At 30.5% G+C, this 144,179-nt stretch overlaps 12 protein-coding genes and 1 long non-coding RNA gene across 14 annotated transcripts; 8 read left to right on the forward strand and 5 right to left on the reverse strand.

The window, feature by feature from the left end:
- Positions 1–5,554: 5,554 nt before the first annotated feature.
- On the forward strand, positions 5,555–5,923 carry LOC114163703. The gene has a single exon (XM_028047998.1). The coding sequence runs from the start codon at positions 5,555–5,557 to the stop codon at positions 5,921–5,923; it is 369 nt and encodes a 122-aa protein (XP_027903799.1).
- A 7,648-nt stretch (positions 5,924–13,571) lies between these two features.
- Positions 13,572–14,151, forward strand: LOC114163704. The gene is made up of 2 exons (XM_028047999.1): positions 13,572–13,634; positions 13,729–14,151. The coding sequence occupies exons 1-2, from the start codon at positions 13,572–13,574 to the stop codon at positions 14,149–14,151; spliced, it is 486 nt and encodes a 161-aa protein (XP_027903800.1).
- Positions 14,152–29,314: 15,163 nt separating this feature from the next.
- Positions 29,315–33,284, forward strand: LOC114163015 (probably inactive leucine-rich repeat receptor-like protein kinase At2g25790). The gene is made up of 3 exons (XM_028047058.1): positions 29,315–29,477; positions 29,868–32,515; positions 32,650–33,284. The coding sequence occupies exons 2-3, from the start codon at positions 29,953–29,955 to the stop codon at positions 32,988–32,990; spliced, it is 2,904 nt and encodes a 967-aa protein (XP_027902859.1). The 5' UTR covers positions 29,315–29,477; positions 29,868–29,952; the 3' UTR covers positions 32,991–33,284.
- A 15,090-nt stretch (positions 33,285–48,374) lies between these two features.
- Positions 48,375–54,086, reverse strand: LOC114163930 (homeobox-leucine zipper protein ATHB-8). The gene is made up of 18 exons (XM_028048324.1): positions 53,522–54,086; positions 52,961–53,120; positions 52,757–52,857; positions 52,524–52,614; positions 51,981–52,076; positions 51,776–51,889; positions 51,586–51,669; positions 51,329–51,484; positions 51,164–51,238; positions 50,941–51,047; positions 50,667–50,862; positions 50,371–50,559; positions 50,097–50,177; positions 49,634–49,768; positions 49,210–49,535; positions 49,003–49,102; positions 48,774–48,923; positions 48,375–48,689 (listed from the first exon to the last, which is right to left on the reverse strand). Exons 1-18 carry the CDS (start codon positions 53,737–53,739, stop codon positions 48,543–48,545), a joined length of 2,526 nt encoding a protein of 841 aa, XP_027904125.1. The 5' UTR covers positions 53,740–54,086; the 3' UTR covers positions 48,375–48,542.
- A 25,894-nt stretch (positions 54,087–79,980) lies between these two features.
- On the forward strand, positions 79,981–81,589 carry LOC114162690 (GATA transcription factor 12). Its single transcript, XM_028046647.1, is given in 3 exon segments — positions 79,981–80,371; positions 80,655–81,294; positions 81,297–81,589. Coding segments are annotated over 3 exon segments (945 nt in total). The 5' UTR covers positions 79,981–80,098; the 3' UTR covers positions 81,329–81,589.
- A 4,394-nt stretch (positions 81,590–85,983) lies between these two features.
- Positions 85,984–90,044, reverse strand: LOC114162113. 2 transcript variants are annotated; one of them, XM_028045892.1, is made up of 3 exons: positions 89,781–90,044; positions 89,574–89,695; positions 85,984–86,262 (listed from the first exon to the last, which is right to left on the reverse strand). In XM_028045892.1, exons 1-3 carry the CDS (start codon positions 89,915–89,917, stop codon positions 86,237–86,239), a joined length of 285 nt encoding a protein of 94 aa, XP_027901693.1. In that variant the 5' UTR covers positions 89,918–90,044; the 3' UTR covers positions 85,984–86,236. The 2 variants fall into 2 exon arrangements, with proteins under 2 accessions (XP_027901693.1, XP_027901692.1); XM_028045891.1 differs by having other exon boundaries at positions 89,509–89,695.
- A 2,438-nt stretch (positions 90,045–92,482) lies between these two features.
- On the reverse strand, positions 92,483–95,533 carry LOC114162528 (peptidyl-tRNA hydrolase 2, mitochondrial). The gene is made up of 8 exons (XM_028046449.1): positions 95,254–95,533; positions 94,733–94,939; positions 94,221–94,281; positions 94,034–94,070; positions 93,421–93,498; positions 93,258–93,330; positions 93,005–93,044; positions 92,483–92,792 (listed from the first exon to the last, which is right to left on the reverse strand). The coding sequence occupies exons 1-8, from the start codon at positions 95,293–95,295 to the stop codon at positions 92,743–92,745; spliced, it is 588 nt and encodes a 195-aa protein (XP_027902250.1). The 5' UTR covers positions 95,296–95,533; the 3' UTR covers positions 92,483–92,742.
- An 11,133-nt stretch (positions 95,534–106,666) lies between these two features.
- On the forward strand, positions 106,667–107,716 carry LOC114164222. Its single transcript, XM_028048808.1, has one exon. The coding sequence runs from the start codon at positions 106,891–106,893 to the stop codon at positions 107,608–107,610; it is 720 nt and encodes a 239-aa protein (XP_027904609.1). The 5' UTR covers positions 106,667–106,890; the 3' UTR covers positions 107,611–107,716.
- A 1,534-nt stretch (positions 107,717–109,250) lies between these two features.
- LOC114164294 (ultraviolet-B receptor UVR8) lies at positions 109,251–112,328 on the forward strand. Its single transcript, XM_028048903.1, has 5 exons — positions 109,251–109,414; positions 109,521–109,700; positions 110,575–110,610; positions 110,734–110,891; positions 110,967–112,328. Exons 1-5 carry the CDS (start codon positions 109,261–109,263, stop codon positions 112,233–112,235), a joined length of 1,797 nt encoding a protein of 598 aa, XP_027904704.1. The 5' UTR covers positions 109,251–109,260; the 3' UTR covers positions 112,236–112,328.
- A 917-nt stretch (positions 112,329–113,245) lies between these two features.
- LOC114162755 (protein unc-13 homolog) lies at positions 113,246–118,148 on the reverse strand. The gene is made up of 5 exons (XM_028046721.1): positions 117,541–118,148; positions 116,232–117,101; positions 115,521–115,976; positions 114,821–115,010; positions 113,246–114,735 (listed from the first exon to the last, which is right to left on the reverse strand). Exons 1-5 carry the CDS (start codon positions 118,051–118,053, stop codon positions 113,804–113,806), a joined length of 2,961 nt encoding a protein of 986 aa, XP_027902522.1. The 5' UTR covers positions 118,054–118,148; the 3' UTR covers positions 113,246–113,803.
- Positions 118,149–118,910: 762 nt separating this feature from the next.
- Positions 118,911–120,707, forward strand: LOC114162166. Its single transcript, XR_003599147.1, has 3 exons — positions 118,911–119,002; positions 119,114–119,185; positions 120,514–120,707. It is a non-coding gene; the product is annotated as an uncharacterized LOC114162166 (long non-coding RNA).
- Positions 120,708–133,209: 12,502 nt separating this feature from the next.
- LOC114164055 (probable transcriptional regulatory protein At2g25830) lies at positions 133,210–138,023 on the forward strand. Its single transcript, XM_028048530.1, has 6 exons — positions 133,210–133,467; positions 133,768–133,829; positions 134,186–134,342; positions 134,989–135,266; positions 136,219–136,339; positions 137,625–138,023. The coding sequence occupies exons 1-6, from the start codon at positions 133,225–133,227 to the stop codon at positions 137,715–137,717; spliced, it is 954 nt and encodes a 317-aa protein (XP_027904331.1). The 5' UTR covers positions 133,210–133,224; the 3' UTR covers positions 137,718–138,023.
- Positions 138,024–138,572: 549 nt separating this feature from the next.
- Positions 138,573–141,645, reverse strand: LOC114164054 (carotenoid cleavage dioxygenase 8 homolog B, chloroplastic). Its single transcript, XM_028048529.1, has 6 exons — positions 141,272–141,645; positions 139,849–140,592; positions 139,561–139,754; positions 139,276–139,465; positions 139,080–139,182; positions 138,573–138,966 (listed from the first exon to the last, which is right to left on the reverse strand). The coding sequence occupies exons 1-6, from the start codon at positions 141,584–141,586 to the stop codon at positions 138,821–138,823; spliced, it is 1,692 nt and encodes a 563-aa protein (XP_027904330.1). The 5' UTR covers positions 141,587–141,645; the 3' UTR covers positions 138,573–138,820.
- Between the last annotated feature and the right edge of the window lie 2,534 nt (positions 141,646–144,179).

Consider the following 144,179-nt stretch of genomic DNA (forward strand, 5'->3'; position numbering starts at 1 on the left):
TCATTCAATATAAAATATGTTTGGAACTTTAACTGGTCTCTCAACTTCTTTTATTTGTATTACATATCTACTTTATTTATAGGATTTCGAAATCATATATATTTTTTCCTAATCATAAATTGCAATTTAGAAGATAGTATATATTACGACAATTCAAATTAATTAGATTATGTTTTTTAGAAAGTTTTTATTTTCTCAAATTTCATATCGGCAAGTTTGAGTTGTTATACGATTTGATTTTTAATACATTTTACTTTGAGCTTGGTTTTTTTTTTCTAATGAAAATAAAACAAAGAGATTATTTTTTTCTTTGTTGTTTTCTTACTCAAGCAATAACTTGATACTTAAGTGAAAGTATTTTCGTTCATCGAGAATAAATTAAAGGGTAACATTTTTTCTTTATATCATTTTTGTGATGTGATTATATGTAATTAAAGTTTTTTTTTTCCCTTAAATTTGCATATCTTTGGTTTTCTTTTGTTTGCATGGTGATTTTTTTTTTTATTACATATATGATTTGATCAGAAAAAAATGAATTTATATTAGTTTAGATTTGTAGTAATGAGTTTGGTTTTTATTGGACTTCCTGGACATTTTTATAACTCTTCTTTCTTAAGGGTATTTTATTTTAATTATTTCAAATGTGAATTAATTTTTCAAATGTTTGAGTGTTTGTGTATGTTGACTGTTAAGTTTGAGTAGAGTTAGAACATTTGAATCACGGAGAAAGATGATTTATTTTGAGTCGATTTTGAAATAAAGAATTGTTGTTTTGAAGAAAAAATAATATTCGTTCAATTATATGAAAACTTTGAGTTATAGTTTTTTTATCATATCTCATTAGAGGTGAACATGATTTAATTTTTAAAATCCAATCCAAATTCATTTTAAATCTAAATATCTGATATTTTTTGAATCCAAATTCATTTTTTTTGATTTTTTTTAATTTAAATCAAAATATTTGAATCAAGATTTAAATTTAAATCCAAATATTTGAATTAAGTTCAAAATCGATAATTCATATTTTATAAAAGAAATTTAAATTGAATTTTTTAAAATTGTGTCATTGGGTTTAGTCAATCAAATTTAGCTGAATTTTGACTAAGGTTGGCTTGGTCGAATATGACCAAATTTTTGTTAGTGACTCAACTGAATTTTGAAAGGGATCGACTCGGTCTAATTTTGGCAGGGATCAACTTGATCCAATTTCAGTTGGGTCAATTAGGCTTAATTTTAAATTGATGACAATTCGACTGAATTTGACTAGATTTTGATCGGTGTTGACTAAGTTAAATTTAACCAAATTGTTATTGAGTCAGACTCAACTAAATTTCGGTCGAGATTAACTCGACCGACTCGGTCAAATTCAATTTAATAATTTGACATTTAAACAATAATTTATACTACTAATCTAATAGGAAAGTTCAAATTAGTTTTCTCTTATCCTAAGCAATACCATTCAAGTAATAACACCATGATGAAGTGATATTTTTCCTCAGTTTAATAATTATTTATTTGAGGTTGGATTTTTTAATTCAATTTAATAATTTAACTGGATCCAATTTCAGTTGGGTTAATTAGGCTAAATTTTAAATTGATGACAACTTTACTGAATTTGACTGAATTTTGATTGATGATGACTAAGTTAAATTTAACCAAATTGTAATTGAGTCAGACTCAACCAAAGATTAACTCGACCGACTCAGTCAAATTCAATTTAATAATTTGACATTTTTAAACAATAATTTATATTATTAATTTAATAGGAGATAGTTTTCTCTTTTCTTAAGTAATATCGTTCGAGTAATAACTTGATGTGATATTTTTCCTCAATTTAATAATTATTTATTTGAGGTTGGATTTTATAAAAATTTGTATGTGCTAGTTTTGTGAATTAGATATATTTATGACGCAATGTGTTGTGTTGGATTTCCTAAAATGTGATGGACGATGATAATTAATTAGATGGTAATTTACTATACTGAAACCATTAAGTACAAGATATATTCAAAATTTAGGAGTAAATTTTCAAGTAATATAAATGAGGTTATTACGACCGAAAAACTAATAAAAATAATTAGAAAGCAATTCTTTTTTAACATAACTTAACGTTTAAGTCATTCACTTTATAAAATAATTTAACTCATTTCGAGCTATTTAATTGACGTGCGACTATATTTGCTAAAACAACAATAGAAAAGTACAAAAATATAACAAAAAAAATATAAATATAAAAAGTTCGACTATACACTATGAAAAAATCAAATTAAAGAAGTAGTACAAGAGAAAAATTATAAAAAAAATAATAACATGGAAAAAATCATTTTATAAATAATAATTACATATTTAAGTAAAAAATTAAACAAAAATAAGTTGACCCAATTTACTGTTATTGGTCCACCACCAACCAGTATTAAATGGTTGTCCAAATCACTTACAGAAAAGTAAACTAATATTTTTCTTCTTTCCCTTTTTTATTATTATTCTGGTTCTCCCTGCCCTTGCATTTTCCCCTTTCTTTATTATTCTCTTCAGTTTTTTCTATTTTATTTTTTTATACTCTTCTTGGCATTCCTTAACGTTTTGAACTTCTTCTATTTCTATCATTGCGCGATATTAGTAGTGATAATTATATTTATTATTAAAAAATTTAAATATTTTGTTTTGATAATAATAAAAAATTACAAAAAAATGTGTTTGAATAATTCGTTTGCATTTAATATGAAAATTAAATATAGTCTAGCGATACATTAGTTGGGAAGATAAGAAGTGAAAAAGTTGGATTAGTATGTAAAGGCATTTGTAAATTGAAAAATTAAGAATTAATCCATATAGGAACGTGAACAATTGTTTTTGAAGAAAAGTAATTTACTATTTTTAATAAAAAAAATAACAATATATTTTGTAATAGATCATTATTAGGTTGATTGGTGATTAGGGAACAAAGAAAGGAAACTATTATTATTGAAATTAGTTACAATGGCGAAAACATTTCAACGGTATCATAGTTTTCAAAATGGTTAAGCAGGGAGGGCCCAACGAATTAACACAAAAAGACAAGGTCACGCTCAACATTTTCTCAACCTACTCAAAAGTTTTTCTCTTTAATCATGATACCGATTGTTTTAAAAAAAACAATAATTAATTAAATAATAATTTAACTTATTAAATAAAGTATGTACATACACAAAAAATTACAAAAAAATAAAAATATTTCCTCTTAAATATTCAGTTAACAAATTCAAATATGTCATCTCCAATCGTTCTATATTATCTTACTCCCTGCCATAGGGAATAAACGATATTAGCTACATGTTAAATAAAGAGGAAAAAAGAAATTAATAATGGTTGTTTGGACTATATATGGAAAATAAAAAATGATAAGACTTTATTATATTATTATTATTATAATTTATCTATATCAATTTATTTGTTTTATTCTTTTTATCAAATCAATGAAAATGCATATTTTTTTAAATATTTGATCTCTATTTCGATTTGATACTTATCTTTTTCACCACTTATAACAGATATTCTCTCGTCAACTTGCACTTTTAAAAAGAACGTTTTAAGAACAAATCCTATCTTGTTTCCCATGCTTTATCTTATTAATGGGCCACTCAGAGAGTTAGAGTTTGTTACAAATCCCAGAAATTAAGAAAAGTGGTCCAATTTCTTTCGGCCCAGTTAGCGGATTTGGACACACATAAGCTGAAGAAGATATCTTCATGACTGGGCTACCCATATGAAAAAGATTTGAAGATTTTTCAACTTTAACTAAGACCCTCACTATAAAAATAATCCTTAAACCTTTTTTGTACTGCAAAACTTTTGCAATCCCCTAATAATGTCTCACCCCAATAGAAGTTAACATGTAAGGGAGAATCTAATTAACCCTTTGATTATCGTTGAGTATTCCATAAATTAAATTAATTAAACTATATTTTTTAAACGAAGTTTCATATAATCTGTTTCGATATAATAATATTTTCTTAAATTGAAGCAATTTATTAGCATATTACAATAAGAATTAAGAATACCTCCTACCTCTTGAAAGTTATACATCGGATAAAGGTAAAATAATTTCATAAATATTATATAACTGAATAATCTTATTTAACAAGTTAATTTTATGGAATTAAATTATATTTAAAAATTACTTCTTAACATAATATCTGAGTGATGATGTTTGACCTATTATTATATTATGTGCTATCGTTGTTCTAACACACAGAATTCCTACTTTATATTTCTATCAAGAATTTTTTCTTGTTCCTCCTCGATTGTACTTTATACTTCTGTGAAGCATTTTTTTTGACTTTAGTATTTTCCGAGTAGATTTCTCCTTGTTCCTACCAAGAACTTCAGGTCCAACACAATCAAGATAACAACTCTGGCTTTGGATATCAATTCTACCTCTCTGGTTTTTCTCTTAAAAAAGAAGCAATTTTTTTAATCCCAAATATTACAGACATCATGCATATAAAAACTCACCATTTTGAATAGCTTCTTTATTCAAAACCCCAAGAAACTCGTGAACGTTAATTACCTTTATTTTCTTCCCTATCTCATCACATCACATCACATGGGCGTCCATGGATCTTTTCCTCACGTGATTTCGGATTTCATTAGTTAAATCTGCTAATCTTTCCGGCGACATCATATATTTTGTGTTTGTTCAGCATTTATAATTATACTTTCTTTTCATCAATCAACACCAACAAGTGGTGTTCTTGGCTTTGTTTAGGGACACTGTGCCCACAGTTTCCATTCTTCCACTGCTTTCCCTTCCGGGTCTCACTTGTTCACTTTCTTCCTCACACAGGACATCAATTAGCCACAGAGACAATGAATTCAGGAAAAGCGTTAATTAGGTAAACTAATATTAATTATACAATCACACCTGTATTAACTCATACCATTATTTTTTCTCTACTCATTTCATCAATATTCAATCTTTAATCTCTCTCGATTTAATGTATATCTTACACCAACAACATGCATCACTAGTTGTTATACATAGTATATAACCTATTTTAAGTTACTCCCTCTAAATATTTAATCATTCAACTTGTTTTTATGCTTTATATGGAATTAATCCCCGCGTGACTGAATAAAGTGAGGTGAAATGTTAAGTGAACTTTTGAGTTTCAAATTAAACAAACAGAAATGTGACATTTGAGAATATCGGATTGATGAAAATTGAAGTTGTTCTCTGTGCATGCATGCGAACTCCTTAATGAAATATCTGGTTTAAAGTTGAATCCTTGTTATTAAGTTGTCGTTTTCATTATTAACTAGAAAAAACAATTGGAGTCCACATACATCTGCTCTTAACTAGGTTTCTAAGCATTACCTGTCTCAAACTCCCAAATACTGTGGGCAGTATATAGTACCTACCTACGTATATATATATACTCCCTCACTCGTATAAATACATCACAACACTATTGGAACAAAAACCACAACATTATTGAAGTCTACCTTTGATAATAGAAAAAAGACATAATTAGTGATGTCCCCGAACCAGTTCAGTTGTCCCACCAGCAGCGACATGAATGTTGGTTTTCAAGGCACTGCGTGTGATGTAAGCTTAGAAGGAAACAATGAAGTGGCCACAGAGAATGCGAAATGCGAGTGTTGCGGAATGTGCGAGGAGTGCAGCGAGGAGTACATAGGGCGCGTGCGTGAGATGTTCTGCGGGAACATGATATGCGGATTGTGTGCTGAAGCTGTGGATGTGGAGATGGAGAAGAATGGTGGGAGAAGAGAAAAGGCTTTGGAAGAACACATGAACGATTGTGTGAGGTTTAACTGGCTTGGTAGGTCGTATCCTGCGTTGTATCAAGCTGAAGATGTGAAGGAGATCTTGAAGAAGACTTTACGATGCAGCAGAGCCATGTCCACCACTTCTAAGGATTAAGCATGCTCATCAAATTTTGGTTTCAGATTTTCTGCTGTAAACATCATATCTTCACTGTTAATATGTGCAACAGTGAAGGTAATTTATTGTTATGTGTTGGCAATACAAATGATGAAGTTTTATTTATCTATATATGAAAAATGTTTCATGGATCATTTCATCTACGATTGAGTCTTGTAAGATCAGAATCTATAAATGTACTTGTAAATTGATCTTCTTTCTCGTATCTGTAATGAGTGAAATTTGCTAAAAAAATCTACCAAAAAACTGTTTCATACTTGATGAGGGACAGATAACATAAGAGAGAAAGATATAACAAGATAAATGCATTAGATGCCGTGATATTCTTTAGAAAAAAAGAAGGAATAGTTCCAATTAGGATGTCAACGGGCGGGTAGGGTACCGGTAGTAGCTTCCCCGTACCCTACTTGCTGGATAAATATTTGTTCCGTATCTGTATCCATATCTGTCGGGTATCCGTTATGTGGGTACCCGTCTATTTTTTTTATATCCGCGGGTATCCACAAATACCCGTGGATGTTTGCAAAATTATTTAAAAAATAAATATTTAATCATAAATTCAAATAAAACAAAATAAAATACATCACTGTCAAAAATTTTAAATAAAGTTCAAATAAACTCAAGTTGATACAAGTCTAAATAATTGTAAAAGTAAATATAAAATGATCTTCAACATAATGAAAATTCTTTAATTAGTGCTTTGATCAACAAATCCACTTTCTCCTATTGATTCTAAAAAATAAACAAAATAAACAAATAATAAACCTCAATTGTCACGTGTCAAGTATTCTTATTTTGATTCCATCATTCGGCAACAAGCATACCATAAACGTCATTGTCTATATAATGTTTGATGTATATACCCAATTTCTAAGAAAGGAAAAAGAAGAATGTCAATGATTGTAAGTTTAGCGGGTACGGGTATCCACGGGTACGTATACTATAATACCCGTACCCGCCCCGTTAACATGCGAATATAAAAAATACTCGTACCCACGGATAGCGAGTATCCATTTTAATATCCGTTTTCTACCCGTTGCGGGTTTTATCCATGGGTACTCGACAATTTATAGTTTGAGATAATAATTTTAGAATTTGAAATCTTTTTGTTTTATTATTATCATCCAAGTTTAACGTCATAAATTTCTTAAAATTTGAAGGTGAATTAGAACTTCTATCTATCGATAGAAATATATAAAATGAATAATATAAAAAAAAATATTCATAAATCTATTATCTCAATGTTTTAAACTTAATGTCATTTTTTTTCAATTTTTTTATTAAAAAAAATTTATAAAATTAGGGAGACCATTATTGTTTAAATTGATAGATAACTGGAAAATTTTAAAACAAAGAACTAGCAATTAATAGGTTTTTGGACAATTCTTTTTTGTACTGTAACTATTTACTTTTGATCATATTTATGTTAGATTGTTAGAAACAGTTTAAGTCGTACAAGAAAGTAGAAAGTATTGTAAGAAGCTTGGGAGATAAACAATAATCTTTTCTCTAAAAAGAAAGTTTTAGTATCGGAACCGCTAGAAGCCTAAAAAAAAAAGGAATATGGATAATATTGTCTACTCCTTTGGAATGGGAAGAAAATCAAAGCATTAACATTAGCACAACTACATCATGATGACTTTTATGACAACAAGTCATTGTATCCTAATTCTTTTTTTTAATTTATCTAATCTTTTTCTAAACAATGGTGTTGAACTTGGATTAATAAACATAATGTTGGCTGTGTCGATTGGTAAGCAAGAAAAACCTCTTAATTTGTAGGATAGTTTTGAAAATTGCTAAATGTTTTATTTACTTTTCTAAATAAATAACATTTATACATAAGTTGTCAACGATTTAAGCATCCCAAATATTCTATTAAATATATTTCTTTTTAACTGATAAAAAACAACAACTAATAAGTAAAGATAAATAGTTTTTTTTCCAATAATTGGAGTGCTTTTCTTCAACAACAGTTTATAGTTTGAGATAATAATTTTAGAATTTAAAATATTTTTATTTTATTATTATTGAAGTTTAAGACTATAAATTTGTTAAAATTTGAAGGTGAATTATAACTTCTTAATTAATTAGAAATAAATAAATTGAATAATATATATAAATAATGATTAATAAATCTATTGTCTTATAATATTTTATAACGAATGTCATGTTTTTTTTTCAATTTTTTTATTAAAAAATTAGGGAGACTATTATTGTATAAAGTGATAGATATATAATTGTAATTTTTTAAAACAAATGATAAAATGGAAAGTGATAAGAAAGAAGAAGCTAACAATAACAAAAATAAGTAAGATCTAAAATTATATAGATACAAATTTTATTTGTTTACTATAGGTAAAAGTTAACAAAAATGTCAGCCACATATTTTCCTGATACAAGTTAGTTAGAAGAAACACAAATCTGAACTTCTTATTAATCTTTTTAATTTTTGGGGTTAGAAAATGTTTGGTGCTCAATGTTTTGTAAGAACATTATATTTATATTTTATTTATGAATTAAATTTTATCGAAGATTTTTTGGGTCATTTATATCCTGTAATCTTTTACAATTTCACCCAACTCTATATTTTATTCTACCCTATCTAGATTCAATATTCCTTATATTTAACTCTTTCAATACCTTATTACCTTTTCTTATTTCGATATTCCTTGATTTAGCTCTTTTAGTAGATATAACTTTTGAGAAATTGATGTATTTCCATTCTAGTAATTATCAACTATGCATTAAGTGTAAAAAAAAATTATAAAATTCTGTCCATTATGTAATTATGTAATTTTAAACTTGTAATTATCTATGAATATTTATATATTTTTTCAAATTTATTTCATGTACTTCTAAATAAAATTATCTAAAAATTACTATTTAAAACAAACTCAAATAATTTTACACTCCAAGATTATAAATCCAAATTGCACTGCACTCCAACATAAATACGAATAAATATTACTTGAGATATAATAATACTCAGATCTTAGTCCCAATAAAATTATAATCTCTCAAACACTCTTATTATGCTAGTTTAAATATAATGACATTATTTAAATCAAAACTGTATTCGTTATAATTGATTCTTATCTATTGTCTTACCCTTCTATTTTTAATATTCGTTTCCTATCTGTTGCGGGTGTTATCCGCAGATACTTGCAGATACGAATTTTTTTGACATCCCTAGTCATGATATGTAATTAAATTTAAAATTATACTTTATATATATATATATATATATATATATATATATATATATATATATATATATATATATATATATATATATATATATATATATATATATATATATATATATATATATATATATATATATATATATATATATATATATATATATATATATATACACACAATATTGTTATTGGACAATCCAAAATGGTATAGTGAAATTCATATAATATATTGATCGTTTAAAATAAAATATAATATATTGACATTTTAAAATAAAGGAAAGATATTAATTATGAGATATATGATATTATTTATGATATAAACAAAATCTTTTAATAATAAAAGAATTCATTAACCTCTTATTGGTAGGATTAAGAAGACTTATAAGTACATGCTATTAGGGATGGCAACGGGGCGGGGCGGGTACGGGTATCATGATCCCATCCCCATCCCCATAATAAAAATTCATCCCCATCCCCAAACCCAACGGGTATACAACTTTTGACCCATCCCCATCCCCACCGGGTAACGGGTATTTTCTTATACCCATACTCATACCCATTTTTTTATTGTTCCATATATCAATTAAATATTTTTTATAAAAAAATTTAAAAATCACACCAACGTAATCATGATACTATCAAAATATTCAATATTAAAATAACATACTCTTTTTGATTTTCATGATGTCAAATATTAAGAAAAATATTATAATAGTATAAATCTCAAATTAAAGTATCAAATAACAACTAAATAAAATTCAAATAATTATATAAAAGCTAAAAAATTACACATTACTAAAATTTTATAATAACCAAAATATTTATTAATTTTACAAATGATCAGTGGTTTCATTTGCATTCGATCCACCTACACATAGAAAAAAATTAAAAATTAGATATGATATAATAATTGAAATTGAAAATTTTAATTACTAGAATATAATGTACCTTCTTCATCAGATTCATTATCATAAAGGAGTAAAGATAATTAAATGTGTGACCCAAATTTGAGAATATCCATTTGAACATAACATAACGGAAACAAAAATGTATAATTAAGATTATGATAAAAGGAAAAATACCTTGAAGATCTGCTTAAACCTTAAAGAACAAGCCAAACAATTAAAAGAGAGTAAAAAAGTGTATAACCAAAGTAACAAAAAGAAGAGCTACAAAATAAGAGTCAAACATTTTCATGAAAATAAATAAATAAATAAAGATAATCAAATGTGTAACCTAAAAATTATTTCATAGAATGAAATTGAGGAACACCTATTTGAACATAACCATGTACAGAGAGTAAAAATTATGTAATAAGAAGAAGAAAAATTACCTTCAAAATTAAATCTTGAAAAACAAACCAGACAATTGAGAGAGTAAACAAAGTGTATAACAAAAAACAAAGAAAATGAGAAATATGTTATATATATATATATATATTATATTATATTATATTATATATTATATTACTATGTATATATATATTATATGTGTGGATATCTTATGTTTATATATATATAATTATTTATATATATTATATTATATTATATATTATATTATTATTACTATGTATATATATTATATGTGTGGATATCTTATGTTTATATATATATATATATATATTTATAGATATATATTTATTTTAAGTATATATTATATTATATTATATTATATAATAATATAAATATAATAATATATATTATATTATTATGTATATATATTATATGTATATGCGTAGATATTTTATGCTTTTATATATATATATATATATATATATATATATATATATATATATATATATATTTCTTTTAAATTTTTATAAATTTGTAATGTTATAAATTTGTTTATAAAAGATCTCACTAGTTAAATGATTAATTTGTTTTATACGTATATATTATATATATTATATTATATTATTATGTATATATATTATATGTATATTATATTATATTATATTATATATTATATGTATATGTGTAAATATATATATATATATATATATATATATATATATATATATATATATAAAAGTATATTTTATTTATATGTATATATACTATATTATATTATATTATATTATATTTTATGTGTAAATATATTATTTATTTATATATATTTTTTAGATTATTTAATAAATTATAAATAGTTTAGTAATTTAAGCGGGGACGGGTATTTGGGCGGGTATATATATATCCCATCCCCATCCCCATCCCCAGTTGAAAATTTCGGGTATTACCCATACCTATACCCATACCCAGTCAAAGCGGGGATTCCCCGTCAAAACGGGGACGGGTTCGGGTGATACCCACGGGCACGGGTTTATTTGCCATCTCTACATGCTATATAGAAATAGTACACCTCGTCTCATAATTACTTTTATTTACAAATGTTTGTTCAAAATTTCTTACTAATTTGAGTTTCGAACCGTCTTTGTTTAAGAACTTCTACCTTCTGATGAATTGAAGCTTAGTTATGTGTTAACATCCTGCACAATTCACCTTAGAGATTTGCTCAGTCAAATCTGGTAAGAAAAAAAAATGTGTTGAAATCAAATTGTGCATTTGGAGACCACATAAATAATATTGATTTAGTGATCCATTTGCTTATCAAAAGAGACCTCTTCGTGTGTTTTGTTTTTTTTTTGTTAAATTATTTTTTTGGTCTTTGTTTTTATCAAGAAGTGTCAAATTGGTCATCTAATTTTTTTTGTCTTAATTTGGTTATGATCTTTTCAAAAGATTCAATGTGGTTTTTGCCTAGATTTTCACAAATAATGTTAAATTCGAAAAAATTATAAATCTTTATTAACCATGTTTAACATTATTTGTGTAAAAACCACTGATAAAAACAAAATTAAATCATTTTAAAAAAATTATGAGGACCAATTTGATATTTTTTAACAAAAATAAAGATAAAAAAATAATTTAGCTTTTTTTTTTTAATTTGCATAGTCATCGGAGATGATCATAGATTATATTTATTATTGTTAATAAAAAAATCAAATTTAACATAAAGTACTCCGAAATAATATAAAAGTTGATATGATTTTACATTTGTTTTGATCACAACCAAAATAAAATATATGATAATTATTGCATCCATTATATATGTTCATGATTAGTAATGTGTTATTTTATATTAGTTATAGTTTAACTCACCAGTCACATTCTAAGTTTTCCCAGCCATATGTAAAATCCATTGTATTATAGTAGTTATATAAAAACCCCTATTTTGTTATATATTATGTTCCAATTTTAAATCTATTGGAGATAATATTATCAGAATCAATTATTATATTTCAGATATTGTTTACTTTGAAAATTTAAACTTTATCACAGGTCGCCTTATAACAAATGTAGTTTTTGCACCACAGAATTGTGACTTTGTGACCTTGAATTAAGTTCTACGACCAAATACCGATTAACATCATTATATCAGAAATTTGTGCTAAATCATAGGCATATTCTTAAGTTTTTATAAAGAGGAGTTTAACTGAAAAGATACAATATCAATGAGACCTGAGTCTAATCAGATAAAGCATTAACATCACTCTTGACTCAAAACTTTAAAACAATGTTTATTATGAGCTTTTATTTTTATACAATACTCTATTTTTTTAATTACTAATTAACACGAGAAACGTAATATGAATGTCTTTCTGAGGAGCCTCTGGTTTGGGCATTTGTTAATCTACATTTTGTTAGGAATCCAAGTGTGAGTCTAAGTCCCACATTGACCAGAATTGAGAAAGTAGAGCACCATATAAGGATCAAGGCCCATAAACCCATTGCCTTAAGGTTTTGGGTTGAGAGTGGTGTCAGTGTCTTATGTAGTTAGGCTCAGATCTCATTGGTGTTGTTCTCCCCGATAATACCCCTCCTTATAATCCTAACACATTTGTCTGTTGTTGTAATACTGTGTGCCGCTGTTTTGTTTTTTATGACAACATGGAACTCCGATGGAGCTGTTTTTCTATTTCCTTAATTGGAATGGTTCTTTATTTAAAACTGAGCAATAGAGGGGTGTTCATGTACGTATATGTAAAGTTGGGTATGGTATGGTACCAACCACTTGCAATGTATAGATGCAACATTTCTGAAGCTTCACGAGTTAAAGCCAGAAGAGACACATAAGATTAGAGCTAGTTCCAAATGTCTTGGCAAACAGGGAATAGATATACCTAGCTAGCTATATCTATAATAACAACATGTAGATGTAACATTTCTTTATTACATCTTTGCTACAACATAAGCTTGTTGCAGACCTAGTGGACCAATTAATAACTATCGATAGCGGACTTTACATGTTCCTCTGTAAAGGTATTCGAGTTGTCACTTGTCAATCAAATGCATCGTTACTTGCACATCTTATCTTACTTAACTTTTTTTCTTAGGTATAAATAACCACATGCATCCTTCGCAATGAAGCCATCATCATCATCATCAACTCTCAGGAAAATTAAAATCTTATTAGTTTCCTACATGGTCTTATCTTTATCTATATATCTTTTGTGTATCTGAGGTTTTTGAAACGTTAAACCAGACATTTACTTACATATGTTGTGTGTTTTGGAGACAGGAGCAGAATGAGCAAAAGCTTCGAAAGGCTGTGTCGGACGTGTCGAGTGAGATTGAGAAATACTATAGCGAGTTGAAGTTGGAGAGGATTGAAGAGGTGGAACAAGCTGAATGCCAGTGTTGTGGGTTGAAGGAGGATTGCACTTCGGTTTATATCACAGAGGTTGAAGAATGTTACTGTGGGAAATGGGTTTGTGGGCTTTGTTCTGAAGCTGTTAAAGAAAAAGTAGGGCGAAATCCTTCTACAGTAGCCATGCAAGAAGCTTTGAACTCACACAGGGATTTCTGCCAGGAATATAACGCTACCAGACTTAACCCTCAACTCTCGTTAACTCTTTCTATGAGGGAAATAGCCAAAAGAAGTTTTCAGAATAGGAAATCCAAGGGTTTATCCAGGCTTAGTCGCACCACTAGTTATCCCTGAAATCATTCACTGGATAATTTTTTTTTTACATCACACTTACTCAGTTATTAATTCTTTTTTTCTTATAGATTTTGACACTTGAATATGTGTCATGTCAAAATTTATTGAAATCATAAATTTGTGGTACTTCTAAACCATTTCATTGTTTCTCATATAGAAAATAAAATAGTGGGTTTTATTTTAGGCTGAGTTTGAGGAGATGATAATTAACATTATTCTCCTTTTATTATTTTCTTTACACTAATTAACATTATTGTATTACCTTTTTCTCTCAACTATCTATGTAGTAAAACCTTCATTACATGAAAAAAAGAAGACATCCGACGTACTAATTGATCTCTTGGTGTTTTCTGTTATTTTTAATTCTCTGAAGTTTTCACTTATAATTTGAAGATTATTTTAATTTCATTACCAGTTTACCAGTTAACATTTCTTGACAATCTTGAAGTTAGTAGAGTAAAAACAATAATTAAGTTTCAAAAAAACAAATTTATCGTTGAGAAAGGAGTTGGAGGGGGTAGTGAGTGCAGGTCATGGTTTCAGGTGTAGAAATTTTGATGATAAACCAAATTCAAGATATATATATATATCATTCAAGTACTTATACAAGTGACGATGTCCTTTGATTACTGAAGTTTTGGTTAAGGGATAAAAAGCTTATAAATATATAATGATGTTATAAGACTATTCATTTAATTTTTTAACTCAATATTCAAATATACTTAATATTTTTAATGATTTTTACCGATTTCAGTGTCAATTTTTTCTTTTTTGCAGGTAAACTTCTGTTGATGTCCATAACTTGAAAAATGAAGCTCAGACTCTCAAAAACTTGACTTTCCACCTAGAGAAGACATCGCTCTTTCCTGGTAAGAAGAATAAATAGAATATTTTAATAGAAATTTAACGATTAATAAAGTGGATAAGTATTTAATTTCTACACCAGGATTATATAAAACAAAAAATCCAACTGTAAATGAGTTGTCTAATTTTGATTGAAGGGATTGAATTTGATGGTTATATCTACCAACTGTACCAAATCCGAGAGCAAATTAGCATGCATGTCTTGTGTTGTGATCCTATACGCATTTTCTTCATAATATCTGTGATGCTAGTAAATAGCCTTTCTTTGTCTTTTACGATGAAAAGGGTAACGTATGTTTTATATTCTTTGGGACTTTCATCTTCTTATATTTATGTAAATAGTAAAGTTAAGATGGAACAAACATTAATATATATAGATCATCTTAGCATTTTTGATTCTTTTTAAACTATATATATATTTTGAAATTTTTAATATTATAGATGGTATATTTTAGAAACTAATGAAAATTAAATTGTGTTTTTTTCGTAAAGAACAACATTTAATGTTAATAAATAATAAAATATAAAATCAAATATAATAAAGAATAAAAATATTTGGGTTTAATTATTTTTTTTTTACATTTGTTTTCATCCAAAAATATTAAGTTGGTTATTTAGATGTTTTTCTTTAATTTTAATTTGGTCCCGATTTTAGAATAATTGATACAATTTGGTCCTTTTTGTCAAATTTATTGCAACAGATCAATAATTTTTTGTCAAAATTGACACTAAAATTTGTTAATTACACAAATAAAGTAAATCATCTTTATTAACAACTTCAATTCTAATGAAAAATCTTTGATCCGTTTCAATAAATTAACGAACAAAAAAATGATCAAATTGCATCAGTTTTTCAAAAATTGAGACCAAGTTGTGATTAGAGAAATTGGAGGACCAACTTGACATTTTTCGATGAAAACAAAGATCAAAAGAGTAATTAAATCAAATATTTATTAAAATATTTTTTATTTTCTTTCTTATTGTCTTTCTAGATTTTCACAAATTGTACTCATCTCTCATTGTCATATGTTTTCTTTTTATTTTTGAAAAAAAAGAAGAAAATTAGACACAATCTCATTATTTTTGTTTTCATTTCTCTTTTGTTCTCTTTCTTTCTTGAAGAAAACCAAGGTAGAACTCTATTGTCTCACTTGATAATGCAATATTGGTTTAATACTTAACATTATTTGTTATTTCACGAACATTTTGTAAATTCATTTTATATAAATATAGAAGAAAAGAAAAGAAAAGTAATGTATTATGTGTTTTTTCATAACTGATTCTTAAGTGTGACGTGATTATAATATATTTCTTTTAATACGTCTTCCAATTTTTTTTATTAGATTATAATGACTAATATTTTAATATTAATTTGTAAAAAAATGTATATTGATGAAAAATAAAATAATAGATTCATTTGTTAAAAGTGATAAGAGAAAAACTATTCGCGAAGATGAAAAAAGATAGATTCTACTCCTTCACATATTTTGAAGTTTTATACTAATGATTGAATTGTTCAGTCAGAGCACTATAAGAGAATATCTCATTAATAATCAATTATAGTGAGCAAATGTAGTGACCAACTTAAATACCAATTTACAAAATAAAAAAAAAATATTTTTACTAAAATAGTTAATATTATAAATAAAAAATGATAATTGCTCGTTAAATTGGCTATTAATTAATTAGAGACTAATATAGAAATCAATTCTTTCGGTAACAATAACCTTTGTAGCTAATGTTTAGTGACTAATTTCCTTTGACAGCTAAAACCTTGGTAGCTAAATTTTAAAAACCAATTTAGAGACAATTACAATTTTTATTCATAAAAGTGATTATTTTAGTAATCAATAATTTGTTATTTTTTAAATTGGTATCTATAGTGACTAACAACTTTTGACCACTAAAATTGGTTATAGTTAATGAGACATTTTCTTATAGTGGAATAGCCATTTTTTGAAACATTATATTAATAATCCATTATATTGTTGGTTTTTTCGAGGGAGGAAGTTCATTAGAGAGATACAACATCAATGAGACCTAAGCGTGCTCCACTACGCTTTACCTAGAACTCTTGCCATGAAAACTTTATAGAGGATGAGGTTCACCGGGGAGATACAATACCAATGAGACCTGAGCCCAACCACATAAGACATTGACACCACTCTCAACCCAAAACCTTAAGACAATGGATTTATGGATCTTCATCCTTATATGGTGCTCCACTTTCTCATTTCTACCCAATATGAAACTTAGACTCACACTTGGATTACTAACAATCTCTCCATCAAGGATGAGTCCCTTCCACCACATTGTACACTCCTCCTCCAGCAGCAGAAGCATCCAAGAAGCAATATACAAGAGAATGCAACGATATAATTTCCCCTAACTTGCAAGAATCTATGAGGAACAAATATTAAAAAGAAGCAATAATAAATCACCACAATCACAAATAAAGACACCAAGGTTTTTAGCGTGGAAACCCCCTTGAAACAAGGGTAAAAACCACGAGTAGTCAAGACCAAAGAAATAGCTCCACTATGATCAACAAGAGTACAAATGAGTCTCAATCAATTGTAGAAGTTACTGTCAACACCCAACCAAATAATAAAGTAACAAAGCTTTCAAATAGAGAAGAATGAAGAGAAGAAAAACTAGAGATGACAAATAAACTCGTGTCCGTGGGTATCACCCGAACCCGTCCCCGTTTTGACGGGGAATCCCCGCTTTGACTGGGTATGGGTATGGGTATGGGTAATACCCGAAATTTTCAACTGGGGATGGGGATGGGGATGGGGATATATATATACCCGCCCAAATACCCGTCCCCGCTTAAATTACTAAACTATTTATAATTTATTAAATAATCTAAAAAATATATATAAATAAATAATATATTTACACATAAAATATAATATAATATAATATAATATAATATAATATAATATAATATAGTATATATACATATAAATAAAATATACTTATATATATATATATATATATATTTACACATATACATGTAATATAATATAATATAATATAATATAATATACATATAATATATATACATAATAATATAATATAATATATATAATATATACGTATAAAACAAATTAATCATTTAACTAGTGAGATCTTTTATAAACAAATTTATAACATGACAAATTTATAAAAATTTAAAAGAAATATATATATATATATATATATATATATATATATAAAAGCATAAAATATCTACGCATATACATATAATATATATACATAATAATATAATATATATTATTATATTTATATTATTATATAATATAATATAATATATACTTAAAATAAATATATATCTATAAATATATATATATATATATATATATATATATATATATATATATATATATAAAAACATAAGATATCCACACATATAATATATATACATAGTAATAATAATATAATATATAATATAATATAATATATATAAATAATTATATATATATATATAAACATAAGATATCCACACATATAATATATATATACATAGTAATATAATATATAATATAATATAATATAATATAATATAATATATATATATATATATATATATATATATATATATATATATATATATATATATATATAACATATTTCTCATTCTCTTTGTTTTTTGTTATACACTTTATTTACTCTCTCAATTGTCTGGTTTGTTTTTCAAGATTTAATTTTGAAGGTAATTTTTCTTCTTTTTATTACATAATTTTTACTCTCTGTACATGGTTATGTTCAAATAGGTGTTCCTCAATTTCATTTTATGAAATAATTTTTAGGTTACACATTTGATTATCTTTATTTATTTATTTATTTTCATGAAAATGTTTGACTCTTATTTTGTAGCTCTTCTTTTTGTTACTTTGGTTATACACTTTTTTACTCTCTTTTAATTGTTTGGCTTGTTCTTTAAGGTTTAAGCAGATCTTCAAGGTACTTTTCCTTTTATCATAATCTTAATTATACATTTTTTTTTCCGTTATGTTATGTTCAAATGGATATTCTCAAATTTGGGTCACACATTTAATTATCTTTACTCCTTTATGATAATTTTATTTATTATTTATTTTTTGTTTCATGATAATGTTTAATTCTCAATTTTAAGTGCTCAATTGTATAAATCCTTAATTTAATTCAAGATCAAAAGATGAAGAATCTATGTTTAAATTTGAATTATTATTAATTTAATTTTGTTATTTGTGCTATTTCGTTTAAGTGGTATAATATAAATTTTTAATAGTATAAAAAATATTTGAAATATTTTTAAACTTGATTATGGTTTTCCTTTTATATTTTGTTAAAAAAGAAATTAACCTTTTTACTTTGTTTGATTTTTTTTGTTACGTATGTTAGTTTCTAGAGAAAATGAGCACAGGAGATCAAGATTTGCAGGTACCAAGTCCACCATAGTGTTCACAACAACCAACTCCCTTTCAAAGTTCCAATAATGACAGTCAATCTCCATTGAATCCATCTACGCAAACACCTTCAGAAGTTCATGATGAAATACATTCAACAACACAAGTAGAGCCTGAGAAAGGGAAATTGAAAAGTGTTGTGTGGGAACACTTTGAAAAGATAAAAGTTGATGGAAAATACAAAGCTAAATGTAACTATTGCAAGAAACTGCTTGGTGGAGAAACAAAGAATGGAACAAAGCACTTGCACCATCATACAAACATATGTATTCAAAAGAAGACTTTAGCAAAAGGAAAAGGGGGACAAAAAACACTTTTTTCTAAGATTTCAAGTGGCAAAAAGGAATTGGCTTGTGGAGCTTATAATGAAGAAAATGCCAAGAGGGAACTTGCAACAATGATTATATTGCATGAATATCCATTGTCAATAGTGGACCATATTGGTTTTATTAGATTCGTGACAACAATTCAACCATTATTTCAACTTCCTTCACGAAATACGATAAAGAAAGAGATACTCGGCATCTATGAACATGAAAAACAAGTTGTTATGAAGTTGATAGATACAAATAAAGGAAGAATAGCAATTACATCGGATATGTGGACTGCAAGCAATCAAAAGAAAGGGTATATGTCTATCACAGCTCACTATATTGATGACAATTGGACATTGCAAAATATAATTTTGAGGTACACCTTTTTTAATTTATAAATTTTCCAGTAATTTTTTTTATGCACCTCTAGAAAGATTATATGTATTACAAAATATTGCTTAATTTATAGGTTCATTTATGTTCCCGCACCTCACACAGCTGATCGACTTTGCAATGTATTAGTTGATTGTTTGTTCGATTGGAATATTGATACAAAATTGTCTACTATCACTTTAGACAACTGCAGCACAAATGATAGCATGATTGAAAAAATTAAGGATAAGTTGAAGTTGGACACACTCATTAAGAAAGGGTCTTTGCTTCATATGCGTTGTTCAGCACATATCCTTAATTTGATTGTGAAAGGAAAAGATGTTCTCATGAGTGAAAATGAATCTGATGAAGAAGGTACATTATATTCTAGTAATTAAAATTTTCAATTTCAATTATTATATCATATCTAATTTTTCATTTTTTTTCTATGTGTAGGTGGATCAAATGCAAATGAAACCACTGATCATTTGTAAAATTAATAAATATTTTGGTTATTATAAAATTTTAGTAATGTGTAATTTTTTAGCTTTTATATAATTATTTGAATTTTATTTAGTTGTTATTTGATACTTTAATTTGAGATTTATACTATTATAATATTTTTCTTAATATTTGACATCATGAAAATCAAAAAGAGTATGTTATTTTAATATTGAATATTTTGATAGTATCATGATTCCGTTGGTGTGATTTTTAATTTTTTTTTATAAAAAATATTTAATTGATATATGGAACAATAAAAAAATGGGTATGGGTATGGGTATAAGAAAATACCCGTTACCCGGTGGGGATGGGGATGGGTCAAAAGTTGTATACCCGTTGGGTTTGGGGATGGGGATGGGGATGAATTTTTATTATGGGGATGGGGATGGGATCATGATACCCGTACCCGCCCCGCCCCGTTGCCATCCCTAAGAAAAACCTATAAAAACCTACGAATCTGTAGTGTCGATTTTACGGTAGCAGTTATGTGAAAAATGTGAAAAAAAATTTCCCTCTACCACCCCCTCAATGTGCTAGAGTTTTCAATGTATTCTGGTTAGAGTTGTCAAAATGGATTAGAACCCGCGAGCCAACCTAGCTCACCACGGGTTTGGGCCGGGTTGGGTTGAAATTTTTTTACAAATTTCAATACGGGTTGATTTTTGACCTGACTTACCTAGATTTTTGACCGGGTTAAACCCGTAGTGAGCCGGGTTGGCTCATCAACCCGCAAATAAAGGGTCACATAAGAATTTTTTGTTAAGTTGAACTTTGTATTTGAGTCATGTTAGGTTGTTTTTTTTAGCATACACATAGATAATTTGTATTTTTGTGATTTTGGTTTGTATTTGGATTGTATTAAAGTTTATTTAGATTTTAATTAGAATTATAATCTAGTTTTGATTCAAATAGAAAATAAAAAAAATTGTATTTTTTTAATTAAGTGAGCCCGTGAGCCAACCAGTTTAACTCACCAACCCGCGGTGGGTCGGGTCGGGCCAGGTTACCCGTTTTGACAGCTTTAATTCTCACAAAGAAAGGGAACCCGATATATATATATATATATATATGGTCGGTCACTTCGAACCACCGACTCTGATATCACATATGAGTTTATATATATTTTTTATATATGGGTTATGGTTATTGAAAGATTGTGGGTCTTTATATATACATGACATAAGTCTTACACATATAAGACATTTGACACCACTTTTACCCCAAAATCTTAAGATAATGGTGTTATGGGTCTTTATTCTTATATATTGTTTAACTTTGTCTATGGTATCCAATGTGAGACTTTGATTCACACTTGGACGGTTCCGACACTATAGAACTTCTTTGCTTGAATGTTTATACATGAATCCATGCTAGCATGAAGAGGCCAATAGATAGATTGAAGCTTGCATGAATAAACCTACACAATAACGTCATGAATATAAAATGCAAATCTTTAGTTAGAAAATCATATAAGTCTATTCTACACCATTTTTTTTTTACATCATTCGAATTTTATTTTTTGTCTATTATATGATTTTGATGGTTTTGTAAAATAATCTCACTTTAACATATAAAGAGATATAAAATATCTCCCATAAGTTAAATTAGACTAAAATATCTCTTTTAAATTATTATCATACTATTCATGAATATTTATTCTTATGTTATTTAATCCTCGAATTGATATGTGCTGAAAATTTTGCACGAATTAAATATATGACCAAATTATATTATTTTATTAATTGAATACATTTTTAATACCTTTTTTCTTTTTTGACATCCTCGAAGCGCAGGTGATTAAACTTAGGAATTGTGAGGGAGGAAGTTTCTGCTTAGCTAGTTCATGTGGAATATTAAGCTCTAATTTCTCTAATTAGGTGCTGGAATGTTCAAGAAGGATAATCCAAAGGAGGAATGGCTAGATTTAAATATGATTAGAGTGACACAAATAAAGATATATATAAAAGAAAAAGAAATAATTCACACACGCAACATGTTCCCTTTATATATATATATATATATATATATATATATATATATATATATATATATATATATATATTTTCAAGAGTTTAGAAAAACTAAAACAAACATAAAAAATAAAATTTTTTATTTAAAATTTATTTTTCAAAAAAATTTTAATGTGAAATTATTTATTAAATTATTATAATTAATTTCATTTAATATTTTTTTTCTAAATAATAGGGTTTATCCATCGATTTTTTTCCGACATTTTTGACTCATCTATATTTTATAATTTATTTGTTTTATCTATTTTTATAAATTTATTCGTATAATATTTTTGTGATACAATTAAAATCTTAATTTTTTTATTTTTATTTTTGTTATTCATGAAATTCCATACTGCACATCCATGACTTATGTTATTCATTTATGACAATACATGTGACCATTGATTGATTCGGTATGATAAGAGGATTTCTTCCTGCACCCCATGTTTTCTTTCTGCACTCCCATAGTCTTCATGAAATGATTTAGTTACTCCTTAATAAAACATTACTTCTCCACCTTGACTTTCAAATTTACTTGTAAAATGTAATATAGATTTCAGATTTTTTTTCCTTCCAAATTTGTATCACGAATTGTAAATCTAGAATATAAATTTGCATTAAAAATTGTACAATCTTAAATGCATATTATATTCTGAATTTTGTTCCAAATTTGTATTATGGATAATATAATTTGGAATGTAGATTTGTCGGATTGTACAATCCGAAATGTAACTTGCATTCTGATTGTCTTTCAAATTTGTATTCTTAATTATACAATCGAGAATATAAATTTGCATTATGAATTATCTTTCAAAATATTTTTTTTTCTATTAACTTAATAGGAACATAATTGAAATTTTAAAAAAACACAGGATGCACGAAGAAAATTCCCTACGATAAATATAATAAAGACTATTATGATTCTATATTGATATATGATTATTGGATTGCATTGAATTAAGGAAAGATACATTTGGTAAAATATATAATTATTTTGGGAGACAAAACTGACCAACCTAACTCATTTTGACTTGACTAGTTATTGGTTTGTTAAAAAACAGATTAGACTGAAACAAACTAGTCTGTCATAATAAAACGAGTAAAAATTTGTAACCCATATTACCAAAAGATGGGTTGGCAAGGTGATTAGTTATTGGTTTGTCAAAAAACAGATTAGACCGGAACAAACTAGTCTGTCATAATAAAACGAGTAAAAATTTGTAACCCATGTTGCCAAAAGATGGGTTGGCAAGGTGATTTGCCAGTTTTTATTTTTATTTTTACTTTTTATATATACATAAAACAAATAAATAAATGAATATTAAAATTGTTTTTAATTATATAAATATTTTTGAATATTTTAATTGATTAGTTAGTGTTGTTAATTGGATACATTAAAATAATTATTGCATTTACATGTTATTATTCTATTATAACTAATAATTAAACTTAATTTTGTAAGTATTATTAATGGTTTAAGTTACAATACTATTACATATTTAGATCTTTAAAAAAATACAATATAGAAAATTAATAGCCTGTATCGTAAAGTATCTTGTCAAGTCCGTCCGATAGCCATCATTATAAACAACCACCACATTCTCGAAGTATTATACTTTTTGGAGCGTGGAGCTCAGTCACGATTTTACCCTTAAAAGACATCTCAGATGATGAAGAAAAGAGTATTTGAACTACGTTTAACCTCGACTTCTAAACAATGTAAGACTTATTGGATATACCGGAACAACACATATAATCCAAATCGGAGATTGTTGAACCTTACTCCAATATTAATCTTGTATATGAATAATTATATAATTTAAAATATCAAGGACATCTATTGCGTTGGTTCAAATTAGAAGTCATCAAATAATGTTAAAATATTTTAACTATAAGCATATAGGAGATTTTTAATGTGTGATAATTAAAAAATAATTTTATTTTGTGATGAGTTTAAAAGAAAATACCAAAGGTGAATCTCATCTATCCATAAAATAAGTTAGATACTATGTCACAGTATACTCTTTTATATTCTTACGTCCTATTATTAGTAAGAAAGTTAAGGAATTCTCTCATGATTATGAGTTTAGATATATTTTCGCTTTTAATTCTAATTATTAACATTCAAATTTTTATAAATGATATTTTGTTCTCAGAAGATTTAATTTTAAATTTGACTCTACCAAAAAGAGCCATCAATAAAAAGTTTTTTTTCTTAAATTTTCTTAATTACAGTGAGCTTTTCATAAGAAAATATGGTTAGACATTTATAAAGTTGATATGATTAAGATGCAGAAGGTTAGACATTAATTACAGGGGGTGTGAAAAATAATCACCTAACCAAATCAAACCGAGACTAATTATAAATTTAAACTTCTTAAAAATTTTCAATTTAACCACTTTATATAAAAGGCTTATAAAATCGAATGGTTTTTATAAAACCCGTTTTGATTCTTTTAAAAAATTGAGCCATATGTAAATGTATTAAATAGATAATGAAATTGAATCTTAAAAAATGAAATCGTTTTCAAGAAAGTCCGGAATTAAATTAGTTTATAAAATCCATCTAAATAGGTGAATGCTGTAGGGCCCTAAATAATCATGCTAGCCCATATCAAAAAATGATCCAATAATACAAGGAGTGTGAGGTAGAAAATATAGAATTAATCAGTGCTTGATTTATTAATTAATTTTCAAATCAATTATTGCAGCACCAGTTCCAATGTAAATTCACAGTACAAACATCCGGCATTTAACTATTCAAAATTAGTTTTATTTGACAGTAAAATAAACTCTTTAAGTGCAGATCCATCAACATCAACTTTATTTGAACCAATGGTTGCTTCTTGGTTCATACATTTATTTGAACCAATCCTTGCCAGCTTAAATCCCAGTTGCAACTGTTTCTAGATGGGTTTCATGTGAATGATTAACAAAGAAAATTGACCATAATTCATCACTTTTTCTAAGTGGAATCTGTGGAGTTTTGACACCATTGTTAGGGTTAACACCAAGTGGTGTTTAATTTGCTTCTTCTCTCTAATACTCCTTGTTAGTGAGTTAGTCACCATCGTAGTGGACCTTTTAGTTCAACATTAATATATGTATATATTATAGTGCCCTTTACAAAAAGGAAAAAAATAAATATATTTCTGCACGGGTTACTTCAATTTATTCTCTTTGAAAGTGCATTAAAACTTTTTATATCGCATAATGGTGCTTAATCTATCAAAGCATTATTAAAGTATAGCTGAGTGATTGAACTGGACCACTAAAGAAGAACATGGAACCCTACAAATTTTAAAGAGACTCAGATCCCATCAAAGGAAAATGGATCGGCTTCGCGTCATGCATACCTCATTATATTGAATAATTACAAAATGTGAATTAATTTAGAATTAAATATGTTTTTGTCCTTGACTTTCGGTGAATTTTGAAATTAGTTTATTTCAAAATTTTGGACCAATTTAATCTTGCATCTTTCAAAATATGTGGATTTAATCCTTTTAATCAAATTTTGTTAAGTTTATTTGATGTTTCGTATGTATTTCGTATTTAAGTTGTTTATACTGTTTGACACATTTTTGTTTTAATGTTAAGTCAAATACTATTATAAAATGTGTTTGAGATGTCAAAAACACTTAACAAAATTTAATTAAAAGGACTAAATCTATATATTTCAAGAGATGAAAGACTAAATTGATCTAAAATTTCGAAATGTACTAATTACAAAATTCAGGACAGTCAAGGAACCAAAAATATATTTAACCCATTAATTTACTAAGGATATATAACACATATATTACATACATATATAGCTCAACAGTGATTCATAGACTAATCCATAGATTAGTACAAATGAAAGCACTAATCCAAGACAAGAAAAGCACTACTTATCTTTACAGCATATAGGCACAATTCCACTTTTCTTCATGACATAAGTATATAAACTAATCAATTTTTTCTTCTTTTTTACGTTTGAATGGTTCAATTATTGAAACAGCTAATAGTGTATTCTGTTGCTGCTGCTTTACTCCTTCATCTAGCTATATCTAGTTACACAGTTATCATTGAACACCATTGATTACTTCAAAGAAGCTTCATAGCATTCTTAGTGAGTAGCTAATATGTGATATGCCATGAATATTACACTGCAACCTTAAAATTCTCAGTGCAAAATTGTTTTGAATTCAAAGTTAATAATTTGAGTTTAAATCGAACGTGCATGCGATGCAAGAAATATAAAGTGCAGTAGTCGTTGCTGCCCATAACCATGAGCAGTGAGCAGTGACCACCATGATCAACATCACTTTTGCTATAGCTAGCTAGGTAACTGCACCACACTCCCAGTCCCAGCCACTACCACCATAATATCTCTACTTTAGCTACAATCGTTATCATCACTGACAGCTATGTCAAAACGAGATCAACCTCATGCCATGCTTTAAATAACAAGAAATGACCTCGTATTCACTTCTCTATATATCACCAACCATACTCACATCACTGCTACTTAATTTCAATTCTTATTTCTAACCACAAATAATAGGATAATATATATAGAATCGAGCTTGAAATCTAACACGATCTCACAAAACTTGTTTACAAGAAAAGATAAGGTTTGCATCCACTCAGATTACAAGTGGTTTTTGTGAGGTTGAATTAAGTTTTAAAGCTTATTTCTTGACATGGTATCTGATCTATGAGCTACCGTCTGTCTTTCTGAAATTTTACGTTTACTAGACATATTGTTCCACCTGCTATCATATCGCTATTGGACCATTTATTAATGTCAAGTCAAAAATTTGGCTAGAATAGATTTTAACTCATGACTCTGATACTATTGTTAAGAAGTGAACTTTAAACCAAACTCAATTCCACAAAATTGACCTGTAAAATAAGATTTGCATATACAAATATACTATACAATCATCTTATTTCTAGTCGACGTGAGATATCTCTGAGTTTGCATAAGGGTTTGAGATTCATGTGACAAAAATGTTAAGAAATATATATATATATATATATATATATATATATATATATATATATATATATATATATATATATATATATATACAGACTCCAATTTAGCATACAATATGCATGAGAGTGTATCCACTAGGTGTCGAAATTGTGTTTGTTTATTAATTATGAATGTTAAAAGTGCATGGTTTTATTATAATGAATGAAGATAGTGGGAAAGAAGGACAAGAAAAAGGAAAGGGAGTGGAGGGTGAGAATAAGAATGGTGAAATGGGAATTTTGAGTGTAAAACCCTAGAAAATGGAGAGATGGGCAAAGCATGCCGGGTGTGACAAAGACCACACACTGTATATTCCTTCGAGAAAGACATGGTGGGTCCGTTACTTCTCATAGCACACAGGGATAGATAGATACAGAGGTTGAAGACAACTGAATAACAATGAAAGATTATTATTATTCTTATTATAAAGGGAATGTGCCCACGGCCTCAGTACTAATCATCAGTCTATGTAACGTAAAAGACTCGCAACTTTTTTTTTTCTTTACATTCTTCCATTTTATTTTCCCTATTCTCTTTCAGCTTTTTCTCGCCCATGGCTCTGCTCATTCCCCTTTGCCTCACTTCCAACTCCTATTTCTCTCCCCTAAAGTTTTTTTTCTTTCTCTCTGCACCTCTTTCTGCTTTGTGAGAACGAGAATCCAAGATAAGAAAATAAAGTCCAACCAAAAGTGCCTCAAGAATCTTGCTTTTTAACATGCCAATGGAAAGCTGGTGTTTCCTGCGCTCCACCAACTTCTGCCCTCCATTCATAACAAAATTACAACCCCCACCCCATTACTTTTAAACCATAATCTTTGCACTCCTTGCATCATAATCTCTTAAATTTTGCATATTCATCACTAATCTTTTTTACAGTCACATATAGTTTTGTTTCTTCTTGATTCCAGAAAATTGGTGGCATGCATGGACGTGTTGTCCTCGTCTTAGAAATAGAATTGAATCTGTTATTCCGTTCAAATATCCGCTCCTTCTTTGTATGGTTGTTTTGTCCGACAGACGAAACACCGCAATGAAACATCAAATAGAAACCAAACATACAAGGTTCTGACAACATAAAACAAACAAGTGCTGAAGTACCAAGATAGCCAAAACTTTACCAAAAGTAAATTAAACCACTCTGCACACGGCCTGTAAATTTTAATATATATATATATACCTCAAAATCAAAAGCGTACGTTCACATCGACCCACCGTTAATTAAGCGTATGCTTTTCATGTATGGAAAATTATAGATACTGTTTAGGAGAACGTGAAGCTGATATGACGCATGATCATTCATCAAATTACGTTTTAACCTTTTCATTAGTGATTTAAATATAATAATAGGAAGAGTTTGAAGAGTTTGTTTTCAACGGTTACAGAAATTCTTTGTCACTTTCTCAAGTGCTCTGCCAGTGAGTCGGTCAAAAAAGAGCATTTTGGTAACAATCCGACAAAATCAGAGCCTTTTTCCAACATCTGTCCCTGTTTCTCTTTCAACCGTTTGTGTTCAAACGCCAATCTCTAAGAAGTCAAGGGGCAGTTTCGTAGTTATGAATGAACTCAGTGCCCAGTTCCAGTTCTTGTAGCATCCCATCTATTTAAGCACGCACACACCCCTCTCTCTCACGTCCAATACATCCTCTTCAAATAGTATTTCCATCAATATTTCACCATATCCCTCTCTCCCTTTCTTTACTTACTTCAAATCCAATTCTTCTCTATCCTCAATTCATTTTGACCCTGAGAAACTAAGTACTCCTCCAATTATGATAGTTAGGTACGTAATTTATATCTTTTCATTATCTATGCCACTTTTACAAATTCTCTCTTCCAACTTCATATATATCCTGGCGCATGCATAATGTCCCTTAGCACATGAACTGACTCACATGAAATTAATGCTAGCTAGAAGTCAAACTCATCACTCATAGCCACCTGCAAAAGCTGCATATGTGTTTTTCATTTTTGTTACAACAACACATATATTCCTTTGTCTTTTTCCAAAACATTCACACATAGAATAAAGAATATTTCATAATACTTTAGTGTGTGTGTTTTTTTTTTCTTTCTGCCCATGATTATTTTAATTGACATGCTATTGAACTTTGGTCACTGATCACTAATCTAATTAAAAAGTTACGTTAATCATGTTATGCACTTTTTACAGCTTGGGATCCGAGGAGATAAATCCAAGGCAGAAGATAGAACACTGAATTGCTTCACAAAAAATAAAACTCATCAGAAAGCTAGACATGGCCAAAGGATCTTCAAAGACAAAATCCATGACATTTATATGCCTCTTCTTGTTCATGCTCAACTTCCACTCATCCCACGGAGATCCAAAAGAGGTTCAGCTTTTGTTATCCCTCAAAGCTTCCATCGATGACCCGCTTCACTTTCTCTCCAACTGGGAAACTTCCTCTGCCACTTCATGCAGGTGGCATGGCGTCACCTGCGACAACAACGTTAACGCTTCCCACGTTAACGCTGTGGTGCTCTCGGGAAAAAACATGACCGGCGAGGTCTCCTCTATTTTTCAACTTCCATACGTCGCAAACATCGACCTTTCAAATAACCAGTTTGTTGGGGAAATCACTTTTAACTACTCTCTCAATTCTCTGTCTCCACTTCGTTACCTTAACCTCAGCAACAACAACTTCACGGGTTCTTTGCCTCAGCCATTGTTTTCCGTGCTTTTCTCAAACCTTGAAACTCTGGATCTCTCCAACAACATGTTTTCAGGGAACATACCTCACCGAATTGGATTGCTTTCCAGCCTGAGGTATCTTGATCTTGGAGGAAACGTTTTGGTAGGAAAGATTCCGAATTCCATCACCAACATGACCACTTTGCAGTACCTTACGCTGGCTTCAAACCAGTTAGTGGATAAGATACCACAGGAAATTGGCCGAATGAAGAGCTTGAAGTGGATTTACTTGGGCTACAACAACCTTTCAGGTGAGATACCAAGTAGCATTGGAGAGTTACTCTCTTTGAATCATCTCGACCTTGTCTACAACAACCTCACTGGACCTATTCCTCAGTCTCTCGGACACCTCACCGAGCTTCAATATCTCTTTCTTTATCAAAACAAACTGAGTGGTCCAATTCCACAATCCATTTTCGAACTGAAAAAGCTCATTTCACTCGATCTCAGTGATAACTCTCTTTCGGGTTTGATTTCTGAGCGCGTGGTTCAGCTCCAGAGGCTGGAGATTCTCCACCTTTTCTCAAACAATTTCACTGGGAAGATTCCAAAGGGTGTTGCATTTTTGCCTCGGCTCCAGGTTCTTCAGCTATGGTCAAACGGATTAATAGGTGAGATTCCTGAGGAGCTTGGAAAACACAGCAACCTCACTGTGCTGGACCTCTCCACCAACAACCTCGCAGGGAAGATTCCAGATAACATATGCCACTCAGGTAGTCTTTTCAAGCTGATCCTCTTCTCCAACTATTTCGAAGGAGAAATCCCGAAGAGCTTAACCTCTTGCAGAAGCCTTCGCCGAGTGAGACTACAAAACAACAAGTTCTCGGGGAAATTACCACCGGAGTTAACCACACTGCCTCAGGTATACTTCTTGGATATCTCTGGAAACCAACTTTCGGGAAGGATCGATGAACGAAAATGGGACATGCCGTCGCTTCAAATGCTCAGTTTGGCCAACAACAACTTCTCTGGAGAACTCCCTAGCTCTTTCGGGACACAAATTCTTGAGGACTTGGACTTATCAAACAACCAATTCTCAGGTTCTATTCCACTAGATTATAAAAGCTTATCCGAGCTGGTGGAATTGAAGCTCAGCAATAACAAACTCTTTGGTAACATTCCAGAAGAAATTTGCTCGTGCAAGAAGCTTGTAGCCTTAGATTTGAGTCACAACCAGCTCAGTGGTGAAATTCCGATGAAATTCTCCGGGATGCCGGTTCTCGGCCTCCTTGACCTGTCAGAAAACCAATTCTCCGGCGAGATTCCGCAGGATTTGGGCAGCACCGAGTCTCTCGTTCAGATCAACATTTCACACAACCATTTTCGTGGAAGTTTACCTTCTACCGGCGCTTTCCTCGCCATCAACGCTAGTGCAGTCACCGGCAACAACCTTTGCGACCGTGATGATGACTCTTCAAGCGGGTTGCCACTGTGCAAAAGCAATAACCAGAACCCAACCTGGCTCTTCATCATGCTGTGTTTTCTACTAGCACTGGTTGCGTTCGCAGCAGCTTCTTTACTCATCTTCTATGTTCACAAGAGAAAGAGCTTGTCGGAAGTGCGAAAAGTGGAAAACGAAGACGGAACCTGGGAAGTGCAGTTCTTTTGTTCGAAAGCAGCGAGGTCGATGAAGGTGGATAATGTTTTCTCTGCTGTTAAAGAGGGAAGAGTTGTGTCCAAAGGAAGGAACTGGGTTTCCTACGAAGGGAAGTGCTTGGAGAATGGCATGCAGTTCATGGTAATGGAAATCAGTGACTTGAATTCTCTTTCGACGAGTATGTGGGAAGAGACAGTGAAGGGTGGAAAGGTTCGTCACCCCAATATCTTCAATCTTATGGGGACGTGTAGGTGTGGAAAGAGAGGGTACTTGGTGTACGAACACGAAGAGAGTAAGAAACTAAGCGAGATTGTGAATAGTTTAAGTTGGAAACAGCGTTGCAAGATTGCTGTTGGCGTTTCAAAAGCGATTAAATTCCTGCATTCTCACGCTTCATCCATGGTTTTGGTGGGAGAGGTTGCAAGGGAGATAGTTAGGGTCGACAGCAAAGGTGTCCCTCGCCTTAAGGTCACCCCTCCCATAATGACATGTTTGCCATACCTTGCCCAAGGTACTATACTAAATCACTATTTTACATGTATTAGAGTTTCATGATAATAATCCACAATGTCTTATGTTATGTCATACGTTAATGTTTTGTTGTCGGATTCGTGTGAGTGATGACACTTGATTCTACATTTTCAGAGACAAGAGAAAGGAAAAATGTGACAGAGAAGAGTGAGATATATGGGTTGGGAGTTATGCTGATTGAACTATTAACGGGAAGGAACGCCATAGACATAGAAGCAGGCAATGGCATGCAGAAGACTATTGTGGAGTGGGCCCGTTACTGCTACTCTGATTGTCATGTTGACACGTGGATTGATCCTGTGATGAAAGGTGGAGATGCATTGAGGTATGAGAAGGAGATGGTTGAGATGATGAATGTAGCGCTGCACTGCACCACAACAGATCCCAGTGCAAGGCCATGCGCAAGAGATGTAGTGAAAGCCCTAGAGAGTTTTCAGAGAACTAGTTTTTGTTGAGTTTCTGATGAGCATTCCTCTGACCTATGGTTATAGATTTTATTTACTCTTGTTTGAGTTTTCACTTTTTTTTCCTTTTTTTTTTTTGTTTTGATCCTTAATTTGTTGAAGGTTTGTAGTTTAGCAGAAGAAGTTGTTGATGAAGAAGGGATTGCTAGGGAAATGTTTGGTTGATATTATAAGGGCATGCTTGACATAGTGCTGATGAGTGTAAAAGTAAAAGTAAATGTAAATAAATTGAATGTGATTAATAAATTAATCATATGAAAGCAATCAACTTTGTATTTCCCAACAGCTGCATCTCTCTTTTATTCTTGTAGTTGACCGTTTTCTTCCACTTTTTGTTAACCCCGTGAACTGTTTACTACCACTTGCATAATAAATATAGGTTTTTATAAATTAAAATAAACTTATTCATTTACTAATTTGTAGAATTTCTTATAAATTTTGATTTTCTATAAAGCTTTCATAAACACGTGTGAAAAAAATAATATATAATCATTTCTCAAGAGTGTGAAAACTATAAATCTCAATAACAGGAAAACCGGTTCATAAAAGTTTAAATTCGGTAAAGAACTTCATCATTGTTTTAAAAATTAATTTAATATTAATTAAGGAAGAAGGTATCATGCCAATTATTACTACTTTTTTTTCTTACAAAACATATATTATAATCATTTACATATCTTGATTCTTATAATATGAATTTGACATTTTTTTTATTCTATATCTAAACATCTTATTTCTAATACAAGCTATTTTATTTTGTTAAAACATAAACTAATAAGGTTTAAGATATATTTAATGTGATATTCTATGAATACTTCAATCTTAAGAAACTATAAAATGATATTTTAATTTAATTTTTAATGTTATAAAACTATGATAACAGATTTATTTTATGTTATAAAGTATTTAATTATTAGTTAGAATTTAATTATGATTGGGCCACCAATCCTTTAGACGATATTTTTATTAGTTCGTTGCATCATATTTTTATAACCTTGGGTGGATATAAAGTAAAAGATAGATTTATATTTCTATATATAAATAATATATTTATAATTTTTTCAAAGAAGTGAAGTTTAAATTTAGTTTATAGAATTAGTTTCGTCGTAAATTTTTAGTGGAGGATTTGTGTTGTTATGATATCTTAATAGATTAATGTGTTGTGTTGTTAGGTTGTTTAGATTATACCATAATATACTACAGTTTGTAGTAGTTTTGTTATACATAACAATTTTTGTAAGCTTTTTATTTAAAGTACAAATTTTAAAACCTATTTTATGCATGTATTTGAATAACTTGTAAGCACGTGTGTATAAGGGTTAGAGTACTCCAAAGTACTCTATTATATATATATATATATATATATATATATATATATATATATATATATATATATATATATATTTTCTTATAAAAAAAATATAAATTATTTTGTAAGGTGTGATATTTACAGTTATTTATATATTTTTAATTTGTTTTAACTGTATTTTGACTCTGATGTCATTTTAATAAGTAAATGCCCTAATTTTAAAAGATTAATTTGTAAGATAAGATTTGTACTTCTTTATATTTTAAATCTGCCTTATATATCTTTAATTTGATAAGATAATTTTACATTGAAATAAAATAATGCTTTATATATTCATTATTTCTTTTTATTTTCATAACTAGCAAATATGTTATATTAATTTGATTTCTTATATATATGTGCATGAAAGATGAGAAAATTGTTTACTAAAAAGGATGAGAGAAATAACAATGTATCATACTATATATATTGTGCGTATAGCATATATATATATATATATATATATATATATATATATATATATATATATATATATATATATATATATATATATATATATATATATATATAGATGGTTAATATCTTAAGTTATTTAAATTATCACAGGAGAACTTAAAATAATACATAACTTTATCTTTCAATATTATAATATTATATTATTTGACTCAAAATGCTTTGACCTTTAAATGTTAATAATCACTTAATCAATCTTTCTCCTTAAGAGTAGTTTTTGTTTTTTCGTAGACTCCACTAAAGATAATTCTAATTAATAATACTAGCGAACATACAAGTCCGACAGCGCCTGTTGCATTTTTTAATTTTAAAAAAATTTAAGTTAAGATAATAATAAATATATAATTTTTAAAATAGTTGTTAAATATAAAATTAAAAAGAAAATAAAATATGTAAAAAGAAATTTTAAATAATGGTTTAAGACAAAAGAGATTTCTAAAAAAATGATTAAAAATAAATTATTTACAAAAGATTAATTTTTAAAATAATTAAGGATAAAACGGGTATTATGAAATGTGGACACAAAAAGAGGAATCCTCTTTATATTGTATATATACACATTTTTTAAATATGAATAATAGTATCTTAGTAGATGATAATAGTGTAATCTTATTAAGTTAATATATAAAATAAATTTATATTTATTAAAAATGAAGTGAAATGTTAAAAATAAAGTGAAATGAATAGAAAAGTTAATTGTTGATGAATAAAAAAAATAAGATAAACAATTTTATAGAAAATAGGTAAAAATAACCATTAATTTTAAAAAATAATAAATAATTATATTATAAAGGGTATAATTGGTATTATGAAATGTGGATACAAAAGAGGGAATCCTCTTTATTATTGTTATAGATGAACAAAATATAAGTATATTTATAAAGATTAAAGTGAAATGTATGGAGAAAATATGAGAAAAATAACTGTTGATGAATAGGAGGAGAAAAAAGAAGAAGGAGATAAGTAAATAGTTTTATAGAAACTTGTAAAATTAACCGTTAATTTTTAAAAATTTAATAAATAATTAAATTGTAAAGGGTAAAGTTAGAATTATGAAATGTGAACACAAAAGAGGAAATCTCCTTTATATATAGTTATAAATTATAGATATAGATAATATCCACTATAACCAATAATTTATTTTAATATTTAAGGCAATTGTATATAATAGACTTCATCTATAAAAACTAACGGTTAAATTGAAAAAAAAAATGTCATCAGATTATTTGATTATATTTGTTTCCAAAATGATTTTTTAAACACAAATGTTTTTTTTGTTAAAGACAATTACTAAATTAAAAATTATTATCATATAAAAATAGAAAAAAAAATTCTATGAAAATTGACTCAATTTCTTCGTTTAAGCTATTGGATTCCTGTTTATACGACCTCAGGTTCTTATATTTTTAATTTGTTCACACCGGTCATTTCATTTGTTAAGGGTTCAATGTTCAATTTCTCTCTTATTTTTAGGTCAAATGCCACAAAATGACTGAAAGTAATGACCACATGGAAATATTTCAAACCTTGACGATCTGGTACATGTGACCTGAATAAGAGGAAGAAAATTAAGCTCAATTGTTTATGTTTTTTCTAAATAGATTTGAAACAAACACAAAAAAAAATAAAATTATATCTTATTTCGGTTTTGATTTAAATATAACACTTTTTGCATTAAATGAAACACAATTTGGCTTGAGGTAATAATTTTTCAATTTTGTAATGTAACTATTAACATACCCATTCAGTCTTATCTTCAAAGTTTTATTTATGTTTTAAAAGTATACATCTGAGTCCGAGACATATCTTGAAAGAGATTTTGTGTTAGAAAAAAAAAAAAAGAGTTTGGTCTTAATTTAAAAAAGAAGGAAAACACAGTATATGCCCATATGGGAATGGAAGAAAAGAGTTTGTCTCATGATCACAGAAATCGGAAAGTGAATGCTCCTTTCATCTTTACACCAGAGTGGAACCCCAACAATTACACTCATTTTCTGGGACCACCATTTATTTGTTCAATACCGGTTTCATAATATCTTTTGTCCTCTTGCCAAACACTCTTTTCAAATTTTTACTACACATTATACAGCCCAAAAACAAACCAAAACAAGTGCACCACAGCAACTCAAAAGTTGCATGCAGAAACTCAGTTTCACAGTGATTTATATTTCGATTCGCTGTATATGTATAAGAAAATTTAAATTTCGACTTTTAAAGTAATTATTTCCTTGTTAAACACGCACTGTATACAGTAAAGTTACGTGAGACATAGATCTAAATTTAGAAAATGGTTTATTCTAAAACATATGTTGCATTTGGTATTGCTGCTATGCGACCTAATGATTCAATCACATTGAACGTTGCGATTGTCATAATAATACAATCACAAAATCTAACCAGCAGACAGACATTGAACAGAAACTTTTGATATTAAATACAATGATAAGGCGACGCATTTTTTCTTTTTAGGTTTGAATGCATGTATACTGTAAATCACCTTTCGCCAAGTTATGATTATAGGACTGATATAAAAGACATCGATTAGATTTTTTTTCTTCTGGGAGACGACACCCCTTTCTTTCTTCTCTTCATGATGATGCAAGTTTGAATCTATGATGCCTCTACATTCATAATTAATCACTGCTTATCCGAGTCTTGTCTCCTTTCATACATAACAACCTTAAATCATACTCAAACAGCTCATCTAATTTTCTGCTAATTGTCTCTCACTATGTTACACGTATCAACGCATGCTAGGTCCATCATTTGATTCTATTATATATCCAAATCAATCATCTCTAATATTTCCCAAAAGTGAAAATTCCACTGGTGTACACAGAACATGAAATAGGGGGAAAGGAGATTTTACCCCATAATTATGTACCCTAGACCAAATACATACCCCTATTATCTTAATTAGGGTTAGCGTGATTAAGCAGTATAAATGAATTCCACTTAGTAGGATCTTCCGAACCAGGCCAGACCACAAACTTTCTTGTGACCCACCTTCCTTCCATGTTATGATGATTTTGAGTTTTTTGTGATGCTATGGCCTCTGAGTAATGATGGTTATGCAAGAACCCTTTTTTCCCTTTTGTTGAATCAGAAGTCTTGGAGGGTTTCCACAGTTAGAAGATTCGAGGAGTAAAGATGAGTCTAAGCATAAAAATATAAAACTAGGTGACATTATTATGAGGGGCAAAGCAGCTATAAGTGTGGCTGGCATGGATATGATCTGCTGCAATGTTTGTTTTTTCTCAAAAGCCCCCCAAGATTTCAATTATAGCCCTCGGAGACCATGCAAAAGCTTCTTTGGCTTCATTCTTTCAAGTCAAAAAAGCCCCTTTTCTGATGATTTTTTTGGTAAAGTCTTCTTCTTTGGTAGTACCAAGTGTTTGAATTGTTAATGTCTTCGCATTTTTCTCTCCTTTTCTTACTTTCTAGATCACAACACAACAAACACAATTTTCATGAATGCTTCTTTCATAAAAGACAGCTGGCTTTTGTTTTCAGACTTTAATGTACTCAATGATAAAAAAAAAAATAATAATAATAATAATAATATTGGCTCCACGTGCAACCCATCGGATATTGCACACACCCACCCACTTCACACAATTCATGGACTTCAAGGTGGAGAAAATAAAATACAAAAATGAAAAAGTATATGCTAGCTCATTCTTGAGCGTGAAACCAAGCATGGTACGCTACAGGAAAAAGGATACATAGCTACACTGTAGTGAAACAAGATCATAAACTTTCACAAAAATTGTTATGAGGGTTGTTAAGTTGGAGTTAGAATTAAAACTAGTGTGAGAAAATAAATGACACATTGACTTTGAGCATGTAGCAGCAGTTGTGTGTTTAGCTGAAAATGCATACTGATACGCCAATTATTGTGACTTTCGCTTAATCCGATGTAGCAAATGGATCTTGTTTTGTTCAAATCTAGTCAAATGAAAGTGGCGATGTTGTCATTCTGTAATGAATCTAAAAGATACTTTACTTTTGTCTGTAATTTCAACTTTATTGTATAAGACCTTGGCTTGTCTGTAATTCGTTAGTGTGCTGGGTCAAAGATCACATCAACCCCTACCACTTGGAAAAACGAAAGACACTTTCAGTGAACTCTGGGGTCGATTTCCTTTTCAATTTACAGTAACTATGATATAAAGTAAAACACAAATCGATGCGCTTTTATCCTAACCTCATCTTGAGTTGAACTAGGATTAGGTTCCTTATATGCTGCCCAACTGTGGAGGAACAACTTTAGAAAAACAATGAAGTATTTTTTTCAAAAGCTTAACTTCATACACCGTCTTCAGAAGCTCTGCTTTGCATATGTGAGAAAACCAAGCTTTGAAATGGAAGGAGAGAAAATTATGTCCTAACAAGGGATTATGAAACAAGCCATGTTACATAGAAGATGTTCATGTTAGAGATACAATTACAATTTTAAAAGTTTCAGAGTGGAAGTGAAAATATTAAGTGAGAAAAAAAACTCACAATCATTTTGTTAAATTTTAGGTTGGAATAACAATAAATCTCATGGAAAAATCCCAGAAATATTGCTGCATAAGGCACAGTAGTTTAGGAATAAAAATAAGAAAAATATTTTTTACAACACTTCCATAAGTTCACAACCTAATTTTAGAGTATTTTAATCATTAAAGAAATTATTTTTTATATTTATAAATAAGAATGATCGAAGAGTAGAATATATCGTAAATATGAAATATATGCAAGGTTTAATTAGTTGGATGGTACCCACTTTCGTTTAAATATGTCAGTTTGGTATCTGTTTTCAAGACTGTATCAATCGAGTTCCAACTTTTATAAAGATGTTTCAGTTAGGTCCTTTTTAGAACAAAATTATTAACGTGTTCATAACTTTTATCACTAAATTTTAATATAAATATCAAAAATTAATTTTGTAATTCATTTTAAACATCAATATCGTTAATGTGTTAATAATTTTGCTCTGAAAATGACCTAATTAAAACACTTTTTCAAAATTTAAGATTCAATTGACACATCTTTAATAACAGATATCAAACAAACACATTCGAACAAAAACTATATATATATATATATCGTTAAATTAGACGTAGGTATGGATATCTATATGTGTACCTGCGTAATGAATTTTTTTACAATGATGTAACAATCCTACAAGTTAATTAATTTGTTTTAAATTTGGTAATTGTAATTTAATAAAAAATATGCTATAGTCGAAGTACTAATATTATAATACATTTATTCATTACATTATTTATATAAAATATATTATATATGACATTAAAGTTTTAAGTTCTTAAATCATTTAAAAAAAAACTCTAAACGCATAAGATATAAAGCTCCAATATTTAAATGACCATGTCATTGCTTAAAAGGCAGTTGCATATTTTTATATGTACTAAAAACTCATACACAATCCAGATATGCATACTTTTTTAATTTATGGCAATTTATTTAATTTTATATTTTTTCTTAAACAGAGGAATCTTTTCGAATATACTTTTCATTTATTGTTAATATCTAGTATAGGATGACATAAGATGATATATTATTGTAAATTAGACTACTTTTATTACCGGATAGTGAGGAAAGAGAGAGGTTTATTAATAAAATAAAATATAATTAAATATTATATATAGATATAATTAGTTATTTATTTTAATATTCACTATTATTATAATTGGTCATTCTGATTTACATATTTTATATATAATATTTTATTATTATTATTATTATTATTATCTTATTATCTAATCATTATTATTACTTTTTTTAAAGGACTTCCTACTTTGACAAGTGATCCCAGTTTGATATGTCTTCTAAGTTTATGTAAATGATTAAAAGCTGAATGATTATTAATGATAAAAACTCAAAAGCACTTATGTGATATCCCAATTTGACGAGGTATTAATTTTTTGATATTATCATTTTGATGATATCAACAAATTATGTAATCATTATTTATATTGGTATGAATTTGAATTTATTTGAATGTTGATATTTTTTATTAAATGTTTAAAATTCAGTTCTATATATAGATATTTTATAGATTTTTATATAAATCATTTTTAGATTTTAATAACTACACACTTTTTTATAACTTTATATTATATTTATATATGTTTTTATGTAAACTTTTTTATAAATTTATGGTTAAAATATAATACTTTTAGAATTTATATTTTATAAATATTTACAGGTACTACAAATATTAAAAAAAATATGAAGATATCTGCAGGATTAAGAGAATAGTGATGAGTCACTACATTTATCTGTCCATTGATATTTCTAATCATAATATTATTGTATACTAATTAAGGTTAAAACTAGAGTGATGTATGTTCTAAATACATGGATTAAAAATGAGTAAACGAAACTATATACAATAAGAATGTTAGTTTTAAAACTATGGGCAAAAATTAAATAATTAAAACTGTAAAACTAATGTTTCTCGAACGTTAATTTAAAAAGTATCAAAATACAATTAAGTTTTTCTATTTTAAAATATTAAATATGAAAATATAATCTTAACATTTATACTAACAGATTTATTTATTTATTTAATGAAATTTATTTGGATTGGTTCAAAATATTAATATAAACTATTTTAATTCAGCTTCTAATTTAACTTAGATCTAAGATAAATAGTTAATTCAAGATATTTCCTCCGGAATGATTTAGTAAGCATCATGTGGTTTCAACTGAGTTTAATATCTAAAATCTTTTTATTTTGTTATGATTATATATTTAAATATTTTTTCACTTAATAAAACATATTTGTAAACGTGTTGTATATTTTATTTATTATTTTTCTTAAAATATTAACTACAGAGTAGAATTAATTAAAGGATTCAGATCATCACGTAAAATTTGTGTTATCTCAATAAATAAAATTTTATAAGTTGTCTCTCATATATTATCAATACATAGTTAAATAATGTTTAAAATAAATAAATAACGTCACCAAAATTTTAAACTTATACATAAGTTTAGAGAAGAAAAAAACACTTAGGAATGTACACACCAAGTGATATATCAAGTGATACGGATAACTATAAAATATCAATTTTATATTATATTTTATATGATTTTATTATATAAAATTATTATCTTTTTATTTTATTGTTATTATAGAATAATATTAATCAATAAATTAAATTGTTTTTTATTATCAATATAATTGTGCATGTTTATTATTTTATAGATAATATGTAATTCAGTAAACAATATCTAATAAATATGAATAATCAGTTATTTATTTAGAGGTCCTTAACTTCTGCAAGTAAGATTATAAAATTAATATTTTATTAATAAGTTTTAACATATATAATGAAATAATACACATTCTAAACTAACCTTTCAAAAAGATAAGAGAAACATCTCTCACGTACTTTCATTGATTTCAGGTACAAAGTATTTTAACTCATATATGTATTGTTGTGTTTCATATATGTTATATTTTGTATGAATTGGTATTAGAACTACTAAGATATAAAGTATAATTGTTCTTTTGAGAAGTGTATCCTAATCTACATAAATGTTCATTGAAGCATGAAAAATTAGACCGGAGATCTTAATTTTTCTTTGGATTCAAAATTCGATTAAAGAATTTAATTATTTATTAATGGTTGGTCTTATATGTTTTAATTAATATAATAGAAATACCAAACTAAAACACTAATTAGGAGTAAAACCCCAATTTTTTTTTAAAATCCACGATCTGATATCTTCTTACTCGTGGGATTTTTTCATTTTTGTTTTGTTTTTATTCTTTCAGTTGAATTTCGGATCAATTAAATTTCAAAATCAAAACCCCAATCCAATTTCGAAATTGTTCATCTGATTTCTTCCCTTTTCACCATCAATTTTGTTTTCTCTTCGCGAGAAATTTTTTAAGCTCTGGAGCTTTGTTCGCACGAGAGAGTTTTCTTTATTCACCATTTTCACGATGCTGCATCAGAGGTGTTCGACCTGCATGATAGTGATCTGCGTTATGTACAGCAGCAGTAAACGACGGTTTTCCATAGTGGAGGTTCTGCGTCGCCAGCAATGACAGCAGAGGTTTTGCATTTGCTGTTATATGTTATATAATTTATTATATTATTAAATATGATTAATATAATTTTATATGATTGTAAATTCATCCATCACTGATATAATATAAAATTATGTGACGTGAGAATATTATAGTTTAATTATTTTATTAATTTAATATTTCATTAATATTAATCATATTTTATCGATATTTTAATGTTGATGTATTTTATTTTATTTTTTATTTTTGATACAATGTTTTTTTTAAATTATGTTATATCAATTATTATCAAGTACCCTATGATATGTGTATTGTATTTTTATTTTAATTATATTTTTTATTTATCATGATTCGGAATCTTTAGGCGTGATCATAGAGAATGAGAAATTTATTATTATAATATTCATTTTTTTGCTTCCACAATAATTATGTGTATTAGATGTTTTTTTATTATTTTGATATCAGATTCTTTACCTATGCAATTGACTTCAGTCAAAACTTTAAATGAGACAAATTTTGAGGATTGGAAAGAATATATGATAACAATTACCAATATAGAGTTCTCTTTAAGGGGAGGAAAAACATCTCGCTCTTATCCTTTGGTGGAGCTCCAAAGGTGCATGAAGAGCTCCATGGGCAGCGAAAATGGATGAAGGAATGGAGGCAAGTTGGAAGGCACTTGCATGCAATGGAAGGTGAAAGAGGTGATAGGATTTCCTAATCTATGCTAGCCTAAGGAAGGTGGCTAGAGGTAGAGAGAGGAAATCTCTAGAAAGTGGTGACTCTCAAAGGCAATAGAGGGAGGAGTGCTCTCAACTCAAGTTGCATCTATTGCTTAAAATTTCAAGAGTGTCTACAAATGAGTGAAATTTTGGCTTTTATATGAAGCCATTAACACATGAGAAAGGAGAGCCATTGGATGGAGTGGGCCTTGATCTTGGCCCTTAGATTAAGCTTGGAGAAGGAGGCTTGATCTTGGCCATTGGATGATGCCTTGGAAAAGGAGGAAGCATTCCTAACCCTTGGATGCTTTGGATCCATGAGGTGTAGGAAGAAGTGTTGACTTTCACTTAGTCCACCTTGGCTCTTTTGATAGTTCATGGCCAAATCTCCTATTGGGCTTAGTCAAGCCCAATTTTATCAATTGAACTACTCATTGTTTGACTTATTATTCTAGAAAGCAAGGCCTAAACAATGGGCCAATCTTATTGCTATTCTATTGCTCTTTGATACACCTCTTCAAATCTTCATATCTTCTTTGGCCAATGTGAAGAGTGTGAGAAGCCCAAGTGGGTTTAGGCCATCTTGAATGAAGCCTAATTGGATCTTTTTGAGCATGCTCCTTGTTATTGGGCCTCTTGATGGGCTTGGGCTTGAAGATGAATGTGGGTCATGTATTGGGCCTTGAGCATGATTTGGGCCTAGGCGTTGACCCAAGCTATAAGCCTTGTTGGGATCACATCACCCTTGAGTCACTGTTGTTTAGAGGGTTTCTCGTAAAAATGGAAATACTAGGATAGAGTGTGCCTAATGGTGATGAAATACATCATGGAGAAGTCTATTCGACAATGCATTCTAAATAGTGATAATACCAAGGTTTTTCTGAGATCAGTTCGTGATAAGTTTAAGACTTTTGATAAAGCTCAAAATGATTAGTATTTGTCACGTCTTGAGCTCAAAACGAGTTTTTGGAACAGACTTGCTAGGTACTTGATTGAGAATATACATAGTAGTCCTTAAAGTGTCACTCCATTTTTGAGCTCATAAGGAGTCTTTGGAACAAACTTGTTAGGTACTTGATTGAGAATATACATAACAATCCTTAAAGTGTCTCCATAAAGAAGTGACATATACTAACCCTTTGAGCTTTGTCAAAAGTCTAAAACTTATCACCAACCGATCTCAGAAAGACCTTAGCATTATCATTATCTGGAATGCTTTGTCAAATAGACTTCCTCAAGGTGTATTTCACCACTATCAAGCATACTCTGTTCGAGTATTCCCATTTTTCACGATAAGCTCTTTGGACAATAGTAGATCCGAAAGTAAGAGTTCAAGGTTCTTACTCCCTCAAAGAAAAGTCCTATTTGATAATTGCCAGATACAAATCCAGATTTTTTTTCAATCCTCAAAATTTGTCTCATCTAAAGTTTTCATCGAAGTCAGCTACATAGACAAAGAAGTTGATATCAAAATAACAAAGAAACTTTTAATACGCACAATTATTGTGCAAACAAACTAAATGAATGTTTCTAAATACACAGGAAAATATGTCTATAATACCAAATTTCTCATTTATCATGATCCCACCTAAGGCTCCCGAATTATAATAAATAAGAAATACAATTAAAATAAAAATACAATGCGCATATTCATGTTAAAGAAAATCTAATACCGATAGGGTACTTGACAAATAGTTGACATAACACAAAAATTAGAAAAATATTGTTTCAAAAATAAAATAAAACACATTAACATCAAAATACTGATAGGGTATGATTTAACATTAATGTAATATTAAAATGATTAAATTATATCATTCTCACCTCACAAAAATTTCATACAATTGTCCTCACTATAGGTGAGTTCACAATTATATAAAATTATATTATGTTAGTAATTTTGGGTCATGCATATATATGACACATAATTAAATGTGTTAGGGCCATTATTTATTAAGCCAAATAATAAAGTGATCTGATTAAATTAAAGTTTTAGCTAAAGGCATATGTCATGAAAATAAATATTGTGTAGAGACCATAAAATAATTTCTAATTTGATGAGGGGCCAAATTAGAATTATTAAAACTTAAGTAATTAACAGTTTAAAATGGTCGTGGTCCCCTTCTGAGAATATATAGAGACATGACGTACTTTTCAAGTTCCTGTTCCTTTCTCTCTATCCCCTTCAAGAGAGAAGACTTCTAATATTGATTCTAACGATCAATCAAAAGCAATATCCCATACTCATAAACATGCTTGTAAATAGTAAACGGAAGCGTACATGAATTAGCCATAACGATGTTGTCCCCTTCTTTAGAGCACTACTCTGATTCAGTGATCTTCCTCCTGTCGAGCACCCTTATTTCCCTTTGGTCTTCTCTCTTGATGGAATAGAGAGAAAGGAACAGGAACTTGAAAAGTACGTCATGTCTCTATATATTCTCAGAAAGGGACCACGACCATTTTAAACTGTTAATTACTTAAGTTTTAGTAATTCTAATTTGGTCCCTCATCAAATTAGAAATTATTTTATGGTCTCTACACAATACTTATTTTCATGACATATGCCTTTAGTCAAAACTTTAATTTAGTCAGATCACTTTATTATTTAGCTTAATAAATAATGATCCTAACACATTTAATTATGTGTCATATATATGCATGATCCAAAATTACTAACATATTAGTCATGCTTAACCAAACATAATACAATTATATAAAATACAAATGCAGATGCAGAACCTCTATCGTCGGCGACGCAAAACCTCATTCAAATAAATTATTTATTTATTTATTAATGTTATCCAAGTGGGAGAATGTTGTATTTTATATAATTTTATTATATAAAGTTATTATTCTCTATTATGTTATTATTATGGATTAACACTAATCAATAAAGTAAATTATTTGTTATTATTAATTTTATTATGCATTTTATATAATTTTGGGTTTCTCATGAACGGTCCGTGATGAGTTCAATTGTTTAGTGAAGTGATGGACCTGAATAATCAGTTACTTATTAACGGTTCTGATCTCTACTGAAAAGAATATAATAAAAATGAATGATATTCCATTAGCATTAGTTAGTTAGTTTTAAGTTGTAACATATAACGTAAGACACATTTTGTTACACAGTTATAGAATAACCTATAAGAAAGAGATTAATAAATAGTAACGTATCTCACATGCTTCCATCAGAGATCCTTGTTGATTTCGGATACACAATCTTTAACTGATACTTGAATATTTTGTATTGTTGTGTCTTATATATGTTATATTTTTTTTATCATTTTACCCTAATGCAATATATAAAAAAGGTGTTTTTTTTAATTTAAATTTTGTACGGTGCAATCCATAAATATTCGGAAATACACAATTTGAATATAAAAATATTATATTTTCTTATTCTAACCTGTACAATTTAGAAAGTAAAAGTAGTTTTATGAATTGTATAATTTAAAATATAAGGTTTTTGGTTGATGGTAAGGGGCTCTACTCTACCGGTGGCTTTTCCACGCCAATAAAAAAAAAAATTGTATTTCATCACATTTATAGACATGTAACAAAAAGAAAACATGAGAGTGCAGGAAGCAATGCCCAGTGATACATTTGTCTTTTGGGTTTTGATGTTTGGATGCTCCCCTCTCCTATTGGGCTAGTAGGCCCAATAAAACTGGTGTGCAGTAAATAAAACAACATTTTAAATAAATTAAAACTATGTAGCTTGCACATTAAAACAAGTTATTATTGCCTTACTTCAGAAACTTAGATTAAGTTTGGAGCGAATTAAACGAAAGATGTTTCAATCACACATAATTATGTAAGTCTATGTTGATTATATTAATTTAATGCTCATGTCATTGATTTTTTTTTTCCCTTTGTAAAACAGTAGAATTTCGAATTATTTTTTTTGAGACAATTTTCATTTGTAGTTAATCATACATTTTCCCACTAGTATTACTTTTTTTACTTCATTAGTTATTTAGTCCATATTGCACACTTTCTATTTCGTTTCGTTTATATGAAAATTGTGTTCAAAAGTCAACCTACAAATACCTTTTTTCTTTAAATTTTCGGCTCTTATATTTTCAAAAAATTATTCACATGCTTTAATTCATATAATTTATCTAGTTGAAAAATAATTTTATTAACTATAGGTGTTTTAAGATCGTCATAAAATTGAAATTAACAATGTAATTCTATTCATTGTTAAGCGACAAAAAAATTCAAAACAGAGATGATCCACCACATATATCTACCAAAAACTATTAATACACGAAGATATTAAAACAATGGCAAGGAGTGAAAGAAATTAGTGTCTGAAGGAAAAAAGTATTGTGGTAACGAGGTTATACACCATGTTATCTCTTTAGGTTACATAAACGAACATTAACATCTGATTTTTACTTTTCATTTAATACTAAAAAACATGTTTACTTTTTTTTTATATTTAGTAATGAATCTTCTTTTCTGGAATCATCACGTCCTTGGTCAAATGTAAGATTGAGAAACAACATTAACGTATTACTATCCAATAGAGACACTGATTTTGTCATTCCAGCTTCATAATATGCCTATAACATGTTTGCTATATTGCCAAAAAGGATAGTGAGATTGTGAAAGCTGGAATAACAAACTCAACTTTCCCCTTTTCTGATTAAGGTTGCTCAGCCAAAGTTGTGTCGTGCTTTTATAGCTATTGACTTGAATTATATTATTATATGAAGAAACAGAAACTAAGAATGAAAGCTATGTGCAGGAATACTAAAGCACCAAAAACGAAAAATAAGGAGAAATAATTAAAAAAAGAAGGAAATGGGACCATAGATAGATGTTGGAGGCGCATATGCATGGCCACTAGAGTTTAAAGCATTCTAGGGATTCGCCAAAGTTAAGGTACTCTTGTTCTCTACTTTTCTTTCCTACATCCTATAGTGTTTAATCTATCAGACAAAAGACCAATTGATGAACATAAAACAGATGCAATGAGCGGATTCTTCTTCGTTTAATACTTTCCATGCAACTGCTCTCTCATAGGACACTGGCCTACCCATGCTGGACAAACAGATTCCACCTTGAATACACATGAAACCCTGCACCAAATAACAATCATGCTAAAATGTTACGAACATAAACATAATCAATAATTTCAGTTGGTCCTGCAGAAAACATTTTACCTGTTGCATTATCTGGGGGAACTCGGTGCACAGGGTTTTCTTTCCATTGTCATCAAAAATCTTTTCCAGGGTTATGTCTTGAAGTGCAACCAAAGTTGTTTCAAGCATGTCAAGTCCAGCTTGATTTGCAAACGTAAAAACGGGTAATGCCTGCCAAAATCATGTATGTTAAGTTATACTGTCATAAATATTAACAGTGCAGAATAAGAAATATACTAAAAGATATTACCTTTAAAGAGCAGCACAAAACTGCATCTGAGTGATGCCAAAGAGACTTGAGAATGGATTCACTGCCTTCACATTTGAGAAGTTCTACCCCTAGATAGAACCTGTCAAGCAAACAATCATAAAAGCACGTGTCAGGCTATTATAGGTCATGCTTGTTTCCTTGTAATTCTCGAAACTTCAGCAACAAAGTCAAGGTTGTAAGACTCACCTATAGCTGTTAGAGATCCATCGAGCAAGTGTTTGAGCCTCAGGAGTGCCAGGTGGTAAGTGAAATGCATTGTGAGAACCAAAACGTGAAGGAGAAAGTGCTAATGAAACCCTCTGAACAGAAGCAATGATACTGCGAACATATTGTCTGGCCATGGTTGCTATGTTCTCCTGAAGGTGGACCTCAAATGCAAACTGGAATGCTATTGTCATCACAGATTTTGTGCTCCCAGAATTACCTGCGTTATCACCAGCTGCTTTGTTTGCTGTGGTTCCAACCTCAAGTGCAGAAGCCAGATCAAGTGTCCGGTTCGGACTAGCAGCATCCTGCATCATATCACACATAAGACTACCACAATAGATAAGAAAACAAAAACTCAGAATCCTAACACAACACAATTCTTGTATCAGCAAAATAGACTTACCGAGCTGGAATCAAGAGGTATAATGCGAAACCCAGAAGGTAAAATGGGTGCATCATCAGAGAAAGATGCATCTATTGGAGCAAAAACAAGTTCTGCACTGGTGCCAACTGCATGCTCGTCCACTCCACTGCAAAGCTGTGAACAGTTGCCACAGTAAGGTCTGTTAGCTGTGTTCTGGAGGTTGGAAATAACCTTCTAAACTAAACTATATGCAGATATAATTGTAATCAAAATGAACTCGTTTTCCATTCATGGATCTAAAATAATCCAACAAGTATGCAAAGAGTGGAAACCATGGCTGATTTAGGTAGCAAAGATGTGAAAAACTAACCAACTAAGTGAATTTATTTTTAAAGTAACTTAAATTTTAAAGCTTCTTTTTTCTCTCAATTCGGGATTGCAATGAGGTAGTACATGGAAAGAAATGTGCCGAAGAAAATGGTACAGTAAAACAAGTACTTACTTGCAAGAGGAAAACATCGCCAGGTATAGTCATGTCGTCTCTATAGTAGCCCATGTTTTCAAGCTTAATAACCTCCATGAACTGTTTTAAAGATGAAGGGTCAGCAAGGAACCAGTAGACACTAATAGAATACCACAAGAATGTTAATCCAAAAACCAAAGGCAGAAGAAGTATGTGTTTTCCATTTGATTTTCTTTTTGAAAGAAAAAAAGTGATAATTTCTAAATAGTATATTCAATGCAGGAAAATACTAATTTAGGAACATATAACTTGCCTCTTCATGCTCAATTGTGTGAGCTAGTGGAAGAATAACCTGACCCCCAAAACCTCCTCCTGGTCGGACCCCTGGCAAGCTACAGGGACCAGCTTTAATGGCAGCAGCTGAGTAGGCATCAATGCTGCTATCTGCCCATTCTGATCGGTGCTCCCTCAAGAATCTAAGAAGAATTGCTGGAGGAACATTCTACAAGGACAGAGGGAGTATGAGACAACAAAATACAATAAAATAAGGTTGAAACTGGAATGGAAAAGAATCAATTTATGTTGTTTGAGTTATTAATTGTACATTACCTGTAGCAACATGGATGCTTTGGCACATAGCACAGAACTGTTCATGGAAGGAAATCCATTATTGTTATATCCAAGGTTAGCTCCCATCATCTTGCTAGGTGAGGAATTCACTAGAAGGGTGACATCATCTATGCCATCACTTTCTAACATGGACCAGCCATCATCTGCAAAGCCATTGACAGCTTCATTAAAGCCCCTGCGGAAAAAGGAGGTTTAAAGTTAGATACCATAACTAGTCAAGTATATCAGACAAAGGACAATTAGTGACACAAACTTGCTCAATCTCTGACTCAGTGCACGTAAAGCTGCAGGTCTTCTTCCCCATCCTGTTACACTTGGCTGAGAAACCTCTTGAGAAATCTGCCTCAAATGACGTAAGGCCTGAATGACAATTACAATTACAATTACAATAGTCCTTAAAAGGTGAAAATACAAAGGCTTATAACAATTATGATTCCAAATCGTTTTAACTACTGTAAGTGTAGAAACAAACTTACCGCCATAGTAGTCCTCTGAGCTAGCAGCATTGATGACTCATAAAGTGGGCGCAAAACTTCAGGAACACTCCATGGCTGAGGCAGAAAAGTCATTGTAATTTATCAAACTAGTAAGAAGGAAGAATTTCACGTCACTTCATAAAGGTGTTTGATTATTTGACAAACCTCTAGAACCATATGATCAACAATATGGATAATGGAACCCCCTCCTTCGCAAGGTCTTATCAGATACCCACTTGGCAGCATGTCAGCTCTAACAAAATGCTGCACCGGAGGCATAGCAGGACCATTCTGAGTATTGTTGAGTGATCTTTCACAGACCTAACATTGTTCAAATTACATGAGCGTCAGAGTTAGGCCGCGGAGGAGAATGAAAAGTTTGGAACTTTTCTGAAAATAACAAAGAACCATAAGTTACATACCACTAGACTACCATCTTCCAAAAGTGATGTGTAGCGCAGCAACCAGAAGTCACGACCAGGAGCTAAAGTTGTTGGCGCATACAACTGAACAAAATGCCATAGGTTAAAATTTGCATTTACTAAGGCTTGCAAAATATACTAATTTTCTGAGAGATTCAGATTACACTGTTAGCTATAGACTATATATTACCTGCATGTAAAGTAGCTCAATGGTTCCACCATTTCCAGTGGACATGACATTTAGAACGTCCACAGTTCGGCAATCACGAAACCATGAGAGCCTATCTTTGAGGATTTCGGCAACCTGCGCACAACATTTTCATTTTTATTTTCAACCCATGCATCCCCACATAATTCCATAGGATTAGTCCTTTATCAAAGAGTAAGAAACTCACCCTGGCAGGTTCTAGACCCACAAGGCCGCAGGCACGTGCGGCCACTCCAGGGCAACCGTGAGAAATAGCAACGATTCCAATGGAATCCGGACCAGGCTACAAACATTCAGAACAACCGTTAAGACTAACATCATACACACGAAATAGAACATGGCCAAAATATTAAATGTTGCACGGCACTATAATAGAGCTTTCAAATTAGCGCACACAGTATCTGATATGGTAAAAACAAAATTACATCCACTTTTTCCATTAACCATATAAAAGCAACAGATCATTTAAGTTATGTATTTGGAAATTCTTAACGAAATCAATTTGTTTTATCGATGCTTCAAGTGAAATTTAATACTAGGCTTTGACAAATTACGAAATAAATAAGAAAACAGTTGAGTGCGTAGAGGGTAGGAGCTAGGAACTAGGGAATGAGAAGATGGTGGGTTAAAGTAACAAGCTGGTTTGGTTAATTGAATGTGGGTGTACTTTTTTCACCGAACGGAAATGGAATTAACAGTTTGAGAGGAAAGAAAAGGAAAGTGCGGTAACCTTCATCCCGGGCATTTGGACCCACTCGACAGCAGTTCCAGTGGCCTTTGAAAGAAACTCTGCTAAAGTCTCCTCTGCAATGGACAAAAGTCTGCAGAAAAGAGACAAAGACAACGCAAAGCACGAGAACAATAATATTCCATCAGTACAATGACAGATAAAACATAGGATCCAACAGGAAATGTGAAAAACCAGGTTTTTATTTTCGGTTTCACAGTTCACTATTCACTCACCCTGCAGGGCTAGCATCCCTCGGCGGATGTTGCGGCGTCAAGTGCCGCTGACCGCTCGTCACCACCGACTCACAGCTCGTGTCCGTCGTGGCAAGCGTCGCCTGTGATGAAATTATTGCATTAGATATGAATATGAATCTCCGTTTTAATTTGTATGTGATGAAGAATGAAGAATGAAGAAAGAATATAGTATGGTTTTATTACGTTCTGAGTCTGTTGGCGGAAAAAGCTGTTTTCATATACCAGCTGTGACACCTGCTTCTGCAATCTGTCGTTTTCCTCCATCAGTAACTTATTCATTGCTGTCAGCTTCCTGTTCACACCTTGCAGCCGTGACGCTTCTTTCCGCTGCTTCTCTCTACACCTGCAACAACGAACAAAACACCATAATTATTAGCCCTCTGAAATTATTAACTGCGAATTTTTAAGGCCTTGGGTCATAAAACAAGACCAAGAAGAAGAAAAAGGAAAAACATGAACTTGGTTGGTGGGTCATGAAAAATGAAAAAACACCACTAATTTTTTTTTTTTAATCTTTGCCAAAGAAACCAAAAATATTGGTTAAAGGGAAGAAAAGGAGACAAGAAACGCAAAGAGATAAAAAAAAAAAAAAGAGTCAGATTTACAGAAATCAAACAACCCTTTTGATAAATCAAATTAGTTTCAACACAAGGTGTATGTATGCAGATGAATGTTGAAAGTTAAGCAGGAAAAGAGGAAAGGATTAAAGAAAGAAGGAGAATAGGGTAGGAGCAAAGTAGTTACCTTCGGTTTTGGAACCAAACCTTGATCTGTTTGGGTTCGATGTTGGAGAGAATGGGGCACTCTCTTATGAGTTGCTGGCGGCGGAGGGAGCTTGGTTTGGGGCATTCATGGTAGAGTCTTTCGAGTGCTTCCACCTGTTCAGGTGTATAGCGGACGTATTTGCCGTTGTCCATTGCCACCTTGCTCCCATCTTTGCAGGCCGAACTCACAGCCATCATCCCTTCCCGAATTATTGTGTTTATTTATTTGAACGAGAGAAACAAAACAAAAGAGGAGGTTTCATTAATCAGAAGATGCTCTGAGAAACTATGGGAGTGGTTTGAGAGGAGTTGGAGAAGGAATGAAAGTCGAAAACTTAAAAGAGGTACTACTCAGAGTTTGTCTGTCACAGTTGTTGGTTGTATTGGATGATATATGATATATGGCAGAAGAGAGAGAAAGAGAGGGATGGGGGAAGTGAATGGAAAAGGTTGTTTTTCTTTATTTTGTGTGTGTGTCTGTATAAAGAATGGAAAAGGACGAGTGCGGGGTATGTTGGGATTGGGACAGAGAGATGGGGTTTCTTATAAGAGAATAACCCCAAATATCAGACAGAATAGGGAAACATTTTTTGTTTTCACATCATTCTCCCTCTGCTTTCTGCTCTTCTTTAGCTGTTTTGCCTGTTGCTTTTGCTGTTGCTTTTCTTGCACTACTTCATTTTGGCACTTTCCAACACTTGGAAACCAAACCCCACTCTCTCTCTCTCTCTGTATAGAGGTTGTGACTTCTGAGAAACAATTGAAAAAAAAAAATGAAAAAAAAAAAGTGGCACTCGCTCGCCCTCTTGCTCACGACGCGTGCGCTGTAAAACTGTATAGTATTATTGGACGTTGGAGAATGCACAATAGACAAAACCAGATACCGTTTGGTTTCATTTCTATGTATGTCACTGCCACTGTCAAAAAATGTGCTTTGTCCTTCCTTTGCATCAAATATACCCTTTGCCCATACTGCATCATAATTTATAATGTCTATGAATGGTCCACACTCTATCTACAAATTACAACCATAAATATAACGAACAACAAGCTATGTTTTATTTGTTTTTTTGTTTTTCCATTTTTTCTCTTTTTTGTTTTCGAGCTCAAAATACGTTGACATGCAGAGTGATCTCAAGTATTTATACACTTTATACACCTCAAACTGATGCTGTATAATCGCAGTAGATCACGTGAGTCACAAATACAGCTGTACTGTATTTTACGTTTCTTTCCCATTCATGATTTACAAGCATCTTTCATGATATAATCAAGTACAGGTTACATAAATAAATAGGATTACTATGACCAGTAGAAAATATATTATTTGTTTTTTTGTTTATGGATGTTAATGAAAAAACAAAACAGATATTAGTCCTTTATTATACGAATAAGCATAAGCATGAGTGGTACATAAATTTCTCGGTGGCAGTTGAAACGCAGTACATAAATGACAGTACTTTCACTTTAGTTTTTTGTAAATTTGTTATTAGCTAGAAATGAATGCTTTGTAGGAATATAGTGTGTAATTGTGAGAGGAGAGAGAAGAATGGTTGGTTGAGAAATATGCATCGATTAATTGAGTAGATAATTTTATAGATAGAAGAAAGGAGCTCATCATTTTTTCTTGACTCCATAATTATGTCTGTGTCGCTTAATATGATATTTGGAGAGTTAGAGGAGTTGTTGATAGAGTAGTAAGCGCATCACTGAGACACCATTATTAGGGTTTTCTGCATGCGGGGAAGCTAGGTTTAATTTCGAATGAATCTCCACAATTTCTTCCTGCATCTGGAGGGTAAGCCCCGGACCTACATGTTTCAAATAAAATGTGCTTTTAATTAACAAAAGTTTATGATATTTTTCAAATAAATAACTACATTATTATATTACATAACTCAAGTTTTTGAAAAGAAAAAAAAAATGGCAGACATTGAGAATCTGTCCCTGTCCATGTCATAAATATGCTCAGTAATGATGTTAAACTGAGGTTATCAACCCTGAGAGAAAATCGTGTAGTTAATGCACTGATACGCACGCAATGTATATTGTACACTGGTAAGCATGAGGAGGAAGAGAAAAACCTTCTTCTTTCATTTCAATTATTATACATGAAGGGATGAATATGATTGTTGAGATAAAAGAGGCTTGTTTAAGGTGACAAAATATTCTGTCGAACACCTTTATTTTTTCTATCTACATTGGTCGAAGATGTTGTCCTACGTATTAGGCTCGTCTTGGTCAAAATAATTATGCCAAAAGTCTAAACACAGATTTCTTATTTCGTGTATTTCAATTTGAACCGAAATACTGAAATCACACTATGTTTGTAGTAGTTAAGACTCGTGTCGTGAAAAAGGAGAATCCCGTTTCATACGCTTGTAATCCTAGAATAGTGTTCAAAGTTTGAAACTAGAGGTGCAAACAACAAAATACACTATTAGTAAAATAGTACTACCTAGTTATGTTCCCACCACATACACGCACGGATTTATACGTTATTGCATATTCTGAAAAGAAAACAGAAAACAAAAAATGTTATGAGATTTGGATAATATTGCGTAAAATCGTGAATGGATTAGTCAACACGCTCTTACCAAACAATTTGAGTATGTAATTGCAACTAATGTATGACATTTTGATAATTGCCGCGCAACGTGAATATTGCACACTAATTACATCTTATCAAATAGATTAAGGACACGCAGTTACGTTTCTATGTGATTGTTAACTCAATTAGCCATATATTATTGCTATATATGTGCATAATATTTAGGTCCACTGATAAATTCTTTGGTAGACCCACTAAACTATATCAGTCATTTCAGTTAGGTTCACGAGACTAATTACTTGTTAATTAACTTTTCTTTTGTTGAGAGTTAAGGAACTAAATATTTTTATTCTCATATTTTCACTTTTATATGATTAACATGGTCAATCAATCCTTATGGAGTCTTTCTGAGTTGAATATATGATGCAGCAATGTTTATTATTTATTATGTTGAGCATGAAAAGAAAAATGAAAGGATCTTTGAGGTGTTGAGGCCAATTATAACACGCTTTACAACCCTAATTTGAAATCTAAATACACTTTTTCTTTTTTATCGGTGTGGCAATGTTGTTTTATTGTATGATATGATATAAAAGGTGTGACTACTTTATTGTGAAAAAAAAGCAGAGCGGTAAGTCAATGTTATTGGGCGAAAATGAACGTGTAAAGTCAATAAAAAAGGTAATGATCCATATATGCAAAGATATGAGGTTCTTTGTGTTGGAAACTTGTAAATTAAATTAGTATAAAATAATTAAAAGAAAGAAGGGATTTGATTCTTGAACATTCCGCATTCTAAGACAAACTAAATTGAATCGAATCCTGAATCGATCCTCCACGTTCTGGACCAATAGTAGGAAATGGATTAGTTTATAGAGCAGAAATGAAAAGTTAATGATCCTTAGTGAAAGGGAGAGAGTAATATTGCTTTAATTGGGGTAATGGAATCAATCAAAGTAATAAAGTCTAAATCAGCATAGCTTAAAAGAGAAGCAGAGAGAGTAGGAGCATGTCCCACCAAATTAAGGCCAAACACTCCTTTTATTGCCTTTTATTATTCATATTGGTAGTGATAAGAGGAAGAGGAAAATATAGATAGGGATGAGTGTGGGGTAAGTAAGTATGAAATTGAAAATGGTATTGATGATATGTTACACGATAGATTTGGATTTTTAAAAATATTGTTAGAAGTTTCACGTGGATCAGAAATAAGACAATTTCATAATATATGAGGTGCAAACTTCACCTTATAGATCGATTTTGTGGGATTGAATTAAGCTTTAATCTCACTTCTAACATAGTATTATAACTATTTTAAAAAAAAATTAAAATATATCTTAACAAACTTTCTTTAATATTTTGTTTCATCTATATCCGACCGTTAATAGATCACTCGAATTAATGGTATATATTAAAATTTTTGTGTTTTAAATATTAGAGTGGATATAGATATAGCAGAATGAGAATGAAAAAATTGGAAGAGATTGAGGTGGGTGGCGTATGATTGACGGGAGCAAAGGTGGGAGGCAGGGTCCACATCGAATGGAGAAAGAGAAAGAGCAGAAAATAGCGTGGGCCCGCACGCGTGAAGGGCGTTGTTGCTTTCTTTGCCACCGTTTCACTGCGTGTAATATACTCATCAGACTCAATCCACCTATTCTTCTTCACACTTCCAAACTTTCTTCTCAGCCAACTAGTCCCATTATTTTCATTTTTTTTTAAAATAAACTTATACTCTTTATATCTTTTTCAGAATTTATGTATTTCATGTTTTGTATCAGTTAAAAGTAGACTTGTCAAAATGGGTTGGAATCCATGAGTCAATCTGGTTCACCATGGGTTTGAGTCAGGTTGGGTCGAAGATTTTTTACAAATTTCAATATGAATTGATTTTTTATTCGGCTTACCCGATTGAACCATTTGGGTTGGCTCACCAACCCACAGATAAAGGATCACACAAGTATTTTTTTTGTTAGGTTGGATTTTGCACTTGGATCATGTTAGGTTGTTTTTTTAGTCTACACATAGATAATTTGTATTTTTGTGACTTTGGTTTGTATTTGGATTGTATTAAAATTTATTTAGATTTTAATTATAATTATAATTTAGTTTTGACTGAAAAAATAAATAAAAAAAATATTTTTTTTAATTAAGTGAGTCTATGAGTCAACCCATTTAATCCACCAACCCGTAATAGATCGGACCGGATTCAAATTTTATTGGGTCGCTAATAAATGAGTCGGGTTTGGTTGACTCACTAAGTTATCAACCCGTGGTGGGTCGAGTCGGGTCGAACCGGGTTACCCATTTTGATAGTTATAATTAAAAGATTTATACACATGGTTAAAACATTTTTAGTTTACCTTCCAACATATTGGACAGTTATATAATAGTTAATCTATTCTTCCTCTACATACAAAATATGTTTAATTGTATACAGGTAAATAGATAAGATTTTAGAAAAATATTTTTCTGGTCAATACATATTGAAGACTTGAAAATCTTTGTAGAGTTTATTTTTATGATATACACCTTAAGTTTATTAGTTTATGTATGTTAATATTTTCAATATTGTCTTTATGAAAAATAAAGACAAATCATCAAGATTATGTTAAAATATAATGGTTAATCATGAATGAAATTATTGATTATTTGGGGTTTCATTTAAATGTAAATTTTATTAATAATCGATTAGGAGATGGATATAGGATCTGATTGTTTGTATGGAAATTTTATATTTAATCACGAGTTATATGATATCGATTATAGTTAAAATTGATGAATTAGACTAGGGTAAAGATAATTTACATGAAAAATTTATCAAGATTTTGAAATTAACTAGCTTTAATGATTTACAATTAAAAATCTTTCGCTTACAGGAATATTTTAAGAATTGTAAGTTTTTCTCTTTGAAAATCTTTCCAAGTATTCTGTATATTCAATGACCAAGTCAAACAATTCCACATTTTATTGGTCTTAATTTAAAAAAAAAAAAAAATCTAATGTAAGAGGTTTTTTTTATCTTTTTTTGTGTGAATTTCTTTTTCAATATTTCTAGACTTTGAATTATTTCAATTTTCTTATAAAAAAATAAAGGTTAAATATGATTTTGATATTTTAATTCTGAGTGAAAATTAGAATTAGTCATTTTTTAAAAATTTTGAACCAATTTAGTTCCTCAATATTGAGAATGCATGTATTTAGTCATTTTAACAAAATCTTAGTAAGTTTACTTAAAGTTTCAAATGCGTTTCTAAGCTAACATTGACACTAAAATGTGTCAAAAGATGTAAACAAATTCAAATACTATAGTGAAATGTATTTAAAAGGACAAATAAACTTAAAAATTTTCGATTTAAAGGACTAAATTCACGCATTTATAAATATGAGGAACTAAATTGATTCAAGCTTTCTAACAAAGACTAATTGAAATTTTCACTCAAATTTAAATGATAAAAATATATTTAAGCCAAAAAATAATTGTAATTAAATTTTTAAGATATCAAATTTGCTTAAGTTGTATTAATTCAAATCGGACTGGACAGCTTAGATATAACAATATGTAGTTTCCTTTTCTATTTTTTCTATATTAAGTTCTTTGTGGTTTTTTATTAATGTTATCTTTTGTATTCTTAACTCCCTGCATTAAATAGGTGGATATACATATGCATTCAAAACAGAGTTATAATACATCTACCAAATAATTAATGAGATGTAATAAAATGATGGGACGATATAAAATTTATAAATAATATTTGTATTATAATTAACTTATATAAACTAAGTATAATAAAAATAAAAATAATAATATCTTCAGACATAAATTTTCATGTACGATAATATGATGATAAAAATTATATACCTGTTGTTAGGTGTGACTGAGAAGATTTCATAAGATTGAAATGTGTTTTTGCTTTTTCTTTCAAATTATGTGAGTTGTTTTATAAGCCTCAAACAATATGTGTGGATAGTTGTGGAGGCGTACATATAAAGATATTCGAATGCTCAACATAAAAGAAGTGAGATATTAATTAAGAAATAAAGGAGTAATGTATATTTTAGGATTTTTACCTATTTATACTTTTTTTAATGAGTTTTTACTTTACGAGTTTTTATGGTGCACTACAGAAATTTTGTAATTATAGATGAAATTTTATTGACGTGAAAAAAATTAGAATTGAAATAGATTTACATACAATAAATTTTGGCCGTCTGTTGATGAATTTTTACATACATATTATCGATGAATTTTATCAATCTCTTGATAAAATGTATTGACAAGCATTTTATTAATGATTTTTTTATTGTTGTCAATTTGAATTTTTTTTTATTACTAATAGATTTTGTCTATTGATAAATCTATTTTTTCTTTGAATGTAAGTCTTCTTTTTTTAACTATCCCTTTCTTATTTTACAAAGTTGTAGATGGACGTGCTTGAAAAGATATTCTCATAAATTAGGTAATAAATATATAACAACTCAATTGTTTATATTTTATACTAGTTTTAATGAAAAATTTTATTTGAATAGTTTATATTAACTTTGATCTTTATTTGATTGATTCAATTTAGATGCGTATCCCTAAAAATACATATCTTGTAGCAATCCTGTGACCTAATTTATTTGATTTGTGTGCATAGATGAAAGAAGAAGAAGAAGAGAAGAGTGTAAAAGAAAAACATTGAAGATGTTAGAATAAGGTGCGACACTCACAGTGCCACTCCATGAATGGGGACCACTTCCAACCACACCACTCTTTCTCTTCTACCTTTCGGCGTCGTTTCTGTTTCTCCTCTGTTTCCTGTGCTTACCACACACATTCTCTTGGAAGAGCGTGTCCTCTATGCCACTTCATTTTTTCTGTCACGCACTTTCTCTCTCATCTCCTTCTTCTTACTTTTTTATTCTTACTACTCTTCTTTCTCCTATTTTTCTATTCCCACACCCCTTTTTTGTTTCCACGCTTATCGTCAACGTAACGCACTTTCATCCCTCCACTATCCTCCAAACTCAACTTTTCAACATTTCAAATTTATAACAATCCACCTTCTTTTTCTGCAATTTCATATATTTTTATTCACAAACACTTATAATTTTTATTTATCATCTTTATAAAGTAATACTAACTTAAAACAGTCGAAATATTAACTACATTTTATCAGTATTAGTATATCGATACTGTTGATGACAGTGAAGTAGGTGAGGTGAGGTAAGCACGTGAGATTGTTATAAGCTACAAGCAATTTGCATGCATGTCATTCAGCATATAGATACCTTAAACTACTCAACTAAAACAATAGTTTGTATACTAAAACTGTTACAAAATGGAGGCAGGTTCAAGGTATTGGTCGTTTGTGATTCTTTGCTTTTACCCTACATCTCCAAGCACGAGTTAAAGTTATTGGGGAATGAGATTTTGTAGACAGTAAATAGTGCCACGATGCAAATGCTGCTTATCATTTTTCATCTCCTTTCTACTGTTACATTCTCTTCACTCTCTAAGCACATAGGGAACAAACAAATTTCCCAATTCTCAATCTAACCACTGTTCAACTATGATACCCTGTCACCACATTCTCAAACACTTTACCTTTGCAACTAACACTGCCTTTTTGCACACCTGTCCTTTAGGTTTCCTCACATTATAAATAATAAGTCTATGTCATATTATCATATATAGGACCAATATAAGTTTTCAGAACGGATTCTGTTTACTTCAAATGATTTAAAGGAAAGAAAAATGAGACATTTGAGTTTCATAAATCAATGTAAAGATGTTTAGAAAAACAAAGGGATCACATTTTAATGATATATATGATTTTTTTTATGGAAATAGTGTGGTTTTATACGTCAATTACAATAATTGACAAGAAAATTGCAATTATTAGATAAATTATGTATGCATGACTTCTCTCTACTAATTTGGAGAAGACGACACAATTAAAATACACTTTCAATTAAATATATTTTTAAAATAGTAATCGTTTATATATGCGCATAAGATTGGTATATATATATATATATATATATATATATATATATATATATATATATATATATATATATATAGATATAGATATAGATATATTGAGATAATCAACACAACAAAAATATACATATTTATTATAATTAAAAATATATTATGTAATTATTGATCAATTTTATTATCTTTATAAATAATTATGCTTTTATCTTCAGACTTTCTTTCTGAACACTTAAACGTACAAATTTTCTACATGTTTTTTATATTAAGCTTTGAAATTTAAAATGTTTCATTATAATATGATTAAACCAACATAGTCATTATACTACTAGAAAATTTTTAAATAATTATCATTTATAATGACAAAAAATAATTAATAACTATAATAATTAATTTATATACTAATTTATAAATTAAAAATTATTGATAATTAAAATAGTTTTTATTATAAATAAAAAATTATACTTATTTTCTAAATTGATAATTAAAATAATTTTTATTATGAATTAATTTTTAAATTGTTCGGTAACGCTGGTTATTAAAAAAATTGATTTTTAATTAAAAAATTGATTTCCATACATATTTCTAATCATTAAAATTGATCAACATTTAGCAATTTTCTTTTCTATATATTTGTGTTACAATACAAAGTATCATTGGCAATGGCAACCTGAAATATACTAAACAATATCTCATCTTAGTTGTTTGAATAATTATATACACATTTAATCATTGTATATAAAGCACATTAAATAGAATTTTTTTTTGAAAGAGTGGTAACATAAAAATTCATACTTGAATATTAATTACCATGACAATATATATTTCACTATAATAACTATAATAAATGATAACATTTATATAGGGAGAAAAAACTTTTCAAAATAAAACAAACCAATGAAAGGTATCATAAATTCTTTTACCAATATATATATATATATATATATATATATATATATATATATATATATATATATATATATATATATATATATATATATAACTCATTCTTTTAAAAAATGAAAGGTAAAATAAAAAATATCTATAATTTTTAATTGATTTTGTATTTTATTTTAATTGAAATCTTATTTACCAAAAAAGTAAATAAGTGGTGTAGATAAGAAAAAAAAGGAAATTTTAATTGAATAGTGTTGCTGACATCACACATAATAGTTTGAATTTTTAATTATATTAATTTTTAATTATATTAATTTTTAATTAAATTTAAGTTTTATTCCAACTAAATCTATTAACTGAAAAAGTGAACAATAATAAAATGGACAATTTATAAAAAAAGAGTGACAGATATGATTTTACAATTTCATTTGACTATTCTTTATATGTATAATTTTGAACTGTTATACTGTTTGACACTCAAATATTAGTTTGCAACATTATTTAATACTTTAAAAATTATGGTCATTAAATTAAATTAAGAAGACTAAATACTTCCTTTCTAAACTTTGAAAACTAAAATACATCAAAAGTGAGATAAAAATAAACTCCAATTTCAAGTCCAAATTTAAATACTACAAACAAATTTAACTCCAATTTCTTTCCTTTTTACAAATTTCTAATAAGTATAATGTAATTAAGTGACTCTTTTTATTATGATTATTGTGCAGATGTTAACAGCGTTCTTCAGTAAAACATTGGAGATAAAATTCTTATTTTTTTTAATGTAATTAATTAAAAAAAAAAAAGTCAATTGATTTATATAATTCAGCATTTAACAATACAGTATCATCATGATTAGAAGTAAACATGAACATAGCTTCTATTTGAGTTTGCACTTTATGAACTCATTTTAAATGTACTTGAATTTTTGTAAACATTACCTCCAAACTCTGAAACGAGTCAATTCATAAAATTATATTTTTTGATTGTTTAGATAATTTTATGTTTAACTAAGGTCGTGCAATTCAAATAATAAAAAAAATGTAATTAAAAATTTATTAAAAAAAATCAAAAGACATGTCCATATCATATTTTCAGACCGTGTATATAAACTAATACATAAAAGTAAAATACAATCATTTACAACATATGCACTACAAGAAAATTTATATTATCAACAATTAAAATTCGTCGATAATAATAATCCGTCGGTAAATCAAAATTATCGACGATAAAAATTTGTTGGTAAATCTCTTGTTTGTGAATTTTATTGACAGAATAGAAATTTCATTGGTAATTATCGACAGAATAGTCTGTTAGAAAAAATCGTTGGTAATTACTGAAAAAATAGTGCGAACTAGTTCATCTTCTTCCTATTCCCTCTGTCTTCTTCTTTTTAGGGTTTATTTTTTCATTTTTCGTTCTTCCAAAACCTCGTGAACTCCACCATGGTAAATCTGTCGCTGCCATTGCCACCGTCGTCGGTTCCTCTCTTCCTTCTCCTTCCCCACCTCTTTCTCTCACTCTTTCTTCTTTCTTCCTCTTTTCCTTTTTCTGCTCAACCACCCTTGTAGTGCCACCACCGTGTCTCTGTTACACCATCGTCGCACAATCACCATGTTGCCGCCTTGCCACCGTTGCATGTTCGACGTCTCCTATTCATTTTCCTTATTTTTTTTTCTTCTTCTTCTTTCTTCTCTCCTTTTTCTCTTCTTCCCGTATTTTTCTTCTTCGTCTTCTTTTTATTCTCTTCTCTGACTCATCCTCTTAAGGTGAGTTTTGGACAAAAAAATTTTTTCTCATTTTATCGACGGCTTGATTTATTGGTAAATTCGTCAGTAACAAAATTTTTAAATTATCAATAGATTTTATCTGTGAATTTTAAGTTATGTAATTATTTATGAATTTTATCGACAAATTTTTTCGTCGGTGATTGAAATCTGTGTTATCGATGAATTTTACAAATGAATTTTTTCTTCGATAATTGAATTTGTATTATCAACGATTTTTTTCGTCAAAAATTAAAACAAATTTTCTCGTCGATGATTAAAATATTAAATCCGTTAATAAATTTTATCGGTAATTCTATAATTTTTTGTTGTGATATTCATATCTCTTAAAAATATTTTCTTAACGATTACGTATATATTATAATATGGATATTATAATGTAGATAATTATATCTATTGTATTTACATGTATTATCCGTATTAATCAAAATCATTTTGATAAATCAACTTAATATTTTTTTAAATTAAACATAAATAAATACTATTATAGATAATTGCGGAAAACAAACCATGAGCAAACTCCTCCGTGATTTTTCTTAGTATTATCCAAAAACTTCTCCTTAAAATTAATTAAAAGAAAAATATTAATTTAACCTAAAAATTGAGAGAAACTTTCAATATTATCTATCATTGTGCTTGTTGAGAATATTACTTAATATCTTTTTTATTTAAATTAGTTTTCAGAAAATATTTCAGTTTTAGAGATATGTTTCAGTTTTAGAAATTAGTTATTATTTTAGATTTGGAGTGAGATATTCTAAATATTTTATACTTGATATTTGTTATATTTTGCTCTATATATAGAGTATATCAATAAAATACAAAAACATGTTCCTCCGTATAACATATCACATATATCTCTCATATATCTCATATCTCTCATATTTTTAAAAGCCCTAAAAATCCCAATAACTGGTATCAAGAGCCATTGTTCTTACTGCCGATAGAATGGAAGGAAATATGTCACACGTCGCTATTCCACTCTTTGATGGTGAAAGTTATGATCTATGGGCGGTAAGGATGCAAACATATCTAGAGGGGCTAGATCTATGGGAAGTTGTGGAGGAAGATGATGTTCCCTTGTCTGAAAATCCCACCATGGCTCAAATGAAAGCACATAAAGAAAAGAAAACAAGAAAGGCAAAGGCAAAATCATGCTTGTTTGCAGGTGTTTCACAAATGATTATGACCAGGATCATGACTCTAAAGTCTCCCAAAGAAATTTGGGAATACTTGAAAGCAGAATATGAAGGGAATGAGAAGATTCGAGGCATGAAAGTTTTGAACTTGATAAGAGAGTTTGAGATGCAAAGAATGAAAGAGTCAAAGACGATTAAAGAATACTCAAACAAATTGTTGGGCATTGCCAACAAGATAAAATTGTTGGGAAAAGAGTTTCCAGATTCCAGACTCGTTGAGAAAATTCTGGTGATGGTGCCGGAAAGATATGAGGCATCTATTACTTCCTTAGAAAATACAAAAGATTTGTCTACAATCACCTTTACAGAGGTGATACATGCCTTGCAAGCACAAGAACAACGAAGATTGATGAGAGAAGATCATGAGGCGGTTGAAGGTAATTTAAATTACACGGAAGATAATGCTCTCATAGTCAAGAAAAATAGAAAGAGCAAATACAACAACACACAGGTTTTTTCATCTTGTCCCCATTGCAAGAGAAAAGGTCATCAACCCAATTGGTGTTGGTGGAGGCCAGATGTCAAATGTCACAAATGCGGTCAATTGGGACATGTGGAAAAGGTATGCAAATCTAAAGATTCTGAAGAAGATGTTCAAATTGTGGAGAATAAATCAGATGAGGAGAAATCAGAGGAAGATCTACTTTTTACAACATCATGTGTCACAACCAACGAACCTTCAAAAGATTGGATTATAGATAGTAGTTGCACAAACCATATGACTCATGATAGAGAAATTTTCAAGGAGCTGAATAAATCAAATATTTCCAAGGTAAGAATTGGGAATGGAGAACAACTTGTTGTGAAAGGTACAGGACAGTTTCAATTAAAACTGATTCAGGTATCAAATTAATTTTTGATGTCTTATATGTTCCTGAGATTACCCAGAATTTGTTAAGTGTTGCTCAATTGTTAGAGAAAGGTTATAAAGTCTCCTTTGAAAATAAAGAATGTGTGATAAAAAATACTAACAACACAGAGGTATTCAAAGTCCACATGAAAGACAAAAGATTTGCGCTGGATTTTATGAAGGAGGAATTTGATACAAAGAAAGTGAGTATGAAAGACGGATCAAAATTAGAAGATAAATATCTTTGGAAGAAAGTAGATGTCCAAGTGAAGAAAGTAGATGGAGGTTCACATTTTAATATTCATAAAAGGTTCAATGCCACTACAATGAAATCCACACCGAACAAAGAAAAAGAAGATGATGTTGATATAAGAAGAAATATAAAGAATGATGCCAAATTGAAGAAAGATGTGATGCCATGGAAGAAGGAGAAAAACAAATATTACAAGCACAAAAATAGGAGAAACTCAAGCATTAAAAGATGGAGAATCAAAACTGAAGATATAAAATTTAAATAAACAGATATTAATCAAGGAGGAATGTTGAGAATATTACTTAATATCTTTTTTATTTAAATTAATTTTCAGAAAATATTTCAGTTTTAGATATATGTTTCAGTTTTAGAAATTAGTTATTATTTTAGATTTGGAGTGAGATATTCTAAATATTTTATACTTGATATTTGTTATATTTTGTTCTATATATAGAGTATATCAATAAAATACAAAAACATGTTTCTCCGTATAACATATCACATATATCTCTCATATATCTCATATCTCTCATATTTTCAAAAGTCCTAAAAATCCCAATAGTGCTTAACGAAGTTTTAAAATTGTTAGACGATGAAAAAAAATATAATTAAATAGACAACAATAATAAAAATATCCTATAAAGTTTTAATAACAAAATGAACGATAACATTACAAATTAACAAGATCTTCCATCACAAGAAATGCATTCAATTTATCATCTTAAAAATTCAAAAGAGAAAATGCAATTTTAACATTATAAGATACCGAATAGCAATAAAAAAAAAATTGCAGCAACAAGTTGAATGCAATTTATTCCGTTTTTTTACTTTTGAAAATCTGAAATGAATTTCAAAATTGACATTTTTTTTATCAAACTCAATCAGATTCATCTTAGTCTGTTTTTATCCATCACAAACTCTTTTTCATTAGAAGTGTAGCAAGAACACCAATGGTATCTAAACATATTATAACTAATTTATATATGCATAAGGAAAATTCACTCTTAGTATTTATACTAAACATGTATTGTTAAAATTAACATCAGTCAAATCAGCTAAAGGAATGAAGGAAAAATGACTTTCATGGGATGTTAATTTTCGAGAAGGTTCAACTTTAGAAGGAAACACAAAGGTTTTGTAATCTCCTAATGTGAGAATATCCCAAAATTACTGAAAATAAATGTTCTATTTCTTTAGCAAAGTCTAATACCTATAAATTAACATTTTCTTCATAGAACAATGTATTTTGGGAGTTAAATAATAAGATTTCGAAATGTTAATAAAGTAAAAAAGTTTTTAGTTTCTCTAATATGATTTAAGATTACAGTAAATTTACTTAAGCTTTGTGAATATCATTTCCAGCAAAAATGGACCCATTGAATCTGGCAACAGTCTTTAGACAATTTCTTTATGCACTTCTATAATTATTTTTTTCTCTATCTTCGTAAACTTTTACATTTCGAACTGCAAACTTTTACATCTGGAACTGTATAATTTAAAATATATTTTTTGTTTTTATATTTCAAAATTTTAGATTATATATTTTGAAATATAATTTTTTTTTGCATTGAAATTATGAAGGTTCTGGATGAAGTTGCGCAGTCTTTAATATCTGGCCACAAGGCTTCTTGATAACTTTACTGGGCCGGGCTTCGTACACCGCTTCACTGTCCTCATATGATATGTCCAATTATTAATTGCTAAATTCTAAATGCTAACCGATTATTAATTGCTAACATGTTTAGGTTTTTCCCATATCTTAAAATAAATTATGACAAGATTTAGGTTTTCTAATTTTTCTTTATAATTTCTTCATTTAGATTCTACTAATTCTTGGTATTATTTTCAGTTGATTTCAAGTCCACTATGTGTGGCATTTGTGTAATATCAATCAGACCCGTCAAATGGGCCAAAAGATAGTGAAACCCAATAGATGATGGGCTAAACGCACTTAAGAGGGCAAATTAAGAAACTTTCATATTACATTTTTTATAATATAATTTACAAACATAATTTGACCGGCTCAAATGGTTTGATTGTTATCAACAACTGTTCAAATTACATAAACTTGTAAGCTAACTATCAACTAATGCCCATATTTTCGTTATTTGCTACAAAGAAAACCTAAAATAAATTATACTCTCCCTTTTACCTTCCTTTTTCATATCCATTATTTATATTTGATTTAACTAAATGTTTTAATATTTTCAGTTTTCATTTTTTTCACTGAATTTACCTTCTCTTGTTGAGATAATATCTTTTCAAATATTATTTTACAACCTATTCATTAAATGTAATACTAGGTAAGGCTGTATACAGTGAGATCAAGTGGATTTAGGTAAAGTCATTATGGGCCCAATAAGAAAATCTCAAGTTTAATTAGGTTGGATTAGATCAGCTTATGTCCTTTTTTTGTGTTAGATTTAATCCAATTTAATCCAGTTTTTGATTGTATTGAATTGAGCTGAGTCAATCAAGATAAATTTAAAATGTTTTTAACTAAATTTGCAATTAAAGTGTGTTTTTTTTAATATTTTAGAGTATTAATATTAAAATAATTTAATAATTTATTATTTTAAAAATTTATTTTTAATTGATAGAATAAAAATAAACTGAAAACTTTACTATTTATAAAAAAATTGACTCAATCTTCTTGTGTTAGATCGAGTTAAATTCAGCCAGAGGCATGTTAAAAGTTTATTTTTAATTAAATGTTTGATCATGATTATTGACATTTTATTTAAATATATAAAAATAACATGTAATTGCTTATTAGTCTTTTAAATTTTTTCTGTAAATTTAAATTTTGTTTCAAAAATCTATTATATTTCAACCGTGACACACTCGATTTTAGGTAAAAAAACATAATAAGATAACTTATACATTTTGCAGGTCTCCAAGTTTAGACTTGTTGAAGTCATTATTGATTGTCAAAGTTGTAAAAGAAATTGTTTGTCAATGCGAGAAGCAACAAAAATTTAAGGAAAAGGAAAAAAAAAAAGATAAAAGAAAGGGGTGAGATATTTACACAGTGACACGACATTTGGTTGCTTAAAGTGTTAAAAATGGTAGAGAGCATTGAGGGTTGAAGAAGAAACATTTTTTGCTTTGCATGTTAAATGAAAATTGATAAAGAAGGGACAAAACACAAGTTAGCGAAAAACGAGGTACAAAATATCTCAGCCTTCTGCTTCTCACTCAAGCTTGTCTAGTTCATTATCTGTCACTGCCACCCTTTCTATTCTGCATTACTGTCTTTGCTCTTCAACACCATCACTGTGCTTTCCTCTTGTAAGCATGAGATACCTTTGCCTTCAAGACTGCAATGCATGCATATGGTTACTTAGACTAAGAATCAAACACAAATATTCTCCGTTATTGTAAGACCGAATACAGACTTTCACGACGTACCAACATTCAATGTTTTAGGTGCTAAAATGGATATGTTTGCAAAAGATACTTTAACGTTTAAGTCTGTCAAGTGTATCAAAGAGTAATAAATACCATAATAATGTAATATAATTAATTTATTTTTGTATATTGTGTTTATGAACATTTTATATCTCGATGAGTCCAGTCCTTATGTAATTACCATGACTAAATTTTGCCTAAGAATATGTTTAATGTTAAGAATTCAAGTGTGAGTTTAGGTCTCACATTGGCTAGAAATGAGAAAGTAAAGCACTATATAAGGATAAAGACCCATAAATTCATTGTTTTAAGGTTTTGGGTTGAGAGTTGTATGAATTCTTATGTGGTTGAACTCAGGTCTCATTGGTGTTGTATCTCCCTAGTAAAACCCCTCTATAGACCTAACAAGTAGTATCAGAACCGATGGTTAAAACCGACAGAAGAACGGAAGGGACTCACACTCGAAGGAGTGACTAAAAATGATATGTATCATTCTAACAGATTTAGATCGATTACATTTCGAATTTAGTTGAATGAGATAGTTGTATGTACCTATAGTACGTTCTCCATTAAAGTGTAACAAGTTTAGAAAAACATTGATCCATGTTGTACAATATTCCGTGCATCAGCTTTTTTCTGTATTGATAACTAAATAATAGCTGATGTAGCAAATATATTCATCCGTAGAAGCAAAAAGAAATAGTATAAGGTAAATTTCGACCAGAGCGTTAATAATGTATACATAAATAACGTTTGAATCCAAATTTTTAATATACTTCTACATCAACTAAACCAACTGTCACTATGTTAGTATATTTTGTTGGCTGTGCAAATGTAGCTTCGATAATCACTAAAATTGGATGTTTCAAACTTTGTGAGAATCGTGAAGAAGGTGGTTTGATCATTGTCAGATGTTTGATATTTCTGACAACTTGATTGTTAAGAAAGCAATGAAAATCAAACCCAAAAATACCAAAAACAACCAACATTTATAAGCAATTTCAACTGTCAACAAACTTATTTGAACATTAACTTTTATGTTTTTTCTAAGAGGTTTTAGCTCTTTCTTTTAACATATATTAACATACTATTTATGAATGACTGCTACAAACATTTAATCATGAGTACTCTTTGCCTTATATATATATGTAAGGAAGTGATTTACCCTACCAAATCCTAAGTTTTATTTACTTTTTAAATGTATTAATTGGGAATGTTACCATTGTTAATGTCTCAAATAATTATAAGATAATGTTAAGGCAATCACACAAAAATAATTAGACAAACCTAATTAAGACACATATGAAGCAAAGTTCAAACCAAACTTTTCATTGTTGAAGAAAATCCCTTTCAACTATATAGGTTTGAAATATGAGGGTGGAAATAAGATTTTATTGTATATTAATTGTTGGAAGGCTACGAAGAAGATTAGCCAATACCAGGAATAAAACTTAAGTTGTATCTGTACTTAGAATAGAGTTATTTAAAATATTTTTCTCCAAAACCATGTGACTAGATCATAAAACTCGGATTTAACTTCAAACACTCTTGAACATGTTGCCAAGTTACACAATCGTGCATAAAACCAGCGTCAAATTGTGAATATACACAATCGTGCACATTTTCTCATCAAACAGCCTGTGCACGATTTCTAAAATGTCGGTTTTGTTGAATTGGGTATGATTTAATTATTTTACACGAGCTTCTGTTATAATTTAAACTGTGTTTAACCCAAAGGTAGGAAATTAAGAATAAAAAGAAAATCGTGTATGTTCTTAATGAATGAATGAATGAGTACCTCCATCCATCAAACTTAAATAATAAAAAAATGTAATAAATTTCGTAAGTTAAATTTTTAAACTTTTAAAGTACACTATAGTCTAAGAAGGATTTTGATTTAAATAATGGAGAATGGAAATTGAGATTTTAAGTGCAATCGATTATTTTCAAAACTGTAATTATTGTGAAAGATGATTAGAATAAAAGAAATTGATTTATTAATTATTTAAGCAGTAGTGTGATGAGGAAAAGGGAAGAACATCCTAACCCAACTCACGTGGCAGATAGGCACGTGGTCTCACGTTATGGTAGCCTCGTATAGGATATTTAAAATTGAGAAAAGATGGTATAAAAAAGGTTGTGACAAATAGATTCTTGCCACGTGTAATTGACCACCGTCTGTTTTGGCTTTTGACACGAGCGTAGCACTCACATGCTCGCTGACAGAGTGACACACTACCCATCCTTCTCAATCACGTGCACCTTGTGCCCACGCCTCTTAAATAATCATAATCATCCCTCTCAAATTTAAATACCTTTATATTATTAATATGTATAATCAGATTATTTTACCTAGAGACGTAAAAATGGTTTCATCTGTAAGTGAATCTAGCTCACCACGGTTTTGAGTCGAATTGGATTGAAAAAAATTTAATTTTTTAAAAATTGGATTGAACTCAATTCGGCTCACCTAATCCACAGGTTAAACGGGTTCGAACCGGGTTGAAGGTGGGTTGACCCACTTAACCAACCAACATTTTTTTACAATTTTATTTTTATTTTTTTAAAATTTTCTTTTTTAAAAATTTTTTTTAATAATTATTTACTATTCTTATTATATTTGTTCACAATTTCATATTTTTAAATGCTAGAATGTTGTTTAACTATATTTGAATAGTTTGAATGTTTAATTAATTTGATTGCCAAGTTATATATGTTGATACTTTAATTTTTAACTATAATCTTTATAGTAAATTACTCAAGTAACCATCTTATAAATATTTTTTTCTAAATTAGCATGAAAAAAATATATAGTTTTTTTATTTATATTTTGTTGAATAACATGATAGAAAATTTGTAATATTAGTCATGCTTTCTTAGATTATATAGATACTTTCTTGTAAATAATTCTTCATATATTGGTTGTAGCATGATCAAAACATTGCTTCTTGATTTTACTAAGATTGTCATCTCATGGGTTACTTAAAAATTTATTTAAATATTTGAATAGTAATAAATAAATAATTTTTTAAGTGGATTGGTGAGCTAACCCACTTAACCCACAAACCCGTTGTGGATTGAGTCGGGTTGCAAAATTTCTGGTTCACCATAAAGTAAGCCGGATTGGGTTCACTCATTTCCAACCCAACTCGTGATGAGCTAACCTGTATGAGCCGGATTGGCTCATGACATGTCTACCATTTTGATCAAATGATAATTTTAACTCTTATAATTGAAAGTTTTTTAAATTAAATAAATATCAAAATTCATAAATATATATAGACCACTGAGAGTGCGTGTAGTTTTCTTTATAGTTTTGATTATTCTTATTGAATTTACATAATCACGTTGTGTCCTATAATTCCACAAAAGTGATCAATTTATAGTTTTATTTTGTTAGCATAATGATATTTTAATCCATTTTTTTAATTCATTTTTAACTCACCATTTAAATCATCGTTAGATCATTACATCACATCATTAAAAATAATCAAAATAAATTATCTAATGGTGATTAAAGTAATAAATTAAAAGTAGCTAAAAAAAGTTGATTAAAATATCATTTTCCATTTTGTTATTATTTACTTATACAAATTCCATGATTTTTTAATACACTTTTCGTCCTTTTTTTTCTCATTTCTTAATTACTTAAATAATCGGATTAAATTGAAATAATTCTATTCTATAATTAACAGAGTTGTAAACATACATGTGATGTATAATTAATTTATGCAAATAAAATAAAATATTTAAGTAAAAATGTGTCACATTACTTATGTATCGCATTTTTATTATACTTTTTAATTTTGGAGTGAGAAGTTAACTTAAAAATGAAATATGTAAATATTTGAAATTAAAATAAAATTTACACCTTCTTCTTTATTTTATAAATTTAACGCACTTTCTCATAAGTCACGTTAGGTATGGGTCAGACTTAAAGGTTAATATAGTCTGCATGCTTCTCATACACTACTTCTCCTTCTTATAATAATTATAATAATTTAATTATTATAAATATTACATCCACCGCTAACAATTTAATGCACTATTCAAATAAATAACTAATAATTTATTATATAATACCTAGTATAATATCATCTTACTAATGTATATATACAACATTCATCCTAATGGTCTAATAATTTTATTAAACAATAACTATATCATGAGAAACAATACTAAGATTTGATTTCATATTTTTCATGACGATCTTTACTAAATCATGTTTCTAACTTAGTAATTATGTTTACTATATGTTTTATAATATGTACTTTATTTTTTAGTAGTTGTTAATTCTATAATTTTAAATCATACAAAAGTGATTTGTAAATACATTTTAATTTCAAATGAGTTATAAGAAACTAAATTATAAATATCCACAAAATATTCAACTTAGTTATACCATTTAGTATATATATATATATATATATATATATATATATATATATATATATATATATATATATATATATATATATATATATATATATATATATATGAAGCGCATATTCAAAATAATTCTTGTGTACCTTTAATTATGAAACAAATATTACAAAGAAACAATACGTATAGGTAAATTGATTTTTACTTTTCCTATAACTAATGAATGTAAATTATTATTATAATGAAATTATTAACTATAATTATAGCAATAATTCACAGGAATGAAAATCATCATTTCTCCCTAACTTTTATAAAGATTATTATTTTGTAATGATATTACATATAGTAATTCACAATTATATATTATTTATTTAGATCTTGCTAAATTCGTATCACATTTTATAAAAATTTATAATTAATTGTGATATTAAATAAATTTTGATTTAATAATTATTAATACAGTTTTACTTTATTTAAAAGATAAAAATATTCATAAATATGATACAATTACGTGTAATATTTTATTTAATTATATTTTATTTTTTCTAAAAATTAAAATACAATTAAAAGTAATAAAAATTAATAAAAAATAACAAAATATAGTGTTAAAAATCTAAAAATTTACAAACGAAAAACAATTAAAATATGAATTAAATAATAAAATAAATATATTTTAATGTTACTAGAAATCTATGATGCAACGATACATCAATTTGGGTCACATATATGTTTCGACACATATTCTTATCTGATACTTTATAATACTTTAGTGGTATTTATTAATGAAATATTTAATTTATATATCAGTAATACTTTTATAATAATAATAATAATAATAGTTTATAATTTTTTATGTAAACAACTTTAATATATATAATTTTAATTTGAATTAAAACAATAACAATGTTATATTTATCACGTTTTTTAGAATTATTATTCATTTTTCAATATACATATTTCACATATAGTATTCTAATATTTTTGAAATAAACTATCAAAATATATATATCATATTTGATACATATTGTATTTGTACATCATAATTAAAAAAAATTAAAAACTATACCTTTCAAACGTTCTTCACTCCTATAAAGAGATATTTCAAGTAAGATATTATTTCTTTCTTTCCTTTCAACCTTCAAAATTTCAAGAAAAATATTACTTAAAGATTTCGAATGATATTTTTCTCTTTATTAATTATATTTAACAAATACAAATACTGATTAGTATTTTCTATTTATTTATTTGAATTGAAATTTGAATTACTTTTTACATGTTTATCCTTGAATTTAATAAGTTAAACTAATGTAAGTAGCCTACTGGATATACAAAATACTATGTTTGTTCAATTATGAAAAATTTCTTATAATTGAAGCAATAAAGTATTAAGACCACAACCTTATCCATTATTCATTAATTTCTACGAGATTAGAACTTGTGGCTGCATAGGGATTGTCGTCATGATAAATTCACAGTTATTCGCACTCTTTTACTTGTCGGTGGATGCCACGTGGCAGAGAACACCAGAATTTATTCACTACATCTATATCACATGCATGTCTTCCTTCCCCTCTTCGTTTTTATTTTCTTTCAACAAATATTATTTAATATACTTCTACAGTCTTGAAATCGTATGGTTGAATCAAGTAAAAATAAAAGTTGGAAATAAGAAATTTATTCAGTGTATTGGATAAAACACAAACCTGATTATTTTATTATTAGGGAAAACATTGTATGGTAATTCTTTTACATGATAATAAAAAATAAAATAATATTATTATTACTATGATAAATAATATTAAATACATTTTTGGTCTTTAATTTTGAGTAAAAGTTAAAATTAGTGTATTTTGAAAAAATTTAAATTAACCAATTGAATTGTAAGTGTTTGAAAAATGGTCAATAATATCTAACAAACTTAACCTGATTATTTTATTATAAAACTTATAAAAGTGAATTTGGTTTTAAAGGGAAGATTAATAAATTAACCAATTGAATAGAAAGTGTTGAAAAATGGTCAATAATTTGTCAAAATTAAAGTTTATAACAAATTCTATTTAATATTGAAATCATAAATATAGGATTTTTTATTTATATACATACGAACTGCTTATAAAATATGATTTAATTTTTCGTAATAATTTTTTTAATTTTTTAAAGATTTATTTTGTATTTTCTTTTACATAAATTTGGTTTGCTTTTTCATATTTTTTGTTTCTCTTTTCTCTTAATAATTTCACATTTCTTTTAACAAATTTATGTGAAAGTTTCTTGTCTGATATTAAAAAAAAACTTTATAATAAAAAACAATCATAAATTTCCTATATTAATAAGAAAATGTAAAAAGATATTTGTGTCTCATATTAAATTAAAATTAAATTTTATTTGATTACGTATAGACGACTTGACAATTTTTTTTAATCTATGATTAATTTATATTTGTTAGCAATAGTTTTAACCATTTATAGCTTTTAAAGAATAGTCAGTGGTAGGAAAAATAAAATATCATAGAATTAATTTAAGATTAAAACTAACCAAAAGAGAAAAACATAAAGAGACTAAACAAAACAGGTACATTTTTTTTTCCAGTGCAAGAATAGATAAAGTATATGTACAAACACTACATCAATACTACACATTGCGGAAAATAAAAGAATTTGATAAAATAAATAAACGTAAAAACATTGGTAAACAATGTTAGAATTGTTGAGTATTTCTTTTCTGAACCGAAGCATAATTTTTTGGTGACAATAGAAGTCAAAAGCTCATCTTTACATCGGTGTGATAAGTAGCATTGTATCTTATTTCTCGTTAGAAACGGTATTAAAATATATATTTAAAAAAAATAATCATTATTAAAAATTTTCGTATTACATGATATTCTTTTTATAAATTTGTTAAAATAATTTATAAGAAAAAAAAATTCTGTCATTTTTTATAAAAAATTTAATTGACAAGTATTTTCTTTGTAAATAATTATTTCTTACAAAATTATAAAATTTGTAGGTATTTTTTACAAAATTTGTTGTAAAAAGTGTTTTATACAGAATATTTTACAAAAAAAATTTGTAATAATTTCTTGTAATTCTTTTTCATAACAAAATTTGTAAATATATCTTAAAAAAAATCAAAATAAAATTGGCATAAAATACTAGTTTTTTTAGTAATGGATGAAAAATTACATAGAGAAAAAATGTAATTTACCTTACAAAATTAAGATAACTAAAAGGATGTTAAAAAAGCAATTAAATTCAAACGTATAAAGACAATTGAATTGAGGGAGAGCACATGTTCTCTCTACACTTACATGGAATTGTTTCTTCTACCACCGAGTGTTTAATTAAATTGTTTCATAATATCCCACAATATTAATCTTGGGACTTGCCGAAATCTTAACTGAAAAACCATGTCCCAAGATCAAAATTGAAACTTTAAACATTATGAAGATAGATCTGCCAGTAAGGTTGGAGGAAGAGAGAAAAAAAAAAATTTAATATGTTTAGAAACAATAGTTATGCACTAATTTACTTTTCATTGTGAAGCAGTCAAATGATTAAAAAGTTGTTTATCCCTGTCCATGTATTGTAACTTGTGCTTAATACAGCGATATACTTTAGATTTGTTTAATTACTAAAGTTTGTCAAAAAAAGAATAATACTAATAATTTTGTTTTCTCCTGATCTATTATAAACTTTACTTGTATTTGTTAATTTAACAAATGAATGTATTTTGTTGGTGAACCCTAGCAATGCAAGGTTAAAAGAGAAACAAGATTCATTGACATGCACATAGAAGAAGAGATTCTTACGAGAGAATATTTATGACATGTAGCAACCTTTTATTAACTTATTCTCGCAAATCAAGGAACGTGGCTGCTTATCACTTGAAAATTGACTGCTAAGATAAATGATATTGTGGACCACATAATAATTTTCTTGTCTTATAGGATTCTTCTGTGTAAAACAACACTTCATTAATGTTATAAATAAATAATAATTACTTAATTCACAAAATATATTAGTATGTATGTGAGGAGACGAGCATCTGAAAAAATTAATGAAAAATAATAATAATAATAATAATAATAAAGAAACCCAGTTCCCAAGAAACAAAGAAAATTCAAAAAGAAAAGGCTGGCAAATGAGGTTAATGTTCTACCTTAGCTATAAACTTCCTCTATCACTCTCAAATGGGTTTCGTTTGAAGCAAACTAAAGTGACAACTATATCCCTTTACCATATTTAATTAACTAGCTCTCCATCTTCAAACCTAGCCCTCACTCTACACTTTAACTCTTCTACTTTTTTTATAATGTGTTAGGAATCACAATTAACATTTTCTTTATTATTATATGTTGCATATTTAATTGATATTGAGTTATTAAAATATCACAGTTAATTTAATGTTAACAGCACTTTGTACTTAATTAGTTTGGTAAATATAATAAAAGATGTTATATATATTACACATTTTGACACATGTATATTCTTACAAATATCGATTAAGGTTATTAGACGTCTTTTTCTTAAGTCTACAGCGGATGCTCGTGAGTGCAGTCTCATTCACTGTAAATATCCCATTTCTGAATATATTCTAACCATTCATGATCTTAAGTACTTTATCAGCTACTCATTTCACTAAATTCAAGACTTATTATATGTGATCTCAAAAAATTATCACTGTTCCTGTATAGTAAACTTTGAAACATGATCTATATATATAACATTTTAAATTTTAAAACACAAATTTTGGTATATTCTTTCATTATTATTATTTTTTTCTGTTATGTAAGAGTAACGCAAGAAGAGATAGAGAAGAACCCTACACTAAGAAAAGCAGAGAGAAAACTTAGAAAACCAAAACTGAGTTCAAAAGAAAAAGAAAAGGTAATACCAAATAACCAAAGTAACTTGAATCACAAATTCTTGCAGTTTCTTTTAACTCAATTAAAGCCTCTTATTATTTATATTTTACGCTTTATTATTTTTAGGACAGGAGACTTTTTTTTTTTTTTTTTTTACATTGGCAAAAGGAAAAATAATAATAAATAATTAAAAAAAAAGAGTAGTCCCATATAGGTGTCCGTTTGTCCCCTTTAAACGCAAATAAACCCTCTTCTGCTTTTCTCTCTCACCACTCAAAACCACAACTTTGTCACACTTTGTGTCTCCAACTCCCTATACTTTCTCACTTCACCTTCTTCATAATTTTCTTTCAACCCACCACAACAACCAGAAGCCATGGAAGCACAAGAGTTCTTCCAGAACTCCTTCTACCCTCAATTCCCCTCCGACAACATAACTGCCTCCAACACCAACGCCTCCACCACCGACCACTTCATCGTCGAAGACTTCTTCGACTTCTCCAACAGCGACGAGGCCCCCCTTGTCGACGCCACCTTTGACTCTCTCCCCACTGACCACTCTTCCGCCGTAACCAACCTCGACAGCACCACCAACAACTCCAATTTCTCAGCCGCCGACGGTCATTTCTCCGGTGACCTCTCCGTCCCGGTACACACGTGTCTCTAAACTCTATACATGTGTTATGCTAACAAATGCAATTGCTGCCTATGTGTAACTTCTACACCCAAAAATTTTAAATTTACTAAATTTAATTATTTCTTTTTCCCAATTCTCATGCCACGTCCAATCAATACAACAAATTCTTGTCCTTATTACATACTTCTTTTTCGCTTTTGTTAATGTTGCAATTTCGTTTTCTTTCACTGATATTATATTTTTTTAAAATAAAAAAATTAATTAATCAACTCTGTGTGTGTGTGTGCGCGCACAGTATGATGATCTTGCTGAATTGGAATGGCTGTCGAAATTCGCGGAGGAGTCGTTTTCCAGTGAGGATTTACAGAAGCTGCAGCTGATATCCGGTGCCGGAGTGCAAAAGGACACCGCATCGGAAACACGAGAGCCGAACCCGGGTGTGTTCAACCCGCAAGTATCAGTTCGGGGCAAGGCGAGGAGTAAGCGGAGTCGTGGGCCCCCATGCAATTGGTCCTCTCGACTGGTCGTCCTCTCTCCGAACAACACCATGTCTTCGGAGTCTTCTCATTCAGACACCGGTAAGAAGGTGGCCCCGCGGAGGAGGGATGTGAGCGACGGCAGCAGCGAGGGCCGGAAATGTCTGCATTGCGCAACGGACAAAACGCCACAGTGGCGAACCGGTCCCATGGGCCCGAAAACACTTTGCAATGCATGCGGCGTGAGGTACAAGTCCGGCAGGCTGGTGCCGGAGTACAGGCCCGCCGCAAGCCCAACTTTTGTGCTGACAAAACACTCGAACTCTCACCGGAAAGTGTTGGAGCTGCGACGGCAGAAGGAAATGGTGAGGGTCCAGCAGCAGCAGTTGCTCCATCTGCAACATCAGCAGAACATGATGTTCGATGTTCCATCCAACGGTGAGGATTACTTGATCCACCAGCAATGGGCTCCCACTTCACACACCTCATCTAATCTCCTGCTAGACTAGGAAAGTTCCGGTGGAGCCGAGCTTCGGGTATTTTGTAGCTACCTTAATTTCCTACCTAATTTTTCTAGGGATTTATTTTATTTCTTTTCTTTTTCTGTAATTTCAAATTTTTCACTTTATGCTATATGTAGACTGCTCTCATGTTTCTTCAAGTCATTTTGACAGACTTGAAAACTCCCAAAACTCAGAATTTCCCCAATTCATATCTTTTTTCTCTTTAAACTATGTTATAGTTGGGTAATATATATCAATAGAAATAATAATATTGAACTATAACTTAATACTTTTTGTGTCTTTTATGTTTAAGCACAGTTTGTACTATGTTTGTAAATAAGACTGGTATTTGAAGAAAAATTAATTGAAGTGTTTAATACTACTAGTAGGTAATAAGAGTTGCTTTTCTATGGACCACTTTAAGAAAGTCTAACTCAATTTTCCGGCACACTGTTAACAATGTCCAAGCAATTAAATACTTGAGCTACCACTGTACGGTACGAAACCTCCTAAGTTTGTAATGTAGAGGAAAAACAGCAAAAAAATAAATAATATATTGTTTGTGTGCTCTATATTTCATGTGATTAAAGGAGGATAAGCATTAGAATGACATAGAAGTTGCAAATTAAATAAAAAAAATTGAATAAAAAACAAAGAAAAAGAAGATGTGACGACATTTTAGTAATAGGTGAATGATAAAAATCGCATGCAATTTGCAAATACATCGATCTCGCATCCATTCATGTCAGGGCATTATTGGTGGCAAATCTATGCACCAGTCATGTTTCTGAGTCGTCAGCATAAAATTTTCATTTTTTGGTAAATGTTCCTTTCTCCTATTTTGCCAGTGTCTTTTTTCAAATAAATCTTTCAGTATAATTGTTATTTATTGCTGCCAGTTATTTTTTATATACCTATATTATATCATCATATCGAACTAATTACTGTTAAAATTATAATTCATGTATATTTATTTTCTCTTTGTCTTCTTTAAATCATCCCGGTTTATAATTTTTTGACTAGAACTATAGTTATTGTTATACATAAGATTTGTCTTGTGAGAATGATTAAATGTTTTTTTTTTTTCCAATAGTTATGGTATGTACCAAATAAGTTGTAATCCTAATAGTACTTGTTAGAGTCAATGATGATTCCAAAGGTCAAAACTCCATTGAAAACTTCATCAAAATGACGCCCCACCAAACTAAGAATCCCGAGTTACATTATAAGGTTTGAGAATATTCAACAATTAGTTCATTTTCTAGTTTTTTCTTCTTTTTTACGAATAATGTGGTTCACTCGCATTTATTAATGTGGTGTTATATAAATAAGTATTTCTAATGTAAAATATTTAGTATAATTCTATTCTATTGCAAATAAGGTCATTTTATTGGTATGATAATAGAAGAGTATTATCGAGGTATTGTCTATTTTGAAACAGTGTGAAGCTCCGTCATAGTTTTGTTCTTAAAAAACATCTTGGAGGGTGGAGAGAAGTAGGAATATTTAAATTGTGTTTGACCTTAACTCCTCAATGATGTGAGACTTATTGGGTGTACCGGAACAAACCCCCCAGTCGAGGGCAAAGAAAGTTGAAGGGGAACTATCAGTCTTCACGGTGAACGCCAATATTCCGATTCTATAAGCTTAACTTAATTTTTCTTAGAATAGCAATAATAACTTCAATCAAAAAATATGAAAACACTAAGCAAAAATCTCTTTCATAGACTGATTTTACTGAATTGATTGATCAAATCAGCTCACTCTCAGTTACATCAACAGATTTTTAGAATTATAATCGATAACCAAGGTATTTAAATCTAAACTTGCAAGGTATTCCATACGTTTTACAAATATTAATTATTTGAAAAAGCATTGCACTTATTAACTAATGTGTAAGATAAAACATACGTTAGAAGAGAAGTAGTGGATTAAACAAGAAGAAAATCTCTATAAGATTGATGAAAAACAATTATACAGAGAACTAACATGGGAAGAAGTGAAAAAGGTTCCCTCTGTGAAACACTAAACAGACATGAGATAGATATGTGAATGAACCATCATCACACACTGCAATAGTAAATAAAAATGTAAGAGTAAAAGTTGGTTTTGTTGTTAAGAGTGTGTGTGAGTGGTTGAAGTATAATAGGTTGAATTGTGATGCACGTGAAGGAATTTGTTCTTGCTTGGTCTGAACCCAGTTCGTAATGCATGTGACAGAAGATGGAAAAAGGAAACTTCACAGCCATTTCTCCACCCCCATCACTCCCATGTGATCCATCTATTTTGAACTAATTAGGTGATTGGGTAAGTAATGAAATCGAGAAAAAAGAATTTTCATGAATGCATTTTATATAATTGTGGGAGTGTATGTACGACCTCAGACAACACAAATCCAGAGGACTATTATATAATACAACATTACTTTATCAAGATAACGTCTTCCCATTAATGTTAATTGCATTGTATACTGTGTTATTATATTACTCATTTCAATAGCTAAATATGAATCTTCTTCTCTTCTTTTTTTTTTTTTTTCCTTTTTCTTTTGCTTGAAATTGTAGGTTGCGTGTTTTGTTCAGTCAATATATTATAAAAAGTCTCAAAAGAATATGCAGAGAATAAAGCAAAAAAGAAAAGGGAAGAAGAGGGTTATTTAATTTACCCCAATCTTATTTATAAACAAAAGCTCGACTATATTAAATTAATTAGCAGTGCATTATTAGACTGAGAGGAAGCTAAGATTGCGGTGGTCACATGACACTGAACAAGATCACCATACCAATGAGTGATGTATCCATACACTCTACTATACGTATACTTCTATGGCAAATACGTAGTCACAGGACTCAACCCTCCAAAAAAAAGGTCCTCTTCACTCACACTACCTTCATGCATTTATTTAAGGCCACCACGTATGTTGTTTTCGATTGTCTCTTTGCTCAGATTGAATTCGGAATTTTTTTTTTCTTCCTCATGCATTCTGAACTTCATTTCTCATGAAACATTTTAAAATGGAGCAAAAACGAAATTGCAATAACTTAGTGAGAATAATTTTGTGAATTAGATAAGCTTATATGATTGGTTAGTTAATTAATTGTGCAATTAAAGTAATAGTAGCTCTGATAAAGATTCTTTGACAAGCCATTTTCATGAAAAACTAAGTCAGTTGTTAACTGGAGAAATCAATAAAAAAATAACAACTGAGTTTTTTTGCCCTATAATACTCTAGGATTTTGGTGTGTATGTTTGTTACTGTTGAGGGTATTTTTTTTTTAATCTTAACGGGTCAAAAACAAATTATTCACGTGTCTGGACCTCACCTCCCACACAAGCCCAACCTAATGAAACTAGGATTTTTCTTCTTCTCTCACACTCATAATGTAAAAATTAGAGAAAAAAAAAATGAGACTTGATTATACGTAATTCAAAATTTATATTTTTCATTCAAAATTTATACTAGCCCAAATTTAACCTATGATTTGGACAGATTTTGATATAAAAGGTTGGTTAAATAAAATATTGAATATGGTATAAATAAATGAGCGTTCTTAAATGTGATAATATAAATAAATGAGAAGGCCATATTTTGTAAATAAAAAAAAGTAAGGTTAGATATTGATGTCTCCTTAGCTAAGCCATACACATCTTTGACCAAGCTTCATGCAGAAACAACAAGAAGTTGCTTGAATATTTACTATTTAGAATATTAAGATCATGGCTAGCTACATGCCATGCCATGCCATGCCATACCATACCATACGCATAGTGGCATTTAAATCTGAAAGTCTTCCAACAAAAAATAATACTGTTCAACTGCATGAGCATGGGGTAGTATTTGCCATGTTCATCGATACTTTATTCTATGCTCTCTTTCATAATAACCACAACACCCTCCATATTGCTTCAACAAATATCTAATGCATTAAATAAACAAGAATATCAGAAGACACGTTAGGAGGATAAAAAATTGTGTTTTGTGTAGTTTAGGAACATTTAATATTCTTGCTTAGAGTGTCCGTAGTAAAATAAAAAACTTGATTCAACATTTGTTCATTAAGTATCTGTTAATAAGAATTTTCTACACACTGAATTATAATGACGATAATTAACTCTCTGAATTAAGTTCACATTTTTACGTGTAATTAAGTTAACTAAAACCCAACTCTACCCTTAAGCGCTCCTCTGTAATCATTATATTAAAGTGTTGAAAAGAAAAAACATAGGAAAGTAAAGTGACAAGAGTTGCGTGTATTATTAGGCATTTTGGATAAATAAAGTAGTAGAGGCTACGAGGTACGAAGGAGTGAGGCTCTCACATGCTCATGTATGGTTCTGACGGAGACATAGTCTCTTTCGTCAAGGCTGTTATCACAGAAGATGGAGACATGTCATTGTTTGTCTACACTTCACTTTATTTACCTGCACATCATGTCCCCAAATAGCTATACTCAACATAATTTTCTAACTCCACTTCTCAAACGTCGGTTCTCACATACATACATATCATCATCATACACACACGCTTTATCTCAATTAATCAACCCTGAACTGCACTTATTATTGATGAGGGAAGTGAATGCACTGATTCTAATGCTATTGCTAACAAGTTCAGGAACATGCATGAGCAGAAATGATGACCAGGTGAATCAGAAATTTTTTTGTTTTTTATTCACCAACTGAGGTTGGCATAGGTTGATCTGATACAATTTGCACTGGAATGATCAAACATTTTATGGGAACCGTTGCAACAGACACAAGAAGTTCAAAGGATTCTCCCAATATACTTGATATAGTGAAGTGTCTAGAAAACTTGAAAACAGTTAACATGTAGAGCATCCCTGCAAAGCAAATAATGTCTCTAATCTGCCCATCAATAATATAGTCTTCAAAACCTCTTATCGCGGGGTGCTGAGACCCATTTCTGAGAAAATTTGAAAAGAATAATACGTAAGCACAGGAATAGAATAATAACTCAGTAAAGCAAGGGACGTTTAACATAAACAGTACCACAGCAAAACTACAAAGCCTCGCAGTTCGTGAAAAAATGGCTGTGAAAAAAGGCTGAAGCTTGAAGGTAATAAACGTACAAGGAAGCAGCAGGCAGCCAGAAATTGAGCGGGAATATATACAATTAAGTGTTGCATCCTTTGGTTTTACATCCCAGATGAATTATTTTGTTCACATCCCAGATGTGGTTTTACACACTTACTGAGAACTTAATAGTTTTTAGCTTCTACGTTCCAAATACCATTTCTTACTTTTGAATGGGTTTCCAAATGCTATTTATCACATCACATGGATGAAACTAATGAATTTCAAGCATAGCGTTGATGTCACCTAAGTTGTTTATTCAGAGAACGCTTAGGAAAAGTGTGATTGTGTATGACAGAAACAGGGTCAGAATTATAGAGAAAATGAGAAAAGTCCCCTGAATTTAGTATGATCACGCTCACAGAGATTTGGCAGTCTGCACTTTCCAGTGTCCAAAGGCCCTAACCCTTCTCAATTGAAAGGATACCCTTTCTCTGGATCCTCCGTCCCATTTATAACCAACAGCATGCCTTACTCCGTATTGTCCAATCCCCTAATTACAAAAAACTAACTGAATCTAACAATTAACTAAGACCTTTAACTAACATGTACTAAATAGCAATGACTCATGTCATTTGGAGGGAGGGAGAGTTGCAATCTCCCCTCACTCTTGTGGAAATCAGAATTTTAGTAAAACCATAAGTGTTCTCTGGCCACACCTTGATCTAAGTGGTCTTCTGTTCCAGTCTGTCGTATGTTCTCTCAGCCCTCAGTTATTGTTGTGTCCCTTTATTCTCTCTAATTTGATTACCCTTTTGTTGCAGTATATTCTACATTCTGAAACAGGTTATTCAAGATTCATCTTTCTCTACAGTGTCTTCTCTATTTTACCATTTTTTAATTCTCTAATTTGGGTTTTAATATTTAAACATTTATAAACTAACATGTATAATATAATTTTTTTAGTTCATACAATTCAATACCTAACCTAATCGCAGTGTAGCAGCCCCACTATAGAATTTCAGTGTTTTCCTTCCCAAGGTTGGTTGGTAACTGTACTGAGCAGTTCTTTATTTAGTGTGAACTATAAAAAATGAAATACAAACGACGCCTTTGAAATGGCAGAAAGGTTTCACTACGATGAGTTGCTACGTACAGAAGTTCTACCCAATAATATGGATAATCCACTATGTATACTTATGACTTTCTAGATAGGAAGAATAAAATGCAATAATATGAATCAAAAGCTCAGATCTTCGTTTAACAAAAAATATTTTATTGCTTCAAATGTGGTCTGTTGTACGTACCTTGATATCATTTAGGTACAGATCATATCCTTAATTATACAACCTAAGTAATCGGTTCCTACTCAAATTCAAGAGAAACAGTGAGGGGATTTGGAATGGCAACTTGGTGGTGAACATGTGTGCAATAATTTGCAATGGATAAATCAACGGCTTTCCAGGTTCATATGCATGACCTTTGAAAGTGACAGTCAACAAAGCACAAACAACTTATGGAGTGTTTGTTTTTGTGTTGGAGAGGCCACAGCTCAGGTTATAGGATATGTTTTGCATGAAAAGATCTAAAGATCATTTGACAAATTCAGAACCCAAACTTCTTGAGTCTTTTGAGCCCCTCAACCTGGAAGCAACATTTTGCTGCTTTTGCATTGAGTAAAATATGGCTTTGGTGTATTGATAAAAAATTCTTCTTAAATTGATATTATCTTACTGTTTCAATAATATCAAACAAAAATAATATCCTTTATAGCAAATATAGATCTCAAAGTGACTTCTGATCAACACTATCAAGACAACATTCGTCATAAAAGTCATTTGCCAAATAAATGTTTCCAAATATAGTGCACATTCGGATTCATATTAAATCATCCAAAATCATGTTGAAATAACAACTGATGTAATTTTACAAAAATGTTCATATGTTTAGTCTGACTTCAAGTTGTTGATTACGGGACCAACATTAATTGAGTTGAGGTAACTTTAGAAAGCTTTTGTGTTGGATAAAAATACTTTAAGAGTTTTACTACTAACTAGCTTTTAGAATAAAAGTCAAACATAAATCACTTCACTTTAAAATCAGTTTTGTGAGTTCATTTAGGGTGTGTTTGGTTCAGCGTTAGAGAATTGATTCCAGCTGAATCAATTCTCCAACGCAGAAGTAATAATTAGTTGCTTCTCATTCAACGTGAATTTTTTACTCTTCAATTGACTTTGGAAACCAAACACGTAGTGATTCTGTGTTAGAAAATCAATTCTAATCGATTCTACATCAATTTGACACAGAACCAAACACACACTCAAACTCACATAAATCCATTCACCCAATTCCCCATTTTAACCAAAATCAATTTTAGAAAACAATGCTCATTTAAAATAAAGTTTATAAACTCCAATTTAAACACAGCCTTAATGCTACAACTATACTGCAAACCAAGTGCTACACAGTGTGAATCAGTGAGAAAATAATAAAAGAAAATCACAAAAACATTATGAACAATGACATAGAATGAACTATCACAATGTAAAGTGATGATATTCTCCACCAAATATAAATTTCATTGCTCTACTGTTTTAATGCCGCTAAACTTCATTTTATTTACTTTCCTATCTGTTCTTCAATATGAATGTGGACACAGTAGTTTTGAGGCCGCTCCCTAGGCAAAACTACAATCTTATACAGGACAATGAATATGCGAGGTTAAGGCTGCGTACAATGACACCCCCCATTCCTTCACATAGAGAGGAGCCTCTGACACAAGAGTGCGTCAGTATTATTTAGTTTTTTATTCTCCGCAGATTATCAGTTGTTTACGATGACATCTGATTAACAATAGCTCACAGGCCACTTTCAAAGCAAAACTGCAATCTTGTATTGGTTAAAAACAACCTGATAGCAACTTCCTCTTGTTTTGCTAAAATAGAGACACAACAAGTTGCCTAATCATGAACAGAATGAAACAAGCACTGAGACTCTACGATGCATGATAAATAGGGATTTGGAAATTGGAACTCCACGAAATGAGAATGCGGTTAGTGTGAGAAAAATTCAGTATGCCTTAGTTTGATTGGGAAGATGGCATTAAGAAAAGAGGGGAAGTAGCAATGAAGCTTACAGAGAAAAAAGGGGTAAAAAAGAATTGGAGAAATCAAACTCCGGGGTTGGCACTGCAGAGCATACCCTGGGACAACGACCTCGACCTACTCGAATCGATGCCTAGACAAGAAGTGAGGCGCGCCGAGGACACCGCCGAGTGCAGCGGAAGCAGCGACTGCACGCAACCGAGCTCCCCACCCACCCGCCTGAACAAAAAAAAAAACGCAGAATAAACATAAAATCCAATTGGGTCAAAGAAAAAGGATCACTTCATAGGGGAAACGGACTTGCCTGGCCGTAACCGGAGAACGAGTTTTGAGAAGAAAAGCTGAGGCTGTGGGCTTGGAAGCTGGTTTTGTGATGGTGGATTTGATAAAGGACAATGCTGGTTGCGAAATAGATCTATAACGAGAAGCCATTGCAGCCATCCACCAAATTCCAGAGTTAGGGCTTTCACCGGTCACAGTTCAAGAAAGGGTTTTGCTGAGGGTTTTGTCCTTTTCACTGATATTTTTCTTGTTCTTGTTCTTCTATTTTTTCTTTTCTTTTTTTACTTTCTCCGTCCTCCTTTCTTTTGCATTTTAATGTAAAAGAGGAAAAAAATGAGGGAATTTGTAAGGGAGAAATGAAAAATAAATAAATAAATAACATGTCTTTGAGTTAAATAGTTGAGATTAGAGGTGTTATTTGTTCGTTTTAACGATAAGTAACATAAATAATTATTTTTTTATTTAAAAATCCAGTTGATCTCTAAACTCGTTATTATAGTTTTCTGTTTTAGGTTTAATAAGATAATTATTTAATTCTGATTCCCAAAATTTAAAAATTGTATGGTATAGTATTTAACATGAAACTACAATTACATTTTTTATTAAATGTAAAAATGTAAACTAAGGAGTTTTTCTTATAAAAATTAAAATAAAATGTAATATTTTCATATACTGTTAAATTGGACTTGTTCCACGAAAAAAAATACTTAAATTTGAATTTTGGAAATTAGAAAAATAAAAATATATATAAAGATATTTTAGTAAAGAACTAATTATTTGTTTATTAATATTAATCATTAATAAAATTAATAAAGTACTAATAATATAGTAATCCATATAATTACTTTTAACTTTTTTTTCTGACTTGCAAACCAAAAAACAAAAGATTACTTCTTTAGTTATCTTTATGATTGTCGATATGAAGTTTAATCCAATTAACCTGTTAAGATTTCAATTGTTGATTATCGGATTTAGCTATTATTAGGCTTGCCACTCAAAATTAAACAGATAATGTTTGGTTTACGATTAAATTAGTCTAATCTAACTAGAAAAAATTTCATGCATAAACTTGAATGTGTCAAGGTTTACTTTATAATTCTAAGGAAAAGCTGTCATTTTTTTTCTTCTCATTTTGGATAACACGATAGAAAACGAAACGAGTGTACTAAATATCAAAACTATGTTTATTATAAACTTATGTTTTTTCTCATAGAACTTCTAATTGTAAATTATTCTATCTTGAGCTCAATTTAAAATTAAAATGAATTCTACAATATCATGTTCGTTAGCATTCAACACATTCTTTTACAAAATATTTTATTTGACTCACAAATTTAGGGGAAAAAATGACCGTTAAAGAGCTTAAAATTTCTCTCTCTTTCATTTTTGTATCCAATAAATATTAGATTTTCTTTTTAATTTCAATGTTATCTTCATTGTAAATTACCCATTTGTCCTAATAATCTTAAGACGTGAATAATGTTTTTATTCATCATAACATTAATGAGTTTTGATGTTAGTCGTTACACAATATGAAAATTATCACTTTAATTTCACAAAAGACTTTTACTTTCTGCACGCTCAAAATTTCTTCGCACACCCTCCAACTTTTTTAAATGATCTCCCAATTGTTTATTCCAAAAACTTCCCTGAATAAATTTTCTAAAATAAGATTTTCGAAATAAAATCTCTAGAACAACCGAAATGCGTTCTAAATGAGTTTTTTGAAATAGAATTTCTAAAACAAAATATGCGTTTTAGAAAGAATCCATGAAATAAATTCTGGAAATAATTTTTCAAAACTAACTTTTTTTTCACATTCCCTCTCTCTTCTTCTTCCTCTGCAGCGATGAGGAGGACAGCAACAACAGTTGTGTGGTATGGAGCAACACGATATTATAGTTTTTTTTTTTTTTTTACGTTAGTGAGCAGGTGCAGTTAGTAATTGTATTCTAACTTTTACAATAACCTTTACAAAACTGATACAATAGGCTCAAGCAGCCCAAACCAGTTACAGGATGAATTAGTGAAAAACAAAGTTCTAACGGCTATGTTCATTACTTGTATTGCTGGACCACCATTGAAAAGAATTAAGCCAGAGTTTAACTTTCTCTTATCATTATTCAGCAACCTATGAACCTCAAGCTACACCAAGAAAGTTTATCTAAACGAACATCAGATATTTAATCAATCACACCATGGTACATTTAATCGACCTCAAGTACCAAATGTTATTAAATTTAAAAAAACTAAATATATCTTTTATCCCTTAACTTTCAGTAAATTTTGAAATTAGTTAATTTTAAAACTTTGAACCAATTTAATCTTTCATTTTTTAAAATATGTAAATTTAGTTCTTTTAATTAAATTTTATTAAGTTTATTTGATGTTCCGTACGTATTTTAGAATTATATTTGAGTTGTTTATACTGTTTGACACATTTTTGCTTTAATGTTAAGTCAAATACTATTATGAAACACGCTTGAAATGTTAAATAAACTTAACAAAATTTGATTAAAATGACTAAATTCACGTATTTCGAAAAACGAATAACTAAATTGATCTACAAAATTTCGAAATAGACTAATTTCAAAATTCGTTGAAAGTTAAGGACAAAAAACATATTTAACCCTTAAACTTATTATGCTATTACTTAATCTTAAACTTAATTTAACTTTCTGTCAAATGACATAATAAGCATAAAATATATTTATACTTTTGATATAGTAAATACTTTATTTTTAAAAGAAAAAATCAACTTTTGAAAACTTAACCAGGATGAGACTGATTAAACTGTCCTACAACAATTCTATACAATAACAAATAAATAGTTTTTGTTCATCATGGTAGAAAGGATGATGAAATTCATGCAACTACACCTAATGGACACAAGCATACCATAGCCATATAACGCGTTAGAACACAATACCAAGTAGCAACAAGCTCAGGTATTTATAATATTAGGACATGCTTCTGGAATGCTGTCAAAGCAGGGGCAATCTACCAGTCACCGCATCCACAGATGATTTTGGTCCTGACAAAAAATGCAGCAATATGTAAAGGCATTCCATCAGAAAGCAGCACATTACAAAAGCTGTCAACAAAGAACAAAGGTAGCAACTTTGAAAAACATCAGCATCAAATTCAAGACTGTGACATTCAACTGTTCAATTAACTACAGAAGCATTTGGATTTTCTTGCACATGTTTTTGGTCTTACATGGCATACAAGCAACAAGAAGCTTACCAGGTCCAACAGCAAGAACAGTTTTTGATCCTGCCAAAACCTGAACATATAGAAGCATTAGCAATGATACTATCAAAAGACACAATGTGAGGACGTGAGATGATGAAAGCAAACCCTTCAAAAATCAATGATATTGCATTGCGAAGTTAGTATTAACAATTACACAAGGAGAGTTCGTCCGTCACTAGGTGTCAACTCTATGCTAGACCTATAAGGTGATTACTTTCACTTTTAGCCAAATATGAAGTATTACCTGTGTTCTTCCTGCGTCAGCAACAACAAATGTAGGAAGGCCAATACTCTCAGCTGTTTCCTTTAGTTTATTCCTGATCCAAAGAGAAGTCATCAATGCAATGTAGGTCTTGTTCTACTGAACAAGTGAATTAACAGTATCCAGATTAAAATCAGATGTTTACATCTCTTGTTGATTCCTGCAAGTCACAACAATTTTGGGCTGGCCACACTGTTCCCATTGTCTCAGAAGAGACCGGTCACTGCAAAAGTACAAGGTGCTCAAGTTTATTACAACAATAAACTTGCTGGTAGAATTTATTATATCAAAGAATATGTAGCCTGAATGAACTTAAGTTTTAACATATAATAATATGGCTACGAAGTATAGCAAAATCACAGGTATGAAATAATCATCATTTTCATGTTCAATATGAAATGTTTAAAACTAAACATGTCAACTTCCTATTTTCATTTGCTTTAAGGTAAGGGAAGTTATCTCCTTGAGTATAACCAACTTTACAGTATGTATCTAAAAAAACTGACAAGCATGTCATCCCAGCACAGGATTATGTGAAGTCACTGCCATAACGGCCATCATGCAGAGCCTACAAAAATTGTCCTGAAGGTTTAACAACATGGCACGGTCTTTTAAACATTATGTTAACCTAGATGTCGTCTTGTTTCTTCATGAAGGAGATGTTGGTAGGTGGATTCGTAGGACTCACAAGGACCACTAATCAGAAATCTAGAAGATGCCCAATGCTTTGAAATGGACACTTGTCAGAACAAAAGTACCTTTGCATTAACTCAGCATACATGCCAGTTGCAGCATCTGCAACAAAATGTGAATGAAAAGGCATAAACTAAGAAACTTAAAGGAGGCAAAAGGGAGTAATAAGGAAATTTGTAATGGTGAAAGGAGACTCTTGACAAATTTGAGATAAACAACACTTCAAAAGTTAACAATAGTTTGATATCTTACGAGCACATTGAGATGCAATCTTTCCAGATTTCATCTTCAAGTCTTGTCGAACGACCAGAACCTGACAGAAAACCGTGCACTTTTTAAAATCAGAAGTGTTTTTTGTACATAAAAAATGGTAGATGTTTATTAAAAAGAATGCATGTACCATCTATTTACCCTGGCCATGAAATTTTTTGAAACAGAAGAGGAGTTCAATTAATCTAATTACTGAGTAATTACATTCATGGATACAAAAAACTTTGTATACACTGCTGCTTCATATTACTCTAAAAAAGTAAAAAAGAAAATATAAACTTGTTCCTGAGTTTTGTTCAGTGATTCTGCAGAGAGAACTATTCACATGTAATCATCAATGATTAAACAAGTTCATTCGGCAAACTTTCCTCCTAATTGAGAAAAAGCAGATGGATAGTAAGGGAACAATTTCAATCATGCATGTCCTTCCGATAAAGAAGAATGACTTGCTTATATGATGTACAGATAGTGGCTAATGTGATGAAATGACAAACCATTTTAAGTTCTCGGTCACCATTGCTGGAGACTGAAAGTTGCTCTTGAAGCTTGGTAGATGACAATTGTTTCTTGGGCAAGTGATTTCTACTGGGCTTTGTTAAATCTAACAACAACCCAACAATGAAACCTATAACAAGACCTGGAATGAAGTTCTCTGCCTTGAAACTCACTGCTAACCATTCTCCTTTTTGTTTCTGTTGTTGCTACACAAACAACACCAAGAACACTCAGGCAAAAAAATAGCATATTCAAGGTAAATAGCGTATCAAAACTCACAAAATAGAATTGACATGGTTCCCAATATATAAGGGGTAAAAAGAAGTAACTCAAAGATTGGAATTTTGGACCACCCCTGGGGGAGAGGTGCATGGTTGTTCGATAGGATGGTGGAACATTTGTATATCAAATACGCGTTAAAAAATGAATTACCCTAAATAGACTATGAGGGTTTTGTTCAGTTGTTGGGACAAAAACCACAAAAGAAGACAGATGAGGGAAGTGAAAGACATTAACTAACCTTATCCCGAGGTTGATTAGAATTTAGGATTGAAGAGAACATTGAGTTTTTGCAGTGAAGGAAGAAGGAACATGAATGGGTAATTTTTGAATGTTTGAAACTGAAAATCTTAGTCTTAGATCAAAAGGGTAAGCGAATTTTGAGAAGATGAACATTTACTGGTGGCTGCTTTGGCCAGTGGAGAGACCATGCCGCATTTGAAATTAAGGATTGAGTTTTTTTAAGGAAGAGAAGGTTTAATGGTTATGAACTTATGCTTCGGTGTATACTTTTTGTTTTCTCACCTTTAAATTTTTATTTTTTAATCAATTTAAAGTCTTATAACTTTCAGGGTGATAAAGATTAACAGATTTGCAGTGTTGTTTTTTCTTAGTTTTGATAGTGGATGATGCACCCGTTCTCTTTTCTGTTATTAGTTTATTCATATTATCTGAAATTTTTATCTTAATCGTTAACACCTTTCTTGGTTCTGTATTATTTTAATGTTTAAACACTAATCTTTTATGAAGTAAGTTTTATTCAAAAATCATTCCAAAATACTAGCTAAAAGTACGTGAATAACTAATAAAAAATCTTTTGCTTTTATATAATATAAAAAATATAATGCTTAATTATTAATTTAATCCTTCTATTTATTTTATTGATTCGGTTCATTTTGATTTTTTATTATTTTTGGATTCAATTTAAACATTCAATTTTTTAAGAAAATTCAATTTAGTTTTCTTATTATTTTTAATTCAATTTAGTTTTCTTTTAGTTAAAACGATCAAATTTTATCTTATTCAATTTGAGACAAAATTAATAATTAAGTTTAATTACGACATATATCTACATGTTAAAATAATTTTTTAGAATTTATATATCAAATCATTCTCGAATTATTTTAAGTCGCTAATTACTCTAAAGTCCACTTTTTTTAAAAAAAAAAAATTTGGGTCTGGTTTAATTAAAGGGTCCAAGGTCAGTCCACTTATCTTCCCAGAACCCTTCCAACTTACTCACTTACTTCCATTTTGTCTCCTTTTTTCTAAAACAGTTCATTTTCTATCTTCCCTTTCTGAAGTAGAAGCTAAGCTATGACAGTTGGAAAACCCTTTTCCGAGCTAGCAGAAAGTTCCTTCCTCCAAGTAAGTCAATCTCCAACCTCTGTTCCATTTTCGTTTTAATATTCTGGAGCTATAGTTCCACTTCAATTCTTGTATGGAGATTCACTCTCCCTTCCTGTGCCTTGTGTTTTTCAGCTCTGTAGTTGTTTCTGGATCTGTAGTACCTTTCCCTTAGGTTTTTTTTTTTTTTTTTTTTTTCTGAGTTAACATTTGTCAAGGTAAGGGAACCTAGGGCTTTAAAACTTTTTTTTAAGTGTCTTGCATGTTTTGGTTTTGAATTGTGTTTAAAATGTTGGCTTGATGTTCGAGGTTGTGTTTTTTAGTTTTGTTGTTTGGGATTTTGGGTTTTTGCATGCTGAAACTAGTGAAAACCTGCTATTATCTATGAAGCCTGGATACGGACATGGATACGACACGAACACGAAGATACGACTAAATTGAAAAACATAGGACACGAGATACAACGTGTATATACATATTATTTTCAAACTTTCAACTAAAACATTGTCAACTAACACAGAAATGAATCTAATTTATCTATCTCATCTAAAAAAAAGTGAAAAGTAGTGATCATATAATACTTTTCCCTTAACTTTTTTTGCTGAGTTAACCTTTGTCAAGGTAAGGGAAGTTGGGGCTTTAAAACTTTTTTTTTTAAGTGTCTTGCATGTTTTGGTTTTGAATAGTGTTCAAAATGTTTGTTTGATGTTCGAAATTGTGTTTTTTAGTTTTGTTGTTTGGAATTTAGGGTTTTTGCATGCTAAAATCAGTGAAAACCTATTATTCTAGCTTAAGCGAGAACTTTTAGCTTAAGCGAAATCAGCTAGCTTAAGCGAGAATTTTTAGCTTAAGCGAGAATTTCTAGCTTAAGCAAGATCAGTCTAATTTAAGCGAGATCAGTCTAGCTTAAGTGAGATCTGTCTAACTTAAGCGAGAATTTCTAGCTTAAGCGAGATCAGTCTAGCTTAAGCGAGATCTGTCTAACTTAAGCGAGAATTTCTAGCTTAAGTGAGATCAGTCTAGCTAAAACAAGAATTGGTGCAGAATTTTAATTCCTTTACTTTAACTTGTGATTGACTGAGTTAATGTTGAAAATATGATGTATGAAGTTATGCATGAATAATATGACATTTTTTTGACCTGGACTTGATGTGTTTAGCTTGGGATGATAATTATTTTGAGATAACATGTGGAATGTAGATGGTAAAAGAGTTTCAAGGGAAATTCTTGGCTATTGTGTGGTTAGTGTATGCCTTGATATAGGAGATGTCTAGATAAAAAAAGTATTATGAACTCTAATAATCACTCACACTCACGTAGAGTAGAGTGATTATATGGTGAGAGTGGTAGAAGATCTTAGTCTTGGGAGGTGTTTGATCTTACGACATGTTGGGATTAACCTTGTGATTGATTGTGTGATAACTCCTTGTTGCTAGACTCTGCAGAGTTTAGAAATCAATGTAGGTGCATACTTCCTTATAATTTTATATCAAGCGCATAATCTGATATTGAGTCAAGAGTCAGTTGGGTGTTTAATTGAGTGAAAACTTTGTGAGTAATGTTTCTTTTCTGATGTATATGTTTCTTGGGTGATATACTTATGTAACTATATTTACGTATAAATGCTTAAATACACTAGCTTACCCTTCTTTCTTTCTGTGTTTGTTTCCTTGTTGTGTTCTCCTTTTTGCAATGATCACCAAATGTTAGTGTGAGCATATGTGGAGACCCCTGGTGATCATCAAGACAGCGAAGATGTTGTTGTGTAGTTTAGGCTTGTTGGTTATTGCTCTTTTTAGCAACTTTTGAAAAACTTGTCTTATGTAATTCCTTGCTCTTTTGAGCAATCTTTTGCCAATTTGATTTATGTTTTAAGACATGTCTATGATATTGTTCTGTGCTCATGGTACTTTTGCTTTAAATATATTTTAGGATGACTGTAATGGTTAAATTCTAATATATTTTTTGCTATTTGCTCTATTTTATTATGGTATGTGATGTTTTATTTATTAGAATTATTTTATTAAATGGGATGTCACGATTAAAATCACTTGTTAGTGTTGTCTTTCTTTTTCATTCACTTGACATACAAACCAAACTATATTTTAGCAATAGTAACCTCAACAAAATCAAGAAGAACTACAACAAAACTACCATGACCACCGATAACATGGACATGACTACTCTAGTTATTAGGCATTTAGTTATAATTTAAAACTTGTAGATTATGTTAGCACTTGATTGTTAGAATTTGGATTACATCTTATAGTTTCAGTTTGGATTATGAGTTGTTAGCACTTGGGTTTAGATTATATGTTGTTAGTTGTTGATTTGGATCATATGTTGTTATTAGAGCTATCACTTTTTATTTTAGCCCCTGGGTCAGCCCTGGCCCCCTGTAAAGCTAAGCCCCATTTTTGTGGCCCACTTATCAAGGGGCTTTTTTAAAGCCCCTGACCCCCAAAGCCCCCCAAGCAGTGGGTTAGGACAAGCTAGGGCCGGGTAGCCCCCTCATAAACGCTCTTCATTCAAAAAACAATGTACACGCGTCTTCTTCCTTCAACAACTATTCTTCTTCCTAAATTTCTTTCACCCAACTTCAAGCTATATCTAACGTTTTCCAACCGCCACCGTCTACGACGAAGCTTGACGATAACATACGACGGTGTAGAGCGGTGGTCATAGTGATAGAAGAGGAGAATCCTGATTCGTCAACGAAAAAGTGATATCAAAGGTAACCCTTTTGTCTGTGACTAAGAATGCCTCTTTGAAATCTAACTACAAATCCCCTTTTGCAATTTTTTTCTCCAGTTTTGGGACTGCAATTCTGATATAGAGCAACTTTCGTGATATTATATCAAAGAAGAAACAGGGGTAAGTAATCTCAGTGTTGTACCAATCAAAAGTGGGTAATTCTGAAATTAGTTATATATTTAAGTGTCTGTAGTAAAGTTTATGGTTGTTTAAAGCCTAACTATTCTGGGTTCTCTTAATTTTCAAGTTGATTTAGAACTTGTGGAAGTATTAGCATTCAGGTAGCATGTTTATATGAATATATCGTAACAATTTGAATATAGGAAGTTTCTATAGGAGATAGAATTTTCAGATTTCACTGATCCGGGGGTTGGGGGGATATAGGGAATAAATCTTAGTTGTAGGGTCCATTTCTGTGTCTTACAGTGTCTAGCAAGAATAGTTTGCTATGTTAACATATCCATTTTAGCTATATTATTGTCTGTGGGAGAATATGTTTGAAATGTTTATATTCTGCAAATTCTGTTGATGAATTAGTGATTTCTTTCTTTTGTGATTAGACTACAATATGGATTATTGAGAATTCTTGTCTTGTTTCATCTAAATATTTGATTGGCAGACAAAGTCATAATTCATTTTTTGAGGTCAAACTTTCTGATCTTCTGTGTATATAGATGTTTCTAATAAACGATTATATAAATGCAACAAGTCTATTATTTTGGAACATCCTCAACAGCAAAGATTAAAAAAAGAATGGTTAAAGATCTAGGGTAGTTTGTAGTCAAGTAAAACTATTTGTAGTTTGATTTTGTATACTAATTCTTTAAGTTGTGTTTTATGGGCAATCTCAGCATATTACTGGAAATGTCTTGTAATTTTATAACTTGTTTAGGTAAAAGAAATGGATTGTTGGATCCTAACAATATCAATATCTTAATTAATAAAAATCTAAGCCTTCATTCATTTTCAAAGCTGATTATTTATTACTAGTTACATGTTACGGATAAGATATCTCATCTTAAGTTGGTTACATGTGAAGAGGTGAATTTTCTGTGAAAGTGTACCTTAACTACAGAGATGCATTTTTCACCTGAGATGGAAGGTTTTACTAGTTACCCTTATGAGAAAAGGAGAAAAAAGAAAAGGAGTGGGTAAATGATTTGAATGAAACAAAGAAAATTGTGAGAATGATTGAACCAGACCAAAGCCCCTTCTGCTGCAAAATCAAATGTTGCATTCACGTTACAACTTTGGATACGTACATGGTAAAAGTGAGGGGCTCACGTGTGTAAAAAATGTAAAGTAAAAAAACAAAAATCATGCAATTACTTTTAATCGTAGTAAGTAACAAAGTTACTCTTAATTGATTGAATTAGGTTTCATTTTGTTAAACAGTATTAGGTTAAACAAATGATAAAGTTTGTGTTCTATTTGGGCTGTGAAAATTATGTTTTAGCTATTGTATTTATTTTATTTTAGCTACTTTTAGCCACTTCGGTTCCCTATATGTTTTTTATTACAGTTTTTGAGATTGGTGAAAACCTATGTTTTTAAAACTATGGTAGATGGTTGATACAGATGTTGAAAAATGGGTAAACATAAACATTTTGTTAGTATATTTTTTTATCCTATCTTTCTTCTCCTTTTTTCGTTTAGATATGTGTCATTATTTAGAAGGTTTTGTTTCTTTTTCCTTAGCAGTAACCAACGTACTGATGCAGAATCTAAGTTGATTATTAACATGAATCTGTTTGTGCTTAAAAGCTTCTTGACATCTAGTTCTGCCTTTTTTGTAAAAGCTTTTAAGTGCATTCTGTGAACTAGGCATAATATTAATGGACTTTTTTTCATTACATCGTTGTTGACTTCGATATGATGTTTTTCAGGCTGGTATTATAAACAATAAGTTTGTATCTTCTATGAAAAAGGTGTGTTTACCATCTTAGATGAACTTCCCTGATTTACTTATTTTTCTTTTTATTAAAGTTGGGCTCATAGTGCATGTACAAGATCTTGGGAGATGGGTAAATGTTACAGTACTTTTGGTATATATTATCTTTGATACCTCAGTATGAAATATTTTCAAATGGAAACTATTGAATAACTTAACTTCTGTATATATTATCATTTGTGTAACTTCTGTGTTTGTAAGTTCTTGGTGTGCCTATTTGTAGTTTGATTTTGTATACTAATTCCAATATAGACATCTTCATAGTGAAAAATGTCTAATTATATTGTTTAGCTATCTATATTATCTAGCAATTTTAACTATTACAATGAGGATTAAATTCTAAAATATTTTATGCAGTTGTGTGGAATAGCTTTAAAATATGGATCCCTCTAAGAGTAACCCTTTGAATTTGGATGATGATCTTGTATCTGAAACTCCTTGTCCATCTGAAAGTGCTGCCACAAATAAAAAAGAAGTATCAAATGTTTGGAACTTTTTCACAAGAATAGGTAAAGACAAGGATGGAATTGAAAAGGCTACGTGTAAGTATTGTGGCCATCACTATAAAGTTGGCAAAAACCCTAAAACCAAAAACAATTATGGGACTTCACATTTAAGTCGTCATATCTATTCATGTAAAAGTATTGCAAACTTAGATGTGGATCTCAGTCTTGATCAAGAAGGAAAGTTTGGGACACGAAAAATCAATCAAAAGGTTCATCGTAAGTTACTTGCGAGAGCCATAATTAAACATGGTCTTCCTTATAATTTCGTTGAGTACGAAGGAATTAGGGAGTGGATAAAATACATTAATCCAGATGTTGACATGAAATGTAGGAACACCACTGTTTTAGATGTGGAGAAGGAATACATTGAAGAGAGGGATAAAGTTAAGCAAATCATGTCTAGGATTCCTTATAGAATTTGTTTAACTTCTGATGTTTGGACTGCAATTACTTCTGAGGGTTATATTTGCCTAATTGCACATTTTGTTGATGAAAACTGGAAATTGACAAGTAAGATTCTGAACTTTTGTCGAATGAAACCACCACACACGGGTGCTGAACTAGAAAGTGTTGTATTTGATTGCCTAAAGCAATGGGGTATTGATAAGAAAATTTTCACCATTACCTTGGACAATGCTTCTGCTAATAATACCTTGCAAGATATTTTAAAAAGCCATCTTTGTGTTCAGAGAAATTTATTATGTGATGGTGAGTTTTTTCACGTTCGATGTTGTGCTCATACTCTTAATTTGATAGTTCAAGATGGTTTAAAGGTGGTTGACAAAGCACTTCATAACATTAGAGAGAGTGTTAAGTATGTTAAATCATCGGATGGAAGAACTCTCAAATTCAAAGAATGTGTTAGTGATGTTGGCATAAATATGAGCATTGGTTTGAGATTATATGTGATTACAAGATGGAATTCGACTTATTTGATGCTTGAAAGTGCAATAAGATACAAACAAGCTTTTGAAATTCTTAAAGTGGTTGATAGAAGTTATAAAAATTGTCCATCTTCTGAGGAATGGGATAAGGGAGAGAAAATGTGTCAATTCTTAGAACCATTTTATGAAATCACAAACATGATGTCTGGTTCATCTTATCCCACTTCAAATTTGTATTTTATGGAAATTTGGAAGATTCAATTAATCATTGAAGAGAATTTGTTGAATGAAGATGTCATTTTAAAGACAATGGCTTTGAATATGAAGGAGAAGTTTAAAAAGTATTGGAAGGAGTATAGTATTGTGTTAGCTTTTGGAGCTATTCTTGACCCACGACTAAAGGTTGATTTTATAATGTATTGTTATAAAAAGTTGGATCTTCTAACTTATGAAGAGAAAACTAAGAAAGTGTTAGAAAAGTTCAAGATGTTGTTTGGAGATTATGCAAAGAACTTGTCTATCTCTAGTGGTTCTCTTTCCCAATCTCCTACGGAATTCGTCTTTATGTCTCAATTCAATATCGAAGAGAGTAAGGCCAAAAGATCAAGGATTATTTCGGTAAGTATTTTATACTTGGTGTTCACTATTTTCATTTTTTTCTTGTTTCGTTTTGATAATTAATATGTAATACATTGTAGGATTTTAAAATGTATCAAAATGAATCAAAATCCATAATTGGTAAGAGCGAGGTAGATGTTTACCTAGATGAACCAACAATAGATGATGAAGAAAGTGAAGATTTTGATGTACTCAAATATTGGAAGACTAATGAGAAAAAATTCCCTATGTTGTCTATAATGGCTCGAGATGTGCTTAGTATTCCCATTACTACTGTGGCATCAGAGTCAGCTTTTAGCAAAGGTGGGCATGTACTTTCCAAATATAGAAGCTCTATTCTTCCTGATCATGTGCAAATGTTGATTTGTACTCAAAGTTGGTTATACGGACTTTCTGAAAATCCTAGTGGTAAGTTTATATATTATTGTTTTTAAAATTACTTTACATTGTATAATTAACTCTAGACTAATAGTTTGATTATCTGTTAATTGTTTCTGAGATAGATGAAGTTGTGCATGATATTTTTGGACATGAGGGAATCACTGATGAGTCTAAACTTCTTGAAGATGTTGAAGATTAACAGGTTCAATTACTGCTTCACAAGAACATGTTTTTAGCTTTTGTTTTCTTTTGAAAAGCATTACTATTTTAGATTCAGATATTTTACATAGTCATTATATATGTAAATCTGTGAAATATATGTTTAGATCTTCAATGGATTTGATATGAATCTATTTGACAACCAAAGTAAGCATTGATAACTATAATTAGCATTGATAACTATAATTAGCAGTGACTGAGTAATATAGTGTATTTTGTTAGAAAATTTTCAAAATGAAGATATCAAAACATATCTCTAGAAAATGACAGACCTTGAAGATGAAAAAAAATGTCTTCGACTGTTTTTTATTTATTTTAGAATCAAAAATTTATTTATTGCTTTGATAGAAATAATTTTTCAGATTTATAAGGTTAGAAAAGACCACAAACCTTGACCAAAACAGTATAATTTTTACATGTAAGTTACTTTATTTTTGTTTTTCCATTGTATTTTACTTTTCATATTGTCCTTTATTTGTTCCATGTGCCAAATTTCTATCCATTAGTCAATCTTGCTTTTCAAATTATCTTTCAAAGTGTGTCTCCAATCAACTCTCGTTATAGGCTGCATAATTGTCAAGTTTTATTTAATGAAAATGGATTATATCGTGCTTTTCTGTCATTCAGGCTAGAATATTTAATGAAAATGGATTATGTTCAGTTTCATATTTTGAGTTTGGTTTCAAGGAAGATATAGATACGACTATTTGGAAAGCATTTCAGTAAGATCTAGAGGGAGTTCTTCAAAATAGAAAAGAAATCATGGAAACTTCTATAATCTAGATTTAATATGACAGAATAAAACCCCTGTAGTTTCATAGGTTAATGATCGCAATATTTGGATAGGCATGGTTGTTTCCTTTTTTTTTTGTGCTTTTGGTTATGTAGTAAGGTTCACCTATGACTAGTAGCATGTGGGTGAATTTGGATTTTAGCTTTTTGGTGGAGTTTTGTTTCGCGGTGTCTATTGTGATGTTGGCTGATCTGTTTCACTAATAATTTCAGAAGTACTTCCTTATTTCTTGTGTTATAGATTTCATGATTTTGAAAAGGGGATGGCATTAATAACAAAAAATTTGTTTTCACCATTTCCTTTACAAAATTTACAGAGTTTTGCGCGAAATAGTTTTATTTTGCATATTTGAGGATGTTGAATATACCAGTTTGAACAGAGAATAATACTGCTAAAAAACTGAAGTTTGATGTTTCAAACCATGAAAGTGAATTGCCTAGTTTCTCATCCTTAGTTTATTTTAAATTCCGAACTTGATTTTATTGTTCTTTCTATTTAGTTTGTGATTATAATATATTATTTGTACACCATGTGATTGAAAATTTAATTTGGACAGTCCATCACTGGCGCCACAAGAAGCATGATTATTTTGGAGTGTAAACATGACTTGATACTATTTTCTGTTACATACATAATAAATTTAAACTCCCACATGATGTGGTGGATGATATTAAACTGATATGCCGAGTAGAAAAATTCACACTGATTTTTTGAAAAGAACCATTTGCTACTGCTATTGTTTCAAGCCATGAAAAGAACCATTTGCGAATGCTATTGTTTCTAGCCATCTAAGTTGCTATTCTGTACAAATATTTGCTATCTGGTGGTGCCTAGTCAGAGTGTTATGCCAAAAAAAATGGTAGTTGAGCAACAAACTATGTAAATCTTGGAAGATACATGGAATTGCGATTCATGCCATGACTAAAATGCTTGAGCAAGAATTTTGGTTTAATTTTCACTAATTTTTACTCAAAAATCTTCTTTCATAAGCCATACATTTTGTATTTATATCTACTTACATGGTTTTTTTTTTTTCCATTGACAAAGGGTACTCTTATTGAGCACTTAGACTAATTTTTTTTGTTCTTTTGTTTTCCAGTGATATCAAAATATCTTAGTAAGGACAACATAGACTTTGACCATCATACTTGAAGTGGCTGTATCCAGGCAATCTATGATGTCTTCTATAGCTCAAGCTATTAGAGTGTTATTCTTAAGGTCTATTAGCTATTGGATCTTTGGATGAAAGGATATGTTAATGATAATATCCTTTTATGAATGGAAAAACAGTATAATTGTGAATGTGTTGTATGAAATCACATCTCTTTTTGGCATGGATTGTTCTGATTTATGTTTAAATTTAAGTGAGTGATGTTTTTATTTCTCTTGCAATGGCTGGTACAATTAATTGAGATTTGGAAGCTTGGACTTTTGTCATATAATTTTTTTTCATGTTTATAGAAAAGCTCATAGGCTGGCCCAAGCTCACAGGACTTTTGTGAACTTTTTAGCCCTGTGAGCTTTTTTAGTGGGGGGCATTTTGGCCCTGTGGGTTTTTTTAGCCCCAGCCCACATGGGCCAGGGCCAAGCCGTATGAGTGGGGCTAAATTGCTTGGTTTTAGATTATGCACTTAAATCTATCTATTCAACCCGTGAACAAATTATAACAGTTCACTTTTCTAAAATTATTCTTTATCATATAGACTGAAATTTATTAAAACTCAAAACACTTTTTTCCATAGTATCTTCTTGTTACCTCTCCTTTTCTTGTATATCATATCCCTGATCTATAGTTTTCTCTCTTTTTTCCTTATTAGAAAACTTCTGACAACGTTAGATTTATTTTAGAAAATATAGTGTTATTTTTTTTTTCTCGTGGGCTTTCTATTTAGTTTTTCTTTTGACAGTGCGATAAGAGACTCTGGTCCCACTTTGTGACTATATGGAGTCAATTTGAAGAGCAGATTCACTGGAGTGCAAGCATTTCTAATAACTTGCCAACTATCTGGATCTGTTCTTATACTTTAACCAAACTGCATAAGAACTCCTCATAGCAAGTCAACATATTACAGTACAAATTTCAAAAACCATAGTTCATACATTCATAGGAGTTAATCTTAAAATATGATGAAGTAAATAAGAAAGTGTGCATTGTACGTATGAGTTGCAGGTTTTGGGGTGAATTGCTAAAGCGTGATGCATGGTTTACCACCATTGTAGGGAGAAAAGGGAAGTTGGGAAGTAAAGGTTTGGAATTTTACACCTTACAAAATTCCCTTCACCATCATCCATTCTTATTCCTTCACGTGTCCCCCAAAACTACACAACGAATCCCAGCCACACCTCTTCTACATAACCCTCAACCAACAACATTATTCTCTTATCCTAAATCCTTATTCAACCTTAATTTCCCCGTTTTTCAACAATGGAATCCCATGCCTCCAATTCAAACTCTCATCCCAATAACAGCAATAACAGCAACAACCACCACCACCACCCGCCTAGATTCAAACCCAGCCAACCCATCTCCGACCGGATAGTCCGTGCCCTCCGCCACCGTCTCCGCCTCCTCCACCGTGCCGGCTCCACCTTCTTCATATTCGGCGCCACCGGTAACGTGTACACGGTCACCCTCTCCTCGACCCCCTCCTGCACCTGCCCTGATCGTACAACCCCATGCAAGCACATCCTCTTTGTTTTCATTCGAGTTCTGGGCGTCTCCCTTGACGATGTCTGTCTAAGGAGGAGGACCCTTCGTCCCTGCCAGCTCCAACGCCTCCTCGGCAAGCCCACGTTGCCGGAGGCGGTGGCGGGGGGCAGCCTCCGGCAGAGGTTCCACCAACTGTTCTTGGGTGGAGGATCAAGAAAGGCAGAGATAGAGACGGAGGAGGGTGCGACGTGCCCGGTTTGCCTTGAGGAAATGGTGAAGGAGCAAAAGCTGGTTGCTTGTGGGACATGTCGTAACCCTATTCATGAAGAGTGCTTGATGCGGTGGAAGAGAAGCAGGGGAAGAAGATCGGCGAGTTGTGTGATTTGTAGAGCGCGGTGGAGGGACAGGGCGGAGCAGGATCAGTATCTGAACCTTTCTGCGTATGTTAGTGAAGATGACATGGCAGAACCTGCTGGGGGACTCTGCACTGGCTGAGTTTCATGTACATAATGTGTGGTTAATGAATCATAATCAAAATTAACTCAAATTGTTTATGCTGCAATTATGATTAGTCAGAATACTTGTGTATTGTTTCTGTATAGTTCATACTTCTTTTATCCTTTTATAGTCTTCAAATATAGAACAACACCAGTTTCCTTGCTTTTGTTTTCACTAAACACATACTCTGCAATTTGGTTCTTTTCAAAATGGAAAAAAAAAAGAGAGTCATAGTTGGACATAACAGAGGTGTTTTACTAGGAGAAAGATGAAAGACAGAAAACATATACCGATTCAAACGTTAAGCTACTGTCAAAATTAATCATAAGTTATAACGCTGATTTTGACAAAAATGGAAATTTTCATTTTTTGAATAAATATAACTCATTTCGAGTAAAAATATAGATTTGTTTTAATCAATTGCGTAAATTTAATTGTTTAAACTTTATATTTTAATTTGTTGAAAATAGAATGCTTTTGAAATATTAGTTCGTTTAAAATTATTACCAAATCTTAAATTAAATGACACTAAATTGTAAATGTCAACTTAATTCCATCCTTTTACATGATTAGAAATAATGATATAGAATATTATGGGATGTACTTTTTATTCTTTTTAAATGAAATGGTCTGAGAGGAACGTTCGATTTCCAAATAAATCTCCAATATAATTTAAAATGAATTTAGTAATATTTGAATTTTCAGAAAATATTTATTTTTTAAAAATTCTTTGAAATTTAATGAAAGAATTATTTATTTTTATCTATAATCTATAACAATTAATAAAGAAAATACTCTTAAAGTTAGTTTTTTATATACACTTTTTTTTGCTATTTTAAATAACAATAAATTAACTATTTTTACAAGTAATTATAGAAATTCCATTCCTATTTCATTTAGAATATTTATTTAAAAGATTAAAAATAAGAAAAAATAAGAGATAAATAAATAAATGTTATATATATATATATATATATTATAATTCCATTTTATTTATTATAGTAATGGTTAGATAGAAAATTGTAATTTTATTTTATTATTGAAAAAGTGTGTACATAACGTTTCCACAAGTTTTAAATAAAGTCAAATGAAATAAAATTTATTGACTTAAAAACGAACGAAAGGTTCTTTCAAACTGAATTCATGTGTTATTTTTTTTATAATTTTTTTATTTTAAACATTAGATTAATTAGTTTAGTTTTAAAATTTATGAGGATAATTGGTCTAGCTTATTATACAAGACAAGTTTCTACTATATAATTTTTTATATATTTAACAAGTATTTGGCAGATTATACACCTATTTGAATAAATGAAAAATAAATGCAAATCATATAAAATCAATGTATTACTATTTTAAATATATAAAGTTAAACTTCATGTTTTTCCAAAATAGTAAATTAAAATATAAGATCATTCTTAAATATTTAAAGATAGTATAAATGGATTGATTTAAGAATAAAAATACTTCCAATCATGTATAATATTACTTAATGTAAAATAAAAAATTATTATAATTTTAATAAATTTAAAATTAAACTAATATAATTTTCTTTTTCTTGTCATCTTTTGGATTTATTTGTGAGAGTAAAATATCGTTTGTGTTTTATTTTAATTTTTTTCGTGTCTCGTATTGAGAGCTATATGTATGTACATACTTTGGGATAAACAGCGTGTGTCGTGGCTTTGTGAGTTCTCATCGGAAGCAATGGAGGACGCCGGGAAACCTCATAAGTCCGGCAACCCATCGCGTAAGGTGGTTGATTTGGCTGCCGGAGAAGCACACAATCTCATTCTTACTGGTGAGTAGGCCAATTAATTTTTTTGGGAAAGAAAATTGAAATTTCAAATTTCATTGTTTGTGTGAAGTGTCGAGTTGAGGGTTGAATTGTTTGCTGTGATTTGAAGGTGATGGCGGTGTTTACAGTTGGGGTAGGGGAATGTTTGGAAGGATTGGGAATGGCTCAGAAAAGGACGAGCTTTTTCCAGTGCAACTCAACTTTGGAAACGCAAACCCAAATGGAACACAAGACAATGTCAAGATCGTGGGAATTGCTGCTGGTGCTTATCATAGTCTCGCTCTTTCAGGTTATCTAATACTTCACACTTTTCAATTTCCCCCTTTTTATATAGATATCCTAACGACTAAACTTAGGTGCGTTTCTTTGGATGCTATTAGTTATGTACTCCAATGAGATATAATCTCGTCTTCTAAAATCTGCACAAAAAATGCTTGCCTAAATGGTCAATATAAATTATCCAGATGCAGTTTCAATTTTGATAAGATAACAAAACAGCTAACTGCATGTAAGTTTTGTTCTATCTAGAGAAAGAAAAGTCGAGTGCAGTTCTTTGAGTGTCTTCAGTGTTGTTCCTTGAATAGATCTATCATTTTTTGAAAATTGTCTTCTGATTAAAATTGTGGTGTAACGTTCTGGCCAGAAATAGATGAAATAAACTCCAAATTGATTTTTGTTCAAGAATAAAACTTAATACATCAGACCTTGTTTCTCTTTTGCTGAATTCTTAGGTCACCTGGACAAGAACAAATAAAAATTCATCAGAATATAGTTACTTACTTCCTCAGCTTATTGTTATTAAGAGGAACAGTTCATCTTATTAATTTTCATCTTAAATGCTCCATAACGAGCAGGTGACCTCCTGCAGTATAATTTCATTTTCATTGTTGTTTGCTGAAATGTGAACACAGAAGTCAAATAATAAAGTGTTGTCTGCTAACTCAGATTTCCAGATTTGAATTTTTTTCCCTTGATGGTAACTCTGGCTAAAGTTTCCCAATTATTAGTAACCTTGTTGCCAACCCATCATAAGACTGATGAGGGTATTCTTGAATATAGATTTGTCAAACAGATGTGAAACACATCTATTGTAACTTAGGCTGGTTCTTCTGATTTGAATTTGAAGGTATTCCACCATCTAATTCTTCAGTCTGTGTTGACAGATGATGGAGCTGTTTGGTCTTGGGGTTACAATTTCTGTATCCTTAATATGCTTGAAATCCATTGGTTCATCTCAGTTAATATATATCGCTTGTTTTTACTTTAGAAGTTTGTTGAATTTATGCTCTGTACTGGCACCTACACCCTTGACTACTGTATGGATGGTCAACTTGGTACAAATGTAGAGGAATCACATGACAATGAATATGATGTTGGAGACTATTGTTTAGTGCCCCGCTTACTGAACAGTTTTGTTGAATTGCACACTGTCAATTCTTCATCGGGTGTGTCTGAAACAGAAGCCAAAACATCACTTAAGGTATAAACGAGTTGCATTCATTTTCTTAATCTAAAACGGAAACCAAGGTGACTTCACACCGTTCAACTTTCACAGATATGTGCTGTCAAAGCTGGAGGAATGATGTCTCTGGCCATTGATAACCGTGGAACCCTTTGGATGTGGGGAAACTGCCCACAACAAAGTAAAGAAGGTGAGTTAGCACTCGTAAGCAGTTTCACTCCAACTCCAGTTCTGGATTTTCTGGGTCGATCTGTTGTCAAGGTTGCATGTGGAAATGAGCATATCGTAGCACTGGTTAGTGCTGGCGGATCATACAATGGTGAAGATCTAGTATGCTACTCTTGGGGTTATAATACCCGTGGTCAATTAGGGTTGGGGGATAGAGAGAAGAGGCTGCATCCGGAAGTTGTTAAAACATTTGATGAGGAGTCACCCTATGAGGTGGCATGTGGCGCCTATCACACTGCTTTGCTCACTCGTGTAAAGAAAACTAGTGACACATTAGAGAGCACATGCTGGACCTTTGGCCTTGGAGATAATGGCCAACTTGGGCATGGAACAACACAAAGCACATTATTTCCTACACCTGTTAAAGAATTGCCACGAAATATATCCCTTATTTGTGTTGACTGTGGTTTGTTTCATACAAGCGTAGTTTCCTCAGATGGGGATGTGTGGTCATGGGGAATGGAGAAGGGTCTTGGCTTATGCCCTGATGCTAGTCGAGCTGGAACAGATTCTGGTGATGCACTGTCTCCCCGTCTTATGTCATGGAAGCCAAATCAACCTAAATTTCCAGATCCAGTTAAACTTGCATGTGGGGCAGCACATACTGTTATAATTGCGAAAGGGGGATATAGAATGTGGTCTTGGGGTAGGGGAAGAAGTGGAGTTCTTGGAGATGGTAAAGGAATAGATTGTTACACTCCCACGCTCGTACTATGGCCCCAAATGATGGAGGACTCTGAGGAAGAGGAAGTAAAAGGCGATGGTGAACAAGATAAGGCTAGAGAAAATGAGACTGAAGCAACAAATGAAGTAGAAGAGAAACTATCCTCAGCATTGAATGAGCTGAAGCTGCTTCAAACAAAGTTATCTGTGATTAGAAAATATGCCAGTATACTACATGGTTCTGTTTTTGGAAAGCCCTTTGATGAGCAAGATATCCCTGATTCGTTGCAGAATTCAGGTTCATTTGACATTGGAAAAGAATGGGAGAAGATGTTAGGGACTGCAGATCATAGGAAGCTAATTAGGTTGGAAATGTTTTACCGAGACATGCTTGCTGGAGTAAAAGATGAACTAATGAAGAGAAGGATCAAGGAAATTGTAAAGGAGTGTCTCCAATCTTCAGAGGCGTAAAATCAGTATCTAAATGTAAAACATGATACCATTCTGAACAAAAGGATTTCACATAAAAAGTAATGAGCTATTTGATCATTCCATTTTGCACCATTGGTATGTCCATTTACTACTCACTCTTGTTGATCATTTTATTTGCACTTGTTTTATTCGGTACCACATTATCTGTATTACAATCTCCCCACCCAAACCTTACCTTTCTTCCGTTATACGGTGTGTCTTTGCACATAAATGACCCTTACGTGTTTAATGCCAGTGGAACTCGCAGAAACAAAACGAAAACGACAATATCGTTAATTTTGCGTATCAATTTTTGTCACATTCTTAGTTTTACGATACCAGATATAAAACAGAAAAAATAAAATTATTACAGCATATAGCATACATTTGATTTTAATTTTTTATCAAACCAGGAAAATATATTTGAGAATTCATATCTCCAATTTCCTGATCCACAACACATTTTTATACTACAAGCAAGATGTTACGCTTTTCGTTTTTCACTTCTACATTTAACGAGCCATTCTTCCCTTTTTCTTTTTGTTCAAATCATAAGTGTAAAGCTAAATGAATTTGCTGTACAAGTGCCTATAATTCAGAAATTTGTTTGTCATCGCGGCATTTATGTAACTTTGGCTATTAGTTTCATAATTTTTAATTTTTTGGTGGGTCACTAAAGTGTAAAATTTTATACGATTGGTACAATAAGAGCAATCAATTATTCCGGTCCCGCTGGATAATGAGAACCCGGTGATTGCGTTTTCCAAACTCAAGCACCTAAAGGTGCTTTAGCTGTCCACACATGGCACATCTCAACATTCCATACCAGAAACTTCCTTCGGATAAGTCCAAAAACCAAATATGTCTGACTAAAGAAAGATGTATGTATTACATAAGAGTGCTGCATTAGCATATATATATATATATATATATATATATATATATATATATATATATATATATATATATATATATATATATATATATATATATACAATGTTAAATCCCAGTTTACAATCAATGCCAGCCTTTTCATTCATACTAAGAAAAAGTTGCATAAACTTCAATCAACAAATGGGCTATATTATACAATTCCTGCATTTCATACTAGTAGAAGGGGAAACCCAATCCAAAGGAATTTAACAAAAGAATAATGAGAACGTAGGATATCATTTTCATATTATATAGAGAGAACTCTCAAAAAAAAAAAAAAACTTAAGCTAAACGCAGAATAAACCACCGTGAGATATCTCTAGTAATAATTAATGAATCAGAAAGAATATTCAACTACCTTCCCAGATAAGCCAGCCATAATCATGGCCCACATTTATGCTGCCTCACTTCAGACTTGGAGAATATGCTGCCGATAGCACTAAGGCTCTGGACAATATTCCCAATGTCTAGCAGGACGGACCCATCCTGACGTAGGTCTTGCTGAACAACTCACATAAATTACCTGCTTGGCAACGTCGCACTAAACACCAGCAGAACCAGACAGTTAACAGATCGTATATCCCACTCCCAAGTACATCACAGTTTGCCATTCCATAAACTAGTTCTCAGGGTTGTTAAAGTTTCTTAGGTAGATCATATACCTTTTTCAGAAACTTGGAAGCTGATTCATCATTTCTATAGCATAAAACACGTAACAATGTGTTTGGTTCTGACGGATTCCACTGTCCTGAAGTGGGAGGTAATGGAAGTTTAGACCTGGCGGAGGATTTATACGTCTCCATGGTCAACCGTCTAAACTGCTCTATGAGGGTCTCTGTGTCAGTTCTGAAAAGGGGAAGGATAGACCTCGCAGTTGTTGAAAACTTATCTATTAATTCAGAAGGCAAGCCATCCCCATTTGCCCAAAACAATTCCTTCAGAAATTTGAAATCATCCTCGATGATCTGAGAATCCTTCCGGTTAAAAGCACGCGAGGGGCCTCCAGCAAGCAATACAAGCAAAAATCCATCAAAGGAAGCTCTCATTATTTCAGTAACAATTCGTGTGCGAATTTTTTCATGAACAGTATCTGAAATGAACATTAATTTCCGTTCAAGTTCCTGAAGGTATGGCTCAATTCTTGAAGATGATGGATCCCCAACGTACAAACTATCCAATAAAACATGGCCTAGATCATGGAAGACAATTCTATACGCTGCAGCCTCGCAGAGTTGCTGAATTCCTTCAAGACACGCAGCTGGAGATAGTTCAAACTTCTTTGCTAATCCATTTGAAAAATCTTCCACGTGAGCAGATTCAGAGTTCCGTAGAAGAGTAATTATTCTCTTTTCCAGAACATCAAATTCACCCAGGATCCACTGCAAAGTATTTATGCGAACACAGAATTGTGGTATTCCAGAAGAGCTATCCCCATTTGTTGCAACCTGAGGGTTTCTCTTCTGAGGATTTGGAGATTTATCTTTTTTCTTCCCAAAGCCCTGAAACTTTGAACCGATAGTGCACCTGGTCAACGCTGGCATTGTTGGAAGAAATGTGTTTCGTGATCCTGAATATTAAAACAAAGAATAGTTACTAAAGATGCCAAATATCAGAGCTCCAGTGCTCAACTATAAAATTTCAACATCATTTACCACAGCCAGATTTTGCTTTGATGACATAATACTGAAGGCATTTGTCAAGGCCATTCATCACTTCAGGAAGCATTGCAGGATGCATGGGTATCGGAAGCTGAAAGAAAGCATCCAAAGTCTCATTTATAATCCGCAAAACATCAACAGCGGATGGAGCATATCCTTCCTGATTTGCTTGAGGACTCCAAACCTAGGATTGGATAACACAGTAAACTAAGTTAGTTCATGACATGGGCATTCAATTAATGCAGATAACCAGAAAACACGAAAAACAAACACATGCTATCTCTAATCAATTAAGAGAATATCATCATGCAAAGAAATACACAACATACAAATGTTCAAAAATGAATTTATGATGTTTCATCTGTAAAATCATGAGCCTATGGACAAACAACTTCACCAAGTACTTAACCAATAAGTTCCCATCACACGAGAGCTTTTGCTATATATTTGATAATAAAAATGTTGAAATAAGGTAAAGGGATTATCTTGGTAATCTTTACAAAGAAACTTATAGCTCTTCTCAAGAGTTTCTAGGAATTATAAGGTGTTTTCAAAATCTCCAATAATCTCCATAAAAGTTCTTCCAACCCCCTCCTAATTTGTATCAAAATGCTCATCCGCAACAATTCTCATAGGTAATAGTGCCAATGAAAATTATCAACTGGTAATAAAAGAAAAGATAATGGATGCAAACCTCTTGCTGCAGATTTCTATCGACCCACTCCTTTAGTCTGTCTATTCTAGTTTTAATCCATATTTTCACAAGATTAGCAATTGCCCCTTCAGCCTCATAAGGAGGCATCTCACGGATAATTGCTTTACCACCATCATCGCTTTCCACTGAATCCTCCACTGCTATCTGCACAAGGTCTTTCTCTAACTGATCGGCAGCTCGCAACACTTGAACCGCATCAGGTGTCAATTCTGTGATACCTGATATGAACTGCTTTAATTCGTTTCCATAGCATGAGTGAAGGGTGGCTACAGCAAGACCTGCTGCCAAAGGATGCCACCTCTTAAGTATTGGACTGAAGACTTGTTTTTCATTGATTGCCAGGCTACCTACATCCTTCGCAAGGATGGCAAGGACAGGGAGAGCATTTGGCTGATTTTTGGATGCTCTCCTGCTGGAGTCTGCCTTCTCCATTATCTATGCAGCAGCAAAACAAGCATATTTCAGCATATACATTCATTAAAATACAGAGAGGCTGATAGATCAAGAATTTAACATGAAACTAAAGGCATAAATGTATTTACAATCAAAATCTATCAACACAACCAAACTATCCATTAGACCACATATGGATATCCCTCTTCAAGCACCAATGTAATCCGAGTATATCATAACCCTAAGTCATTCACCTTTTACTAAATGGAAAAACCAACGGCTGACAGATGAACTTGCCTGAGCAAAAGCAGTGCGTAGTGATGACCTGATGTAGGTTTCAATTCTTTCGCGAGCCACATTGACATCATTTCTTCTCCTCCGGCGATACTCATTGGATATATCCTCAACCAAAATCTTAGCTGCTGCTACCCCTAAAGAGACTATGCCCTGCATGGTTTCAACATTACCCCGGTCAAAAGTTTCATGATATGCAAGGAGCCTCTTCTCAGCCCACCCCAATATAGAAGTCAACGTAGAGCTCAAAACTTTGGAATATTCTGCATCTTTTGTTGTCTTCGCATCTTTTGCAACTTCCGCCAGCTGGCCATCAGCAGCAGATAGCAGTTCCAAATCCAACTGGCCAGTGACAACAAACCGGTGAAACAAAACCCAAGTGAAACAAAGATTATGCAACGTCTGATTTAATCCAAGGATGCCCCAGGTCTTCTTAATTTGTTCCATCAGCTCATCAAATTCCTCAATAACAGACGATTCATCATTAGCATCAAAGCATGATTGCAAAAGCATTTCATAAAGCCGCAGATTCAGAGGAATCCCATCTGCCCAGTGGCATGAATCAGCATAAGATCCATCATACGACCGATTTGCAAGAGACATGACAGCACTACGAAGAACCTGCATAGATTCAGTATTCTTCCCGGTTTCTATAGGCTTATCCAATGCAGCATGAATAATCTGTCGCAGACGCTGTGCCGCAGAATTCGACTTATCCAAGGGCATTTGTGGATGCAAAATTAAACCAGCCTCGAGAACCTTCAAGGTTCTTTTCTGCCACTCGACATACTCTTGCTGATCAGTAAAATCCGAAGCCTTGAGTTGCTGCAGCAACTCAAGCGGAACCACCACAGACTCAATCCTTCTTCCAACCTACAACGAACATACACTCAGTTAAGCTTCAATGACACTATATATATATATATATATATATATATATATATATTCATATATCGAGCAATTCCACACACGCAACAATTAAGAACAAGTTAACTAGCACTTCGCGAATATGTTCATTCGAGCACGTCTTAGTTATATTTGGATCAAAGTAACAAGCACGCGAAAAACTTGAGAGAATCCAATAGCAGATCAAAGGATTCTGAACTCTCGCCGACCGCAATTGCAGCCACATTTGTCCACAATTTCTGGCAACATCAAGGATTGCGTTCAAACCTCGACAGTGGCCGCAATTTAAAACCTCAGTGATAACCGATAAGCAAGTAAAATTGAACCAGATCAACCATCACTTGTTACATGCATTGCAGGACGCGCGAAAAACGTGAAGAGTGGATTAAGCGAAGAGTGTTATGACCTGGCCAGCGGAAATCCTGAGAAGAGCGCGTCTCACGCGCGAATCCATGGCTTCGGAAACCCTCATCTGGTTCCGCATGAGTTCTCCGACAGTTAACGGCCGCTTCGGCTTTCCCTGGCCCGAACCGGAAGCCGAACCGGAGCCAGGACTCTTCCTGGAGGCCGAACCAGGCGATTTCAAGCCGAAGGCCTTCTTAACCTTGCTGGCAGCGGTGGAAGTGATGGATCGCTGGAGTGCTTGCGAGTTCGGCGAGTTCTGGCCTGGTGAATTGGCGGCGGAGTGATTGGGAACGGAACTGAGCGGCTTGCCGGAGGAGGTGCGGCAGGCGGCAACGAAGATCTCGAAGGCTGTTAGGGAGAGGTCGGAATCGGAGAGGTTGGCGGCGAGTTGGCCGAGCGGAGAGGGTAGGTCGTCGGCGGAAGAAAGGGCGGAAGGTTTTGGAGGCATTATGGTTGGCGGCGTTGTGTCTCTCTTGGAATGGCCCAATGATAGGTCCCTGAAGAGATGAGCCATTGCGAGAACAGAGAGAAAGAAAAGAAAGAAGAAGAGAAGAGGTGAGAGAGAGAGTCAAGAGTATGGACTACATACATACACGGTAAAAGTCCCGTTCAGATCAGATGGGGACACTCCCTCTCCTTTCTCTTTTTACTTTTCTTCTATTCATTTTTTTTTTTATTCATGTCTTCTAAATCAATTCAATCTTCCATATACTCTTCTTCCTTTTTTCTAGAACTTTAATTTATTTCGTATTTTTTTTATCTCTGACTTTGTCCAAATTTTGGCTTACATTCTTCATTTTTTTTCTACTTTTTTAAGATATTTAATTGCATCATGTATAACAGAAGAAAAAAAATGTATAAGATTTTCTTTTTGTTTTTCTTGGTTCTTCACCTTGGATAAAAGAATTCATAATTTTTAGTTTTTAAGATATCATATACACTAATTTGAATGAATATAATTTTAAACTGTTTTATTTTTTAAAATACTTTTTAACATTGTCGACTTGCAAATTTCGTCAATTAACATTGACCAGAAAAATAAGAATATTAATCGATGTTGGTTGAAAGTTTTTCAGTAATATTGAGAAAGAAATCCTCCTAAATTGTTGAAGAAAAAATATCTTTATAAAACAAAAATTACTGCGAACATCGATAAAAAGAATTACGACATACGTATGTAAAAAAAAATCTAATTCACATTTATAAAAAAGTAATTTTCCCAATATTTCCCGAGTAAACACTATTTAATATTGAGAGAGAAAAAAAACAGTGATAAGGATTGTCGTTAAGCTGTTGGGCCTAAGGGGAGGCTGGTCCAAAGGATAAAATCACCCTAAGTCTGCCTAATTGTTTCATTGTGCACTTTCAGAACCCACTCCCTTGGTGCTTAGAGCCGCAGCCGTCACTCCGCTAGGGTTCAGTCTTGAAGCTCCGTCACATTTGTTCGAGCCAGTTAGTTCCATGTAAGTTGTATCCCATCCCACACCTCCTTGTTTGTTCTTATCTCAGTTGCTTCGAGTTCGGTCTAGAGTCGTACTGAGTACTTCATGCCACTCTGTCCTTGTGTTTTCCAGTTCGCTACGTTGCCTTGGGAGCTGTTGCGTTTCATGTTCGCACTAGGAACCCAATTGTTGGCCTTTTTCCAGGTAGGGAAGCTAAGGCCCTTCTCTTATATTTTGTTGTTTCATGTTGTTTGGCTGTCGTTTCAGTTTTGTGTGGTTGGTATGATACTATGTTGGTTTGGAACGCATAGATCTGTTGTTTGAAATGGTGGGTGTCACTGTTGCAGGAAAACAGTGGCGAGACCTGCAAATCTCGCCCAAGCGAGCCAGTCTCGCCTAGGCGAGATGGGCAGGGGCTCGCCCAAGCCCTTTTATGCAAGAGGTCGCCCAGGCGACCCGCTCAATATTTTTGAGCGAGCGAGCGTCTCACCCAGGCGAGAGGGGTCTCGCCTAAGCGAGAGGGGTCTCGCCTAAGCGAGATCCCGCGTTGGTTTCTAGATGCTCTTCGAGCCCTCGCCTAGGCAAAGGGGGCTCGCCTGAGCGAGACCCTTCAGCCTGAGCGAGGGGCTGGACGAGACAGTGTGCTGTTTGGATGCTGTTTGTTCTTGGATGATTAGTATTGGTTTGGAAATGAATGTTATGATGAGAAACATGTATGTAATGGAATATTATGTATGCTTGGCATGATTCATGAATTGTAGATGACGGGTTTGGTATGGACTTAGCATGTGAAATAAATGAGGTGGTTATTATTAAAGAGGCATGATAACGAGATGGGTTGAAATCCTATGTGCATGGATGGGTTATGATGAGTTGGATTGAGTTGGAATTGGAAACATGAAAGGTATTGGTTTGAAAGGTTGACGTAACGAATGTATAATTGCATGACGAATACTATTTGACTATGTGACCATGTTTTGTCTGTGTCAGTGCGTAATACCTTGGGGTCTCTAGGTGAGACTTTCAGGGTCGCGCTTCAGTGGTCGGGATGTAATTCTATGGCCCCTGTTAGTGGGTGCCCCATTTGTATAACTAGGTAAGGATTCAAGGTAAGGTCGCATCCTGACACTCTAAGGGGTCAGTTAGTCTTACCTAGAGCGGACTGACTCCTGTGGTGAGAGTAATAGGAGGCCTGAAATTCATTAAGGGCTAACCTTGTGATGAGGAAATATTGATTCATTATAACACTTGTAAAACATAGCTCGGGGGTGAGCAGAGGTATCCACCACAAGTGCAAGTGTCCGCTGAATCCGACCAAGTTATACGTATCCGGATGAGTCGAGTCGAGTCGTAGTGTATTGTTTGAAAGGTCGTAACATGCTGGTGTGATGTATGTGTGATGGACTGTGAATATGTATCTGACTCCATTGATGAAATGATTTTGTGCTCTAGCTTACCCTACTTTCTTTGTTGTGTGATCTACTGTGTGGTACTCTCTTTTGCGATGATCATCAACTTGTTGGTGTGAGCAGATGCGAGGAACACCCGTAGGCAACAAGGGGGTGGAGATTCCGCTGCCTAATCCGCGTGGACCAGTTTATATTTCTGTATGAGTTTATTTAGGGGTGCGACCCGTGTATCTGTTCGTCCTTAGATTTATGTACTTGGTAAATTTTTTTTCCCTCTAGTTTCTTTTGGACATCGTGGTGTGCCATGGATCATATGGAGTTGAGTTTAAAACTTCCAGATCGCGCTTTTATGTTATCTTTCCCATAACATTCCTTTAATTTTGCGTACTTAATTGAATGGAGTGTTACACTAAAGAACTATTATTAAAATCGATAAAAAAAATCTTATTCACATCAAATGAAAAATATTCATTCTGATAACATCGTGATCTTAATCAAGTCAATGATACTTTAATCAAAATCAAACTAAGGAAAAATTGTGAAAAGTAAAATACAAATATGAGAATACGAATTACTTTAAATTCTTTTTTTTAGGTAAAAATTAAATTTTTTAATTTTAAACACTCCAATTACTCTAAATAAAATTTCATAATTTTAATTTTTTATAAAATTTTCAAACAACATATTTTATCATAAAATGTATAAAATTCTCTATAAAAATAATTTTCTTTTTAAATCTTTTTATCCAAACAAGTTATCAATTTTTTTTCTTCCAAATAGTTCTCTCTTTTTAATTCTTTCATAATATGTTTGGATAAAGTATTTTAATGAAACAATTATTTCTTTTAAAGAAAATGTTTTTATTTAGATAGAAAAATTAAAAAATATTTAAAATGCAATTTTTTTAAAGTATTTCAACTAACTAAATTAGTAGAAATTCAAATACTCTCAAAATACGTAAAATTTAAAATTCTTCATACTCACAACCTTGCACTCTGTACACTTTAGACCTTAAACAGTATACATTATTTAAATTGTTTAAGTTGATTATTTATACATTAAAATAAAGGTTTAGTTATGTTTTAAGTTCCTAATAAATTTGGAAACTTTCATTGAGTCCTACTAATTTTTTGTGCTCTTCCCTTAAAATTTTAAAACTTTCTAATTGAGTTCTACACATTAGTGTGATAGTTAACTTTGTAATGTGAGAGTTATCTTGCAGTGTCACTTTCCATAAATGTCAACATAATATTCATTATAAAAAGACGTAATGACGAAATCTTTTCCAAATATTTATTATATTTAATGAAAAAAATAATAATTTAAGTAAAATTATTAAGTTATAAAATTAAAAATAAATAAACAAATAAATAATTACAAAAATATAAAACATGTAACAGAAAAAAATATTAACAAAAGTAAAAAATATAAATTAAAAAGTTAACATATTACAAAATTATAAAAATATATAATTTTATTATTACAAAATTATAAAATATACAAATATAATTTTATAGTTTTATAATTTATAATTATGAAACTAAAAAAAAAAAGAATTATGTTTGCGTATTTATAATTTCGTAATTATGAAATTATATATTTTTATAATTTTATAATTGTTGTAATTTTATATTTTTAAGTTTTTAATTTTATAATTTTGTTTTCACAATTTTAATGTTTTATATTTTTGTATTTTATAATTTATAAATTAAATTAAATTTAAAAATAATTTTTTTTAATACAGTAAATATTTGGAAAAGATCTCGTGGATCTCTTGTAACCAAATAATACGACATTTATGAAAAGTAAAAATACAAGTGTCAAGTCACAAAGTTAATCGTCACACACTTAATTAGACTATAAATTGGGAAGTTTTAAAATGTTAAGATTCAATAAAGCACAACATTTATTAGAGACTCAATATAAATAATGAGATGTTAAGATTGAACTATGAGATTGTATTTCAACATTTAAGATTATTATATATATTTCATAAAGATGCTCACACTTTCATCTAAAGATGTAAAGAATGTGTAAACATATACGATATAAATTCAATACAAACTATTTGTATCAAACATTTATAAGTGCTAAAATATCGAATATTTTAAATTTGTCAACAACCTACAAAATTGAAGTTTATATACTATATATGCAAAGAATGTGTCGGGTGATGATATTTTATAATATAATTTAATCTTCAAAATATATAATGTGTCGGGTGATGATATTTTATAATATAATTTAATTTTCAAAATATATAAGTAGATATTTGTTATTAAATATGTTAAAGAAGTGAATTTTAAATTTATCTGAACTTTTAATATACCATTTGTTTGTTTTAGGACTTACAACACTTTATTTTATGAATAATAAAAGTTGAATAGAAAAAAAAAAAAACATTCAGGATACTTCAACCTTTTCACACACAAATCATATAAACATATCACAGTAACATAAACCACAAATTCTTTACTCTAGAATTTATACTTCCCATGTATCTCTAACAAAAAAAAAATGTTATCTAGCTTGATAAATGTTCTCTACATGCAAATAACAAAATATAATATCCCAAAGTAATTTTAATAATATCAATACACATTTTACCATACTAGTGATGCATTTGTCATTCAAAAACAGGATTCATTTGTACTACTTATCCTCCCTTGTATTCCTTCTATTCCTACCATAATATTTGTTGATATATTTGCATTTTTTTTTTATTGAAATCTTTCTTTCTCTATAATATGACACAAATTGACTTTTTATTTTAAAGTGATTTTTTTATAAAATAATATTTATACTAAGAAATTGTATTCTTTTGGTTTTAAAATCTACCTATTGATAAATAATTAATAGAATGATTGAAATTCTTAATTGTTGATTGTGTAATTATAAGTAGATGAATATACATGACTCATTATATATTTGTTTTTATCTTTATTTTGATAACTTTATCTTTTGTTTCTTATTTATATAAAAAAATTGTCACTAAATGTGTGTGTATATATATATAATAAAAATTTATCAGCTCAAGTAAGAAAGTAAGACATTATTTAATTTTATTAGTTTTTTAGGTTGAAAGTATCATTTTCTGCAAAATTCTTAATTTTGTAAACTATTTTATGAGGATAATGAGGATGTCTATTAGTTAGATGGGTATTATTACGTAATATATATACCAATTTAATTATTTTGATCTTTTTCATATGTCTTATAATATCTTCTTCCTATTATTTGAATTGTTCATCCGTGGGTGTGTTTGCGAATTTACGCAGTTGCATAACGCGGGGTTGAAAAGGAATTTGAAAAAGGAATTGAATAAGTGTATAAAGATTGGGTAAAATTTGAATACGATAGGAGGTAGGAATATTAATAAGTGGTTGAAGCAAGTAAAAGTATAAAGATGTATTTGAATACGACTTCCTTGCAATTCTCACATGGTAAATGTCAAACTACATACGCGTTATTGGATTTTAATACTATTTCTTCACCCAACCTACGCTTTCAAACATTGAATTCCATTATATACTTCATACTACTCTTCTGTTACATCCAATCATCTACATTACTTTCTAATATTAACACCTACATAATCAATTATTTGGGAAGATGGGAAAAAAACATATATATCAACCGACAAATTAATCATAATTATTCTGTAATTGTCTTTAGATGATTACTCTAATTTTAAATCAAAATACTCATTTATACATAAACAAAACTTTAAAACTGTAATCTAATACATAAGTGAAATGTTTTTACTTTTTTATATGTTATTAGTGTAAATGTGTATATTTTTAAAAAATAAGAAAATATACTATGTATGTAAAATAGTTTCATAGTGTCATTCAAACAAGTTTGTTACAACTCATGTATTATAGAAGTTTGTTAGCTTTCCAATAAATCCATTCAAAAACTTAAAAATAATTACAAATATTAACTTCAACTTAAAAAAGTAAATAAAATATTAAAAAATTTTGCTTTTACACATTTTTTAGCAAAAACAAAGTGTTTAACTTGTTATTTGAGCATACTTAATATTTAGTTTTATTTTTTTTATTCTTCTTTGAAGTTAACAAGACATTTTGAGATAAAAACTCTTCAAAATAACAAATAGTTTATTTTAAAATAAATTTTTTAAACAATTAGTGAAAGAAACTTTTAAAAATCTTAATTATTTCTTTTTTTTTTCATTTCAGTCTAATTTAAAGTATTAAATGATTTTCCTTTTCAATTTACTCTCCCAAACTTCAATTAATCCATCCCAACTCAGGGTTAACAATTTTTTTTCCTTTATTCAGAAGACTCATAATAAGCCTTACTCAATTATCTATACCAATCACTTGTTAATACGATAGTTTGTATCATTGATACTTGTACATTACTAAATTTAAAAAAAAAGATTTTTATTCAATTAATGATAAATTGTTTCTAATTTTAATGATGTTTAATAATAATAGTTTTACTCTATCGCTGAAAAAATGTGATAAATAGTGAAATTTGTAAAGTGAGATAGATATATAACATTAAGAAAAGAAGTTAAGTTTTGTTACTCTCCAAAAAAGAAGAAATAAACTTTGATTGATATTATCAACCACTGATGCATATATCTAAAGTAGTTGTTGAAATATGTTAAGAAGGATCGGAGTGAGTGGCACTTTATCTTTTCTTTTATTCGATGAAAACTTGATTCTTAAAGAGTTTAGTGGGTGTCGGTTGTGGCATTTGTAAAGTTAGTGGTGGTAAAAGAAATGCACTGATTCAGTGTTTAACTCATAAATAAAGGTGGATTAAAGTCAATTCCTTGGGTATAGATGATACCTGCATCAGATGGATAGGTTTATATGGATTCTGAGAAGTTGAGAATGAAAATCCTTTAATATGTTATGGTTGCTATAAGACAAAATAATCTCCATTAAGATTCTTAAAAACAAAAACAAAAAATTAATAATAAAAAAATGGTATATTATGCACGTTTTAAGTTTCCCCCCATTATTTTAATATAGTAAATTTTCATGTATTCAATATATATAACAATTTGTGATTCAATAAAACTATATATATACTATGAGTTTATTCTAGCAACAATTATATTATAATTTTATACTTTCATAAATATCTTTAGAAAATTTTATTAAAATTGAATGATAATAACAAATTATATAATAATTTATATTCTAGGTTCTTTTAAGATATAACTGAATATACTTTGCAAAGATCTTACGAGTTGCTATTTTCACGTGTTCCAACTTTAATCTTGTATTTTTAAACCAAAATGTCCTAGGTCAGCCTCTCCAAGACCGAGATGGGGTATACCGCAGAAGACATTCTAATGTTCAAGTTAGCCAAGTGAGTTAGATCATAATAAATGTTATAATAATGGAACACAATTAATTTATCTCGTGTAGTGTGTTATTTATATTGTGTTTATTTATCTCGATGAACCTAGTCCACGTACTTAATCACCTTAATTAACTTGCCTAATACGTACTATACTAATGCATTGTAGCCATTTATCTTAACTTAATCACAATTAACCTTGATATGGTCTTAACTAACATGTTATCGTGCTATTTGAGTATATTCACGTTGAGATCATTCCCGACTAGGTGGTTGAGATGTTTAAATAGTTTTATATAGATATAAAGTTTTGTATTTATAGTTTATGTAAATCAAATTTAGGTTTAATGTTGAACTTTTGGATCATGTTAATACTTCGGTTAGGTTACATTTTGTAAAACATGATTTGGATATCTTCCTAGACCATTTTGAATTTGAGTTGTTGGGTTTTAGATATGTTTTCTTAATTTTTTATTAGAATATGTCAGGTGGGTCACCAATTTATTGGGCCCACACTGATTTAATTTATAAAAATAAAATAGATATTTTTTTTATGGACTCCAAGCCTTTATCATGAGAGAAAATAGTATGAGAAGACAGAGAGACAAAAATTGTGAGTGCCTGGTAAGAAAAGAAAAGAAGTCATAAGAGAGAGTGAAAAAGAAGAAAAGAACAATCAATCTATCTTGTCCAGATAAACTATCTTGGAGAAAAGGTTTTTTCCTCATCTCATATGTTGGAGTTCCTTCTATTCTATTATTTATTCAAAGTACTCATTAAAGTTTGTTATCCACCTTGTTTATAAAGAGAATAATGCTATGTTGATAATTGGAATCTCTAATATAACTTGTGTTGTCGTATACCTATTAATTATTATTAATGAAAGAATTTTCTAATTTTTTCTGAACTATGGTCCTGTGAATTTTTCTTTTTATATCTTTCCAACAAAGTATATGTTTTTTTCGACTTGTTTTTGGACGTGCTATTAAAACTTCATTTGATTTAGTTAAGTGTTTTTTAAATTTTCTTTCATTTTAAATTTATTACAATTGAGTCACAAAGATATAAAATATTATTTTTTAATTAAAAACGTTACATAATAATAATTATATTTTAGATTCAAATTCATTTGTAGAAAACATCACTTCATCGTTACATAAAGATCATATATCAGTAGATAATCAATCCATTTCAAACATTGAGCACTCTAGAGTAACATATGAAAAAATTCTGCAAATAATATCCACACTTGTTACAAAGCAATTTTCGTATAGAATATTGTTGATAATTATCTATTACTATATTCATATATAAGAACATTATCTACAAATTATTTTCTATGTCTCGTTACCTACGGATCATCTCTATCTTATACATAAAATAATTTTTTGTATGTATTATTCCGTCGATAATTTTCCGTTTCACACGACATATGAATTTTGTTCGTAGAAAATTTTGATTTTTTTTAGTGTTAATATATAAACATGCAAAGCATATCACTTGTGTACTATCATCTTATCTAATAAAGCATGGCTATCACGAAAAAGCTTGAATTTAATTTTAAACCAATCGAGTATAAGTATATAGGTTTACTGTTAAAACATTTTGAAATGAATTTAGTTGATGGAAAGGAATCCTAAAAATAATCAAGAATTATAATAGAGGCAATTTTAATTATTCATTTAATGCAATGAGTACTTTTAGGAGTAAATTTAACTCATCCATATTTTTTAGAGATTATTTTAACATATATTTTAAAGACTAAATATCTACTAAAAATAATTAAAAGTGGTATTTTTCTTAAAAAAAAAACTGAGTTTGTTTCTTAAATTGTTGGGATTGCGTGTTCTTTTTGGTGTGGACTAGTGAGGCAAGAACGAGTTAAGAGAACTAGAAAGTCTAAAGGAACCATCATTGTAGCGTTAGCCAGCTGTTGCCTTTATCCTTTTTCTGCTACGTTCTTTCAGATTTATCAATTATTATTATTATTATTGTCATTGTTAATATTATTATTATTATTATTATTATAATGAGATAGTACAATTTATTAATTCAACATCAAACTATACATTATGTGTTACCGAGTCTAACAACAACACGAATCAAGGCTTTTATGATTGCTAATTCTGATTTTGCTTTTTTAGTTTCTTTTCATTAAATATCATTATACTGTTCCAAAATATATGTCTTTTTAAAAATAAATTTGTTTACCATTTATTAAACGTTAATCGTTTTGAAACATAATATATATATATATATATATATATATATATATATATATATATAATTTTTTTTTGAAAAAGCAATTTGAGCAAGGTAACCGATCCGATATCTAACTGAAGGCAAATTTGAAATAAACAAAGGATAGTAAGTTTATAAATATAATATACACGGTTTATGTAAAATTGGGGACATGGTTCGCTTAATTTTTAAAATTTCCAATCTTCTCAACAGATCCATCATTTAAAAAAAAAAAATCTTTTAGAGTAGAGTCAGGGTTCACTTAATTTAAATATTTTATTTTTTTGTTCTCAAAATTATATAAGCTAAAATTTACTACAGATTAGAATAACTATGGATACATAGGGGTGGAACACTCTACTACCAAATACTATAAAACATAGAACAGAATCCACATTGCATATACAGTAAGATCAATTTCAAAGAAAACCAAACAATTAATCATTGGGATTTTTTTAATAATAGAATTTATCTTAAAAAATAATCTGGAAACATTAATATTGCGTGTCTATGTTCTACATTAATGATAATGTGTGTTAATTTTCTATAATGAAAAATGAAGATATACTTACAAACGTATAACTTAATTTAAATAAAAATTTGATATACACATGATCAGTACATTATATTATATCTTGCTATAAATATCTGCATTAAATAATAATTTTTTGTTAAGATTATCATTTGGATTAATGCTATTCGCATCTTACAGTGGCCTTATACATTATTGATATTATAAGTTGAGTTAATAAAATTATAAAATTTTCTTTACACAAATTTAAGTATAAAATTAAAAGTAAAAACGGGGACAATGCGCATTTTTTAAGTCTTAAAACTTTGTTCTATATTTTTCGGATACAAACTTTTTATAATAGAATAAAAATATAATAGTTACTTTGATTGATTTCTTCAAAGTTAGGAAATGTTTTATTTAAAATATTTTCTAATTAATTTGATACTAAAAAACCACTATTGGTATATACTTTAGTTGTGTTTAGATAAAATATAGTTTGCAAAATTAATTGCATGTTTGAAATTTTCCGATCAAAAGTTGGTGAGATTCTAGCATGAACCATCACTATATTATTTGTTATGTGGAGATCTTATAATCTATAGGCACATTGATGATTATTACTATTTGATGTATAGGGTAATATTGTTTGATCCTAAAAAGTGATACGTCAAATTATCCAATGTCATTAGTTTGAATTTTTTAAAAATTATTTTCGATGCATCAATTTATATATTTTAAATTGGTTAAATCCAGTTATATATCTTAAAATACTAAATTGACCTTGTCTTTCAATGTGAAATTTTCAACACACTTCTCTCATGTCGAAATATATATATATATATATATATATATATATATATATATATATATATATATATATATATATATATATATCGTGAGTGACACTAAACATTATAATGGGTGGTGTGATAATGACACGATAATGGGTGAAACAATATACCCAAATAATATCAAATTTTGCTAGCATAATATCTAAACTAAGACTCTAGTACCATGTTAGGAAGTGGTTTATAAGCCTAACTCAATCTTATAAAATTGACTTGTAAGGTAAAATTGCATTTACTTATATACTCTAAATTAGTCTTATCTCTAATCGATTTGAGACTTCTAACATAAATATATTTTTAGTTCTTATATTTTGATGTGAAATTGGAATTCTTTGTCCCAAACTTTAATATAGTTTGATTCCCAAACTTTAAAAATAAATAGATATAGATAATTATATTAATCAAACTGTGTTAAATTTTTTTGACATGTTTCAGACTGACATTCGAGTTGTTTACATCATTAACACATTCCAACTCAAACATCAATTGAAACGTTGTTTCTATTTAATTAAAATGATTATAATCCATTCATTTTTTAAGTTTGAGTACCAAAATATATTAAAGTTTGCAACATAAACAAATTTCAATTTCGCGTCCAAATTAATGTAACTAAAAAAACATAAACAATTATTTTTTTTATTCAAAATTATACTACACTGATATCACACACATTGATTTAAGTTTTTACATGTATATACAAATTTCAAAGAAAAATTTATTAAAGAGAAGATTCTAAAACTCTCAGTTTTATGAGGTCTTCTTAAACAATCTTGACATTATTTTCATGATTTAACATTAAACATGGCAATTCAACCCCAGGAAAGAATGTAGCAAAGAAATTTTGGTATCCATGACAATTGTTACTAAGCTTTGAGAAATATAGCATTATTGAATAGCATATAGAAGTTCTTACATCTTAACTTTTTTGTTGAGATTGTATAAAAAAGTTAACACTTACTAACAATGTTAAAATTAGCTAATAACAAAAACAACTAACTATAGAAGTGAAGGTTTATTAAAATAAGAAGAAATTAACGGGATAAAGATATTTGAAGAAGAAGAAACAAGGAAGGAAAGTAACAGGTTAATTATAAGGTATAACCCGGACAACGTGCGAAGGAAGAAACACACGTACAGTTTTATAGAGACAGCCAAGCATCACATGGTATTTTTCAAAACTACCACAAGAACAAACCATACTATAATTCTAAGAAGATATTTGAAAAATCACGAGATGTCCATAAAATGTGCTGTTTAATTCTGGAAACACGTGGCTGGTTGGCTTCAACCTAATTTAATGGTTTCTTATCTCTTCCGAAGTTTACTCCTTAATTTGTCTGTGTAGGAATTTCTGAGAACGCCATGGTTATGATGATTATGAATAGAAAGAGGTGAATATGTTATTAATATTGCATAACTGGCATGAAATCTCGTTGGCCTTTTTTAACCACTGCATCATTGTTCTCTTCAATCATTCCAACCACCAGCTGCCAATCAACTTAAACATATTTATACATATTAATAATGTTTTGCTGTATTCCCCACCGTGGACCATGTTTTCAATATCAACTGCTTTATTTTCTGATAACTATGTAATAGACAAACCACACATGGTTTGTTGTAGGAAACAGGTCTGGTCTTTTTCTAAAACCACACATCACACATTTTTTTTCTCAACTTCATGTTAAGTTATTTTTACATTAAAATTTAAACTTGCATTTACATCTATTGTGTTTGTCTTATTAAGAGAACAAAGTACTGCAGATTTTAATAAATTACCCATTTGTAATATTGTGACACTTGTCCATATATGAGTTATTTTGTCTTTGACTTTCTTTCACGAGAAAACATTGATAAGTACAAGCAGAAGGCACACGTGAAGTTGTGGTGCAGACATCTCTTACTCGCCGCGACCAACCAATTTTGGGTAGCTTAGGTTTTCTGACTCAAAAAAAACTTCCAAGACTTCACAAAGACAAAAAATAAAAAAATAAAAAACATTTGAAGAAGTAGGAGAGTCTCTTTTTTCATTGAGAAAGACTTATATTTCCTTTTAAGAAAAACTTTTTTCTTTTCTGCAATGGTTTTAGATCATATACACGGAAGAAAAAACATTGAAATGGTGCAAAGAAGTTGAACTAACAATTTGAATGTGTTGTAATATTATAACATTGTTTTTGCATAATTGCATGATGAGATAAGATAAAAGTGAATAAGTTTCTGATTTGAGAGTTATGCATGTATATCGAGTGATTAAGATATTTAAACTCAATTCAAGCAAGATATTGTGTGTTTATTGAAATCTATCCTGAATGATAAGACTATGAGTAATTTTTATTTATTTATTTCACCTAACACTTACGAATAATTTAGTTCATTTTTATATATTCAAATTTATTCACTATAAATAGTAATTAAGTTAAATCTTATTAGAAATATATCTATCTTGGTAAAATACATTAAAAAAAGTATATGCAAAATATATTATATTAATTGGATGTAATACATCAAAGGTAAATTTTAACATAGTTTCAATACAAATTTCACTATTTTTAGTATTCAACATTTAATAAACACAAGTTCCCTTGTGATATATGTTTTGTGTGTAAAAAAAAAGGAAAAAAATAACTGTTTATTTGTGTTCCCTTTTTTATTAATTTTTTGCATATTAAACTAAACTTGTTACATCATATATTTATTCATACACAACAAAAGCAATTTTTGTTTAGTCCACAGAGAACACAGACATAATGAAGTGGAAGAAAAGAAAAGAAAAATAAAAAGGAAGAGAATGTTTTGTAAAGAACAAGAAAGTGAGACAGAAGAGAAGAGAGGATGAACAAATGGAGAATTCAAAGTAAACAAAAGTAAAATAAATTGAGGAGTGAGAAGTAAGAAAAGGGAGTTCAAAATAGTAAGGCCCAAAACTTATTCGCATATGAAAGGCCACAAAAAAATGGCTAAGTGGGTTGTTTGATTGGGATGGGCATGGATAATGGATAATGTTTTATGTTCCACACGTCCCCAATTATTAAAATTTACACATGCTTTTTATAAAAATGAATGCATGTTTGATAAGAAATTTCATAATTTTTAGCAAATATATTGAATTTTAATTGTTTTATTTCTAAATATATTTTTAAATTAATAATTAAAATTTATTTATTTTATTTAAACAGTGTAATTTAATTATCAGTAGATATACAATTTAAACATATTTAATAATTCAAAAATATTATTTAATGATGTAATTCAATTGATGTTGGTTAAAATTATTTATTGGACAGAGTTTATAAGAATTTTGTTGTTGATGTTGACATATTTCGATTGAAGTTAAGTAATATTTATTTAATTGACATTAATTATAGTTATTTTGGCTGATATTAATAAAAATTAATTTTCGATTTCGTATGTTAGGTTTTTTTAGGCTTTTTAATTAATATGTTGACTAAAAAGTTCTCTAATTGACACCATTAAATATCTCAATTAAAGTTTATCGAAATTTTCATTGTTTTGACATTAGAAAAAGTTTCTAATCAATTGAGGTCAACTGAAAAAAAAACCTAGATAGCATTTTGTGAAAAAAATTAGTGGTACCTATGTTAGTTATGAAAACCTTAATTAAGGTTAATAAAAATGACCTTAATCTATATAAAAAAAAAAAAATTCCTAAACCGTCTCAAACCAAAGATAACTTGTACCAATCTTAAATTAGAATCCCTAACTTACTTGAACCGAAAAATAATTCATTATCCATACTAATTTTTTTCTAACACTGATATAATTAATAGCTAACTATGAAAGAACTTTACTAATACTCTTAAACATACAAAGTCCATTGATATTATAAAACATTTAGTTAAAACATGGTAGTAATTAGTAATATAAATGGCGTTACCATGCGGGTGTGTATTCTACGAGGAATCAAATAAAGAGATGAGAGCGCTGCTTCAGCTTCAGGCTTTGACTACTCGCCTCTCACTTTCATCTTCCTCCTCCACCTTCTTTCGCGCCAAAACCTTGTGGTTGAATCCAAACAGAGCGTGCACTCAGAACTCCCAAGTGAGAAGGATATGGTTTTCCGCTCCTCTTTGTATGGGTCGCCGTTCCAGCAAAATTGCTGGGAGAAAGGTTTATGCATGCCACCTGTTTGATCAAATTTTTTTGCCCTTCATTTTCTCAACTAGTATCGGTATCTTCCTTCACAGTTAACTTATTTAAGGACATTACTCTTCTAGCTCTTTTTGTTGTAAATCAACGAGGTTATGCTCGTGTTTTAATTACTTCTTCCGTTATTTCTGAACAAGGGTCACTGTTACTATGTGGCTTTAAGTTGGGTCGCTGTCTTATACATACCCTTTTACCAATTATTTTGAATTTTAGAAATCTTCTGCTTCTGCAAGGATTGATTCTTATATAAGAAAATTACAGGAAGCCCAAGATGCGAAGAAGGCAAAACTGTACTCAAGGATCGGAAAGGAGGTTGTGTCTGCGTAAGTCCTTCATCAACTAACTCATTTTTTATGTTCTATCTGTTACATCACTGATATGATTGGTACTACCAAGTTATTTTAAGGTGGTACGGGTATTTAGTAAATTGACCTTCTGTTGCCCAGGATTTAATGACTTGAAAAAGTTAATGACCTTCTGTCTTTTTTCTTTTTTCTTTTTTCGGTTTTTCTTTACTTTACTGCAAGTGGTGTCTATTTTTCCTGAATTTGATCAGAATCTATTCTGTAATTTGTATTGGTTGGTTTGAACTAGAGGATTTTGTTACTGTCTTTTTTTTTTTTTCTTAATTGATTAAAGAACCACATTGTGGCATGACTTTCATCTTGTTGAATGACAGGGTAAAGAGAGGTGGTCCAAATGTAACATCCAATTCAGTTTTGGCGGCTGTACTTGAGAAAGCTAAGGAGCTTGATGTGCCTAAAGATATTGTTGAGCGCAATATCAAGAGAGCTTCTGAGAAAGGACAAGAGGCTTATCTTGAGAAAGTCTATGAGGTTGGTAGAAAACTACTCTTGATTTGATTGCCATGGGAAAGCAGATAATTCTGGGACTGGTAATTTTTTGGTCCAGTTTTGGGGTTAGGTGGTATATAGTATGCACCCATTCATGAGTTGTAATCAAGTATGTAATATATATTATTAAGCTTTATGTTGTTTGCTTAAGGACTGACTTGTTGCTTAACCTTAATGAGCGTGTTTATGTTGTATTTCAATATCAAGTTTTGTACTGATGAACTTCAAAGATGACGCTATCATGTTCTTAAGGCAAAGTAAAGAAACAAAATTCCATGTAGGCAGATGCATATGACGAATAACATTCAGTTTTAATTGCATTATGCTAGAGAGTTTGAGATGTTTAACATTTTTGGGGACACATTTTTGTATGCTATTACTTTTTACTCTGACTTTAGCTGTGAAATTTAAAAAAGTCAGGTGCGAGGGAAATTGGTGTCAATTAGGTAAATGAGTCTATATTCCTAGAAGGGGTCGGACCCTGCCCAGACGTGTGGGAAGGGGTCAGTTTTATGTTTGGACCCATCCTTGGGTCGAATACGTTCAACTCTACCATGGTGGATTACATTTTTTGGAATTTTGTTCTCGGAATGCTATTTTAACTCATCCTTCTATGTTTACCCTTCAGGTTTATGGTTATGGAGGAGTTAGTATGGTAGTTGAGGTATCGACTGATAAGGTACATCGTTCTGTGGCAAAGATACGAGAAGTGATAAAGGACTATGGAGGAAAGATGGCAGATTCTGGGTCTGTGACATTTAAGTTTAGACGTGTTAGGGTAGTAAATATTAAAGCTACTAATGCTGACAAAGATCAACTGCTTTCCATTGCTTTGGATGCTGGAGCTGAGGATGTAATTGAACCTCCAACTTATGAAGATGACACCGAAGAGGATAAGTCAGAAAGGTAATTCTCAGCTATTCTCTGTGTTTCTCAGTTACAATAAAATTTGTGGTCTTCATAGGGAAAGATGTGTGACATTTTCTTGGTCTTGGTGGGGGAAACTTGAAACCAGTGATAATGAGATCATCCATTTGACTCATCAAACCCTTTTTCTTCACCAATTATTGAAGAACACATTAGCTAGTTTGAGTAAAATAATTTCTTTACTATAACGTGGGTGAATTTGAAAGGCTGGTGGTAAAATCATAGATTGATATGCGTGATCAACAATTAATAATTCAGCATCCACGGATGGAACGCATTATCCAATACTGACTGCTCCAATGACAACTCAAGCGTTATAATACCTTCTTATTTTGAGTTATGAAATCTATGTATAACGATGGAAATTAATTATCTGCATTGAAACCCTAGTTTGTAATATTTAAAGCGAAGACATTGCAATAGCCTGATGTCATTTTCTGAATTCCATCTCCAGCAATTCTTGTCTTGTTAGAATTGGTATGAGAGAATGGAAATGCTGGCTTCCTATTTAAATGTTTTTGAAATAAAAGAAATTTTCAAATATTTAAATAGGTATTTATTATTCAAATTTTCTAAAATCTGGCAACCAAAATCAATATGAGAAATAGTTACAGTCTAACAAATATATTTATAAAAGTCACATTTTTTAGGAGTTATTGGATACAAGAGTATCAAATCTTTCATTCGTCTGAAATTGATTCACTGGGTAGATTTGCTTTACATATATAGGGTAAGCATTTCTTACAACATCACATGATCTTGTAATCTCTCACACTTAAGTTAGTCTTACTTGGTAGCTCTGATGGCTGTAATAATGGCTGAAATATGTTCGAGACTCTGCTGATCTGTTTGTTTACCCCTTCATAACAAGAAGAGTAGAGCATAAAATTGAAGCTTGCCAACTAGAGTTCATTTTATTTCATTTTGTCAGGTATTATAAAATTGTAGGTTCTTCAGAGAACTATTCATCTATATTATCTAAGCTGCGAGAAGAGGGCATAGATTTTGAGCCTGATAATGGTTCTGAGCTTCTTCCAGATACCGCGGTTGAGGTTTGTCTACTGGCTTTTGCATGTGTCTTTTCATTTATCTTTTGGACTCATAGTATAACAAAGAATTCTGAAGGTGTAAGTTTAATTTTTGATTCAGTAATATGCAATTTCTAAAATGGGTTTGGGAGGTGTTACTTTTTCCTGATTCATTGTCCTGTTCTTCTCTGTATTGCATTTTTACAATTATGCATTTGCAGACAAACTATTCTGGAGAGTGTCACTAGTGTTTCTATCACTAATTTTCCACTTATTCATGTTATAAACCATTCCTATTATGTTTGGATCTGGCTTTTGTAAAGTAAGCAAAGGCACAGTAAATGATTTCAGTCATTGATGAGAAAATCAACTTTCATATTTGAAACATGCATAATATGTTCTGCATGTATGTATGGATACACAACGTTGATAGTTGATTTTGTCATCAATGATTGAGATTTTACTTGACTTGCCCTCTAAAATGAATTACTGACTTTGGAGGGTGTCAGATCCATTATGTTTATCTAACTCTTCGTTTTATAAGATTACATACAAGTAAAAATCGAAGAGGATTTTTTAAATTCTTTACGTTCGTCTCTCCCATCCCACTTTTGTTTTCTTTGTCCAGGTGAGGTGAGAATTTTTATTTTAATAAATTCCTTTCCCTTTAATTTTGTTTCTAATTCTGAATCTAAATGTAGGATTGCTGGGGTGCATTCTTGAGTTGAAATGCTTTCTTGAATTGAAAATTATTAGCTAAATGGTTGCCAAAGTTTCATGCTGTGAGAATTTCAGAGCTTAATTGGCGTGTGTAATTAGCTACTAATGAACTAAGCAATTTGGGGGAGTACATGATTCTGTTCTATCATATTCTTTAATTACACACGTAAATGTATGATGCTAATTACTAGCATTACTTGACTCCATGAATTCCAAAGTTATTTTTTGTGTTGCATCTTTCTTTGTTCACGTTTATTAGTTTTCTACAATTGAATTCCATTCTTCAAGGCTGTAGAAATCTGCATTCTCATTCTTTTCTGCATAAGTTATATAATTCAATGCTTGTAGCTTTGAACTCTTGTTGCAAATAGACAAATCTATAGGGAATTAAATGCAGCTCAAACCCTCTACATACTTTATTTATAAGGATTGAGCAGGTCTTTGTTGTATATTGATGACGATTATAATGGTATTTAACGTCTGCATTCTATTATTTTTCTAAATAAAAAGAGGGATTGTCCTTAACTTCTTTTTAATTAGAAAACCTTGGATTGGGTAAAACCTGAGTCAGTTACACTTGATTTTTCAGGTAGACGATGAGGCTATGGACTTGAACAAGCAACTTATGAGCAAATTACTTGAGCTTGATGATGTTGATGCTGTTTATACTGACCAGAAATAATTATTTTTATATGTTTAAAAGCTCTTCACCAGACAACTCAAGGTTCTCTTGGACACTGGAAGCTCCCATCACAAAATGTACCTGGTTTATTCACAAAATGAAAATAGGTTACAAAATTTATTGGGGATTTCTCTGGTGAATAATTTGTTGATCTGACTGTTTAATCCGATTCCCCTTTTTTTAGAGGACGGCCAGATGCTTGCTTTCTGGAGAGTATTTTTCAAAGATGAGGATGTTTGAATCATGTACTGTCTTATATTATAAACTGACAAAGTTTAATAATAATAAAACAAAATAAATCTAGATTCCTTATGGTTGGGTACGTTGATCCCGCAGAAATTTCATTGCACCCATCTACAATTTATATATGTTCGTATATAATTGGTCTTATTACGTAGGATGAAGATAGTCGAGTGAACTGGTTTTTCACTCCTTTTTCTAATATTCATTTTTGCATGTGAACCCAGAACCTGAGATATGCTGCTTAGAAAATTTCAAGATGCATTTTTATACTAGAACAACCAAAATAAGCACTGACGTGAGATAAGATAGACCACACAGAAGAGTTGTTTGTAGTTGATAATTATAAATGATTCAATGGGTCGCACTCTGGATCTTTCTTTGAGATGTCTAAAATGTGCAAGAGCCAATGCCAAAGTGGCCCATCATGAATCTGAGCTTCATGTTTGAGGCATGTCTTATCCTAGTACAAAAAACTAGTTTATAACATCTGAAAAATGCTCTGATCAACCGAACGTGGCCACATGATGGTGCAACACATATTTCTAACAATACTCTGACTTTAATAATACACTGTTGCATTGGGTAAGGATTAAGGATTGGTAGTTGGAGAACTGAGAAAAAAAATGAGATTACTCATTGATATAAACATGCAGTACAATGTACAAAATGCTGAGGGGAAGAGGACGAATCCATAATTGCGACCTTATCATACACATACAATAATATTACACGCTTAAGGACGAATATCCCTTGTACCCAGTATACTTGCATAATATATTGTATAGGTGTAGTGCTTCCAAGCAGTTGCGTCATTTTCTCTGACCAGATTTTATATTACTACACAATATTCAGTGATACTGTTACTCTTTTGGAACCCAGCACCCATGCAACCCATATGGAAGTCCATAAGGGAACTTGGCCCTAGCAATCTCTTCAAAACTGGAACCATCTAACAGCAACGCATACCCTTCTCCATTTTTCTCACTGACAATGGAGATTACCACGCCTACCATTTCAGAAAAAGACAGGTTAGAATGAAGCTGCTGGAGAATTGTAATAAAGAACAAAGAACAGGATGAAAAGGAACGCATGCATGCTTGAATTAAAGGAGCTTCTAACCATCATCTTCCTCTGTTGCTCCTGGTCGTGCCACAAAGAATGGTTCTGAGGGCACGGCACCTTCTTCATGCCAGTTCGTAGCCTTTTTCAACTCTAAATCAAGCTGCATAATATTCCATATCAAAGCACATTCAACTAAATATATATATGTCCGGAACCATAGATAAGTTTGAAAGACTCAAATATTAAGTCAAACCTTGGTGAGTGTGTTGGGAAAGTTACAAGGTCGCCGAGCTCCACAAGCATACGCATATCTGTATTTCTTCCCTAGATGATTACGGTTTATGCTGCACATGTCCATGCCTTTCCCATGTTCATTTGGGTCCAATGCTGCATCTAGTGTTCCATATGAACTTCCATCCAGTGGTATTCTGAACCGTCCAACCCTGTTAATTAATCAATGTTAAGTAAACCATAAGTCACTCGTATGCATTATGATCTTTCCGTAATCTAAAGGCTAAGATATCCATATATCAATCACCTAGCATCGGGTAGAACATCTTCACCATTAAAAGAACGAAGGTTCTGTAACCTAAGCCTATCAAGAATGGTAGGATCCGAATTATGCTCACAGCAGTCCGCAATAATGGCCGTCACCCTCCCATCTTCGTCTTCTTCCTCATACGCATTAATGAAATGGAAAGTAACAAACAGAGGCACTTCCACACTTGCCACCTTCAAAATCAAACACAGAGAATCAATCATTGATAAAGTGCATAACATGGAAGATCAAAACAAATACACAGAGATGAGCAATTAACTAGCTTACAATATTTCCACTGGTCTTGCACATAACATGCATAAAAGCTTTAGACTGGGGGTGCCACTCAAACTTGTACAAAGGAGTAGGTTCAGCCTTGAGCAGATTCTGAGCACAGTACCTCAACGGCATTTCGGGTACAAGAACATAGTGTTGGGTGACAGGAAAAGAGTGTACCCAACCGGGTGAAGGCCCGCCCCGGCAATTGACCCGACCAATGACCCTCCTCTCATTGGTGCCTGGCTCCATCCTCACCACAAGGTACCCTGCTCTCACCAAATCCGGCAACAACGTCACAAACTCCGTATCCGTCACAACGGGGTGCGCAGAGTGAATCAGACCCCCCAACGAGTCACTGTACTCGAACTTCCCCACCGTTTCTAGAGTCTCGGGGTCAATCACAATCGACCCCTTCTGCGTCTCCGTCAGACACACCACCCTCCCGTCGCCAAGCCTCACCACGCCGGTGTTCGCGTTGTCCGTCAGCGACGCGCCGGAGAACAGGCTCGCCAGCTCCCCCACATACGCCAGGAAATTCGCCGCCTTTGGCACTTCCGAAAACTCCCGGTAGCATATCTTCTGGTTCTTCTTCGCCGCTCGGTACGCCTCCGATTCAAGTTGACGGTGGCCGGCGAATAACCGGCCGTCCTGGATTCGGAGCTTCACCACCGTAGCGTAACCGTCGAAGAGGTGGCGGAAGTTGTAGTCTCCTATGTGCCACATCCCAGGCCCATTCCTCAGGTACGTTCCATTCTGCATGTAATCATTCATATTTATTTACTATTATAAGGTCAAGAACCATTGTCCAAGTAACACAAACAAACGAAAACACCACTGTTTTTCTTACTATGTACTCGATATTCCTATTATTTTGATTATATGTAGTCAACAAAATGACGTTTGCGTATAAGTATCATGGAATATACCAACCACTAATGATGAGGACACATATTCAAAGATCCTTTGATGTTGTATTAATTATTTGTTTATATGAGTTTGCGTGTTTATAGTCAGAGGTTATTAAAAAAAAAAAAGAAAAATTCAAAACCTATTGACACAGACTTTTTATTATTTTAATGTGTTTGCTTTTAATTAACTATAATATATTCTTTTATTGGTTTTTCATTCTCTGACGTTATACTGGTGTATATGACCAACAAACCTAGACTAAGCCTGTGATCAAATCGATACTATTGCTTCATTAATTATTATTGTTTTTGTAGCTTACAATGGAGTACTGTGCTGTGTCTCTGCTGGAGAGAAAAAAAATAAGTTTGTTCACTTTGCTTTTCTACTGTTATGGTAACTCGTGTTTCATAAGTTTAAGTTACATCTTAGTACTTTAAAACTATGCAGAAACTATGCAGAAAGACATGGATATTGGGTAATTTTATTTGAGGTGAAGAAGAGAATGAAGTATATGAAGTGTTACCAGCCATGGTTGTATTTGCCCTTCAACTTGTAACTCTCCCTCCCACCTCTCCTGCGGGACACTAGTCCATGCAACATGGTGGTGGCCGGCGGTGGTTTCTGAGCGGTGTTCCTCCGGTGTTGGTGGGGTAATCATGGGTAATGAAGGACTTGCAACATTTGCAACGGTTAAGTCTCGGAGATTGCGTTGGCCTTTATTGATGATGAGTTTATTTGGAGGTAAAAGATGATTGTTACGATGAGAGATGGGAGGAAGAAAGATAGTTGGGGAAGAAGTGGGGTTTGTGAGTGAAGAAGGCATGGTTGTGAAAGCCATGGAAATGGAAAAAAAGAAGAAAATTGAAGGTGTGTGTGTGTTTGGTTTTTGTGAGTGAGAAGAAATGATGCATATTTATAGGACGGTATTGAGAGATGATTTGTGAAGATGAAAATTGGTGTATGGGAATCTTGGATTGGTGGAATTCCTTTTCACTACGGGACAGGCTTTGGTTTTTCTTCAGTCCTTACTTTCATACATTAAGTTATACGTATTTTCATGGATTCGACAAGTATATCAAGACACAAACCTTAATATATTATAAACTACTTTACAATTTTTAACTATATATATGCTGGAAAGTTTGCAACCGGTTTATTTATTTTTAATTAATCTCACTTACACAACTAGTTACGTGTCATTTTGGTCCTCCGAGGTTAATAATTAAATTTTTCAGCATTTTTTAAATAAGAAATACCACTAAAAGAAAGCAATTTTATTAACTCTTTTTTTTTTTTAAATCCTCAAATTCTCACGTTCAAAATCTGTACAAAGTGAGTTAATTAAGCTCTCGTTTATTTTATGTCTCAGATTTATCATAAAATACCAAGAATATATTCGACAGTAGAATTTTAAGAATTTAGGAAGAAAAAAAGTGATAAAAGGGTCAAATTTGTTAAATTTTAAAAAATAATGACTAACGTATTTTTAGAATTCTAAAAAGATGCAAAAGTACTCTTTCAAGCTTCGACCACTCGTGATCAATCAATGTTTCCTAAACGCAGATTCAAGGATGTCAATTAATTGGATAAAAAAAATCGAAGAACCAAAATCACACAAATTATAGGAATACAAAATAGTTAAAATTGTGTAATTTAAATATTATAAATAAAACAATATTTTTATTTTATTTTTACCTAGGTATATTTAAAATAAATTGAATTAGTCAAGATTTACCGTGAAGCTTAAATATAAAAGATAAAAAAAAAAAAAGGTATTCTTTAAATACGAAATCTTCTAAAGAATATAAATCCTTTTTTGGAGATTGAACTAATTCACCGATATGAGTTGCGTCACATAAATAGTTAAGAAATTAATTTCTTAAACTTTAATTACAATTATCGTTTTTAATAATAAAATTAATTTATAGTTGAGGGACCTTTCCCCCAATTAGTTTCTTCCTCATAAAAAATGGTGATCCAAATTTGTTCTTAGACTATTCATGTAGTTGAATCGATTAAACACTGTATTCCAGAAATATAAGCCATTTGAGTTAGTTCATAGCCGAATAATTATTCTCTAATAAGCTTATTCGATAAAAATGAATGTGTTTTGTTAAAAAAAATTAACTTCACCAGTTTATAATATATATATATATATATATATATATATATATATATATATATATATATATATATATATATATATATATTAAAAGACTACCAATAACATTCAAAACTTACAGAGAATCTTTTATTATCCAAAATATTTTAATATATTTTCGATTTCCATATTACACAATTTACTTTAATTAATATCTACTATTTTTAATTATTAGAAAAATATTGTATTTTTATATGAAAATTGTAAGAGTTTAAAATTAACTAAAATGGTAAAATATATATACACACACTGGCTGATTATGTAAGGGTAGGCATGACCCTCCCAAATATTTTTGAATTATTTTTCATATTATGTATATATTTTTAAATTTTTTGAAAAGTTTTAAATTATAGGTATTATATTTTAAAATTTGATGAAAATTAAATTGTATGTCTTTTTATTTTTTTTATAAAGCACACTATTTAATGTTCACAAATAATAAAACATAAAATCAAATAAAATAAAGAATAAAGGTTTAATTAATTTTTTAATCTCTGTTTTCGTTCAAAAATGTCTAATTGCGACTTAAAAATCGGGATCGAATTGAGACTAAAACAACTAGAGGGGACCTACTTGACATTTTTAGAAACAAGAACAAAAAAAAATAATTAAACCAAATATTTATTAATATATTTTTTATTTTCTTTTATATTGTCTTTTTTTAGTTTTTCTCACAACTGTACTCATCTCTCACCCTCATATTTTTCTTTTTATTTTTTAAGGAAAAAGGAAGTTAGACACAAACTAATTATTTTTACTTTCATTTGTCATTTGTTCTTTCTTGAAGAAAAAAAAAAGATAACTCTCTTCTCTCACTTGATAATGAAATTTTTGTTTAATAATTATTAACATTATTTTTTCTCTCACGAGTATTTGTATTTTCATATTCATTTTTTATGAATATAGAAGAAAAAAATAATATATTATATATTTTTTTATAACCAATTTTTAATTGCGACTTGACTATAATATATTTTCCTTTTAATAATTATATCTCTCAATTTTTGATTAGATTATGATAAATTATTTTTTAATATTATTTAAAAAAATATTGAAAAGAAAGTATATTGATGAAGAATAAGATAATAAATTCATTTTTTAAGAGTGATAAACGAGAAGTTATAGATAAGATGAAAACAAGATATATTTTACCTCACACTTTTTGAAACATTATACTAATTATTCAATTTATTAATCAAATAATTATATTATTTTTGTTCGTCTAAAATTTTTGGTAAAATCCACCGATATATATATATATATATATATA

This window comes from Vigna unguiculata, chromosome 9, assembly GCF_004118075.2.
Source record: "Vigna unguiculata cultivar IT97K-499-35 chromosome 9, ASM411807v1, whole genome shotgun sequence".
In the NCBI taxonomy this organism is placed as follows: Eukaryota; Viridiplantae; Streptophyta; class Magnoliopsida; order Fabales; family Fabaceae; genus Vigna; species Vigna unguiculata.

Excerpts from the sequence above, each read along its gene's own strand:
- LOC114163703 (XM_028047998.1), top strand. The coding sequence starts at position 5,555 with ATGAATGTTGGTTTTCAAGGCACTGCGTGTGATGTAAGCTTAGAAGGA.
- LOC114163704 (XM_028047999.1), top strand. The coding sequence starts at position 13,572 with ATGAAGCCATCATCATCATCATCAACTCTCAGGAAAATTAAAATCTTA. Across the intron at positions 13,635-13,728 it reads TCTTATTAGTTTCCTACATG|GAGCAGAATGAGCAAAAGCT; the intron begins GTCTTATCTTTA and ends TTTTGGAGACAG.
- LOC114163015 (XM_028047058.1), top strand. The coding sequence starts at position 29,953 with ATGGCCAAAGGATCTTCAAAGACAAAATCCATGACATTTATATGCCTC. Across the intron at positions 32,516-32,649 it reads TTTGCCATACCTTGCCCAAG|AGACAAGAGAAAGGAAAAAT; the intron begins GTACTATACTAA and ends CTACATTTTCAG.
- LOC114163930 (XM_028048324.1), bottom strand. The coding sequence starts at position 53,739 with ATGATGGCTGTGAGTTCGGCCTGCAAAGATGGGAGCAAGGTGGCAATG. Across the intron at positions 52,615-52,756 it reads AGGGATGCTAGCCCTGCAGG|ACTTTTGTCCATTGCAGAGG; the intron begins GTGAGTGAATAG and ends TCTTTTCTGCAG. Across the intron at positions 51,670-51,775 it reads TTGAGCTACTTTACATGCAG|TTGTATGCGCCAACAACTTT; the intron begins GTAATATATAGT and ends CATTTTGTTCAG.
- LOC114162113 (XM_028045891.1), bottom strand. The coding sequence starts at position 89,917 with ATGGCTGCAATGGCTTCTCGTTATAGATCTATTTCGCAACCAGCATTG. Across the intron at positions 89,696-89,780 it reads CGTTCTCCGGTTACGGCCAG|GCGGGTGGGTGGGGAGCTCG; the intron begins GCAAGTCCGTTT and ends TTTTTTGTTCAG.
- LOC114162528 (XM_028046449.1), bottom strand. The coding sequence starts at position 95,295 with ATGTTCTCTTCAATCCTAAATTCTAATCAACCTCGGGATAAG. Across the intron at positions 93,331-93,420 it reads TGCAGGAATCAACAAGAGAT|GAATAAACTAAAGGAAACAG; the intron begins GTAAACATCTGA and ends TCTTTGGATCAG. Across the intron at positions 92,793-93,004 it reads TGTTCTTGCTGTTGGACCTG|GACCAAAATCATCTGTGGAT; the intron begins GTAAGCTTCTTG and ends ATTTTTTGTCAG.
- LOC114164222 (XM_028048808.1), top strand. The coding sequence starts at position 106,891 with ATGGAATCCCATGCCTCCAATTCAAACTCTCATCCCAATAACAGCAAT.
- LOC114164294 (XM_028048903.1), top strand. The coding sequence starts at position 109,261 with ATGTACATACTTTGGGATAAACAGCGTGTGTCGTGGCTTTGTGAGTTC. Across the intron at positions 109,415-109,520 it reads ACACAATCTCATTCTTACTG|GTGATGGCGGTGTTTACAGT; the intron begins GTGAGTAGGCCA and ends TGTGATTTGAAG. Across the intron at positions 110,892-110,966 it reads AAGCCAAAACATCACTTAAG|ATATGTGCTGTCAAAGCTGG; the intron begins GTATAAACGAGT and ends CAACTTTCACAG.
- LOC114162755 (XM_028046721.1), bottom strand. The coding sequence starts at position 118,053 with ATGGCTCATCTCTTCAGGGACCTATCATTGGGCCATTCCAAGAGAGAC. Across the intron at positions 115,977-116,231 it reads TACGCACTGCTTTTGCTCAG|ATAATGGAGAAGGCAGACTC; the intron begins GCAAGTTCATCT and ends GCTGCTGCATAG. Across the intron at positions 114,736-114,820 it reads CAAAGCAAAATCTGGCTGTG|GATCACGAAACACATTTCTT; the intron begins GTAAATGATGTT and ends TTTAATATTCAG.
- LOC114164055 (XM_028048530.1), top strand. The coding sequence starts at position 133,225 with ATGGCGTTACCATGCGGGTGTGTATTCTACGAGGAATCAAATAAAGAG. Across the intron at positions 135,267-136,218 it reads GAAGAGGATAAGTCAGAAAG|GTATTATAAAATTGTAGGTT; the intron begins GTAATTCTCAGC and ends TCATTTTGTCAG. Across the intron at positions 136,340-137,624 it reads TTCCAGATACCGCGGTTGAG|GTAGACGATGAGGCTATGGA; the intron begins GTTTGTCTACTG and ends TTGATTTTTCAG.
- LOC114164054 (XM_028048529.1), bottom strand. The coding sequence starts at position 141,586 with ATGGCTTTCACAACCATGCCTTCTTCACTCACAAACCCCACTTCTTCC. Across the intron at positions 140,593-141,271 it reads GGCAAATACAACCATGGCTG|AATGGAACGTACCTGAGGAA; the intron begins GTAACACTTCAT and ends GATTACATGCAG. Across the intron at positions 138,967-139,079 it reads AGCAACAGAGGAAGATGATG|GCGTGGTAATCTCCATTGTC; the intron begins GTTAGAAGCTCC and ends CTGAAATGGTAG.